Source organism: Miscanthus floridulus, chromosome 9 (assembly GCF_019320115.1).
Source record: "Miscanthus floridulus cultivar M001 chromosome 9, ASM1932011v1, whole genome shotgun sequence".
Classification (NCBI taxonomy): Eukaryota; Viridiplantae; Streptophyta; class Magnoliopsida; order Poales; family Poaceae; genus Miscanthus; species Miscanthus floridulus.
Genome location: NC_089588.1, coordinates 4,274,163 through 4,384,865, shown reverse-complemented (window position 1 = coordinate 4,384,865; position 110,703 = coordinate 4,274,163). Strand labels below are relative to the sequence as shown.

At 44.6% G+C, this 110,703-nt stretch overlaps 3 protein-coding genes, 1 long non-coding RNA gene and 2 pseudogenes across 7 annotated transcripts; 5 read left to right on the top strand and 1 right to left on the bottom strand.

Moving 5' to 3' along the window:
• Positions 1-38,475: 38,475 nt before the first annotated feature.
• Positions 38,476-44,117, top strand: LOC136483316 (CBL-interacting protein kinase 32-like). 2 transcript variants are annotated; one of them, XM_066480332.1, is made up of 15 exons: positions 38,476-38,789; positions 40,148-40,396; positions 40,592-40,654; positions 40,798-40,869; positions 41,004-41,111; positions 41,188-41,268; positions 41,438-41,491; positions 41,593-41,718; positions 41,801-41,890; positions 42,370-42,492; positions 42,589-42,699; positions 43,030-43,143; positions 43,273-43,329; positions 43,400-43,474; positions 43,709-44,117. In XM_066480332.1, the coding sequence occupies exons 2-15, from the start codon at positions 40,226-40,228 to the stop codon at positions 43,784-43,786; spliced, it is 1,323 nt and encodes a 440-aa protein (XP_066336429.1). In that variant the 5' UTR covers positions 38,476-38,789; positions 40,148-40,225; the 3' UTR covers positions 43,787-44,117. The 2 variants fall into 2 exon arrangements, with proteins under 2 accessions (XP_066336429.1, XP_066336428.1); XM_066480331.1 differs by having other exon boundaries at positions 40,143-40,396.
• Positions 44,118-45,918: 1,801 nt separating this feature from the next.
• On the top strand, positions 45,919-63,068 carry LOC136483314 (CBL-interacting protein kinase 32-like; annotated as a pseudogene).
• Positions 63,069-63,178: 110 nt separating this feature from the next.
• LOC136483315 (calmodulin-like) lies at positions 63,179-64,628 on the bottom strand. Of its 3 annotated transcripts, none has more exons than XM_066480330.1 (3): positions 64,102-64,628; positions 63,581-63,987; positions 63,179-63,420 (listed from the first exon to the last, which is right to left on the bottom strand). In XM_066480330.1, exons 2-3 carry the CDS (start codon positions 63,950-63,952, stop codon positions 63,307-63,309), a joined length of 486 nt encoding a protein of 161 aa, XP_066336427.1. In that variant the 5' UTR covers positions 63,953-63,987; positions 64,102-64,628; the 3' UTR covers positions 63,179-63,306. The 3 variants fall into 3 exon arrangements, with proteins under 3 accessions (XP_066336427.1, XP_066336425.1, XP_066336426.1); XM_066480328.1 differs by having other exon boundaries at positions 63,581-63,942; positions 64,102-64,623; XM_066480329.1 differs by having other exon boundaries at positions 63,199-63,420; positions 63,567-63,942; positions 64,102-64,610.
• A 247-nt stretch (positions 64,629-64,875) lies between these two features.
• On the top strand, positions 64,876-81,771 carry LOC136479098 (uncharacterized; annotated as a pseudogene).
• A 2,294-nt stretch (positions 81,772-84,065) lies between these two features.
• On the top strand, positions 84,066-84,501 carry LOC136483197 (uncharacterized). Its single transcript, XR_010765346.1, has 3 exons — positions 84,066-84,162; positions 84,242-84,346; positions 84,441-84,501. It is a non-coding gene; the product is annotated as an uncharacterized lncRNA (long non-coding RNA).
• A 391-nt stretch (positions 84,502-84,892) lies between these two features.
• LOC136479097 (uncharacterized) lies at positions 84,893-87,856 on the top strand. Its single transcript, XM_066477071.1, has 7 exons — positions 84,893-85,015; positions 85,099-85,209; positions 86,483-86,569; positions 86,775-86,844; positions 86,976-87,124; positions 87,271-87,348; positions 87,836-87,856. The coding sequence occupies exons 1-7, from the start codon at positions 84,893-84,895 to the stop codon at positions 87,854-87,856; spliced, it is 639 nt and encodes a 212-aa protein (XP_066333168.1).
• Positions 87,857-110,703: the final 22,847 nt, after the last annotated feature.

The following is a 110,703-nucleotide window of genomic DNA, read 5'->3' as shown; positions in this document are numbered from 1 at the left end:
ATGCAAGACAAAAGTACTAACTCTATACTGGTAGATATATGTTATTTGAGTGAAATAATTAATCAGGTTCCTGCAAACCTAAGGTACAAAAACAAAACTAAACATCCCATAGCTTCAAGCATAATCCTGTTTTAGGATAGACAGACCAACAATGCATGGACAAAGAGAGACAAACAAGTTGCCGTTGCACACAAATATCAAACAGCAGCAGCTGCAATCACTGGGGAAGAAAGGCATCCGAGCACGGCGGCGAACAAATGCCAGTGAAAATTTGAGCACAATTATTTACTACCATTCAATGCCTAGGACACCTTGTCTTCCTCTCCAGGTGGATCAATAGTGGAACAAGGGTGGCTCTAGATTAGAAAATGGTAAGACAGGCTGCCTTTAGTAGAGGAAACAGTGGATACTTATAGACTAAATTAGTGTCTCATTATGAACTCTAAATGACTTCTGGATGTTGCAATAGAGTGGATGTTCAAATAGAGTCATCTGGATGTTGCAAAATGTAGTATCACACACATACAAAAATATGTAGTCTTACACACGTACACAAATATATAGTCTCACACGCATGCATAAATGAAGCCTTACAAACACACACAACTAGCTAGCCCGCTGTAACGACTTTCCCATTGACACCTTTTCGTTCCCATGGCATTATATCTTTGGGGATGTTCTTTTCCACAACACTGATCTTCTTAGGAAAGTCTGTGAATAACGGCATCTCATCATAGTTATTGTAAGCTTCAACATCGTCCACGCCATCAACTCCAATAATGTGTTGTTTTTCGGAGGCAACCATGTGCTTTGTCTTCTTCTTCGGGGGGAGGTTACTTTGTGGGTCAGACATATAGAAAACTTGTGCGACACGTGAAGCGAGCACCCAAGGGTCATCTTGGTAGCCTAGATTCTCGAGGTCCAGGACTCTCAATCCGATCTCGTTCAGTTGGTGTTGTTTGATCCAGTGGCATCAAAACAGGGCCACCGTTATATCCCTTCCATAGTCAAGTTCCCATATCTCTTCAATGATGCCAAAGTATTGGATCTTTCGCCCTAATCCATCGAGAGCCTCTATTCGAACGCCGCTGTTTTGGTTCACATATTTACTATCCTTTGCATGGGTATAGTACGTGTACCCATTGATATCATAACTATTCCAAGATGTAACTTGTCTCGATGGCCCCTCCGCCAACCTACTAATGGTAATAGAGTCTATGGTTTCTCCAGGCGGTATGTTTTGGTCCTTCAACCATATAGTTAGTCGTTGCTTGTGTTGTTTCATGACCCAATCATCCGAACGGCCATTTCTCTCTGCCATAATGATAGCCAAGTGTTCATCAATATACGGTTGCATCAGTTGTGTACTCTGCAAGACACTGTAATGCGCCCGACTCACCTCTTTGTAATCATGGCCGATGAACACTTTTCTACCACTGGTGCCCTTCCCAGCCAGCCTACCCTTGTGACGAGAATCGGGTTTACCAATCCCTTTCTGTACTTTTAGGTACTCTTGACAGCACTCGACGACTTCTTCAGTACTGTAACCCTCTATCATGGAGCCCTCTGGGTATGCTCGATTATGCACGTATCGACTTAAAACCGACATGAACCGCTCATAGGACCACATTTCATGCAAGTAGAAAGGGCCAAGCGCCTGTATCTGATGAACCATGTGAATCATGAGATGTGGCATTATATCAAAAAAAGCAGGAGGTAAACACATCTCCAGTTGGTTTTGTGTCTCCACCACAAATTCATGTAGGTCACTCAGCTCTTCCTTGCCAATCGTCTTCTGTGAGATCTTCGAAAAGAAGTAGCACATGCGGGTAATGGCCATTTTCAAGAACTCTGGCTTTATAGCCCTGATTGCAATAGGTAGAAACACTGTCAGCATCACATGGCAATCGTGAGCCTTGCATTGTGTTATTGACAAGTCCTTCATCGACACTAGCTTCTTCACATTTGCTGAAAACCCAGTCGGGACTTTGATCCCCCTCAGGAAAGTGCATATAGCTCTCTTCTCGTCTGGTGTTAGGTTGAAGCACGCCGCAGGCAGAGTGTATTTTCCATTAGCCTCAGGTACCGGGTGAAGCTGTGGCATCATGTTTAGCTGCACCATGTCTTTCTGTGCTTTCAGACCATCCTTTGACTTGCCTGTGTCCATCAAGGTAGCAATGAGACTCTCAAAGACATTCTTCTGTACGTGCATAGCATCAATGGCATGGGGGACCTCCAAGTCTGGCCAATAAGGCAGATACTGAAAGAAGATCGATTGTTTCTTGAAAGGTACGCCTTCGATAGGAGGTGTGCTTCTATCTCTGTTCGTCCCATTTGGATTCTTCTTTCCATAGACGACGCGTATATTTTTCACCATTCTGTACACATGTTCTCCGTTATGACGTCTCTCCGGAGGGGGTTCAATCTCCAGGGCGTTGTCATAAAATCTAAAGAATAATTTGCTGCGGTACTTGTGACTTGTCTTTAAGAAGCGTTGGTTTCTTAGGTAAACTATCTTCTTGGATGCATCCAGGTACACCCATGTAGTACCATCCAAGCAAACCAAGCATCCCGTCTTCCCTTTGATCTGTCCAGACAAAGCAAACAACGCGGGGTAATCATTGGTAGTAACAAATATTATTGCTCTACATATGAAGTCCTCCTTTCGGAATGCATCGTACATCTGCTCCCCATGCCTCCATAGTCTCTCCATTTCTTGCATCAAGGGCTCGAGGAACATGTCTATATCAATGCCTGGTTGTTTAGGGCCAGAAATAAGAATAGTGAGGAGAAGGTACTTTCTCTTCTGACACAATCATGTTGGGATGTTGTACATGGTCAAGATCACTGGCCATGTGCTGTGGTTGCTCATCCTCTCATTGAAGGGATTCATTCCATCGGTGCTCAGGCCAAACCGTACATTCCTTGGGTCATCGCTGAATTCTTTGTGCTTCTCATCAAACCTTTGCCACTGACTACAATCAGCCGGGTGTGCAATCTTATCATCATCCACCTTGCGCTCATCATCCCACCATGTCATGAGTGCGGCTTCTTTAGGGTTTAGGAACATACGTCTCAAGCGGTCGGTCACTGGCAGGTACCACATTACCAGGGCAGGAATTCTTCTCTGCTTTGCATTGTTGCCTAATGGAGTGTCCTCTGGGGGCTGAGATTCTTGTACCACCTTTTTTGTACCCTTCTTATTCCTCTTTTTCCCCGTGGATGGTTCGTCCCCACCGTAAAGGTCATTGTTTTTGTACCGGCTGGCCCCACACCGGGGACATTTATTCAATGACTTGAACGTTTCACCACGAAAAAGTATACAGTGGTTGGGGCATGCATGTATTTTTTCAACCCCCATTGTCAATGGACTTATGATCTTCTTCGCTTGGTATGTGTTGGCGGGAACTGAGTTTGGTTGTGGCAGCACCCATGACAGGAAATGCAATAGATCATTGAAACTACAGTCTGACCAGCCGTACTTAGCCTTCAGGATGAGCAGCTCAAGCACGAAACGTAGCAATGTCCAATGTGTCGGACAACCCTTTTCAACGCCATACACAGTCTCCTTCGATGCTTTTGTCACTCTTTCCAAATTTTCTAGACCTTTCGGGCTATTTAGTAAAATCTCTGGTCCAAGGGTTCGAATCATGTCATCTAAATCATCTTCAACTCCGACACGTGCTCCACCATCATTATTGGCACCACCTTCGTCGTTACCATCCCAACCACCAGCATCACCACCTTGTTCATTGCCAAACTCGAAATCCATTTGTGCATCAAGCTCGGCTGAATATTGGGACAGGGATTCTATGGTTTCATCGTCGTATTCCTCCTCATCCTCGTCGTTAACAATAACCGTTTCACCATGATGAATCCACACTGTGTAGTCCTCAACAAATCCTCGTATAATCAAATGTGATCTGATGATAGTCACATCTGTCCATGCCATACGGTTCTTGCAATCTTTACAGGGGCAAATAATTGTATCCTTATTCTCTTTCAATGTCGTTGCATGCTTCGTTGCGGCTTCAATAAATTTATCCACCTCTTCACGGAAACCTGCCTTGAACCTTAACGAACCATACATCCAAGAGTTCATGTACTCCATCTTTTACAACAACAACAAAATAAACATTAAAGGACTACTTATTTAGATATATATAAAAATTAATCAAAGTAATAATTATTTGAGAATAATTGTATATACCTCAGATATATATGAATATAAATCTAATATAATTACATGAAGCATACAAACACACCATGGTAGAGGAAAATTAATTAATGGCCCATTTATCCATAAATAATTAAAATACATATTTATTGATTACAATAAACAATTTCAAAGACAACAATTAGCAATAATTATACTTTACACAATATCTTTCGTATAAACCCTAGTCCAATTTTATCAAACATAAATTTACAAAAACGAAATTAATAAAAAAACCAAACCCTAGATCTAGATCACATGCACATGAAACATCCATAAAACTAACTAATGGTTCACTAAAATCAAGAAACATGGACCAAATAAGGGTATGATCTTGTTCCCCTCCCTAATTTACCCTAGTACATTTAAAAGTTGGGTCTAATTTGCTCATAAATAGCTCAAGCACCATAGAAGAGAGAGAAAAACAAAACTCTAATTATTCACTAATCAACCATTAAAACTTCAAAAAAAAAGTGTGGAATAGCATTTTCTTACCTTCTACAACCTCTCCACCAAAGGATTTGAGACCAAAACCTTCCTCCCTTAGTAGAGCAATTTTTGGGAGGTGACCAAGCCCTCCCCAACTTTCTTTCACGGGTTGGAGTGAATGACCCGAGGAGGAAGAAGGTGCTGCTTCACTTTTATATGGGGGTCATTTGTAGGGGCGGCTGGTGATTGAGCCGCCCCTACAAATAGAAGCTATAAATACGGGCCATTTTTAGGGGCGGCTCAATCACCAGCCGCCCCTACAAATACTATTTCTAGAGACGGCTGGTGATTGAGCCGCCCCTAAAAATCATACTCCATTTGTAGGGGCGGCTCGTATCACCAGCCGTCCCTGCTGTTTCATTTGTAGGGGCGGCTGGTGTCTGGGCACCCGAGCACGCCACTGTAGGGGCGGCTCCATCTCCAGCCGCCCCTACAAAAAAATTGAACCGTTGCTACAAATCGTTTTCTACGTAGTGCCACAATGATGCCAACGGTGGTAGCCAATTTGCAACTGATACTACATATGGTATATTTAAAATAACATAAAAATAAGAACCCCACGTTGTACATGGTAATAAAGCACGCAATTCCGATCCAAAAGGGTACCACCATGGCTATGGGCCTATGGCAGAGCGTCAATAAAAACAAGTAGGAGTATAGAGCTAATATGTGCGCCATAGTGGGGCAAACCTATTTGAGGTGAGATAGAGGTCCTAATTGGGACCACGATCTCCCACTGCTTGGTGCGGTAGACGAGCGGTGATGAGGAAGGCGCGATACCTAAAATCGTGTTCGTAGTTCATTTTCGCGGTGGCTGAGTCGGATGTGGTTATAAGAATTGAGTGGACTGCTTGACGTTTGGCGGGATTCTCCACTTCCCTTGATCGCTACCACCATGAGATATCGATCTTGCGGTCCCAAACAGGCCTAGGGAGTAGGGGCTAAGGCAGATATAAGAAGAAACTAATAACAAAGAATCCAGCAAAGGGAAAAATTGAATCATCCTAATTAAGCATGAATAGATGAATCCAGTTGAACATAGATGATGACGATATGTCACAAACAATGGCGAAGAAAGGGGCTGGCAAGGGGCTCGCCCCCTAACTTTGTTATTTTTCCATTAAACACTTCAATGATCTAGCTAATATACCACTTAATTAACCTAAATAATGCCCCCTCTATTTTGGAAATTTGCCCTCCTCTCCCCCAAAGAAATCTAAGTTCTAGCTATAGTTTTCCCACTGCTCACAAATACATAGACCCTGGTTATGAGGCCAACATTATGGGGAAAATTTAGTGAGGATGATCCCCATGGAGTAACTGTGGGCACCTAACATGAATTTGCTACACATGTCCATGCACATGCATCCAATGCATAAGACTATTGCTTAAATTTAGGAGGAAATAGTTAGGGCTTGTTTGGATGCACATATATCTATTTCAATCCACATGTGTTGAATTGGATTGGGTGGAATTAAACTAAGTTTTATTCTAATCCACTCCAACACACGTGGATTAAAGTGAATACACATGTATCCAAACAAGATCTTAGTTGGAAAGAAAAACTAATTATTCTCTGATGTGTTAGATGCATGTAAATGGACATGTGTCGCAAATCCGCTGTGGGTGCCCACGGTTGCTGTATAGAGATTGTCCCCCGTAAATTTTTTTGTTGAAAAATATATAATTTAGGTGACACCCCCATCCTCGAAGCAGTAACGAAGACCACATCCTATTCGTAAGGAGAACTGAGGTTGACACTAATTACATAACAATGTGAAGTGGGAGACAAGCTAAAACTAACTACTTTCACTGTGTTTTACATGTTACATTAGTTTTGTCCTAACTCAAACATATCTTTGACCATCAATTTTTTTTAAAAATTGATAATTTCATAACATATGAATTGTAAATTATGAAAGTATTTCTCGTAGTGGATCTAAAACGTAAATCTTATGTCATGAACTTACATAATTTTTTTAATAGTCAAAGATACAAATATTTAACTTGGAATAAAGCTAATACGACATGTAAAGAAAAAGGATGTAGTACGCAACCAATAAGGCAATAATGACGTATATAATAGGCATGCAAACGAAATAAAAAACAGCACTGATTGAGCAGGTGGCAACCACCCTGGTTATGGATTTGAATTGACACAATTATCGGACTGACAGATTGTATGTAGGGCCTCGGTTGTTTACGTCCGAGAGTACGTGATAATGTGCGTGCATATATATGCGAACTGGAATTCGTTTCCGTGTGTTATTGAGAATTGAGACAAGCAAATAACTGTGAATCGGCTCCTCCCGGACTCACCAAACTATGCGTCGTCGTCCCAGTACACACCTGAACTAATAAACATGCATGCATGTACTGTACTCACTCCGATATAAATTATAATTCGTTTGACTTTTTTATCCTAAGTTTGACCACTCGTTTTATTCAAAAAAATTGTGTAATTGTGTAAGCATAGTTAAATTTAAGTTATTTTTGAAGAACTTTTATTAATAAAGCAAGCCACAACAAAACAAGTGATATATTACACAAATTTTTAAATAAGACGAGTGATCAAACTTAGGGTAAAAAAAAATCAAACGAACTATAATTTGGAACGGAGTTATTACATGATATCTATGGCGACGTAACTCGCCGTGCACATGTGCGAAGCTTGTTTGGTTCACACCATGATATAAAAGGCTGCACCAGTCAGATCGATCCGACTCCAGGTGTCGAAAATGAAAGTATGGAATAATATGGAGTGGGATATGCCAGACAAGTTTCTCAGGTCGGGAAGCAAACATGCTCGCTACGTAATATGCGTTAATTGTTTCGAAGGAGAAATCTAATGAGCAAACGCTCGCTCCTCTAGCCTTTTAATCAGCGCGCATGTCAGTAAGGTTTGTTAGCTTATCAGCTTCTTCTCTAGTCTCACCGTCTATAGTACTCTCGCTATGACTGCGGGGGATGTTAGAGTAAATAGGATAGTCGAAGAAGCCATGCTGAAAATGAACGAGGTCGACGTACATTAGTAGAGAACAGACCTTTGATCCTCTGCTAAAATGGGCTCTAGTCCCGGAATTTTTTGCGTCCGGGACTAGAGGTATCTTTAGTCCCAGTTGGTGGCTTCAACCGGGACTAAAGGTCCCTGCTCAACGGCTACTGCGCCAGACAAAGGTGGCAGGGACCTTTAGTCCCGGTTGGAGCCACCAACCGGGACTAAAGGTATACTTTTACTCCCGGTTGGTGGCTCCAACCGGGAGTAAAGGTCTACTCTCGGGCCGTCGCTGCGCCCGGGGTTGGAAAGTTACCTTTAGTCCCGGTTGGAGCCACCAACCGGGACTAAAGGTCCCCCCTTTATATATCGGCCGTCTCCTTCTTCCTCCCCGAGCCCGAGCTCAGCGCATTTTGAAGCTCACTGCACTAGTGTTCTTGCTTCCTCACTCCCTCCATTGTTCCTCCATCCATTCTTCGATTCCTCCGTCGAATTCTTCGATTCCTCCGTCGATTCTTCAGTTGTAAAGGTTACCAATCTCATACTCTCATTTTTCACCATTGTCTTATCTCATTTTGTGCACTATATATATGGTTCTTTATTGTGGTTTTTTTTTCATTTGTAAGCAATTTGAGCTCAAAATCACTTCAAGCTTGCATATTTACATGAAAGAAGGTTAAAGTAGCTAGTTGAACTTGCGGACCGTGTTCATCTCGGCGAGCATGTTCTCTGTCGAGCGATAACGGACGTCAAGAAGGAGCTTTGATTCTACGAGGGGGAGTGGCAACGGTCGTGGAAGACCGTGTTCCCTTCCTCGTAGAATCGGAGCTCTTCCGTGGCCAAGTACGGTGCCGTCCGGTGGAGAAATGCTCGCCGAGATGATCACGTAAGCAAGTTCAACTAGTACGGATGGTTATTTATTCACATGTCCCGATATCGTCGCAGTAGTCTGTCAATCACCGTACCCAAACGTAGTATATATATAAATATAAACTTAGAAAATAGTTAGAAAATTATAGAAAATCCGTACTAGTTGAACTTGCGGACCGTGTTCAGCTCGACAAGCATGTTCTCTGCCGAGCGGTAACGGACATCAAGCAGGAGCTTTGATTCTACGAGGGAGAGCGGCAACGGTCGTGGAAGACCGTGTTCCCTTCCTCGTAGAATCGGAGCTCTTCCGTGGCCAAGTACGGTGCCGTCCGGTGGAGAAATACTCGCCGAGATGATCACGTAAGCAAGTTCAACTAGTATGGATGGTTATTTATTCACATGTCCCGATATCGTCGCAGTAGTCTGTCAATCACCGTACCCAAACGTAGTATATATATAAATATAAACTTAGAAAATAGTTAGAAAATTATAGAAAATCCGTACTAGTTGAACTTGCGGACCGTGTTCAGCTCGGCGAGCATGTTCTCTGCCGAGCGGTAACGGACATCAAGGAGGAGCTTTGATTCTACGAGGGAGAGCGGCAACGGTCGTGGAAGACCGTGTTCCCTTCCTCGTAGAATCGGAGCTCTTCCGTGGCCAAGTACGGTGCCGTCCGGTGGAGAAATACTCGCCGAGATGATCACGTAAGCAAGTTCAACTAGTATGGATGGTTATTTATTCACATGTCTCGATATCGTCGCAGTAGTCTGTCAATCACCGTACCCAAACGTAGTATATATATAAATATAAACTTAGAAAATAGTTAGAAAATTATAGAAAATTCGTACTAGTTGAACTTGCGGACCGTGTTCAGCTCGACGAGCATGTTCTCTGCCGAGCGGTAACGGACATCAAGGAGGAGTTTTGATTCTACGAGGGAGAGCGACAACGGTCGTGGAAGACCGTGTTCCCTTCCTCGTAGAATCGGAGCTCTTCCTTGACCAAGTACGGTGCCGTCCGGTGGAGAAATGCACGCCGAGATGATCACGTAAGCAAGGTCAACTAGTACGGATGGTTATTTATTAAAACATGTTTTTGAGCTATAGTGTATTAAAAAATGAGTATAGAGATATAGATAATTTTATAGTTTCTTAATTTTATTTGTTTATAAAATGAGAAATTTATAGTGTATTAAAAAATGAGTTTAGAGAGTAGATGGCAACTGCTTCCGGGTCCTCGGCCTCTCATGGGTTTCTAAAGCGACTTAGGCCGGGCCTCCCTCTCATTCCATGAGGCAAGTGTCGTGATGAGACGAAGATTGTGATGGAGTACCGAGTGAAGAAGGAGGGTCCCAACAAGGATCGTATCTTCTACAAGTGTCCGGATCGCAATGTGAGTTATTTTATCGTATTTAATGATTATGGTTAGTTTATATCTATTTTCATGATGGTTGTGATTAAAGTTCTGATTTTTTATTTTAATTTCAGTGGGATGGTAGTGGACGATGTTCAGGCTTCTACTAGGAGGAAGAGTATATTGAACTCGTGCAAAAATATCATGCACAACAGGCAGATACGGTGGCTAATGAGGCAGTGATTCAGCCGAAGAAGCCCAAAAATGTTGCACAATCGGGGGATCTGTCTGTTTTAGTTGAGATTGGTCGCGAAATCCTTGTGCTCCTGAAATGTATTTTAGCTTTAGTTCTTTTAGTGGTAGTTGGGATTGTCTACATTGTAGCGATGCTTTCATAAATTTGTACCTTTTGTGGTGGCACGCATGTTGTATAAATAATTAATTATGATCTAGGTTTTAATATGGTATTTATGTCATATAATGCAGATGAGCCGGCATTGGATGTACAATGCTGATCGCCGGTCCCAAGAGTTCATTGACGGCGTGCATTCTTTGTTACGTGCGGCCGAGGCAAACAAATGCGACGGTTTTATGTGCTGCCCATGTGCCATATGTAAGAATACGGTGGAATATCCTTGCTCAAAGACTCTTCATTCACACTTGTTCAAGTCGGGTTTCATGTCAAACTATATTTGTTGGACGAAGCACGGAGAAACCGGTGTTGTAATGGAAGAAGGTGAAGAAGAACAATGGGACGACAATGATATTATTCCCGATGGTGCGTGCTTCAATGATACTGCAATGGGAGAAGCTGAAGAAGAGGTAGCCGCAGAAGATGATCCGGCTGATGATCTTTGTCAGGTCATTCGTGACGCACAAAGAGAATGTGAAAGTGAAAAGGAGAAGATCAAGTTCGAGCGGATACTAGAAGATCACAAGAAATTGTTGTACCCAACTTGTGATGCAGGGCAGAAAAAGTTGGGAACCACACTAGAATTGCTGCAATGGAAGGCAAAGAATGGTGTATCTGACAAGGGATTTGGAGAATTACTAAAAATCCAAAAGAAGATGCTTCTGAAGGACAATGAATTGCCCACCACTACCTACGAAGCAAAACAAGTTGTCTGTCCTATGGGGCTAGAAATCGAGAAGATACATGCATGTCCTAATGACTGTATCCTGTACCATGGCAAAGAGTACGAGAAATTGGATGCATGCCCGGTATGCCATGCATCGCGGTATAAGATCAGGCGAGATGACCCTGGTGATGTTGAGGGTGAACGTCCGTGGAAGAAAATCCCTGCCAAGGTTATGTGGTATGCTCCTATAATACCACACTTGAAACATCTGTTCAGAAACAAAGAACATGCAAAATTGTTGTGATGGCACAAAGAAGACCGTAAGGTAGACAATATGTTGAGACACCCTGCTGATGGGTCCCAGTGGAGAGCAATCGACAGAGAATTCCCGGAGTTTGCAAATGACGCAAGAAACTTAAGGTTTGCTTTAAGTACAGATGGTATCAATCCTTTTGGAGAGCAGAACAGTAGTCATAGCACTTGGCCTGTTACTCTAAGTATCTACAACATTCCTCCTTGGTTATGCATGAAGCGGAAATTCATTATGATGCCTGTGCTCATCCAAGGCCCGAAGTAACCTGGCAATGACATCGATGTGTACCTAAGACCACTTATTGATGAACTTCTCATTTTGTGGAATAAAGAAGGTGTATGTGTGTGGGATGAGTACAAACAGGAACACTTTGATCTGCGAGCATTGTTGTTCGTAACAATCAATGATTGGTCTGCTCTAAGTAATCTTTCAGGACAGTCAAACAAGGGATATAATGCATGCATACACTGCTTCGGTGATATTAGAGGTGTATTCTTGAAAAAATATCGAAAGGTCGTGTACCTTGGCCATCGTCGATTTCTTCCTGCAAATCACCCCGTAAGAAAGAAAGGCAAGCATTTTAAAGGAAAGGCAGACCACCTGACCAAGCCTCGCAACCGAACCGGTGAGGATGTACTCGATATGGTCAATGATGTGAAAGTCATCTTTGGAAAAGGACATGACAGCCAACCTGTTCCAAACGACGCTAATGGTCACGCACCCATGTGGAAGAAGAAGTCCATATTTTGGGACCTACCCTATTGGCAAGTCCTAGAGGTCCGTAGCTCGATCGACGTGATGCACCTGACGAAGAATCTTTGTGTGAACCTGCTAGGCTTCATGGGTGTGTATGGAAAGCCTAATGACACATTTGAAGCACGACAGGACCTGCGTTGTTTGAGAGAAAAAGACAACCTGCATCCAGAGAAGATAGATGATGGATGCCATTACTTACGTCCTGCCAGCTACACTCTAAGCAAAGAGGAGAAGGAAATCATGTTTGAATGCTTAAACAACATCAAGGTACCATCTGGATTCTCCTCGAATATAAAGTGTATTATAAATGTGCCAGAGAAGAAATTCTATAACTTAAAGTCCCATGACTGTCACGTTCTCATGACGCAATTACTTCCAGTTGCATTAAGAGGAATTCTACCTCCAAATGTACGTCTAGCCACCGTGAAGCTATGTGCATTCCTCAATGCAATTTCTCAGAAGGCAATTGATCCAACTGATCTAGCTAAACTACAGAATGATGTGGTTCAATGTCTCATCAGCTTTGAGTTGGTGTTCCCTCCTTCCTTCTTTGATATCATGACACACCTCCTAGTTCACCTAGTCAAGGAGATTTTCATTCTCGGTCCTATGTTCCTACACAACATGTTCCCCTTAGAGAGATTCATGGGAGTCCTGAAGAAATATGTTCACAACTATGCTTGCCCAGAAGGAAGCATCGCCAAGGGCTATGGAACAGAAGAGGTCATTGAGTTCTGTGTTGACTTTATTTCCAACCTTGACTCGATTGGTGTTCCTAAATCGAGACATGAGGGGAGACTAAGCGGAAAGGGGACACTAGGGAGGAAAACATATATTGGTACGGATGATGATTATTTCAATAAAGCGCACTACACAGTTCTACAGAACTCCTCTTTGGTAGATTCGTATATTGAGACACACAAGGATCTCTTACGATCCGAGTTTCCAGGGAAGACTGAAGCTTGGATTACGCGTAAGCACATGGAAACTTTCGGCGGTTGGTTGCGAAAAAAATGTCAAGGTGATGAGAGCATCCATGAGCAACTGTATTTATTGGCTATGCAACCATCATAGCATATCGTCACATACAAAGGGTACAAGATAAATGGGAACATATTCTATATAGTAGCCCAAGACAAAAGGAGTACCAACCAAAATAGTGGTGTCCGCATAGATGCCACAGACCCGATTGGGAATAAGCAGATATATTATGGACACATAGATGAAATATGGGAACTAGAATATGCACCTACTTTGAAGATCCCATTGTTCAAGTGCCAATAGGTCAAGGTGACCGGAGGCGGGGTAACAGTAGACAACGAGTATGGAATGATAATAGTAGACCTTAGTAATATTGGGTACAAAGACGAACCATTCGTCCTTGCCAAGAATGTGAATCAGGTGTTCTATGTCAATGATATGTCTACCAAACCAAAAAGAGGGAAAAACGATAATGACTCAACCAAAGAGCCAAAGCGCCACATAGTTCTTTCAGGGAAAAGAGTCATCGTGGGAATTGAGGACAAGTCGGACATGTCAGAAGATTATGAAAAGGATGACCAAATTCCGCCATTCAAAGTGAACAAAGACCCTAGCATCTTGGTAAATGATGAGGACACTCCATGGTTACGACGCGATCATAACCAAGGGACATACGTAAAGAAGAAGTTCACTGCTGTGCCCACTTGATGATATAGTGATTTAATGTAGTGTGTGTTTGAGATATTATGTAATAATTGTGAATTCAGATGTTTATTATGTCATGTTTCAAATTAAATCAATGTTTGATTTGGTGGGATTTCTCTCTCAAAAAGGTAAATTAGGATATTGAGTGATGAAAAATTAAAATATTAACGTTAAAATGATGTGAAAACAAATTTCCTGTCCAAAACCAATAGTTTTAATAATTTTAATTAAACACTACATTTTTGCATTAACAAAATAATAAATATTAGTTACATTATGTTTTATAATTGTAACAAAAAATAAAAAAAAGTTAGGTTATAGATTTTTCCTATGTGCAATAAAGAAAAAGAAAATCCATATTTTTAACAAAATAATTTTATGCCTTTTATTTAATTTACTATGTATTTAACAAAAACTATTGCATTTCTATTGTATTTAACAAGACTATTGCTTAAAACACGCGGGAAACGAAACTGCAGCCCACCTTTACTCCCGGGTTGGAAGCCCACCCGGGAGTAAAGGTGGGCTGCAGTTTCGTGGCCCGCCAAAAAAAACCTTTACTCCCGGTGCTTATTACCACCCGGGAGTAAAGGTAGACCTTTACTCCCGGTGCGTGTTACCAACCGGGAGTAAAGGTATACCTTTACTCCCGGTTGGTAACACGCACCGGGAGTAAAGGACCTTTACTCCCGGTGGGGGGATGGCACCGGGAGTAAAGGGGCATGGCATATATATACCAGTGCCATCTTCTTCCTTGCGTTCTTCGCCGATTCCTCTCCCCCTGCGCCCACGCCACTCGGCCCGCCACACCGAGGACGCCGCCGCCACCACGCCCGACGTCGGTCGTCGCCACCGCCTCGCGCGCATCCGTGGTCCCCACGCCACCCCGCGCGCCGATGACCTCACGGCGCCAGCTGCTGCCCAGCCGCCCCGGCCAGACGAAGGCCACACCGCCGGTACTCTCGCCTCGGCCAAACGCGCGCACGGCCACACCGCGCCGGTACCCTCGCGCCGGCCAGACGCGCGGCCACACCGCCGGTACCCTCGCCCCGGCCAGACACGCGGCCACACCGCCGGCCGCCCCGAGGTACGCTAGCTGTGCTTGCTCCGATCCTATTCCATCGATCTCCATGCATGAAAATACACATAGTTTTAGGCAAGGATCATGGTAACCGTACGTACATGTTGTTCACGTTTTCTTTTATTCCTACGTGCATGCTTTGATACAGTAGCGAAACTTTGTTGGTTGTCACTTGCATACGTACGTACGTCAACAAATGTGTGTATCGATCACAAACCCAAACGTATACTTAGCTAATTTTCATGGCACGTCGCACACGACGTTCAGACGGGCATTATTCTCTGTCGTGCTAACTATTATAAGAAAGAAAGCGCCAAAGGAATAGATCAAAAAAAATTCCAGTGTATACGCGACATCTATAAGCGCCATGCGTTTCTATGTATACGCGCCATGCGTTTCTATGTATACGGCGGAGCACCACCGCCCTCGTTCGCCCTAGGGTTTATACGGCGGAGCACCACCACCCTCGTTCGCCCTAGGGTTTATACGGCGGAGCACCGCCGCCCTCGTTCGCCCTAGGGTTTAGGGTTATGCCGCTCTCGTTCGATCATTTTTGGTGGGTGAAGGTTGGTTTGCAGGTGGTTGAGGATGATATAGCTGAGTCTATGAAGGGTGTAGCAGATGAAGTGGTTGAGAGTGTGCTTGAAAATACAGTTATGGAGATGGCGAGGGATATGGCATGCGAGGTGTGTTTTGAAGAGGATGCTCCCGATGTTTGGGAGTTCCAACGCCAAGGGTCGACTTGATGTCTATTTTTTATCGATGTAACGTGTGTTGTTGTATTTGTTGTAAATTTGGTGTGTTGTTGTGAACCTCTTCGAGGGTTCCGATCATTGTAAACATTATTTGGAGCTGTTTACTCGACGAGTCAGGATGCAGTGCGATTTTGTTAATCCTATCGACCGAACCAAGACACCAAGGATTCATGGGAATATAATCCAAGAAGGATATGCTACCATCTCGGTAGATAAAGCTGAAAAAGGTTTTAGTGATTTGCCTCTTGACATTCCTGGTGGTGATGGCGAGAAGACTCTAGGAGAAGCAGAGAAGACATTCATTCTATGGCGCAAGCGCTACATCATCATTCCCGGGATGTCGGCTCCACCTCCTCCTAAACTACCTCACCATAGGTATGTGCGGATGAAAACACTACATCATTAATTTGTATTGGCTTAAATAATTAACAATCTGCTCATAATAATATGTCATTCCTTTTTTTGTAGCAGATCCTCCCCCAACCTAAATCCAATTGTTCAATCGCCAGATCATCATAGTGCTCTGTACGTTGACATTGTGTTGGAAGGCGAGGCTGCATCCACACCATCTCCAAGGAGGTCTCCAACGCCGCAGCCGCCACCTCCAAGGAGGTCTCCAACGCCGCTACCAACACCTCCAAGGAGGTCTCCAACGCCTCCCCCGCCCCCGCCTACCAAGAAGCCTAGCAAGAGGCCAGCCCCGCAAACAAAGAACCAGTCCCCGCCGGCAAAGAAAGCCACCGTGAAACCAAGGGCTATTCCCAAAATAATATCTGAAGAGAAGGAAGAAGGAACTGATGCATATAAAAAAGATATGTCTAGATTCTATGACAAACTTAAAAAGAATCAAGAAGCAAGGAGAAACCCGGAGAAACTGTACTTCTTCGTAGCTCCAGATATTCTAAGAAAAAGGGTGGCTTCTTACCAGCAACAACAGCAGGAATCTCGTAAGCCGTCCAAATCAACGTTAACGGACTATGACCGCACTCTCACCAAGTCAATTGAGGCGGCACAGAAAAAGAAGCGGGCAGGGAAAGGAGTTGCCCAACTCGGACAACAAGCGCACCAATCAGTCCCCCCGCTAGTTGTTGGTAATGAATATAGTTCGAATTTAGGATTAATGCATCAGGCAAACATACCTCCGGATGTCGATTTGGATCACCTTGGTGAATTTATTGATGAGACTGGTCTCGACCTTTACCAGATGTTTGGTGATGGAAACATTGAGAGTGCGGCGGAGGTTGATATTTGGAAGAAAAAATTTGTACTAGGCCAGAGTCTATACAACCCTCAAGCCTTATCTGATCTGGGGACACAAATGTACCTGCTAAACAAGTGGTACATGCAGGCGTCTACCGGTGGAGACTTCTGCGTTGGTGTCAGAATTAGAGACGAACATTGGTTCCGTGGCGATGATGTTATGTATGTTGACTTTGCAGAATTTCATCAACTATGCCACCTGACCTCTCTGGACAAAGTTATCATTAGCTGCTATTGCCTGTAAGTAATAATTCTTTCGATCTATTATTAAACTCATCATATGTGTGTATATGCATATAAATTATCCTAACAAGTACTATATATATGCAGATTTACAATGACAGAGCTCAGGAAGGAAGGCTGTAATGAAATTGGTTTTGTTGATCCCCATATAGTATTCAAAGACCCAGTTACTCCAAAGACTAATTGGAAGTCTGAGTCAGAGAGTAACCTTATGAACTTCTTAGTGAACCAACGCCACAAGAAGGATATACTCTTTCCCTACAACTTCAAGTGAGTGTTAATAATGTCGATCATCCTTAATGGCTCATATGTTGATTCTAGTTAATTAATGAGTGTTATGCGTTATACCCTATAAACACATGCAGCAATCACTGGATATTGATGGACATCGATCTAGTGAAAAGTCACTTGATAATCTATGACTCGATGAGAAAACCACAACTAGACTACCAAGATATGATAGATATTATCCAGAGGTAATTTCGGTATCTCTAGCAACTATATATACACACAAACATGATGATTAACTATATCTGATGACGTGGCAAATTTTTTATTGGGCAGTGTTTGGAAAACCTTTATTGAGAAGCAACACATGGGAAAATGCAAAGCGCCACTGAATGTAATCCCTTTGAAAGTAAGTCCCCTAAATCGCATCATCTTTATTAATTAAACATATAGCTTTCACCGGATCACCAGATTGGATGACAAATCTTTTTCTCATAAAGTGGTGTCTGAGGCAGGAACAGGGGAACAACTACTGTGGTTACTATGTTTGCAAGTTTATCAAGGTGGTCTCCCAAAGAACTCCTACAGAGAGACTCAAAGTACGTTAAAAATACACTATATATTCATTTAATTATTATTATTGATTGTGTTACTATGTCTTTATATATATATGTACATATATTAATTTATTTTCTTTTAATTCAAACCTGTAGACTCGATGGTTGGAGGAAAAGGTCATACGGCAAGACCAAATCAAAGCAATTCAAGAGTCTATAGCCGGATTTTTTAATGAGCAGGTCATCGATTCCAAGGGCGAGTTCTACTTCGACCCAACACTGCCATGGAAGCCAAGCTAGAGGATGAGAGGAAACTTGTTATATCACAACAACTGTAATGCAATCTTTTTGTAATATATGCACATGAAATAATATAATGTAAAATACACATATGCATGCATGCATGTAAATATATATATGATGCATGCATGCATATATATATATATATATATATATATATATATATATATTTCTATGCTTGAATTGTGTGATTTAATACGTTCATTGTGCTTGAACCGAAACATACTATACGCGCGTATAAATGTATAATTAGCAGCGTACAATACGACTTCGAAAACCTATTTTGAAAAGAAAACAAAAAAATGAAAAGAAAAGAAAAAAGAAAAAACCTTTAGTCCCGGTTCGTATTACCAACCAGGACTAAAGGTGCCGGCCATCGTGGCATGTCAGGAGGCACCTTTAGTCCCGGTTGGTGTTACCCACCGGGACTAAAGGTCCTCCTTTAGTCCCGGTTCCTGACCTGGGACTAAAGGACCCCCTTTTAGTCCTGGATGCTTGCTCCCGGGTGGGGAACCAGGACTAGAGGGGGTTCCCCACCGGGAGTAAAGCTCTGTTCTCTACCAGTGGTAGTTATGGTGGGGTTGCTGTGTCGATGGAGCTGTAGGCGCACGAGGGGCGCCATGATGATGACGGAGACACGTCGAGGCAGTCGTCGTGGGAAGAGGCGATGCCGAAGTCGACGCAGTCAGTGCTGTCGTGGATGTAGAACAAAGACGACAATGCAATCGAGGCAGACGGGGTGGGAACGGGAGGGTCGATACCGAAGTCGATGCAGTCAAGCTGTCTGAGCGCCGAGGCGCAGGTTGGATTTACCAGCCCTAGCGACTCATGGGGGACGAAAGCACGCGTTGGTGTTGCCAATACCGGTCGTACAAGGGAGAGGGCCCCAACCATTCATCAGCGTCTGACAACGTGGTTGCACTGGACGAAGAAGAAGCAGTGCGGTAGCAGACGCGTCGGCAAGCAGGGCCCAGCAACAACGTGAGGGGGCGGCTGGCGAGCACGACTCAGCGATGTGCACGGGTAGCAGCAGCTCGAGGACTAAGACTCAATCAGCAGGACGAAGACCTTGTGCAGACGGATGGCGCAATAAAGATTGTGCAGCACAGTAAACAATGCACAGGGGACGGCGATGTAGATGCAACGGCGAAGCGGACACACAGGGCGATGGTGTTGTGGCCTGACGAGGCGACATAGAAGCAAGCCAACAACCCTTTTTGCTCAGAGGAGATGCGCGTAGGACTCAACAATGGACGTCATGGGAGCCGAGAGGCGTCCCGATCTGTTTGTGGCGATGACGAACCGACGATATAGATCCCAGTGAAGTCGATGCCGATGCCAGAGTAGTACGCACGAGGTCAATGACGATGGGCGACTCAACCCCGATCAATGATCTGGTGAACAAAAAAGATACAACAGTAGGGGATCGGGTGTTCCTAGCAACGTGGCGCAGGCCGCACGGCGGGTCGCGGTCATGCGGGGTCACACGAGGATGTCGCAGTGGTGGCTCAGAGTTGGGGTTGACGTGGCCTAGGCCACCACCACGGCGGCGAGGGGTGAGTTGATGCCTAGTGTTCTCCACGGCAAGCACAAAGATAGCGATGAGGTGGCACGGTGTCGTGAGAAAGCCCGATCTGCTGCTGGACAACGACGATGGCAGCCGGGTCAATAGGATCGGGTGCCTAAACAAGCGATAAGAAGGCAATGATCAATAAGATGGAAAAGAGTGATCTCTCCCTGGGGGTGCATGATGCGAAAGAGGCGGTGGCTAGGGTTAGGATCTAAACCTAGGCGAATGATGCCATGAAGGAGAATAGAATTGGTGGAATTGGATATATTGTATTAAGCCTCATGGGGTGATTATAAAGGGTACATAGGACTAACACCCCACGTGGATAGACAATGTGGTACTATTTCTATTTACTCTAACAAGGATGATGGCGCACGGTCTTCTTCCTCCTCTGTTCGCACCCATCTATCTCCTCCCTCCGTCACCTCAAGCACTGCCTAGGCCGCAGGCGACCTCGCCGGCGTCCTCACCACCACGCCGCCCACCACCGTCCCCACCCTTCACTGATCCCAATCGGACACCTCCTTAGCAACTCCTCGCCCCCGCCACCAACTCCGCCCAATCGGATGTCCTCCGCCGCCTACTCACCGACAGCAACTCACCACCACTATTGGGCCAACCGTCGCCCCAGCCATCCCTCTAGAGCCAGAGGATGTTGGAGATTTTTCCAATCTCACCGCCCGCCTTCCACCTGCCCTGCGCGCCCACTGCCCTCCTCTAACAAAGGGGCTTCACTTGGAAGATGTTGTGCGTTGGCCGAATTTTTTTAGCCCTTTTTTTTGAAAAAAATAACAAATATGCCCCTAGAGGTATGATTTCAAAATCTGGACCATTAGCTCGGCGCCATCGTTGCTGGCACCGAGATTTATGTCTCGGCGCCATCATTGCTGGCGCTGAGGTCTTGGGCTCGACGTAGACATGGCGTTGACTTGGCAGGCATTTCGGCGCCGTAGATCCTAGGGCCGAGCTTGGTGCCGTAGATCTTGACGCCGAGCTTGGCACTAATCTCCATGGCGCCGAGGTGGTGTTTTAACCCGGCCTCCAACCTTCCTGTCTGAGCCTTCTTCCTCTTCTTCCTCCTCCCTCTCGGATTTTTTCTCTCCACACTTCGCCCTACCTCACGAATTGGCATATTAGACCTTAGAAAGTTTAATTTGATCCGTAGATCTTCGAGAGCAAGGTATCCTTGCTCCTCTCCTAGTTTTTTTTCGCATTGATTCGGTATATATTAGTCAGATTTTTAACCGAAGAATCATCATTACTTAGGGTTTCATGCAATTTTTAATATTTGTATTATACAACCGTAGGATGCCAAGGCGTGGGAAAGATAGCAAACCAAGGTAACCTCAAAGCATGTTGTTATGTTATGGCTTTATTGTTATGCATCAAATGGAAAACCCTAGGATTAGGGTTTAATGTTAATTGCTTTCGGTTCTTAGAATAAAATTGGTTGAATTATAGTTATGGCCGTATGATCGGAAATGCCTTCGACCCATTGCCTCTGTCTAGTGGTGTTCCAGTGCCCATGTGCTTTTGCGGTAATCCTGGCAAGGTAGCCAAGTCCGATGAAGAGGACACGTATAGGCAGAGGTATTGGATGTGTTCCAATTTTGCGTTTGAGCCTACACTTCATCATCACCGCATTAACAAGATGGTGAGAAATTGATGTTTGTGTCATATGACATCTTGCATGATTTTTTTGTTTTGTAACAATTGTATTTTTTAGCAGTGTAGTATAATTAATGATTCATAGAAAAAAATCGTAAGAGTTTCCCTTATTTTAGGAGCATCCACAGTTACAAACAGAGGCATCATTATATAATCCAAACATTAAATCGTCCAAATAGCACAATACAACCACCTCGAACATCACAATCAACATAACATGTCCTGCATAGTCTAAATAGTTGTGGCAGAACCTCCTAAGAAATCGGGCCCACGTGCACCTATCGATGTCTCAACAGACCTTTGATAGCATACACAAGTTTCCAACAACTTAACAGGTCTGTCGGGTGTCCTCGGGAAACCCGAATCATCCACGAATCTTTTTCGAACAGGATCCCAATCACAGTCATTGCAGATTACAACAGTTTTTCAATATACATACCAGAGATTGTAAAGCGGAAGACTTAAGTTTTAATATTACAAACCAGTTGTTTCAAACTTACAATACCATAAGTGTCATACAACCATAGTAGCGGGATAATAGTACATTAACATTATTTATTTCACATAAACTAGTGCCTTGTCCAAAGGCCATTCATCATTCCTCATCGTCATTGACTTCAAACACAGTCATGCAGCAGGGACCAAAACAAGCCTGCGCATGCGACTCACCTGCAACAAGGGTTAACAAACCCTGAGTACAAAAGTACTCAACAAGACTGACCCGACGAAAAAGGGGTGAAGGACTTTAGAGATGCAGGTGATGGGACAAGGTAAGGATGTAGCAAGATTCAAAAGTTCTTTGCCAAAAACTTACTATTCTTGATCCTACTTTCAAGTTTTTACCCCTAAGTACTTTAGTTCATTATCTCAAACTAAGTGTTCATAATCCATATTCCAATCCTTCTCATTCCATTCTTTTCTCATGTTTTAGTAATTCACTAGTCCTGCATTGCTTCTGTAATGAATCGAGTCTCCATATCCACGGAGCACCGACAATTTGAATTGATTCAAGTCCCAGCTGGGGATTCCTTATCACACGACATATGTAGAACTTAATCTTGCATATATCAACCTCGCTACCGGATCCTCCTATACTAAGCCGTCTCCACGCCACCCGAGAGCAAAGCACACCTCAAATCCGGCCACATTCCAGCCATGAGGGTACACGCTACTCCCGCCATCTCTCCACTCCCAGTGCGTGGGCATTTGTCTTAGTATCGGATTAGCCGAAGTAGGCTTACCGGAGTATGTGACCAGTACTACAAAGTGTCTCGTTCAGAAGATCCACAATGAGTGGCCTATAAGCGACATAGTCGGCAACATTACCCAACATTCAAGATAAGTCACCCGACTAGTCTCTAGTTCATTCTATCTTCTTTCTTTCTTTGGCCAGAATGCCATCTTTGATTGTATCGAAACTTTTACTTTGAAAGCCTACCATAAAGCATACTAAGCCATTCTACGCCTTTGTAAATGAAAACATCTTCAAGGATGGTAAACAATTATCAAGGTAGGCAATGCATCAAGTAGGTAACATTTGAATTAATCAACTTAATGCAATAAGTAACATAGGTGATAAACTTTTCAAAGTAAACAAGGTAAGTGTTTAATGCATAAACCGGGGCTTGCCTTCGTTGACGATCTCAGGTTCCGGATCAGTACCACAATTATCGAGTCCCGTGACAACCGGGGATTCTTCCAGAACTTGCTCAACTAGAATCATTTCACTCTCGGGTTCTACACAAAATGATAACATATGCTTTAACATGATGATAATGTAAACATGATGCTGTCATGGTACATGAAATATAACAACCCTTCGAATACAACCGTTTTTCACGGTACAGTTGCAAGCCAACAAAACTAACTTGCAATTCTACCGTCAAGAACTACACAAGTGACTTGACCAAATTGACCTTGAAACCCTACTAGTCACAAAACATGACCAAAACAAGATCAAACTCCACCCTAACACTTAGGGTTTACTTTTATTCATTTTTGAATTAATTTGGAAATAAGCCCAAAAATGAACTTGTTCGAAATGACCTCAAAATTTTATGTAAGCTTCCTCATGACAAATTAGTTTACCAAAACAAATTTCATAATTTTTGGAATTATACAGTGGCCTACAAAAATCATGGAAATAACATTTATCAATTAAAGGACTGAATATTTGAACATTAAAATTTTATTCAAATTTCAAGTTTCATATTTTTATACCATACTAGAACATGTACAGAGGCTACACACAAATTTTCAGAATTTTTGGAGCTATGATTATTTTCCTACAAATTTCCAAAGATTCAGCACTATTCAAAATCAGAAAATATCAAAATACACTATTCTCTCTCTCTCTCTCACTGACAGCCGGCCCTCCACATGTCATCCCCAACCTCTGGCATTGACCGTGGCATCGACGGCGCTGACCGGCGCTAACTCGCCGATGGTGAGCCCAACAGCGACGGCCAAAGTACTAACATGTTCACAAAGAGCTAGGCGCATCGATCAGTGGTACTTTGGAGGTTGATTACGACATGGAACAAGGCTGACACCGGCCATGGTGGACGTGGTGGCACGACAGCGTTACGCCAGCGAAATAAGGCCGGTAACGGTGAAACAGAGAGTTCAGGAAGCATCAGTGGCTCACCCCGAATGTGTTGAAGCAACAAGCAAGACCGGAGAAGCTTTGGTGACGCGTTTCGACGGTGACAGTGATCACGGCGGAGCGGACCTTGTCGACGACGGCATTCCGACTACTGTAGTGGGCAAAATGAGCAGGCAAGAGTGGAATAAGCACTACAGCATCGAGATGAAGCTGTAGAGTCAACAAGCAAGGGCAATGGCTCATCGGATGATGCTGGCCACGGTGAATTGGAGTTTCTGTTGAGGTCGCCGGCCGCGAGGAAGATGAACGTGGACAGCGAGCTCTCGGCGAAATCAAGCGGTAGCAACAGCTCGGTCGGATGCGCAAGGAGCAGGCGAAACTAGAACACGGCTTTTCCGAGGCTAACTTGCACTGAGGAGATGAGAGAAGCTCACCGAAGTTGAGACGGTGGCGTCGGGAAAACAGAGGGAAGGAAAGAAAAGCCAACGACGACGTCTGGGTCTTATAGCTCGGCCAGGAGCGCGCGGAATCGACACGCAGCGTGCTCCCTGTGCCAGCGTGAAGCCGAGGGTGGCCACGGGCATGCCTGGAAGGCCGGAGAAAGGACGTCGGTGGTGAGGCGGTGACGCCCTGTTGCCAACCTAATTTTTAAAGTATTTACAGATTTGCCACTGAGTTTATTTTACAAATTACTCACAAATTTTCTAAAGAAGTTGAAAATCTCCAAAAATGAAAGTTGCTCAACTTTTCAAACTCTACAACTTTGCTTCAAGGAACATTTTCAAATTCTGCCTCTATTTTGAAATTTGAATTTGGGTGCATTTGAGCATTTGAACCATTTCAAAATTACTCCAATTTTTATATGTAAACTTGAAAAACTTTGAATACCAAAGTTGATCCTTATAAAGTAATCTTCAACTTTGCTTTTTGTCACAACCCCAAATTCCAAATGGATTTTGAATTAGATAAAAGGGGCAAAAAGGACTTTTATGATTTGAATTTGAATTCAAATTTGATTTGTTTACCTTTTACTTTAACTTTGATTTTTGACCAGTAACATGGCCCATTAGGGTTATTTGAGTCAAATGACACATGACCTCACATGATCACATGAAATTTGACCCTTGTGGTCATGATCTTTATTTAGGGTTTTGAATCACATCACATAAAATAACAACATTATGAAATAAAGCTTATTTAGTGAATGCATTCAAAATTTTCTACTTTATGAATGCTTTCCAATGCACATGATGACATGTCAAGTTTTAGTGCTAGGTCAAAACACTAGAGGTGTTACAACCTTTCCCCCTTAAAGAAATCTCGTCCCGAGATTTAAAACCTAGAGCTGAGTAATGGAAAAGGAAATGTGTCAAGCTAACACATTATAACTTTATTCAAAAGGCTAGTGAAGGGGTTTTTTTCCATCCTGTTGACAAACGAGACAAGTTACAATATAGACAAGGTATTGCAACTAGATAGAAGCGAAGAAGTTAGGAAAGTTTTCTTCTAAGTAATCCTCGGACTCCCAAGTAGCTTCATCCTCAGTGTGTTGATTCCATTGTACTTTGTAGAACTTGATTGTACATCTTCGAGTGACTCGATCTTTCTGATCTAAGACTTTAATGGGGTACTCAACATAAGTCAAATCAGGTTCTAGTTCTACATCACCAAAGTCAATCACTTGGTCAGGTACTTGAAGACACTTCTTTAACTGAGATACATGGAAGATATCATGCACAGCTGACATGTGATCTGGTAGCTTGACACGATAGGCGACCGGTCCACATCGTTGTTGGATCTGAAAAGGATCGACATAACGGGGCGCCAAATTTCCCCGAATCCCAAATCGATGAACTCCTTTCATCGGCGATACCTTGAGGTAGACATGATCTCCCACTTTGAATTCTAGCGGTCATCTCCTCTTATCAGCATAGCTTTTCTATCGGGATTGAGCTACCTTCATATTAGCTTGTATGAGTTTAACTTTCTCTTCAGCTTCCTTGACCACATTCGGTCCAAAGAACCAACGTTCTCCAGCTTCTGACCAATTTAAAGGTGTCTGACATCTACGGCCATACAATGCTTCGAATGGTGCCATTTTAATGCTCTCTTGATGGCTATTGTTATATGAGAATTCAGCTAAGGGAAGACATTCATCCCATTTAGCACCATAGGAAAGGACACATGCTCTTAACATATCTTCAAGAATTTGATTTACCCTTTCAGTTTGTCCATCTGTTTGCAGATGATAAGCAGAACTGCGGATAAGTTTGGTTCCCAAAGACTCATGTAGACTTTTCCAAAATTTAGACATGAACAATGACCCTCTGTCAGAGACAATGGTCTTGGGTGCCCCATGCAGACTGAAGATTCTATCAAGATAAAGCTTTGCATACTGCTCCGCTCAATATTTATCTCTGACTGGTAAGAAATGAGCTATTTTGGTTAGACGATCAACAATAACCCATATTGAATTGTGGCCTACAGATGTCCTAGGCAATCCCACGATGAAGTCCATACAGATATCTTCCCACTTCCAAGAAGGAACTGGCAATGAATGTAATGGACCCACAGTCTTCATGTGAACCGCTTTGACTCTCTGACAAATATCATATTTGGCCACATACTGAGCTATTTCTATTTTCATTTTGGTCCACCAATATCTCTTTCTCAGATCATGATACAATTTGTTGCTACCCGGATGAATGGAGTATCTTGTAGAATGAGCTTCATCAAGAATCTGCTTGCGCAGCTCTAGATTTTTGGGTACTACCAATCTATCCTTGAACCATACAACATCTGATTCATCAATCTTGAAACATGTTGGTTTTCTAGATCTGACTTTATCCTTGATATGGGCTATGCCCTTACTTTTCCGTTGAGCGTCAATGATCTGATCTTTGATAATGGACTCAACTGCAATATTGGACAAGGAACCTTGTTCTATGATTTGTAAATTCAGATGCTCCATCTCTTGACACAATGTTCGTTGCAGAGGTTTCACAGTCAGACAATGGCAATGACTCTTGCGACTCAGGGCATCGGCAACCACATTAGCCTTGCTCGGATGATAATGCACTTCTAAGTCATAATCTTTGATAAGTTCCAACCATCTTCTTTGCCTCATATTCAACTCTGATTGAGTGAAGATGTATTTCAAACTTTTGTGATCCGTATAGATATGACAGATATTGCCCAATAAATAATGTCGCCAAATCTTGAGTGCATGAACAACGGCGGCTAATTCAAGATCATGGGTGGGATAATGTTCTTCATGCTTCTTAAGTTGTTTGGAAGCGTATGCTATGACTCTGCCTTCTTGCATCAGAACACAGCCAATACCAATTCCAGATGCATCACAATAGATATCAAACGGCCTCTCGATATCAGGTTGTGCTAATACGGGTGCAGTTGTCAGCAACTTCTTTAATGTCTAAAAGGCCTTCTCACATTCTGTTGACCATACAAACTTAGTTTGATTTTTCAGCAGTCCAGTAATTGGCTTCGCAATTCTGGAGAAGTCAGGGATGAACCGACGATAATACCCTGCCAACCCCAGAAAACTACGAACTTGATGAACAGTTGTAGGTGCTTTCCAGTTAAGGACTTCTTCTACCTTGCTCGGATCAACAGCTATACCTTCAGCAGATAACACATGACCCAGAAATTGTACTTCCTCTAACCAGAATGCACATTTGCTAAATTTGGCATATAATTGGTGGTCTCTTAATCATTGTAGAACAATGCGGAGGTGTTCCGCATGTTCCTCTTTGTTCTTAGAATAGATAAGAATGTCATCAATGAACACTACTACAAACTTATCCAATTCGGGCATAAAAACGGAGTTCATGAGGTACATAAAATGAGCCGGGGCATTGGTCAGTCCAAAAGACATGACTAAATACTCATATAGACCATATCGGGTAGTAAACGCTGTCTTCGGCACATCTTCTCGTCTGATCTTAATCTGGTGATAGTCTGATCTCAAGTCTATCTTTGAGAACACCTTAGCTCCCGCAAGTTGATCAAAAAGCAAATCAATTTAGGGTAAGGGGTATTTGTTCTTTATGGTGACTTCATTTAACGGCCGATAGTCAACACATAACCTTAAGGTTTGGTCCTTCTTCTTTACGAAGATAGCAGGGCATCCCCAAGGTGATGAACTGAGTTGAATGAAACCCTTGTCTAACAACTCTTGTAGTTGCATTTTTAATTCTGCTAGTTCTTTGGGTGGCATCCTATATGCTCTTCTGGACACAGGTGCCATTCCTGGTTTCAGATCAATTCTAAACTCTACATCTCGGTCTGGTGGCAGACCAGGCAGATCATTGGGGAAGACATCAATAAATTCACATACCACAGGAATGTTCTCGGCTTCTTCAACAGTAGTTGCACAGACTGTTTCCACTGTACTCTTAGGAAAGGGAAGTTGGATGAGAAGTTGGGTTTTGCTGCCAGGTACATTTACCCTTATGGTTCTACGTAGGACATCTATGATAGCCCCATGTTGGGTTAACCAGTTCATACCAAGGATCACATCTATATCTTGATCCTTTAATATCAGCATATTGATAGGGAACTCATAACCTCCCAAATCAATAGGTACATGCTGAACTACCTCCCTTGTATAGATTCGTCCCCCGGGCGACTGTATATGATATGGTTCTTTTGTTTCCCCAATAGCTATCCCATGCTTCACAACAAATGTACGATTGATGAATGTATGGGATGCACCAGAATCAAATAAGGTAATTACAGGATGCTTAGTAATGGCAAACATACCCATCATTACTGGTTCTCCTTCTGGAATAGCTTCCACCTGAGTATAGAAGACCCTTCTAGTTTTCTTCTCAGTCTGACCCTTCTAAATGTTCTGAGCATTGCCCTTGTACTGATTCTGAGCTTGAGGAACAGGGGCTTTAGGTGCATCAGGATTATTCTTCCTGGGATACGGACATTCTCGGGAAAAGTGTCTAGGTTTACCACAATTATAGCATGGATAATTGTGATTCTGGGGAGTAGCATTGCGGTTTGCATTAGTTGTATTATTTTGCTGCTGCGGTGCTTGATGAGCATGAGGCGTATTAGTTGCAAGGTGAATAAAGAATTGCTGCCTGCTTTGGCTTTGTTGGGGGTGGAATGGCGCACGGCCATGATTCTGAGGATGGTAAACTATCTTTTGATGCTTTTCACTCGATGATCTGAAAGCAGATATTCTCTTTTTCTTTGCCTCCTTGTGTCGGCGGTAATTCTCTTCCGAAGCGATAGCAATGTTGACCGTCTCATGGTAAGTTGCGTTGCCACAAGTTGCCATCTTGGTTTGAAGTTTTGTGTTCAGGCCTCTCATGAAATGATTCTTCTTCTTCCTGTCAGTATTCACATACTCTATAGCATACTGTGACAGGTGATTGAAGCGCCCAACATAATGCATCACCGGGTGCTCCCCTTGCTTAAGAGCCAAGAACTCTTCTAACTTCATGGTCATTACCCCATCTGGAATATAGTGTGCCCTGAAGGCATCCTTAAACTCCCTCTAGGTGACTTGGTGACCAGCGGGCTGTACTGCTACCAAATTTGCCCACCAGGCACCAGCAGCTCCTCGGAGTTGCTGTGCCGCAAACCTTGGTTTCTGAATCTCGGTACAGTGAATCAGCTCAAACTTTTGCTCTATTGTTCTAAGCCAATCATCAGCTTCTAAAGGCTCTTCTGCCTTAGAGAACACAGGTGGACGTGTGTCAGTAAAATCAACATAGGTGGACTCGTCATTTCCATTATTACGGCAGCAACGATTAGGGTATGGTGCCTGTTGGTTCTGCGCCAATTCCCTTAACAACCTAGCATTCTCTGCCGTTGCATTGACGAGTGCGGCTATGGCATCTGCCATAGTCGAAGGCATTGGTGGAGGAATTAGGCACTCATCATCGTCATGCGAGCCACTAGCACCAGTTCAGGTGATAGGACGAGGCATCTGTTAGAGAAACACGTTTACTTACATTATTCTTTATTGAAAGCATTTAAAAGGTTTCATGCTACAAAGTGTTACTTATTTAAATTACATGTCTTGTGTCCCACAAGACAACCCTGGTTTACTAGGAAAGCAGTAAAGGAACTATTACTACTCCGAGCTCTCAGTCTTCGGCGTCCGTGCCCATACCGGACGAAACCTCATCTTCATCTGAGAAGTACACTAACTCCTCAGGATCCTCCTCCTCTTCTTCATTCTCGACTTCTCCTGGATCTACAATCATTTCTTCATCTGTAACTTCACCATCCCCATGAGGAGGATGAAGTTGAGCGTACAGCATGTGGACATTCTCATGGAGAATGGCATCGTCCATTTCTAGGTCTTCTACGTAGAACTCCAACTCATGGACGCGTTCATTGGCCGCATCCTCTCGTGTCCAGGCTTCATTCCGTAGCTCCATGGTCATGGTGATGCCCCTTTGCATTTCCATCAGCTCTTCTTAAACTTTGGCATGAGCTCGATGAAGAGTGTTGAGCTCCTTGTTAAGGTTCTCGATGTTGGCAAGATTGCTTGAAGATCCTTCATCTCCTAGGGTCTTGGCACTTCCTTCACCAAGCTCATGGTTTCACGGTGCCAACTGGTGACGAGGGACTCCATGAGGTCCGGTGGACTTACGTGCGGTTACCTTGGTCTTTGCCATAGCCTGTAGAATTTAGGGTAGGACTATAAGAATAGCTTGAGGATAAAGGAGGTTAGCAAGAATGGGATTGACATTACTTACCCAACCACTTCTTAAGGGGAATATTATTATGCAAGGTTTTCAAGCATGATGCATGAATTGATCTTACGAATCTAGGTACAAAAGATTTATATAATCATAAGTACTAGATTATAAATACATAGGACAAACCTAATCATATTATCCGCCACAAACTTTCAAATAAGACAGGATTGAGGCAAGATCAAGGTAAGAAGAAAGAAAATTGAACTTTAAAATATCAAGTTTACTTTCTTTGATCCAAATCAATTTGAAGGTTTTCCAAAGTAACCTACAATGATCTTAGATGGGAACTGCTCTGATACCAGCTGTGGCAGAACCTCCTAAGAAATCGGGCCCACATGCACCTATCGATGTCTCAACAGACCTTTGATAGCATACACAAGTTCCCAACAACTTAACAGGTCTGTCGGGTGTCCTCGGGAAATCCGAATCATCCACGAATCTTTTTCGAACAGGATCCCAATCACAGTCATTACAGATTACAACAATTTTTCAATATACATACCAGAGATTATAAAGCGGAAGACTTAAGTTTTAATATTACAAACCAGTTGTTTCAAACTTACAATACCATAAGTGTCATACAACCATAGTAGCGGGATAATATTACATTAACATTATTTATTTCACATAAACTAGTGCCTTGTCCAAAGGCCATTCATCATTCCTCATCGTCATTGACTTCAAACACAGTCATGCAGCAGGGACCAAAACAAGCCTGCGCATACGACTCACCTGCAACAAGGGTTAACAAACCCTGAGTATAAAAGTACTCAACAAGACTGACCCGACAAAAAAGGGGTGAAGGACTTTAGAGATGCAGGTGATGGGACAAGGTAAGGATGTAGCAAGATTCAAAAGTTCTTTGCCAAAAGCTTACTATTCTTGATCCTACTTTCAAGTTTTTACCCCTAAGTACTTTAGTTCATTATCTCAAACTAAGTGTTCATAATCCATATTCCAATCCTTCTCATTCCATTCTTTTCTCATGTTTTAGTAATTCACCAGTCCTGCATTGCTTCTGTAATGAATCGAGTCTCCATATTCGCGGAGCACCGGCAATTCGAATTGATTCAAGTCCCAGCTGGGGATTCCTTATCACACGACATATGTAGAACTTAATCTTGCATATATCAACCTCGCTACCGGATCCTCCTATACCAAGCCGTCTCCACGCCACCCGAGAGCACATCACATCTCAAATCCGGCCACATTCTAGCCATGAGGGTACACGCTACTCCTGCCATCTCTCCACTCCCAGTGCGTGGGCATTCGTCTTAGTATCGGATTAGCCGAAGTAGGCTTACAGGAGTATGTGACCAGTACTATAAAGTGTCTCGTTCAGAAGATCCACAATGAGTGGCCTTTAAGCGACATAGTCGGCAACATTACCCAACATTCAAGATAAGTCACCCGACTAGTCTCTAGTTCATTCTATCTTATTTCTTTCTTTGGCCAGAATGCCATCTTTGATTGTATCGAAACTTTTACTTTGAAAGCCTACCATAAAGCATACTAAGCCATTCTACGCCTTTGTAAATGAAAACATCTTCAAGGATGGTAAACAATTATCAAGGTAGGCAATGCATCAAGTAGGTAACATTTGAATTAATCAACTTAATGTAATAAGTAACATAGGTGATAAACTTTTCAAAGTAAACAAGGTAAGTTTTTAATGCATAAACCGGGGCTTGCCTTCGTTGACGATCTCAGGTTCCGGATCAGTACCACAATTATCGAGTCCCGTGACAACCGGGGATTCTTCCAGAACTTGCTCAACTAGAACCGTTTCACTCTCGGGTTCTACACGAAATGATAACATATGCTTTAACATGATGATAATGTAAACATGATGCTGTCATGGTACATGAAATATAACAACACTTCGAATACAACCGTTTTTCACGGTACAGTTGCAAGCCAACAAAACCAACTTGCAATTCTACCGTCAAGAACTACACAAGCGACTTGACCAAATTGACCTTGAAACCCTACTAGTCACAAAACATGACCAAAACAAGATCAAACTCTACCCTAACACTTAGGGTTTACTTTTATTCATTTTTGAATTAATTTGGAAATAAGCCCAAAAATGAACTTGTTCCAAATGACCTCAAAATTTTATGTAAGCTTCCTCATGACAAATTAGTGTACCAAAACAAATTTCATAATTTTTGGAATTATACAGTGGCCTACAAAAATCATGGAAATGGCATTTATCAATTAAAGGACTGAATATTTGAACATTAAAAATTTATTCAAATTTCAAGTTTCATATTTTTAAACCATACTAGAACATGTACAGAGGCTACACACAAATTTTTAGAATTTTTGGAGCTATGATTATTTTCTTACAAATTTCCAAAGATTCAGCACTATTCAAAATCAGAAAATATCAAAATACACTATTCTCTCTCTCTCTCACTGACAGCCGGCCCCCACATGTCATCCCCAACCTCTAGCATTGACCATGGTATCGACGGCGCTGACCGGCGCTAACTCGCCGACGGTGAGCCCAACAGCGACGGCCAAAGTACTAACATGTTCATAAGAGCTAGGCGCATCGATCAGTGGTACTTTGGAGGTTGATTATGACATGGAACAAGGCTAACACCGGCCATGGCGGACGCGGTGGCACGGCAGCGTTACGTCGGCGAAACAAGGCCGATAACGGTGAAACAGAGAGTTCAGGAAGCATCAGTGGCTCACCCCGAATGTGTTGAAGCAACAAGCAAGACCGGAGAAGCTATGGTGACGCGTTTCGACGGTAACAGTGATCACGGTGGAGCGGACCTCGTCGATGACGGCGTTCCGGCGACTGCAGTGGGCAAAACGAGCAGGCAAGAGTGGAATAAGCACTACAGCATCGAGATGAAGCCGTAGAGTCAACAAGCAAGGGCAACGGCTCACCGGATGATGCTGGCCACGGTGAATCGGAGTTTCCGTTGAGGTCACCGGCCGCGAGGAAGATGAACGTGGACAGCGAGCTCTTGGCGAAATCAAGCGGTAGCAATAGCTCGGTCAGATGCGTAAGGAGCAGACGGAACTAGAACACAGCTTTTCCGAGGCTAACTTGCGCTGAGGAGACGAGAGAAGCTCACCGGAGTTGAGACAGCGGCGTCGGGAAAACAGAGGGAAGGAAAGAAAAGCCAACGACGACGTCTGGGTCTTATAGCTCGGCCAGGAGCGCGCGGAATCGACACGCAGCGTGCTCCCCGCGCCAGCGCGAAGCCGAGGGCGGCCACGGGCGCGCCTGGAAGGACGGAGAAAGGACGCCGGCGGTGGGGATGTGACGCCCTGTTGCCAACCTGATTTTTAAAGTATTTATAGATTTGCCACTGAGTTTATTTTACAAATTACTCACAAATTTTCTAAAGAAGTTGAAAATCTCCAAAAATGAAAGTTGCTCAACTTTTCAAACTCTACAACTTTCCTTCAAGGAACATTTTCAAATTCTGCCTCCATTTTGAAATTTGAATTTGGGGTGCATTTGAGCATTTGAACCATTTCAAAATTTCTCCAATTTTTATATGTAAACTTGAAAAACTTTGAATACCAAAGTTGATCCTTATAAAATAATCTTCAACTTTGCTTTTTGTCACAACCCCAAATTCCAAATGGATTTTGAATTAGACAAAAGGGGCAAAAAGGACTTTTACGATTTGAATTTGAATTCAAATTTGATTTGTTTACCTTTTACTTTAACTTTGATTTTTGACCAGTAACATGGCCCATTAGGGTTATTTGAGTCAAATGACACATGACCTCACATGATCACATGAAATTTGACCCTTGTGGTCATGATCTTTATTTAGGGTTTTGAATCACATCACATAAAATAACAACATTATGAAATAAAGCTTATTTAGTGAATGCATTCAAAATTTTCTACTTTATGAATGCTTTGCAATGCACATGATGACATGTCAAGTTTTAGTGCTAGGTCAAAACACCAGAGGTGTTACAATAGTCCACAATGTCCATACGGTCCCAAATAGTTATAGGAAAGTAACTACAAAATCCATAATAGTACATACTAACATCTACCACAAACCCCCACTGCCTCATAGTCTTACCCTTATCCTTGTGACCAAGAGCGCTGATACATGGAGTGTAAGGGTCAAGTGGACGGCGTCGCCTAGTGCCTAGAGGCTGTGTAGGCTGAGTCGAGGGAGCGTCCTGGAGCTGAGAGGGGCCAAGCTCCTCGTGCCTCTAGTCCACGTCGTCGTCGTCCTCGTCCCTGTAGGTGCTTGGCTAGAGGAACCTAAGCCTCCTATGGCTGTGGAAGAAACGTACACGTCTTGCATCGTGTCTGTCCTGCAACCACAATGAGCAGCAGCACGGCGTAGCCGACGTAACAGCATCTGTTGTACAAAATTATGTTAACTGAAAGAATCTAACGTATTAATAATATGTTTGAAAGAATATTTTGAATCTTACATCTAGGAAGCTACGCATGTCGTCGTCCCTGACTCTTGGACGAAAGCGCTCAATGTCTTCAACGAAGCATTTGAGGGTATTGCCCTGCAACAAAGTTCTCAGTAATAATACTTCTGAACAGATAGCAACAGGTTTTGTTTTCTTTTGTACAAGAATCTAACGTATTATAAGGATGCTACGGCTCGAATGTGGCACTAACTAAAATAGATACCTCTAACGCATAATGTATTGGTATGCAACTTAACATAGAAAAATAAGGCAATTGACTTACCACTCTGTCCGAGATTGGTCCTGCCTCCACCTGCCTTCCTATATGAGTAGATTGGTCATACGTCGTGTCTTCATCGTCGGAGGACTCGATGTCGGCGTAGTCATCTTCTGTCCATTGTAGCCTCAGCCTACAACGTGTCGCACGTTGGTACCAAGCTTGGTACCGCCTAAACTCACGGTTCGTGTGCGGCTCCTTGTTCTCGTCCACGTTGTCGTGCATCTGCTCCCATTGCTCAATGTAGTACTAGTGGTGCTTCTCCCAGTAAAAAATCTTTCTGTTCTTCTGACGATCCAACATGCACGTATGTCATTATTACTTGAATCCATATACATGTCACCATATTAATGGAAATGGACCATCACGAGACATTTGAAATAGCAAAACACTTACTTGTAAAAAAAATAGATGTAAGTAAGGGGTAAGCTCCCAATAACCATACGGATAAAACACTTACTCGAATGATTCTATGTCAAAGGGATCTCATGAGGAGGATCTGCCACAACATCATGAGTCTGACAAGCATCTCCAACTACCTCATTGGGGGCAGATTGAGCATCGGGAACCGTAGGTGCAACCTCCACATCTATATCAGGTTCCGGGACGAGAAGGTCGAAGTGTGCCTGCTGACCTATTGGTGGGGAAAACCCATGAGGGATGGGATCAACTAACACCCGACGTAAAACCACGTCCAAATATTGCAGCTGGCTCTTCATAGTTGATCTCACATAGTTTTTCCACTGATCCGCACACCTAATTGGGATCATTCGCCTGAGGATGTTGGAAGGAGAACCTAGGTGAAGTACACCCTCAACTGCAATGCCATTATCGTCATCTCCAAGGCAATGCAGCTTCTCCCGAGCCCCTGCAACCATCTCACTAAATGAAGGCCTATCATTGAATAGCACAGGCACGCTTTGTATGTCAACAAACTCAACATATCCATAGCGATCGCATTCAACGGTGCCTCCATGATATATGGCCACTGGGTTGTCCATCTAGTTCAAACACATAACGAAATACATGTCCTTTAGTCCAAATTAGATGATAGATAGTACCTAACAAGTACTTTCTAACTACAAACTAAGTAAATAAGATAATAACTACGTGTATATATAGAGTGTACTCATAAAATAGTTATATCTATATACCTATGTATTTATGTTTCTATCTATCTACATATCTGACTATATCTATGTACCTATGTATCTATGTTTCTATCTATCTACATATCTATCTCACTAGATCACTAACTAAATCAACTGCCTGAGTCATCATATTAACTAGTAAATAACAAATAATTGAACTACTACATTACAATCAAAGCTAACTAAGAACCTACATTGCATATTCACAAAATTTTACCTGACGCGGCCGGGCGCTGCAGGGCCCGGGGACGGCCACCGAGGGCGCGGGCGCGGATGGGGATGGCCGGCGCGGGTGGGGACGGTGCGGCAGTGGTGACGGCTCGGTATAGAGAGAGAGGAAGAGAGAAAGGATGGTAGGACCCATACACAAGAGAGGACTTGGCGTCAGGATTGTTGGCACCGAGCTCGGCGCCAAGATCCACGGCGTCAAGCTCGACGCCAAGATTCACGGCGCCGAGCTGGCTGCCATGTCAGCGTCCACGCCGCCAACGTGGCCCTGAGCTCGGCGCCAGAATATTTGGCGCCGAGACGTGTAAGCTCGGCGCCACCATCGCTGGCGTCGAGCTAAGAGTTCAGATTTTGAAATCATAACTCCAGGGACATATTTATGAAAATTTTTCAAAAAAAAAAGGCTAAAAAATAAAAAAAATCCGGTTGCGTCGGTAACAATACCGGGGCGCACGCGCGTCAAATTAGAATTTTGCTCGCTCCTCGCCCCAAACGTGTGTATCCGGCCGTGTGGTTGAATCAGAGTAGCAACAAGATATCATTGTCATGTCTCATGTTGGTTATTCGCTCATCATCACGTACGACTGTGCTATACGTTTGTCCTTGCCATGGTTCGTCCATGCATGGCGCGGGGTCGACATGCATGCATCGGAGCTGTAAAGAAGCGAGCTGATGTTACAAAGGGGGAAAATTAGCTCCTTTTCCTTCAGGTTCATTTCAGTTACATATATATATATATATATATATATATATATACAGGAAAAAGTGTCATTTTTCCTTCAGCTTAATTTTAATTTTTTTAAAGGTCTCTTTTTCCTTCAAGTTCGTTTCAGTTACAAGAAAAACAGGCCCTTTTTCCTTCAGATTAATTTCAGTTTCTTTTTTTATATATAAAAATGTCTTTTTTCTTTGGCGCTGAAGTGATCGGATTAAAAAGCTCCTTTCATTTCCTTATTAATTAAGGTTAATTTCAGTTTGTTTTTTTTCCTAATAAACTCTTTAAGTCTTTTTCCTTCAGGTTCATTTCAGTTATTACCAGAAAAGGGGTCCTTTTCCCCTTCCTTCAGGTTAATTTCAGTTTTTTATTTAAAAAAGTTCCTTTTTTGGCGCTGCATGCAGTGTTCTGATTGCTGTCTGCCGTGCGAGATTCCTGGCGGTGATGTGGCAACGGCGACTCGGCGAGCACCATGCGTGCAGACTCTCCGCAGCATACGTGCATGTGGCGCTGCTGCCCACAGAGGCCAGCCGGCCGGCCGGACCCGTACTGTCGGCGTCACCGTCGCCGTCGGAGATATTAACCAGCGGCCAGCAGGTGCCGCTGTAGCGAGTGAATAATACGAGCTCTCCCTCCACGCCTCCGTCGCCGTCGCGGAGGCGGGAGACGGACCACCTGCGCACCGCACGGGGCCACGACGGCGCGCGATGGCACCCATCCGTTCCGGTCCGGTCCGATGTGGACGGCTCCGTACCAGTCGCCTGCTTGCCGCGGAGCGGAGCCCACCACCTCTGGCTCTGACATCGCAGGCCACTCCTTTTTTTTTCCCTTCTTTCCAACAAGAAAGGCTTGGCTGGCAGCTTGTCCATTTCTCGCCGTCTTGTGCAGTCCATGTGGTGGATGGATGCAGTTGTCATTCATTCATTCATTCATTCATTCCGGCCGTCCTTCGTCGTCCCCCACCTCTCGCTTCATCTCCATCTCCCTCCCTGCTCTGCTGCTGCCACTGCCACTATAATACTCTACTAGAGGCCATCAAGCTGCCTCTCCTCCCGTGACAGCATCTGCTTGTCTGCCTGCGTGCTGACCCCGAGGCGCCACCCAGCAGCTCTTCGTCTCCCCAGCAGCCGCTTCCAGCCCGAGATCCCTTTCGCCACCAGGATAGAGTGCATCTGCGAGCTCTGCGTTCCTCGGACTTGACTTGGTTCATCCAGCTGCCTGTAAGTTCCCCCACTTCCCCTTCTCTATTCCCTTCCTTGCTGCTCTTGTCCTGATGCTCTCTCCTCTCTGCAACTGCAACCAATCCCTGCGCTCTGTGTGCGTGCGCGCTCTCATCCTCCCTCCCCAATTCAGTTCCTGTCGGTGTTTGGATTAACAAAAATGGAATTCTTTTTTTTTTGAGTTCCATCCACGGCCTAAATGGGAATTTCTTTTCGTGTTTGGATTGATGATTATATCACAACAACAACAACAAAAAAAAAGGGGGGGGGGGGGGGGGGGGGGGGGGGGGGGGGGGGAGGAATTTCTTTCCTCCGTGCTTCGCGTCTGCTGAATTCTCCGTCCACGTATTCCCCTGCTTGCTGTTGTTAGCTTTCCTGCAGTGCAGAGCTTCTTGGGCCTCCGTCCTTCCTGCTGCTTCATCTGATCATCTCCCTTCCCCAGCCTGAAAATGCCTTTTTTTTCTTCAATTTTTTTTTACCCCTGCTGACCATGGCCCCTGGTCTACAACGTGCTGAAAAACACTGTTCCGACGGATTCGGGGGAGGGGGGGACATCGGCTGGTTTGATGAACAGTAACGCGTGAGGGGACCAGCCGACTGGAATAGCCGAATAGGAATATGGATATGAATATGCCCTTCGCCTGCTATCTTACCCTTTGTGGATGACTGACTGAATATTCAATTCGTGAGGGGGACCAGCCGGCTGGAATAGCCGAATAGGAATATGGATATGAATATGCCCTTCGCCTGCTATCTTACCCTTTGTGGATGACTGACTGAATATTCAATTCAATGGAGTGCCTAGCTTGGTTATTAGAGGTAGGCAGTTCCCATTCTGATGATACTGGCATATTGCCACATAATATTCTGTCCAGATCCCAAGGAGACAAAGGCAAAGGATGGTCTAACTTCTCTTTGGCTCCCAATTGATTAGATTATTCCTGTGAGCGACAGAGAAGGGGAAAAAAACAGATTTTGGATTTTGTGAGATCTTGTCTAGGTACTTAGCAGCCCCATGCATGAATTGAATTGTTCACCAATTTCCTGACGACTTGCTTGCTTCCTGTGGGGAGTGGGAGAGCCGGAGAGGAATAACAAACAAGCTGAACCGACGGCCGTTCACCTGTCGACTGTCGTGGATGGCGCCTTCTACTTCTGCAGGCCAACATAACAATTGACTACTGCATATCATTGTCCTTCCGTGGTTTCCTCAAAGAGTAGACGACATGCAGCATACCGAATGCATCGCGCACGCATCCTGATTCAACTCGTCTCTATCCTGCTGTCATCTGTTTCACCGTCAGCTGTACAGTAAGCCCTGTAACAATCTGGGTGAAATTTTTTTCCACGCAGGACAGCGAAACCACAGGACCGAGCGTAGAAGCTCCCGGATATTTCATTCCGGTTCCGTTCCAAAGGGGGTGAGAAGGCTGGGAATGAGTACAACCAAGGTGAAGAGACGTGTGGGCAAGTATGAGCTCGGCCGCACCATAGGTGAAGGCACATTCGCAAAGGTCAGGTTCGCGAGGGACACGGTGACCGGCGAGGCCGTAGCCATCAAGATCCTAGATAAGGAGAAGGTACTCAAGCACAAGATGGTTGAGCAGGTAAGGTCGCTTTCAGTCACGACCCCCCCCCCCCCCCCCCCCCCCCCCCCCGCCCCCCCCGCCCCGCCCCCCCGCCCCCGCGCGCGCGCGCGTAGTGTCTCTGCTTTTGATTAGTGTATGGGCTTAGCAACTTTGTTCAACATTGAATTAGCAGCTCCTTGTTGGTGAAATGTTTACATGCTTGATTGAACGCAGATTAAGCGGGAAATCTCGACGATGAAGCTGATCAAGCACCCTAATGTCGTCCGCATATACGAGGTACCTTTGTTGGTCTTTTAGTTGATCTCACAAAGTCGTTGATCAGAAAAGAAAATTCAGAATATTTCCTAGCATAATCATTTAGTGCGCGGATTTTCTTTTCACTGGGAGCATGCGAAATTGATGCTTTCATTAATTTGTAGGTGATGGGAAGTAAAACAAAGATCTACATTGTGTTAGAATTTGCTACCGGTGGCGAGCTCTTTGATACAATTGTAAGTGATATGCACATTGCCATTCCAGTTTATGCAGTTTCTGCTATACCCACCGCCTTACTGTTTCAGTGCCCACAGAGTTCAGTGTACCGCCGACAGGTTTTTATTAATTGTCTGTATTCCTCATTGTAAAGGTTAACCATGGTCGCATGAGGGAAGATGAGGCAAGGAGGTACTTCCAACAATTAATCAATGCAGTTGATTATTGTCATAGCAGGGGTGTGTACCACCGGGATTTAAAGGTAAGCTCATTTTCTCTGCGTGCTTTTTTCTGCAATTAAGAACTCTATTTCAGAATCTAAACTATGATACTTGCAGCCTGAAAATTTGCTGCTTGATTCATATGGAAACCTAAAGGTCTCTGACTTTGGGTTGAGTGCACTATCTCAGCAAATGAAGGTAATGACTTCTTGCTTGTATGTCTACAAGTTACCAAAGTACTGTGTAATTATTGGGTAAAAATTCGCACATTTTGCTCAACAAACAACCATAGCCCTTCAAGCTTGAAAATCTTCAGACCCTTCAACATACTCTTAAGCATGTTTCTTGTCTCTTTTACCTTGTTCAGGATGATGGACTGCTGCACACAACTTGTGGGACTCCAAACTATGTTGCACCAGAGGTAATGCCAGAAAAGTATATAAAATGAACCAATAATGCATATTACAGTTACTGTTCATTAAGAATACAATCATTTAAATATCTATATCAACTTCGTTATAGGTCCTTGAAGATCAAGGCTATGACGGTGCAATGGCTGATCTGTGGTCATGTGGAGTTATCCTGTTTGTTCTGCTAGCAGGGTATTTGCCATTTGAGGACTCTAATCTCATGACTTTGTATAAGAAAGTGAGAATTTCATGGCTTTTAGGTCACTGCTGCAGTCTTGCTTATTCATGCTTATTTGACTTTACCCTTCTTTTCCTGGCAGATATCAAATGCAGAATTTACATTTCCACCGTGGACATCTTTTCCTGCCAAGAGGTTGTTAACAAGCATCCTTGATCCAAATCCAATGACGGTATGCCAGAGCACAAAAGCTTCTTGAAAATAAAAATACTAGTGAAACAACCCTAGGATAGTGGAATAGAACAGATCTGCATTCACCATATAATGTATCCCACAGTAAGCTCATAGATCACCTGATGCTGCCAATATCCATTAATTAAATGGTATACCCATCGATCCAGCATTTGTCATGTAACTCAAATTAACACAAATTTTAGAAGTTCCTAATGTACACGAGTATGCAGCCACTGTTAGCTGCAGTTGAGTAAAAAAAACATCAGTTTTCTATTAGAGAAAAAGTATAGGGGATTTGGAAATGCACATATCTCAAAATGAAACCCTTTGTGTCAATAAAAAATTGCAAATTTGCAACTTCCCGTCGAGGATGGGTTGATAATGTGCTAAGCCTGAGTCTGGTTTCAAAATGAATGTGCCTCCATAATTTTATCTTACTCCATTGGATTAGACTCACATTTTGGTAAACCATGGCAGAGAATAACAATCCCAGAAATATTAGAGGATGAGTGGTTCAAAAAGGGCTACAAGCGCCCAGAGTTTGATGAGAAATATGACACCACGTTGGATGATGTGGATGCTGTCTTCAATGATTCAGAAGTGAGTAAATGGTGCATTTTTATTATCCTTCTCATGCATAATGTCACAGATTTTACTTACTAACTAGTTTTACAATTGTTATTTGCCATCATTCAGGAGCACCATGTGACAGAAAAGAAAGAAGAAGAACCAGTAGCTCTGAATGCATTTGAACTGATTTCAATGTCAGCAGGCCTAAACCTTGGAAACCTATTCGACTCAGAGCTGGTAAAGGATGTTCCTGAGTGCTCTGTAGTAACCTAGAACTTCTAAATTGCAACTTGTGACAGCTTAAATCATCATGATTTTCTAAGGACATTGCCTGCTATGTGGTGTGCACTTGGTTTCCTTTGAATTATGCCAGTAAAATCCAATTACACAATTACAAAGGATGTTTCAAGCTAATTCTAGTTCTATATGCCTATGTGGTCAGACTGTTAGTTCCAACAGTACTTACAATTTTTTTCTCAGTTTAGGATTTCCCATCATGGTCATCATGATTTTACATCCTTACTATTATGTAGTCTCTACTCTAATTTTTAGTCACTGTATCTGTAGGAGTTCAAAAGAGAAACAAGGTTTACATCAAAATGCCCACCCAAAGAAATTGTCCGCAAGATTGAGGAAGCTGCAAAACCTCTAGGATTTGATGTTCAGAAGAAAAACTACAAGGTACCTACATGTAACTCTAATAACTTATTATTTGAATATTTTCTTGAGGGCATGACTTCTCGAAACGAATACAAACTTTAAATATATCATTCTGCATGCTAAAAGTTATCTTTTTCATTGTGTGATCAGTTGAGGCTCGAAAAGGTAAAGGCAGGGAGGAAGGGAAACCTCAATGTTGCTACTGAGGTAAGCTTAATTGGTTTCCTTCTTTTTGTAAACTTCATCTGCTTAACATTTATTATTCATATTGATTCAGATACTGCAAGTTGCACCTTCTCTTCACATGGTGGAAGTCCGAAAAGCAAAAGGTGACACTCTGGAATTTCATAAGGTAACTGTGAGGCATGCAAAGATCATGCCAATAAAGAAACATATGTATTCATGTACTACAGTTCAGAAGCTGAATCATAACCTGAACAAGCTGATTAATCCCTATCCGTCTGCTTGTCCAGTAACCAGTAGTTTGGATTCACTAAGTTACTGCAATTCATACTTTGTTTTGTTCTTTCAGCATCTTTTGTTTGAACAGTATGTACTTAAATGTGTAAGCTGCAAATTTCTGCAGTTCTACAAGAACCTTTCCAAGACCTTAAAGGATGTCGTCTGGAAATCCGACGATACTCAGATGCTACATGCTGCTTAGCAGAACCTCGGAAGAGGAAGGATGGCAAACTATTTGTGTACCATTCTTCCAAGCAGATCCCGTTTCCGTAGCCTGTACTGTGCACTGCATTCTGCATGTCATGGTGGATGGCCTGGGAAACCGTACTGGTACTCCACCATTGTTGTAAATGCTGCATTTTGTGAGATTCAATTGCTTGATGTAGTTGAAGGGAAGTTCATTCAGTAGGTTTTCAGTATGTGAGTTTTCTATATCCGTATATGGCTATGAGTCATGTTGAAACACTATGATCAGAATCTGCGGAGTTAAGCCCAATATGTTCTTGCTATCTTGCCCCATTCTTCCGATCCAAGTATATCTTTATTTTCTCTTTTCTGTTTCTCCTTGTAGAAATTTTTGTTCATCCTCAATTTTTGCATGAAGATGGATGCTCGCATCATCTATCTATTTATAATTTTTGTTGAATTTGAAGAACTTTTTCATGGGTTTTCAATTGGAGCATGGAGCACCCAAGAGCAGGGGAGCATATGTTCTCCTACCTCCCGCTCTCTTGTCTCGCCCCAGTGTCTTTCTCCGTTCCACGTTCGTCCTCGGCTTGCCGCCATCCCTCATTCCCTCCTGCCCGTGCGGGCGCTCCCTACGTCCCGGCCTCCGAGGTCGACTCCGACTCCCGACGACGATTGCTTCTCGCTCACCTCCTCTGACTCTGGGTGGCATCCGACGACTGCGTGGGCCACGACTCGTTCGCGCGGCGGCGCCGGGCGACGGCCGACGGCGTGGAGCCGAGGACCGCATCAGCCTCCTCCCTAGACGCTGCGATCCAGGAGCTTTCTCGACGCAGTCGATCAAGGTAGCGCTGTACGCCCTCGCCACGCTCTGTCCCTACGGCCGGACCCGTGTCAAGATCGCGGGCGCCGGTGCCGGCATTCGAGGACCTCCTGCTCGACGACCCCGAGAGGCGTGTCAACGAGCTCTCGCACTTGTGGCGCTGGACCAGCTGTGCTCGTACGTGCGCCGAGGGTCACGCAGAGCTGGTCGCGCACGCGGCCGGGATGACCATGGTGGACTGACAAGAAGAAGAAGGTGCTGCGGGTGCCGGAGGCCGCAAGCGAGCAGGCGGTGCGCGTTTCGCAGGAGATGGGAGAGCGGACGCGCAGTACGTCCGGCGTCGTGGACAAGCTCACGCGGTGCTGAGATGCCCCGATAGGCGATAGTGGGCTTCCTCCGCAACGTGCCCGGCGCCGACGACGCATGCTCCGCCCGCTTCGGGCCCGGTCCGTGCCTCCCCGTCTTGGCTACTCCTCGACACCCAGCGCGGCTGGCCGTGCTCGACCCCATCCTCCGCTTCGTCGCGGTAATTGCCACCGTCGGCAGCGCCATCGCGTGCCATGGGCACCACCAACCAGCAGACGTCGCCCTTGTTCAGCTCCAGTTCAAGGCGCAGCACAGCGATCTTCTGACCCTGACGTACGTGCATTGATCCTTCAACCGCTTGGTTGTGTTTGCTTGGTCAACACAGGTGCTCTGAGTTGTGTTCTTACATGCATATGCATACATTGTTTCATTTGTCTGGTGGTGAATTCGATCGTTAAGGCCAGTGGAGTTTCTTAATAGTTTCATTTGGATTTAATAACCTGCCACGTATGTATTTTTTATGACATGGCATCGTTTTAATGAAAAAATAGAAGAATTCTCTTGACACGCAGTTCAATTTGCACTGGAGTGGCTCTGGTCGTCTGCACCTACCCTTGCAGTTCAATTTGCACTTGGGTGAGGGGTAGCCTTTAAAAAAAAAAAAGCTGCAGTCTGAGCGTCCGCCGCCGAGCGCCCACCGGTGGCCATCTCGGCCCCGGTGTCCACCAAAGCTCGCCGCTGGTTTCTCTGGCCATGGCAATCTTCTCCTCCATCGTCAGTGAGTGCCCCCTTCGTTAGCTACCTGCTGCCTCGCCGGAGCCGATAGCGTCTCCTGCTGGCCGCACGCAAGCTGCTCGACGTCGGTCCCCAATCTGCCGACGTCGGAACTGGAGTGGCTCTGGTCGTCTGCACTCAAGCTGCTCGATGTCTGACCTTAGCACGATGACTTCCCTTGCTCGGTGGTGCTCCTTCCATGGCGACTTCGTCTGAGCTCCTGCCTTCCTCGATGGAGCTCCCGGGCCTTAACTTCCGTCCGGGTGTTGGAGTCCAGGACGCCATCAAGGAAAGGTTTGGGCTTCAAGTTTCTCCTGCTGGTGCTGCTTCTTCTCCCCTTTTCTTAGTTGCTTCTTTTGGTCGCTGCAAATTTCGTCTTTGCCCTGTCTCGGTAAGTCTTATCCTCCAGGCCACCATTGGAGGGATAGCTCGAGATTTTAATGTGGTTCAGTTGAGTTGCCGTGTTTTTCTCTTCTCTGTTTCTTCCAAGGCTGTGGGTTTTCACATCTTCAAATTGGCCAGTTTCGAATGTTCTTGCTATAAGATCTTATTCCACCTCTGGGGCAATGGTGGCCCTCGCTGGGATCTTGAGTTGGCAGCTTTCAACAGAGAAGAAGTAAACTCTTGGGAGCAAGTGAAAAACTCCAACCATAAATCGAGCTCTTTGAGTTATGTTGATGCAGTGAAATCTGGCATTTTAACAGGAGCAAATTGTTTGCCTATTAGACAATCGGTTTTTAAGCGCATCGTTTTCCCAAAGTCTGCTTAGGGTTCTCGTGCAACTCAGCCTGACCGACATCACCATAGCCGGGTTTGGAGCTGGGACAGAAGGCCCCCGGTCAACAGAGAGCAGGCAGTCAACAATATGCGAGGGAAGGAGGTTGAGCTGGATTTGAATTTAAATTTGGGCCCTAAATCAAGCCACCCGTTTGCTGCTCCAAATCTATCAGAAGATAGGAATCCCAGGATTTGCTCAAGGTGTCTCAAACAAACATTAGGAGAGACTGCAGGTCAGAGATTAGATGCCACAAGTGCATGCGAGGCGGACATGTTGCAGTGGGATAATTAACTTTTTACCATCGGATGGCACCTCCTTAAACAACAGTTTTAGGTTTGGCGCTACGCTTTTAGCAGCAGAGAGAGAAAAACGATACACATTTACCACTTTTGCTCGCGTGGCACGCTAGCTCCGCTGTCCAGCTCGGATCCAAGTCAGCAGCCCCATGCGAAAAGTCAGTCATGCCCCTCCCTCATTGCCATAGATTAAAGGATGGACGGCTTAGGATAGCCGCAGACAGAGATACGTATACTTGTATTTTTAAGATATTTATTTTTTATTTTGCAAAGGAAAAAGAACGTATATGACATCATCATGATGTCTACTGCTATACAAACAGATAAGCAAGCAGGCAGTGCTACTCGCACCACACGCTCGCATCCAACGTCGCCGCTCCCTGTAGAAAACTCCGCCGCCGTCGCCTATATAGCATGCGCAGGTGCCGATCTCCTTTGTCCCAGCTTAGATCCGGCACTAGGGAATGCAGATCCGATGGTCCGCCACCCTGGTCACCATGGAGGAAGCCGCCGTAGTCGCCGATTCGCGCCGTTTCCGACGGAGTCAGGGGCTCGGGCGAGGCCCCTTCCCCATGGCGCGCTCAAGCCGACGAGGGGGCGCGGCCCCCACCCTCGTCTGAGGAGGAGGATCCCGCGTCGCCACGCTCGCGGCTGGGCCCAGCGTGGCCGTTCGGGAGGGATCGAGCCGAGGCCCCGTGCGGAACTCGGAGCCAAGTCGGACGGAGGCCGGGACGACGGTTGGCGGCTTCACCGGCGTGCACTCGACGTCGGAGCACTGTAGCCGGCTGAGGCAGAGGAGGCGGGGCGGCACCGGGACGTCAACGGCGCGGTTGCTCGAGGCTTCGCCACGCGCGTGCGGGGGCAGGCGCGTCGGGGCGGAGTGGCGTGCCGCTATCGTCGGTGGAGAGCGGCTCTGTCTCCTCCTCAAGCCCGACACGGTGGAAGCCGTGCTCCTGCGCGTGCTCCAGGTGCCGCCATGTTCGTCGTCGGCGTCGGGCGCGGCCGTGGACCTACAGGCCGTGGCCCCGGCTGCCTCGCCCCCAACTTCCCCTATGTCCTGCCAGCCGCCGCCATGGACCCCATCGTCGGCCATGGCCGGAGCTCGAGCGAGGAAGGGATAGAGATAGAAGAAATAGATTAGGGGCAAAAATGTCATTTCTCGTGTCCGGTCTATGCTGTCAGGTTGAGTTGGCGTGCCACGTCAGTGAAAATGGCAAGAATGTATCAAATGCTCTCTCTCGATGGTAAATATGTAGGAGCAATTTTAAGAGTGCTATCTGAAGAGGTGACATCCGTTATAATGGTAAAAAGTTAAATATCCTTGTTGCAGTCAATTGTATTGGGCAGCAGCACCTGGACACAAGCGATGGAGGAGTTAATCAACTGTCCAAGCATAGCATTAAAGGAAAAGCTCCCCTTGAGCAGCTCAAATGGTTCTCCAAGGTTCCAAGCGTGCCTCTTGGGCCAAGCGCAAGCAGCCCACCAACATTTAGTTCCTTTACTGAATGGTGGAGCGCTGGATTGGTGCTACAGTCGGCGTCTGTGTTGCCTGAGGCCAGAGTAAGGGGGTGTTTGGTTCAGCTAGGAGCTTCTAAATCTAGTCTCATTTAGTCACTTTTTACCCAAGCACTATGACTAAATGGGACTAAATGGGCTTTATTCCTCTCTAGTATCTCTGGAGTGATTAAATGAGACTAAACCATTTATGAGGGACTAAAGTTTAGCAACCCAAACCAAACACCCCCTAATACCCTGGACTGTACCTATTAAGTCTATGAGTGATGGGCCTAATACAATGGAGACCCACAGATCAGGAGAAGAAAATAGACGTAATAATCCACCAGCGCGGGTGCCCCTTCCTCTTCCACCCCATATACCACACTGCGTTGTACAAGGACGGGCTGTGACACCAGTGAAAACCCTCACTGCCACAACTCTTTCGAGAGCAATTCACCAGCATTGTCACCGACCATGGCCTTCCAACGAGCTGACCCGAGACCATTCTTGCCTGATGGAGTGGATTTCGAGCAAGTTCCGAACAGAGTTTTCATGGTGCATGCGGTGGCTCACTCTCGTCCTCAGCCGCGACATGAAAATGTGGCCATTGCAACCATCGCGCCATTACCGGGTAATGCTCTGAACTTCGCTGTGGTCAGAGAAGTGCTTAGAGAGTTCTTTGAGTGGGAAAGAGTTCCAATTCGTGACATTCAGCCCACACACCTAGGACAGGCTTTTGTCTGTTTTGCTTCTGATCATACTAGGGACACCTTTGTTCTAGAAAGCCCCCATCCGTTTCATGATGTCAACGTCTCCTTTACCCGTCATGATCAAGGGAGGAACTGGCGTAGGGTTAATTTTAATCAGGAAGTCCGTTTGATGCTCCTGGGGTTTCACATAGATTACTGGCAGGATGAGTATGTTGAGCAAGTGATAGGCCCTTTTGGGAAACTAATCAGCTGGACCGCTTCTGAAGCACACCTGGCCAGAGTTTTTGTCAAAGCAAGAGTGGTTGATCTGGAATCAATCCCGCAATTTATTGTATTTACTGACTCTGAAGGCTTTGAAGGAGACTCGTGGACCATACAGTGCGAGATTCTTGAGCAGGAAATGCTTGGTGCTGGACCATCTGATGAGGACCCCATACCAGTGCAGCAACAGGTTCAGGGACATGTCGCTTTTGATTTCTTTGGTCTGGGTCAACAGGTGAATGAACAGCAAGAAGGGCACATTCAGCAGCAGCAGGGCTTGATTGGGGAACCACCAGTGTAGCCAGTTGAGGGACAACAAGACAATGAATGGCCTCCATGGCCAGAAGAAATCCCTGCTGCTCAGGGGATCAACCTCAACCTTGCTCCACCTGTTTTGGAACAGGATCTTAATGAGTTCCCAGTGGCAGATGACATGCAGGAGGTTCTCTTTCACCCCCTGATCCCTGAGGACCCGCTAGCAAACAATATGGAGGATGAAGTGCAGAACATAATACCACCTATCCAGCATCTAGAAGAGCCAGAGCAAAATGGGCAACAGGAGGAGGTGGCTGAAAACCAACCAGATGAACTTGCAGTGCCTATCCAGCAAGGACAACAACAAAATTTCCTGCATTTGGAAATTCCTGAAGATGAGCTGATGAATGAACAGGAAATGCATGAAATTCAAAATGAGGAAGAAGATGCTCAAATGGAGTGGCAAGGAAATGGTCAGGTGGTTGTTAACAATATTCATCTTGGCATGGTTAGAATTTACCCAAGCTTCACTCCCAATATTTCACAACTGGTTAAGCAGCCTGCTACTGCAAGTCCTTCCCTGAATCATCCCTCAGTGTCTCTTCCAAAAGGCTGGTCAGCCTTCTTTAAAGTGATGTTGGATTCTCCACCTCACTATGACTGGGCCAGAAAACTGCTCCTCTCCACACTTCCTGATATGACGCAGCAAGATGATGATCAGGTTTACCTGCCAATCCCTGCAGTCTGCCCCTCAAAGGACTTGGTGACTTGCGGAAAGCTCACTACTCCCATCAGTGAGGCTACAATAGAGGAAGAGGCTCTAATTAACAATGAAGACTCCACCACTCCAACTAAAAAAGGGCCAAAAGGACAAGTGGACAGTGACAGTCCCCTATTGTAGAATCTGAGGTCAGACGCAGCCTGAAAGTGAGAGAGAAATGTCAGGGGTTCAAGCAGGGCCTATGCTCCAGAGCTAACTGTTTGGGATGCACCTTGAACCCATCAACCCTCTCCCTTGACCTCATGAAAAGTATTGGAACAAATATCTGCCAGATCAATCCTTCAAAGCTGGAGGAAGGAATCTTGTCCAAGAAAAAGAAGACAAAGCCCATAAGCAAGAAAAAGCAGAAGGAGGATAAGGAAGAAGGCAAGAAAGAAGATGACAACTGAATCTCAGTGCCCATGAAGTCTGAAGCCTACAAGCCTCCAAATGCAAGATTATGAAAACTGGAAGCCTTCTTATTTTGTATTGTGTTCTCTGTTATCTCTGTATCTCTTAAGGGTACTAAGAACTTGGTGTTTATGTGGCTGTCTTCTTTTGAGACCTTTTTATTAAGTTATCAGTGTTGCTTTTCTATGTTGTGTTTCTCTTTACTTTGGACCTGTGTTTTTGTTTTGCCTCCATATGAGGGTGGACTTTGCTCCTACCCAAAAGTGGCTCTCCTTCCACTAGTTTTTTATGGCTCATAACAGACCTTGGAAGATTTTGTGTTGGAATGTTAGGGGCCTTAACTCTGACAAAAAGTGGAATGCTATCAGAGATAGAATAATAGAAAGCAGATGTGACATTGCTTGTCTCCAGGAAACAAAAAGAGAAATTTTTGATAACAACTTCATCAGAAACTTCTGCCCAACTGGCTTTGACTCTTTTGCTTTCAAAGCATCTGCTGGTGCTTCAGGGGGGATCCTCACAGTTTGGAAAAGTGCTATGTTTAGTGGAGCTGAGATTTTTCAGAATGACTATGCCCTTTCAGTAGAGCTAATATCAAAACTTAATAATGATTGCTAGGTCCTTACCAACATTTATGCCCCCTGTACCCCTATTGGCAAGAGAAACTTCCTAGAATGGTTTGGCAATATTCACTTATTCAGATGCCAGAAAACATTGACTGGCTAATTGTAGGAGATTTCAATTTGCTCAGAAAACCAGAAGATAGAAACAGAGAAGGGGGTGATATCAATGAAATGTACCTGTTCAATGAAGCAATCAGTGCCCTGGGAATTGTTGAGTTGCCACTGCTTGGTAGACACTTCACATGGACCAACAAGCAGACCCCACCTTTGATGGAAAGATTGGACTGGTTCTTCTCCTCTAGTTCTTGGACTCTCAAATATCCAAAGACAGTGGTAAAGGCTCTAGTCATGGAGACATCAGACCATTGGCCATGTGTCATTGAGATTGACACAAAAATTCCAAGTGGAAAAATATTCAGATTTGAAAATTACTGGTTAGACAAGGAGGAGTTTATACCTATTCTGCTGCAAGGGTGGTCTTTGGAACAAGAAAATCTGGACTCAGCAAAAGCTATCATAGCTAAATTCAAGAATCTCAGAAGGCTTCTGAAATCTTGGCAATCAAATTTCCCAAGCCTAGCATCCTCCATTGCTAATGTTAAGGCAGTCTTGTATTTGTTAGATGCTATAGAGTGTTTTAGAGACCTGTCCCTCTTTGAATGGAATTTCAGAGACATCATAAGCTCCAAACTCATTTCACTGCTCAAACAACAGAGGACTTACTGGAAACAGAGGGAAAATAAACTGGGTAAAAAAGGGTGATGCTGGAACAAGGTACTTTCATGCACATGCAACAATCACAAAAAGGAGAAACACCATTGCTTTTGTTCAAGACAATGAAGGAAACATCCTGACTCAACATGATGAAAAGGCTAATCACTTTTGGGAAGCTTTCAAGGAAAGGTTGGGTAAAACAGAATTCAGCAGCATGCTTTTCAACCTGGGTAATCTTCTCAGCAACTCTGAAGAATTAACAGGGCTTGAGACACCTTTCAGCAAAATAGAAATTAATCAGGTGATTGCAGAATTACCCAACAATAAATCCCCTGGACCAGATGGATTTTGTAATGAATTCTAAAGGGTTGTTGGCCTCTCATAGCAGATGACTTCTATAGACTTTGTCATGATTTCTGCAACAGCACCATTTGCTTGAGAAGCCTGAACTCCTCCTTTATTACCCTGATTTCTAAGAAAGAGGGCCCAAGCACTACTTCTGATTATAGACCAATATCATTGCTGAACACATCACTGAAGTTACTGACAAAAGTACTGGCAAACAGACTGCAGAAAAGTAATAAAGAGGCTGGTTCACAGAAACCAGTATGGGTTCATAAAGACCAGAACAATTCAAGATTGTTTGGCATGGGCACTTGAATATTTGCACCTTTGTCATAAGTCCAAGAAAAAAATTGATAATTCTCAAGTTGGACTTTGAAAAGGCATTTGATAAGGTGGAACATGAAGCAATCATCCAAATACTAAATGCAAAGGGCTTTGGGGCTAGGTGGATACAATGGATCAGAAATTTGCTTGCTTCTGGAACCTCATCTGTGCTTTTAAATGGAATACCTGGGAAAACAGTACACTGTAGAAGAGGGGTTAGACATGGTGACCCTCTTTCACCTCTTTTATTTGTCCTAGTTGTTGATCTGCTCCAGTCAATAATCAATCAAGCCAAGGACCTAAATCTTCTCAAGCTTCCACTACCCCTAAGGCATTCTTCTGACTTCCCAATTATTCAGTACGCTGATGATACTTTGATAGTAATGGAGGCTTGTAGCAGACAGCTGATTACCTTGAAGGCCCTCCTCCACTCTTTTGGTGAATCAGGGTTGAAGGTGACTTACAACAAGTCAGTCATGATACCAATTAATATTTCAGAGGAAAGACTTGACCACCTTGCAAGAACCTTTAGTTGTGAGAAAGGGAATCTACCTTTCACTTATCTTGGTCTGCCACTTAGCCTGACAAAACCAAGAGTAATTGATTTCTCTCCACTGGTAAGCAGATGTGAAAGAAGGCTGGCTGCCACTTCAACCTTCCTAAACTATGCACTGTCTCTGGAGGTGAGCTAACATTAATGCAAAACAGAGACCGAAGGCTGCTTGGACAGGTGTTTGCAGATCAAAAGAAGGAGGGCTGGGAGTCTTAAATTTAAGAACTCAGAATGAGGCCTTGCTGCTTAAGCATCTTTACAAATTCTTCAACAAGGAGGACATCCCTTGGGTGTCCTTGGTCTGGGAGAGTTACTATAGTTCTGGAAACCTGCCCCCACAAACAAAAAAAAGGCTCTTTATGGTGGAGAGACATTTTGAAGCTGCTAGACAAATTCAAAGGCTTGGCTATGTCCACTGTTAAAAATGGAAGCTCATGTTATCTGTGGTCAGATCTGTGGAGTAACAAAGTGCCTATGCAGTCCTACCCTGAGCTGTTCTCCTTTGCTAAATCTAAAACAACAACTTTAGCAGCTGTAAAGGATTGGCTAAGCTTAATATCCCTCTTTCACCTCCCTCTGACAAATCAAGCTTTTGCACAACTGGATCAGTTTAGTGCAGACATCAATAATCTGGCTCTATCTGCTGAATCTGATACATGGAACTGCATATGGCAATCAGGTACATTTTCAGTCAACAAAGCATATAGGCATCTCAGTGGTCATGCTATAGTTCATCCTGCTTTCAAGAGAATTTGGAAGAGCTCTTGTCAGAATAAACATAAGGTCTTCAGTTGGCTGATGTTAAAAGATAGATTAAGCACCAGGGAGCTTCTCAGAAGAAAGAACATGGACCTTCAAGATTATAATTGTATTTTATGCAATGGATTGATAGAGGAATCATTATGCCACCTGTTCATTTATTGCCCTTTTGCCAATGCCTGTTGGAACTGGCTACAAATTCAGACAGATCAGCACTTGAATTTCTTACAGAACTTAGAAGGTTTCAAAAGGCAGCTACAAGTTCCCTATTTTACAGAAATCATAACAATTATGTGTTGGACAATTTGGAAAGCTAGAAATGCACCGATCTTCAATCAAGTCCAGCCTTCAGTGCAAAACTCTAAGAAAGAGTTGAAAGATGAGTTCGCGCTTCTCCTTTTGCGCGCCAAGAAAAAGTACTTCCCCTCAATTGATTTATGGTTAAGCAATCTAGTCTAGTCTCTTTAGCTTGGTTCATTTTCTTTGTTTCCTGTTTTTGTTTCTTGAACCTCTTGTGTTTGGGCTCAATCCTCATTCCTCTTTTTGTAATTGTTCCTTACGTTTTTTATTAATAAATTCCAGTAGGGGCTTGCCCCTCTTGTTCTCTAAAAAAGCTCTCTTGTCACGATTACCAACTCTCTATAAGTTACAGAATTAAGGCCCCGTTCGGCTTACCTTAAACCCGGCTTGTTCGGCTTCTTTTTTCAGCCAGAACAGTGTTTTTCTCTCACAACATTTCAGCAAGAATAGTGTTTTTCAGCTAATTTCAGTCAAGTTTCAGCAAGCCAAACGGGGCCTAAATGTCTATGAAACACTAGGATGAAACTTTGTATTGAGAGGGAGTGTCATGGCAGTATCAGAAACAACGCAATGTAAGAACTCTTCACTTCACTGAGACTGGCCTAACACCACGATGGATTAGCACAGCCACGTCGGCAATGTGTAAGATGTGTAAGGAGAATCTAAAAGTGATATCTGAAGACGTGACAATCTTCTTTCTCTTTCTCTTTGTGGATGAACTCGTCAAAGTTGATGCCGCCGGCGCGGCGATGCGTTGACCCATCGTCAATATTGCTCTAGCTCGTCCCGGTCCTCGAGCTCCGGCCGGGGCCGGACCGCCGAAGGATAGCGCTGGGTCAAGCGAGTAACTGAGGATCACGGCAGCTCCAGCTGGATGCCTCCCGGCTCCGGCGATCTGGATCCCATCCCCATCGGCCCTTGTTGACTCCCGGAGCTGCGTCCCCGCCGACTAATAAGCGCGCCGCCGCCTCCACATGGCCGGAGCTTCTGGCACTTGGCGGTCTCGTGTCTTGCCTCTTCGCCTCGAACTAGAGATCTCATCGCATCTAACAACAACATCCATCACCGCCTGCGGCCGAGCCTACTCCCCTCGCATGCCGGCACACTGTCAGTCTTCCCCTTTCCCCCTTTTTCCATTACCTGATTAGTGACAACATTATTAAGATAATGTCCTGCGCCCCTGATCGGTTCAATAGAACAGATCTGGTCAAGATCGGAAGATGGTGCCAGGCCGAGTGGGGCGCCGCCGTCAGCGTCGGTCCAGCAGGTATTGCAGCTGCTACACCAAAACTCGCCGCAAAGAACCAACCAGCTCCTCAAGGTATTTCAGTAGCGGTCTCGAGCATATCCGCCTCAAAGGCGATGTCAATGAGCAATCATCGTCTGAATGAAGGCAGCTGCCTGCACACAGCTTACTGGTTTGAGCATATCAGATAGCTCTGTGGAGTGTCTGCGCTCTTTAACAATCCCAGATGTGTGTGTGTGCCCATGCAAATCCGATTAACTAATTAACCCAGTAACCCTTGATCATCTATATATAATAATATAAGTCACCTGATATCTACAGCCTGTGGAACAACCAAACTCAAAATGGTTCACCCCTCCTCTCTCTCTTGCTAAAAAAAAAAGAAAAGAAAATCCGTTCATTGCATACTGGTCCAATCCTCCTAATGTTTGGTAATTACACTTGGTGCATGTTCATGCATGGTTATTGGTTGTGAAAAAAGAGGTATTAGAGGTCTAGGATAAGGAGATTTCAATTTATCACATGTTTCCAATGTGGCATTCTATCTACTAGATCAAACATGTACTCAAGTCATCTCATGCAACATATATGGTTTTTGTTATTGTACATAGCAGAAAAGCCACCACATCGTGGATCATTCAAGAAGTGGAGTGCCAAAGCACATACCATTCCATTTATTAGAAGAAATTACAGATGGCTTCTCTAATGAGCGGAAACTTGGTAGTGGCGCGTATGGAAAAGTCTATATGGTAAGGTTGCTAAAAAAAAGAAGTAATTGCAAACAATTGGGTGAAATAGTGACCTCATTGTCATTGACACACAAACCACACATTACATGATGAACATATTGCTCACTTTACTACTTTATTATATGCATAACTGTGATTCTATGAGCTGGTTGGGCAAATGGGGAAATTTTTATGGAAGCATAGGGCTGGTTCAAACCCAGGTTTTTTGTTGTAAAAAAACCCCCAGGTTTTAATGGTTGGTCAAAGTGCTACAAAGGTCAATTTGGCTATAGCCTAGGTAAATGATATGCATGGATCGCTAAATATACCCATAGCAGAATGTGGAAGCAGACCAGTATACCTAACAAGCTAAATTTTGTTGTTTTATACATGTTATATATCATTATAAGGCTATAAGCAGAACATTAGACAATGTGGGATGCTGAACAGGGAGTGCATAATGATGGGGAGAAGATTGCTGTCAAGATGCTTTATGACATGCCAGGACTTGAGGAGGACAAATTTCTAAATGAGTTTAACAACCTTGCAAGGCTCCATCACCCAAATATTGTGCAACTTGTTGGCTATTGCTATCAAATTCAGGAAGAATGTGTTGAATACAAAGGAAGACTAGTTCTTGCTGAAAGGATTCGTAGGTTGCTCTGCTTCGAGTATATGCGTAATGGAAGCCTTGACAAGTATCTTTCTGATATGATGGAGATCTACCTGTACCAGTCTAGCAAGTTAGAGAACCATACTTTGAATTTACTTTGTGAGAATATATACCCTTAATTTGTTGCTACAGACGAGGATCATGGACTTGATTGGAACACATGCTACACACTGATTAAAGGGATCTGCAAGGGCTTGAAATATCTTCATGAGGAATTGGAATCTCCTATTTATCATTTGGACTTAAAACCAGCTAATATATTGCTGGATGAGAACATGCTGCCAAAAATTGCAGATTTTGGCTTATCAAGGTTCTTTGGAGAAGAACAAACACATATCACAAAAAGTTCTGTAGGAACATGGTTAGTTTATACCATTTCACGTGAACTGAAATTTTCTGTAACCAGAATATTGTGTTTGCAGTAATGGATAGTTTGATGCAGTGGATACTTACCACCAGAATACATAGAGAGAAACATAATCTCAAGTATGTTCGACATATTTAGCTTGGGTGTTGTAATCATAAAGATAATGACAGGACGTATAGGCTACATCAGAAGTGCTGAAATGCCTCCCCAGGAGTTTGTTGAGCTTGTAAGAAAAGACAATTTCTATCATTTTCAACAAATTGTCTTGAGTTGCTTGAATTTTTATAATAATAATAATAATAATAATAATAATAATAATAATAATAATAATAATAATAATAATAAAGTTTTCCTAACATGATACCATTATTCATGTTCTAAATTGATAGGCACACGAAAACTGGAGGATTAGACTTCAGAAAACACCGAGACACTTGTTTAATTCATATTCAAAACAAGTGAAGAGATGCATGGAAATAGCTTTAAGATGTGTGGAAGCCGACCGATACAAAAGGCCAAATATAGGGGACATTGTCAAACAACTGAATGAGACAGAGACAGACACAGAGACAGATCAGGTGTGTTCAGTTTTAGTATTCATTTCATTGTTTTTTGTTTTTCGTTTCTAGTACCATATACAAAAAGGTATCTTTTGGTTTTCTCTTTGTTGCATCCGGTGAGGAATGACAAACAAACTGAACAAACAGTTTTTCACCTGTCATGGATTTTCACTTGGGCACTTTCTGCAGCCCAATATAACATTTGACAGCAGGGTTCTTCTGTTTGTGATTTGAGATAACAAGTGGGATGCAAATGCATCATACATCTTGCTTGAAGCCGCATAGTGGCTGCTGTTTATTAAACAGGAAACTTATTCTCGCGAAGTGTTAGTATGCCATGTCTCGAGCTATAACAATCTGGGTAGAATTTTCAACACAGGACAGTTCAACAGTGAAATCATTGGACTGTGAGGAGAAACTTCCTGCGATGTCAGTGGGGTGATCAGGGCAGACCCACCCTATTGGCATGGTGGAGTGGCACCCCCAGCTAGCAGCCTTCAGTTACATCCAACCCTCTTCCTCTTCATGGCCCTTGCTTACCATGCGACAAAAGCCATACCAGAGGCAGAGAATAATGCATGAGATAAACTCTGTACAGCTGTAGGCTGAAGGGGTATGAGCTATAGTGGGTCAGCAAAGGGAGATGAATGTTGGGGGGGGGGGGGGGGGGGGGGGGGAGTAAGGGCCAGCACAGCAGTCGATTGCTTAAAGCAGTTCACCAGTCACAGCAGCCCCAATAGTGTCTTGTGCTTTATGCAGCTACGCCTCAACAGATCCTCTCTTGTTTTCAACTCATTCGCCTGATGTTGTGTCCTCTGAGGGAGAGAAAAGAGACTATTTCAATCATCTTATATTAAAGGTTCCAACAACGGAACCTTCACCAACAACGACCACTCCCATGCAAAATTAAATTAAAAAAAAACAATTTTTATTGTTCAATAGAAGGTTATGAATAATTTAGATTCTAAACATATGATTCCACATGTAAATACTATAGTATCTATATGCGTCTAGCTTTGGTATTGGCAAAGTTTGTCATTCGCCACAGCTAAAATTTGGACTGGGTTTGCCATTGCTAGGAAACGAGTACAACTAAGTTGATGGGATATGTGGGGAAGTGTCAATTTGACCGAACTATAAGCGAAGGCAAATTCACAAAGGTCAAGATCGCATTGGACACTGAGACGGGCGGACTTGTAGCCATCAAGATCCTAGATAAAAACGAGGTCCTCAAGCACAAGATGGTTGAACAGGTCACACTCAATCACACAATTTGAATTATTGCTGCATTTTTTAATGATTGGGATATTTCACATCTTGTAGAATTGTGGTCCCTTCAGATTCTGCTCGCCCTCCCCCTTAGTGTCTTTACTTTTTGAATGGCCCATGAGCTTTGCAACTTTGTTCAGCGCTGAATTAACTGTGTCTGGTGGAATTATATGTTGTTGATGAAAAAACTGCATGGTCAAATGCAGGTTAAGCGGGAAATTTCGACGACGAAGTTGATTATGCATCCGAATGTTGTTCAGATATATGAGGTACCTTTCTTGATCTTCTACTTGATCTTACAAAGCTTTTGATCAGAAAAGATCCAAGTCAGAAATTCCCAACATAATCATTTAGCGTGCCTATTTTCATTTCACTATGAGCAGGCAATCGCTGATCTTTGACAAATCAATGTTTTCATTAATCTTTAGGTGATGGGAAGTAAAACAAAGATCTACATTGTGTTTGCTATGAATTTATTTGACACAATTGTAAGTGATATGCACATTGTCCATTCTAGTTTATGTAGTTTCTGCTGTACCCTCCTCCCTTAGTCTCCATGTCCAGAGAGTTCACTTATGACTGACATTTCTTTGATGGTAAACTTTTTGTGCTCATCATCATAAAGGGTCAACATGGTCCAATGAGGGAAGTTGAGGCAGGGAGGTACTTTCAATAATTAATCGGTGCTGTTGATTATTGTCATAGCAAGGGTGTGTACCACCGGAATCTAAAAGTGAGCTCATTTCTCTGTGTCCTTTTTTCTGTAATTAAGAGATGCATTCAAAATCTAAACTATGATACTTGCAGCCTGAAAATCTACTGCTTGATAGATATGGGAACCTGAAGGTCTCTGACTTTGGGCTTAGCGCACTATCTCAGCAAATCAAGGTAATGACTTCTTGATATATGTCTCTGAGTTACCAATGAATACTTGAGTAATGACAGGGTAAAATGAACAGTTTTTGAGTAATGACAGGGTGTTTGAAAATTTCCAGACCCCTCAACATATTTTAAAGAATGTTTCTTGTCTCTTTTATATTGTCCAGGATGATGGACTGCTGCACACAACTTGTGGGACTCCATACTATGTTGCACCAGAGGTAATGCTAGAAAATGTACAAACTGATTCAATACTGGATGTTACGGCAATCACCATTTCATTAGGAATACAATGACTTAAATATTTCTACCAACTTCATAACAGGTCCTTGCAGGCCAAGGCTATGACGGTGCAATGGCTGATGTGTGGTCATGTGGAGTTATCCTGTTTGTTATGCTTGCAGGGTATATGCCATTTGAGGACTCTAATCTTATGATGTTGATTAAGAAAGTGAGCGTTGTGTGGCTTTCAGATCATTTGCTGCAGTGTTGCTTATTTATGCTTATTTAACTTCTCACTTCGATTCCTCGCAGATTTCAAATGCAGAATTTGCATGTCCACCGTGGATATCTTTTCCTGCCAAGAGGTTGTTAAGAAGAATTCTTGATCCAAATTCAATGACGGTATGCCAGGGCACAAAAGCTGTTTGAAAGAAAATACTAGTGAAACAATGTTAACATAATGGAATAGAACAGATCCCAACCAATCACTTCCTTGGACACTATCCTAACCCATCATGCAATATACTCCCTAGTAGGCTGATAGATCACCTGATATTGGTGATATCAATCATCCAAATGATATTCCCATTGATCCAGCGGTTGTAGGGCAACCCAGATTGACACAAAATTTGGATCCTAATGCATTTATTAGTACGCAAATAACAACTATTTTTGTGGTAAATATATTAAATTAGTAAAGAAAAGAAAAAACTGTACAATGAGTTAAGGCCAGAAGTGGCCTAAAAGAGAGAAAGGGAAAACAAAAGAAAGTTAGCGAAAGGAGTTTTATACGAGCTAGGAAAGGGGCTCTTTTCGTTCTTGAATCACAGAACCACTACTGGATGTAATCAAGAAAAGAACCTTCAGTTTTCTTTTACAAAAGTACATACAATGTGCATGTTTCTAAATGAAACCCTTTGTGTGAGGAAAGAATTGCAACTCATTCAAGGAGGAACAATTGAAACTGGATTGTGGTTCATCTTCATCATGATGATGTGCTGAGTCTGTTTTCAAAATGAATGATTCATAATTCTATGTTGCTTCATAGAATTAGACTCATGTTTTGGTAAACCGTGGCAGAGAATAACTATCCCAGAAATATTAGAGGATGAGTGGTTAAAAAAGGTCTGCAGGAGCCCAGATTTGGACGAAGACTATGACACTACATTGGATGATGTGGATCCTGTCTTTAATGATTCAGAAGTGAGTAAATGGTGCATTTCTATGTTCTTTCTCATGCATAGTGTCGTAGATTTTACTTGCCAACTAGTTTTATTATTATTATTATTTGACATCATTCAGGAGCACCACATGACAGAAAAGGAAGAACTAGTAGCTCTGAATGCATTCGAACTGATTTCAATGTTAGCAGGCCTAAACCTTGAAAGCTTATTTGACTCAGAGCAGGTACACGATGTTACTGATTCCTCTGTAATAATCTTGAACTTTGAAATTGCAATGTGAAGGGCGGACCTGGTGCAAGCGGTAGAGTCTTACCGCCTGTGACCGGAAGGTCCCGTGTTCGAGTCGCGGTCTCCTCGCATTGCACATGCGAGGGTAAGGCTTGCCACTGACACCCTTCCCCAGACCCCGTACAGAGCGGGAGCTCTCTGCACTGGGTACGCCCTTTTTTTTGAAATTGCAATGTGTGATAGCTTAAATCATCATAATTTTCAAAGGACATTGCATGATGACATGCACTTGAATTTCCTTTAAATTCTGCCAGTGAAAGTCAATTGCGCAATTATAAAGGATGTTGGAACCTAATACTAGTTCTATATGCCTATATGATTAGAATGTTAGCTCCAAAAATTTACAACTTTTCACAATTTAGGATTTTCCATCAACATATTGTCACCATGCTATGGTTTTGCAGCCTTACTCTTCTGTACTTTCAATTTACATTTTTAGTCACTGTATCTGCAGGATTTCAAAGAAGAAACAAGGTTTATATCAAAATGTCCACCAAAGGAAATTGTAACCAAGATTGAGGAAGCTGCAAAACATCTAGGATTTGATGTTCAGAGGGAAAATTACAAGGTACCTACCCATAACTCTATAATAACTGATTCTTCTAACATTTTCTTGAGGGCACGACTTCTCGATACGAATACAGACTTTAAATGGATCTTTCTGCATGCTAAAGGTTTTCTTTTTTATTGTGTGACTAGTTGAGGCTCAAAAAGAGAAAGGCAAGGAGGACGGGAAACCTCATTGTTGTTGCTGAAGTAATGCTTAATTGTTTTTTTTTCTTAACTGCAATACCTCTGCAAACTCTTCATAACATATTTATATATTCATCAGATACTGCAAGTTGCACCTTCTCTTCACACGGTAGAAGTCCGAAAAGCAGCAGGTGTCACTCTGGAATTTCATAAGGTAACTATCAGGCACGCTGAAGATGCGGATTAATCCCTATCCATATGCATCTCTAGTCACCAGTAGTTTTGGATTCACTAAGTTACTGCAGTTCATAATTTCTCTTGTTCTTTCAACACTCTGGACTTGTGTAAGCTGCAAATTTCTGCAGTTCTACAAGGACCTTTCCAATACCTTAGAGGACGTCATCTGGAAATCCGATGATCTTCAAACACAACATGCTTCTTAGCAGAACCTCGGAGAGGAAGAATGGCAAACTATTTTGATTCTGTAGTCTGTACTGTGCACTGCATTCTGCACGTAATGGTGGATGGCCCAGGAAATTGCGCTGGTACTCCACCATTGTTGTAAATGCTGCATTTTGAGAGATTCAGTTGAAGGGAAGTAGGTTTTGAGTATGTGAGTTTTGTATATCCGTATATGCCTATGAGTCATGTGGAAACACTATGATTAGTATCTGCGAAATGAAGCCCAGAATGTTCTTGCTATCTTGCCCCCATTTTTCAGCACTGAACAGAAGGGCTTATTCTGCCTGCATTTTCACACACACACACACACACACACACACACACACACACACACACACACACAAAAAGAGACTATTGAATTGGGAACTCATTGGTATTCGGCCATCATTTCAGTAGTTTTTTTTTTCCAATTTACACTGCGAATCATGCAGATTCTTGCTTTGCCTGCTGTTTGTTACATTTCTTTCTCCTGACAGCTAGAAACTAAGGTGGCAGAGTGAGTTGAGTTTCAGAGGATTGTACAGGAGGGGCAGAGTCTCTTGGAGTGAGATGATTCGCTCCCATGGTCTTCCAGCTCCTGGTTCCTTCGTCTGCACAAGAACCCAAATTTCAGACTCCAGGTACAAATCGTGCATGGACAATTCTGATACAGAGAAAAAGAGGGATCTTTTTTTTTTTTTGTGTGTGTGTGTGATCAGGAATCAGGATGAGTGGATGACGACAGACGGCGACTCACTTGGCGAGCATGACCTTGGCGAACTCGGTGTAGTTGATCTGGCCGTCGCCGTCGGAGTCGGCCTCGCGGAGCATCTCGGCGAGCTCCTCGTCGGAGAGTTTCTCGCCGAGGTTCTGGAGGACATGGCGGAGCTCGTCGCGGGAGATGAAGCCGTTCTGGTCCTGGTCGAAGACGCGGAAGGCCTCCCGGAGCTCGTCCTCGTCGGCGCCATTGGCCTCCCGCATCTGGCGCGCCAGCAGGGTGAGGAACTCCTGGAAGTCGATGGCGCCGCTGCCGTCCGCGTCCACCTCGTCCACCATCCCCTGCAGCTCCTCCTCCGTCGGGCTCTGCCCCAGCGACCGCATCACCGTGCCCAGCTCCTTGGTCGTGATCGTCCCTGCATCCATTCATTCGTCATTCGTGCCGCCTCCACTGTCAAACGCTGTTGCAGTTGCAATCCATCGACCAAGAACGCAATGGGATGCGATTAGAGCAAGAACGAATAATGCGATGCAGAGATTAGAAGAAGAGGAAATGGCCGGCTGGCCGGCCGTACCGTCGCCATCTTTGTCGAAGAGGCTGAACGCCTCCCGGAACTCCTCGATCTGTTTCTTGGTCAGCGTCTGCTCCACCTCCTCCATCCTCCCTCCTCGCTCTCGACTCTTCAATCCACCGCTGATCGATCGATCTCTTTAGTTCCGTTGGAGACGCCTCATGATCGATGGACGACGAATTGTTCGTCCTCAATCACAGATTCACAGGAAACTCTGGAGTCTGGATGGAGACGAATTTGCGTTGATCGAGGAAGGGCCAAGGAGAAATTATATACTGCTCACAAATAACAAACCTTTTTTTTGTTTTATTTTATTACCGAGAAAAACTTTTGGAACTTTGATTCTGGGTAACTATATGAGTTCAAAAACATTAGTACTTTTACGATGTTCTATATTTTTAGTATGAGCTCTGAACTGTATTGTACACAGCAATTTTGTTATCTTACGATTTTATATGGTATTTTATAAGTGTATTAATGTAGTAACTTCTATAAAATGTTTAGTTTGGAAACTTAATAATACCATGAATGCATGAGATTAAATAAATGCATTTTATTACAAAGTAGTGGTTAAAGTTGCACCCTAATAAAATTATGTAAAAAGATACAGGAATGCTATACAACACATGTGTGTTTCTTTGTTCGTTGGCACATGAATTTCTTTGTTTCTCTGACATGTGGACCTGGATGTCGGCGCTGGTTTTGAGTTTTTGGGAGTCGCGTCCGATTCAGTGGCGTCCGTCCCCCACCCCACCCCACCCACACCCTCCATTTCCATTTTGTTTGGGCTTCTTCCAACGACTCCAGGCGACGCGACGCTCTCCTTGGCTGGCGACCGGCGATTTCTAGGGTTCGTCGAGGTAAGTTCTTCCATGGATGCTAGGGCCGACCGATGATTTCTAGTGCGTTTTGGTTGTTTCCCGGCCGTCTCCGACGAGGGCACTCTGTCTGCGTGCGGTGTGCCGGCCATTTCTAGTTGTTCGTTCTCCCGGCTCCTCCTCTTCTAGTTCTAGTTCGTCGCCCCTGCGCAGCAGAGAGATTCATGGAGCTGGGGAGCGCCGTTTCGGCGCACAGATGTAGCAGCTACACCGCTACCTACACCCACTGTTCCATAGGCTTCTCCCCACGGGTCCGCACCACTAGCTGGATCCACACGGCGGCTGAGGGCGACGACGGCGGGGCAGACCGGCGACGGAGAGGCGCCAGCTTCGCCGCCGATGGGCCTAGGGTCGTCGAGGTCACCGCTGCCCCTGTGGCTACTAGCAGCGTAGGCGCCGACGGAGCAGCCGGGAGCACGGGGTTCGGAGCGCGAGACGCCGAGCTCGCCATGTGGCGCCCCTCCTGGTCAATCTGCCGATGTCTGCACAGGGATCTACGGGGCCATGGCGCTCACCGGGAGATTCATATGCCAAATGGACGGGATAGACTGCACGGGGGGCTTCCATCCATCTCTCACCGCACTTGTCGAGGGGCTTGGTTATGCAGCTCCACCAATCATGGCTCTGCTCTTCATCCTTGATGTATGTACACCATCGACCGTCCTCTCATTCTCGGCTCTACTCAGATCACCTGCCCCCATTTCAATTCCTTTTAATTTGCCTTTAATTTTATTATCTCTGCTTAACTAGTACTAGTAGATAACTTGTGCATGTGGTTTAATTTATGCTTTTAGGATGAAGTTGTCAAGTATTCGCCTCACGCACGTGCCATCCGTGATGTGGTGCTTCGCAGCTTCTTCTATGGTATGTCACCATGGCAGGTACTAAAAGCACCCTTGATATTAGTTTGCAGTGTGGCTCTTGATGATCTGTCAATGTTGGCTGTGCATATTTTCCACTCAATTTTCCAAGCCAAAATAGATTCTAGTGAAACATGAAACGTGTAATCTAATCACACTCTAGTTAGTAACACTATCCTAGATGTGATAGTTGTTATGTGGAGAATGGCTTGAAACTCCTAGCTAAAATCAATATAAAATGGGGAGTACATGATCTTTTCTTATATTTGTAGTTCATTCTCATCGTGGCTGCTAGCTCAGTTGGTGAGGAGCTGTTCTACCGTGCAGCTATTCAGGTATGTGCTGACTGTCCATTCTCATTATGGTTATTAAGTTTACTTTGTTATTACAGCTATGTGGAGGAAACTGTGTTTTTCACTTCATTTAATCTGCTCATATTGTTGATGGTAAAAACACTGAAATTGTAGGGAGCATTGGCTGATATTTTTCTAAGAAGCACGGAGCTAATGAAAGATGCTCGAGGGATTGCATCACTGGTACAAATATGCTTTTCAGCTGAATTGAAGATGAAACTGAATTTTGTGATATACAAGATCCACCTAATGTATGTCTTTATGAATTTTTAGTTGTCTATATGTTAGGTGATTCTATTTGGAGAGGGTCTTTAATTTATACCCATTCTGGTTGGCGTATCAAGAATATACAGTCCAAAAATGGTGACCTGACCCTATTTTTATCCTAGTTTCTGAATTTTTAGATTATTGGCTGTGGTTTTGTTTAGGTGTGTCAGTAGATGGTAGGAAATCTCACTATAGGTTTTGTTATGGTTCAGTTAGCTGTTGTTCTGTGTGGAGTTGTTTTCTTAACTGAATACAGAGCTTCAGTTGCTGAGATGATTCACAAGAGACTTTTTTAGTTGTCCCTTTTTAATTTCTATCAATTTCACAAGAGACTTGAATTAAGGTGATTCAGGACTGCATGCTTATTACGGCCAAACTAATGATTTGTCCTAATGTTAAAATGATGATTTGTCTTGTTAGATCTGCGTGAGGATAAATTGCATTGCACTGTACCTAGGTCAGGTAGCCTTGTTAAATCCATGTGTAATTATTTTGGTGTGTACATATATTCGATCAATAATATTTATGGCTTACAGGAAGCTAAATATAGAATATTGAATTTTTGAAGTTGCTTGTATGGATATGCATGGTCTGCTAGATAGCTTATTAGTAAACTATTGTCTGCTAGCTTGATTACTAGTACTACCCTTTGTGATAATTTTATAGTACTCTGAGAAGTAGCAAGCTTCTCAATTTAGGACATGATTGTCTGCTATCTAGCTTGCAATTACTTCGCCTTGTGTGAATATGCATAGTCTGAATTCAGATTCAACACCACAACAATAGTTTGACAGGCAAGCAGTTATACCTAGCTTATTAGTACATGATTGACATGTATCTAAATTAGTTCAACACAAGGTCAGTCAATGACTGGTCTAGGTTTTTTTTGTGACTAATGACTGGTCTAGTTGATTCAACAGATAAGCAGTTGTTCCCTAGTTTTGTTTAGGACCTATTCAATTTAGTTTCCATTGCATAATCTATTTCCCTTGTCCACTCATTTCTTCTATTCAGTTTTCTATATGTGCTATATGGGATCAGCTGTTTGGCAACAACATTTACAGGAAAAATGTGGTTACAGGTTTGTTTATTTTAGGACGTTTAGTTTAGTTGCTGAGGATATGAAGCATGCTGGATGAATGCTTAAAGGCTTTGTGAACCATAATTAAAAAATGGCATACTGTAGATTTTACTAACCTCCTCGGTAGAGTATCTGATTTTTGTTCTCTCCCTCTAAAACTCAAAATTGTTGCTCAATACAGATGATTATGATAGATTGTTTGTTACTAGTGGAAAACTGGAGATCATTTTGCTACTGCTTGTAGCTTATTCCACACAAATGAGTGTTGATGCAAAAGTGGATCTGCAAACACAAAGGGCTAATACCCGAATCGATATCCAAAGCGTGCCAGTCGATTTGACCTGCTAATCGACAAGGATGAAGATACGAACACTTTGGTCCTGACAACAGCGATACGCCCGGAAGTCACGGCCAAGAGGTGTTCACGCGGAACTCGAGAATCGCCGAAGGTCGTATTGAAACGATGCAGCTCGCCGAATCAATGAGAACTCGTAAAAAGGGAAAAAATATGCAAATTGACGAAGTCGCCGAAAAGTAAGTAGATGCAAATAGGAGTAAAAATTGGTTTTGATATTGATTGATATATCTATTACATTGCCCCTTACTCCATATTTATACCCTGATCTAAAGAGACACAACCAAACACAACTAGGACACCAATCCCATATCTAAGGAAACACGTGACTCTTACATGAATCATACTCTAACTAATATAGAAAAGGAAATCAACTTCTATCTATTTCCCTGTCCGCCTCAATTACGATGGAAATCTCACCGTTCTCCTTCCCATCGGCATACTCCCTATTTCATCGGCAGTAGTCTTCAAGTCTTCCTTCATCGGCATACTCCCTGTTTCATCGGCAGTAGCCTTCAAGCCTCCCTTCATCGGCATACTCCCGAGTCCAAATCAACCTTTCCATCTACCATCACCAGCTATCGGCAACCATCTTTACAAGCTGGCTTTCATCGGCTATCCAAGTATTCAATAACTTTCCCCTTGCCGATTAGTCCACTCCGATTATTTTGACACGTGCAAAAAACGGTGTCAACACATGCCCCCCAATTTCGGAGTATAAAACCATTAATGCTCCGAAATTTACTCCAGATAACGCTTGCCTTCGCCCGATTACCGTAACTCATTCTCCAAGCCAAAACTTGATTTGTTATCAAATCCAATCAAATCTAATCTTGATTCACGCACTTCAGTAAATATCGCACAATCGCCAACCACTCTTGCCTTGATTATGGTTAAGATACCGAAACAATAACCCATCGGCAATATCCCGCCAATTGGCTTTTGGGCAACTGCCAATCAAACTTTGCTTTGCCGATGTGATCAAACCCAGGGAAACAATCACCTGCGGAACGGATTGGAACAAGGTAGTACAACTCTCCCCCGATGCCGATACTACAGATGTTGATATATCCACCTGGACACCAATATCTTTCATCACCGAGTCATATAAGCAATGGTGGCGAGAGTGGAAAGAACAACTGTTCGCAACTTCTGCTCACACCTATCGGCACATGATCGACCCTGAATATGCCATCCCTGACGACGCGGTAAGTTTCCTTTAACTCCCTTCTGCTTTTCCCTTCATATATCAGTAACTGATTTTCTTGTAACAGGTTAACAACCCAGCACCATCGGTGAGCAAAAGTGGGAAACCCTTCAATCTCCGGCCTGTTTCCCCAACATCGCCGATCGGCTACAACGCTCCCACCTTAGCCGCTTTGACCCACCAGAAGATTCGTACCAAGACCATCACTTCCAAGTCCAAATTGGCTACATCCAGGGCTACTCCATCGGCTGCTGCTACAACCTTGGTCAAAGCATTTAAGGTAACAATCTTGTTTATTTTTACTTATGCCGGTCACAAACTGTATTAACCTTAATCATCAGGGGGTAAGAACTGCTACTGGATCGTCATCGGCAATTCCGCCGATATCAAGCACCACTTCTTTCGATGAACCTTCAGAGGTAGCTTCTTGACTTTACATCTTATCTGTTAAATATCATCTCTTACACTTGTTTTGCAGCAACAATTGGGTACATCGGCAAACGTACCAGATGTCCAAGCTTCACAATCAACAAGTGTCGATGCCCCCCAGCCAATCGTTGCCGATGCCCAAGCAAAGCGCAAAGCTTTAACAGATACTGAAGCACAGCCAAAACGACAAAGGTCTATGCCGATCCCTACACCTGCCCCAATGTCATTGGTCATCATACCTCAAGAGCCCACCACCGATGAAGTCACAGAGGATATCCCATCGGCAAGCTCAGCCGATCCCCCACATGACATACTCCAGGTTGCTTCCTCCAGTCAAGCACAGGAAATTGCCTTGAAACAGGTAAACCGATCAACCTAGCTGATTTACAATACTCATACTTACCCCTAACTGATCTCCTTTTCTCTCTCTCAGGAACAAGACTCCCCGAACAGCCTATTTTCCTTTGCCATTGACATTTCCGACGACGATGGAGAGGAGACAAGTTCTTCCCTTGCACTGGGAACAATATCGGCAGAGACTAAATCCAAGTTGGAAACCCTCCTGAACTTGCTACAACAAGGTACCGCCCAACTGGTAGATGACTCGGACCCCGCAAAGGCAATTTTCAAAACAATTTGTGGCCAGGTCCCTGCCAATGTTGAAGAAGTACTTTTCCCAGCAGCTCACTTAGAAAGCCGCCAACTGCAATATCAACGGGCTGCTCAGCGCATTGCCGATAGAGCAGCTCAGGCTCAACTCAAGGAAGAGATGCTACAACTGAAACAGATTGCCGATGAGAAGCACAAGGGCATCGGCAACTTGCAGAATTCGGGCGCTGAACTTAAGCAGAAAATCTTAGATTTATCAGCAAGGAAGATGGCTCTATTGGCTGAATTGAAAGAAGTCGAGGCAGCCTTAACTCATGCCCAACAAGAAGAAAGCTAGCTACCCGATGCCATCAAGGCCCTTCAGCAAGAAAGAGACATCCAGGCTCGCAAAGCCTTGGCCATGAAGAAAAAACTCAAGCCTGTGGAGGGTGTTGCCGATGACGATATCAAAGAAATGGAGGAAGCCGACCAGATTCGCCTGCGTGCGATATTAGCTATCCAATCCTTGTTGAACGTGTAATCTTATTTATTGTATCGGCACTTTATGAGACATTGGCATCCTTGCATAATTCTAGCCGATAGTACTGTTATCGGCACTTATACTTTTACGCATCCATCCAGATACTAGGGTAATATTTCTTTAAATATTTTCCATTTAACGCTCTGGGAAACACAACCCCTTCGAGGGTTTCTAAAATATATGCATTACCAGGAACAGACTGATTTATCCGATATGGACCTCCCCAATTAGGAGACCACTTTCCAAACTTTGAACTTTTAGTCCCAATCGGTAAAATCAATTTCCAGACCAGATCTCCATCGGCAAACTCTTTTACTTTCACCTTCTTGTCATACCATCTAGCTACTCTTTTCTTATTCTCTTCGATACTAACTAAAGCCCTTAACCGATGACCCGCCACATCTTCCAACTTATCCTTCATAAGAGTATTATAATCATCGGCTGTCAGCTGATTTTGAGAACGTATTCGTCTAGAGCCAACCTTAATTTCCCAAGGCAATACTGCATCGTGTCCATATACTAACTGATAAGGCGTTACTTTGGTTGCACCATGACATGACATCCGATATGACCACAAGGCTTCATTTAATACTGTATGCCACCTCCTAGGATTTTCTTCAATTTTGCGCTTAATGAGTTTGATGATCCCTTTGTTAGAAGCCTCAGCTTGACCATTAGCTTGAGCATAATATGGAGAAGAATTTAAAATTTTAATTCCCATACCTACAGCAAACTCATCAAATTCTCCTGATGTAAACATAGTGCCCTGATCGGTAGTGATAGTCTGAGGAATACCAAATTGGTAAACAATATGCTCTTTCACAAAATCAATCATATTGACCGATGTCACCTTTTTTAAAGGAATTGCCTCAACCCACTTTGTGAAATAATCGGTAGCAACCAGAATAAATTTATGTCCTTTACTCGATGGCGGATAAATCTGACCAATGAGATCAATAGCCCATCCTCGGAACGGCCATGGTTTGATTATAGGATTCATAGCCGATGCAGGCGCTCTTTGAATATTACCAAACTTTTGACACCCCTGGCATCCTTTAAAATATTTAAAACAATCTTCAAAAATAGTCGGCCAATAGTACCCATTCCTTCTGATCATCCATTTCATCTTGAAAGCCGATTGATGTGCCCCACATACTCCTTCATGAATTTCACCCATCAAGCTTTTCGATTCATCATTGCTAACACATCTAAGTAAAACTCCATCTATAGTTCGATAATATAATTCATCATCGAGGAGCACATATTTGGTAGCTTGGAACCTTATACGTCTCTCAACCTTTCTATATGGATCCTTTAAATAATCGACAATCTCTTTCCTCCAGTCATCGATATCAACTGCCGATGTTAGCACTTCCTGAATAGGCTGATACCCTGAAGCATGCTGAGCTAGTCGATTAGCTTCCTCATTATGCAATCGAGAGATATGTTCAAGACGAAAACCTCTAAATCCTTTCAACAATTGCAAACATCTCTCATAATACGAAATCAAAGCTTCACTTCGGCATTCATAAATTCCAGCCAATTGATTTATAACTAGCATAGAATCACCAAAGATTTCAACAACATCGGCACGTATCTCCTTCAGCAATTCTAACCCTTTTATCAAGGCTTGGTATTCAGCTTGATTGTTTGTCGCTGTAGCAACAATCGGCAATGAAAACTCATACTTCCTTCCTTGAGGTGAAATTAACACAATGCTGATACCTGCTCCTTCACCACATGTGGACCCATCGAAGAAAAGTGTCCAGGGAGCAATCCCCAGAGAGTCCACTGTATTACAATGCTGAGTGACAAAATCAGCCATCACCTGCCCTTTAACTGCCTTAGTTGATTTGTAACGTAGTTCAAATTCTGATAATGCTAAAATCCATTTGCCGATTCTACCGCTTAATATCGGCATCGACAACATATACTTGACCACATCGTCTTTGCATATGACCGTACATTCGGCAGATAATAAATAATGCCTTAATTTGACACAAGAAAAGTATAAACACAGACATAATTTTTCGATGGCCGAATACCTCGTCTCAGCATCCACTAATCTTCTGCTCAAATAATAAATAACACGTTCTTTCCCTTCAAATTCTTGAATAAGAGCTGAACCGATAACTGTATCATCAGTTGACAAATATAACCTGAAAGGCTTCCCATGTTGAGGTGGAACTAGCACTGGAGGATTTGATAAATATTTCTTAATTTCATCAAGGGCTAATTGCTGTTCAACTCCCCACACAAATTCCTGATCAGCTTTCAATTTAAGTAGTGGGCTGAAAGCCTTGATCTTACCCGACAGATTAGATATGAATCTTCTAATGAAATTAATCTTACCGATCAAAGATTGCAATTCAGTCTTATTGGCAGGAGCAATCACCTTGTTAATTGCATCAATAGACTTCCTACTGATTTCGATGCCCCGCTGATGCACCATAAAACCCAGGAATTGTCCTGCCGATACACCAAATGCACATTTATTAGGATTCATCTTCAATCCATGCTTCCTTGTGCACTCCAGTATCTTTCGCAGATCGGCTAAATGTGCTGTGATATCTCCAGACTTAATCACTACATCATCAATGTAGATCTCCACTAATGTGCCGATGTATTCATGAAAAATAAAGTTCATAGCTCTTTGATAAGTAGCACCGGCATTTTTCAAACCAAACGTCATGACTATCCACTCGAACAACCCCACATGACCTGGACATCTGAAAGCAGTCTTGGGAATATCTTCCTCAGCCATGAATATTTGATTGTAACCTGCATTACCATCCATGAAGCTAATAATTTGATGTCCAGCCGCAGCATCAATCAACAAATCAGCAATCGGCATTGGATAGCCATCCATCGGTGTGGCTTTGTTGAGATTCCTAAAATCAATACAGACACGAAGTTTTCCATTTTTCTTATAAACAGGAACCACATTAGAGATCCACTCTGCGTATCGACATTACCGAATAAACTTTGCTTCAATTAATTTAGTTATTTCGGCCTTAATGTCAGGAAGTACATTAGGGTTGCATCGGCGCGCTGGCTGCTGATGTGGCCGAAATCCAGATTTGATAGGTAACCGATGTTCAACTATCGATCGGTCTAATCCAGGCATCTCAGTATAATCCCAAGCAAAACAATCTTTATATTCTTTTAACAAATCTGTTATTCGCTGCTTACACTCGGAATCTAACTTAGCACTAATAAAAATAGGTCTTGACCTATCACCATCACCAATATCTACTTCTACTAAATCATCTGCCGATGTGAACCCTTGACCTAATTTTCCATCATCGGCAAACCTATCCATTAAAACTCCTCTTCAGAACCGACTGCTTGGATCGGTGGAATTTCATAATCAGCAACTCTAAGGAACTCTTTTTCCCAAGCTTCTCCTGATATGCATTTAGTTCGCTCATAAGTATCTGATTTTGCCGATGCAATGATATAAGAAGAATCACCAGGGACGACCTCAATCTTATCCCCAATCCACTGTACGAGGCATTGATGCATTGTAGAAGGAACACAACAATTAGCATGAATCCAATCCCTCCCTAGAAGCAGATTATATGCACCCTTGCCGTTGATAACAAAGAACGTCGTTGGCAAGGTTTTGCTGCCAATGGTCAATTCAACGCACACTGCCCCTTTAGCCGGTGACACATTGCCTTCAAAATCTTTCAACATCATATCAGTTTTGGTCAAGTCTTGATCTCCCTTACCAAGTTTCCGATACATCACGTAAGGCATAATATTAATCGCAGCCCCTCCATCAATAAGTATCTTAGACACAGGCTGCCCATCAACTCTGCCCTTCACAAATAAAGCCTTAAGATGCTGTCTCTCGTCATCGGCAGGTTTCTCAAAAACAGCCATCATTGGATCTAGTGTTAACTGAGCTACTTGATCAGAGAGAACAACTTCTTCCTCATTATCAGATAGTGCCAAAAACTCCATCGGCAACATGAATACCATATTAACATCTGCCGATGGACCCTTATTTTTGTGTTTTACCCGCCATTGCTGATGACCAGGCCTTTTATTGGAGGAATTTTCCTCTTGGTATAAATCCTCCTGACGCTCACGTTGCATCCTCCTTCTCTGCGTCTTTGTCAGACCCTCTGGGCACCATCGAGGAAACTTGGTTTTCCAAACCGGCTGATAACAAGTCCTAGTTGGTTCTACACGACGTATATTAGGGTCCCTGTAGAATATTTCCTCATCGGGAACTCTTGCGTTTGCCATCTCCTCAAGCTCCTCTTGATTCCTTGGAAAATATCCAGCGCGTTCACCAAGCCTCTCATGTACACTAAGTCTGCCCCCCAGCCGATCATGCACTGATGCTCTGCCTCTGATCGGCTCATTGATAGACAAACCCTGATTCCCAAGTTGAAACCTCCTTTCTGAGCGATTGACCCCGTAATAACCATTACACTCAGGGCAATTTTCAACAGTTGGCAATTTAATACCTTCTTCCCAGCAATGGATGAAAAACGGACATCTCCAATGATCTTTATGTCGATTCCATTCTTCCTGACGTCTCACTTCTTGCTGTTGTCGATATCGGTCATTACGTTGACGCCAACCCTCCTGCTGCCTTCGATGAGTAATCACAATGCCAGGTCGAGGAGGATTTTTGGAACTACTGCTTTCTCCTAGCAAACCCTTACTTTTTGCATCATCGGTAGTTATCCGATGTTGGGGGTCCACTGACGCGTTTTTCTCAGCAGCCTCTGACGTCAATACCTTGGTCTTTCCTTTGGCATCCAACATATTTGCTGGAAAAGGGTGTTGATCAATTTTCATCGGCTTCTGGGCCTTGGAAGTACCAAACTTAATTCTCCCAGATTCAATAGCCGATTGTAACTGTTGCCTGAATACCTTGCACTCATTTGTACTGTGTGAAGTTGCATTATGCCATTTGCAGTACAAGATCTTCTTCAACTCTTCTGCCGATGGGATCACATGATTAGGTGACAGCTTAATTTGGCCCTCTTGAAGCAAAAGATCAAATATTTTATCGGCCTTGGTGATATCAAAGGTAAACTTTTCTGGCTCTTTTTGACCAAAGGGACATGATATCGGCTTTTTATTCTTAACCCACTCAGCTAAGCCGATAACTGGTTCTTCATCAGAGTCAGAATCTCCTACTTCTTCAACAAATGATACCTTTTTACTCCAATTCTTTTTAGGTTCAAAAACCCTAGTATCTTGATCAGAGATCCTTTGCACAAGATGACTGAGGCTTTCAAACTCCTAAGAAGCATATCTGTCTTTAAGATGTGGCAATAACCCTTGGAAAGCCAGATCGGCAAGCTGCCGATCATCCAGCACCAGGCTGTAGCATTTATTTTTTACATCTCGTAGCCTTTGTACAAAGCTCTCTACCGATTCATCATTACGCTGTCTCAATTTTACTAAATCGGTAAGCTTCTTTTCATGGATTCCAGCAAAGAAATACTTATGGAATTGTTTTTCTAGATCAACCCAAGTAATAATAGAATTTGGTGGTAATGAAATGAACCATGTAAATGCTGATCCAGACAGAGATGATGAAAATAATCGAACTCTTAATTCATCTCTGTTAGCTGCTTCTCCACATTGAATAATGAAGCGATTGACATGTTCCATTGTTGATGTATCATCTTGCCCAGAGAATTTAGTGAAATCTGGTACCTTGTACCGATTTGGGAGAGGAATTAAATCGTATGCAGGAGGGTATGGAGTCCGATAAGAATAAGTATTGACCTTGGGCTTTATCCCAAACTGATCCTTCATAATTTCTGCTATCTTATCGGCCCAAAAAGCATCAGCCTCCTGCTGACGAACTGGTTGAATTTCTACAGGAGGTGCCTGCTGACATCCCTCCACATATCTTTGTGGCCCACGATCTCCAGCAATTGGCATATTTGCCGTTACTTGTGGTCCATTAGCCTGTTGGAAAGGATTCATCGGCTGAGCTGCCGATGATTGATTCTGGAAACCAGCTTGCATATGACCTTGTTGAATCCCTGCAACCTGCTGATTTCGCTGAACTGTATGTTGAACAGGTAACTGTCCTGACCAATCATTATTAGAACTCATCGGTACAAAACTTACCGATGGCTGGTAATTTGCTGATATTGTTGGATAATTATAACCGGTTTGAGGCATGAACTGAACCCCAGTTTGACTCATAGCAGGGGCTTTCTGCTGCATCGGCAGTAAGCTCGCCGATGGACTTGAATTGAATGTTTGAACCATAGGCATCTGGAAACCTCCTGGAGTTGGTTGCACAGAAGTAGTTGCGGCATATTGAGGCACTTGAGCCATCGGCGAAACGGCCGATGGTATAGGAGCTTTTCCTACTGCATCAAACACTTGAGGTAATCTAGGATTGAAAGCAGATGACTCCGGAGGCATGCCATATCCCCACCAATTAGTAGGAATCTGGCTATTCTGAGACACAGGGCCTGACATAGCTGATGCCGATAGATCTGTATTAAGCTGAACTCGCCCTCCTGGTAGTACCTGATCTGATCGTATCGGTGTAGATTGAATATTAGGTGAGCCTGCCAATACTGGAGGGGAAGTAACTTCTGTACCCACAACGACCGAAGGAGCCGACGGAGTTTTGACAGATGCCGGCTCTGGTTGATGATAGGCAGGCCCAACGTAATGTGGTACCGCTTGTCCTTCTTTGAGAGTTCGAACCACAGCATTATGAACAGTATTGGACAGCACATTCGAATGATTAATCAAAGCATGATTTACTGCAGAATTAACCATCTCTTGAAGTTTACCAGGATTGGAGTCAAAGGTAACCTGCCGAGGCAATGGTAAATCTTGCTTCTGGATGACTTGTCCACTCTTGTTCAAGCTAAACGATCTCAGACAAAGCTGCTTGTATTCTTCTACAGCCTTTTCCATAGCCTGCCTCTGTTCTTCCTTGAGATCTTCTTCTGATACTGCGATAATGTTCCCTGAATCGATCTCGGGATTGAACATATTGATTGATTGGTCCCACCGGGCGTGCCAAAAGATGTGTTGATGCAAAAGTGGATCTGCAAACACAAAGGGCTAATACCCGAATCGATATCCAAAGCGTGCCAGTCGATTTGACCTGCTAATCGACAAGGATGAAGATACGAACACTTTGGTCCTGACAACAGCGATACGCCCGGAAGTCACGGCCAAGAGGTGTTCACGCGGAACTCGAGAATCGCCGAAGGTCGTATTGAAACGATGCAGCTCGCCGAATCAATGAGAACTCGTAAAAAGGGAAAAATATGCAAATTGACGAAGTCGCCGAAAAGTAAGTAGATGCAAATAGGAGTAAAAATTGGTTTTGATATTGATTGATATATCTATTACATTGCCCCTTACTCCATATTTATACCCTGATCTAAAGAGACACAACCAAACACAACTAGGACACCAATCCCATATCTAAGGAAACACGTGACTCTTACATGAATCATACTCTAACTAATATAGAAAAGGAAATCAACTTCTATCTATTTCCATGTCCGCCTCAATTACGATGGAAATCTCACCGTTCTCCTTCCCATCGGCATACTCCCTATTTCATCGGCAGTAGTCTTCAAGTCTTCCTTCATCGGCATACTCCCTGTTTCATCGGCAGTAGCCTTCAAGCCTCCCTTCATCGGCATACTCCCGAGTCCAAATCAACCTTTCCATCTACCATCACCAGCTATCGGCAACCATCTTTACAAGCTGGCTTTCATCGGCTATCCAAGTATTCAATAACTTTCCCCTTGCCGATTAGTCCACTCCGATTATTTTGACACGTGCAAAAAATGGTGTCAACAATGAGGAATCTGAATAAAGCTTGGTTGGGTTCAGAGTTCAGACTTAATTTCTAAGCTGTTGGTGTTTTTCTCTTTGTGTATCTGAACATTTTTCCACACAAATGTATATGCTGCCCTTTTTTCCTTTCTCCCTCTGTGCTTAACTGAACTTTAGTTTACTATTTCTTAACTAAACTGCTGCTTTTCATGATCTGAAAGTATCTCAAATTAAATGCCTCTTTTGTTTTTTTCCACTATGGTTAGCCGAATATTTTCTCGTGCTTGTGATATTAGCTCTTTGCATCTCAAATTGAATGCATCCTTTTTCACTGTTTCTTAACTGAATATTTTCTCCCTCAAGCAATTTATGCTTGAAATTGGTAAGTTTGTGAAGTCTGATTGTGGAAGGCTAGCTAGGTAATAGGTACTGTGCCTGATGATTTCTTGTTTGTTGCGACCATGTTTCAAGTTTTGCATGCTTCCATACTCATTATGTCAGTTTGTAGTGCCTCTGATCATGGATGAAATTAGCTGTTTGTGTGTTAAAACTGCAGAATTGTTGTCCTTTTTTTGATGCAATGATATCCAAATGGGCCAGTGCGTGCACTTCATGAAAGCTTTTTGCATGTCTGTTGTAGTCATATTGACATGATTTTTTATCATGTAATTATGATATTGACATGATTTTTGAACTTCTGTCTTTGGTCCAAGAATGGAAGTAGGATAGGCTGTTAATTCAGCAACTGTAAATGTAATTCATGATATCAAAGTCATGAATGAATTCAGCAACTTTACATTTTTGATTCGGTAGGATGCTTATCATCTAGTATCTTTTTTTGTCATTTCTTTTAAAGTGCCTGTTTGATTATATACTTCTTTTTACTGACATTCCATATGGTCCCTTGGTAAGATTGTATACATCAATTTTCAGTTGCCTCTATTCTTCTCAACATTGGTTGTCTCTCATCTTGGCTAAACTCCTGTAATGTCTATTCTCCAGCTACTGCATTTGAGATGACTGCTTTCAGGCTTGCATTCAAAGGATCTGTGAGTGCATATACTCTAATGCATTGTAAGTTTTGAGCACCGCTCCTTGCTATAACACTGAAATATGTTTTCTTCTATAAACTATAGTATCGCTCCTTGCTATAGCACTGAACTATGTGATCCTATTTTTGTACTTAATAGTTGTTGAAGTGACCAAACAAATAAAAGATTCAGTTACATAATTGCAATCAGCAATGATGTAAATTGCAAGTAACGTTCACTGCAATTGTAGTTATGAGTATATGGAATATGCTGGTGTTGAACCATTTGCCTAGTTGTCTTTTTCTGCTAGCTGATCAAAGTGGCGGCTGGTTTTGCATTTTCTGCAGTCTGTATTCATTAGGTCAGTGAACTTGCTTCTGTTGTTTTAAGTTTGCCTAGGTAGACATTATTTCCCTTCTTTCTATGAATTTATAGAACTAAGTGCATGTTTTTTTCTAGGGGACTACGAGGCCAACTCTCTATCACATCCTGCATGATGACATAGGCTTCAAACCTGAGCTGGTGCATTCGCTCTCATATGTGTAAGTATACCAATTAGAGGCTAAGAAAAAACTTTTGCTAATGTTTGTCTTGTTATGAAACTTTCCTACTCACAAGCGATTTTCTAGGACTTCATTTCAGGTACCAAAGGAGCACAACAGCCATATCAGTTGGTAAGTTTACCTGGGCACCTTTTTTCCTCTGTGTCAAACTCTTATAACCTCTAGTAGCTTTTGTGTATCAGATCTGCTGGAACTAATTTCCTTGTTTTGCATGCCTGCAGTTGCTTGCATCTGCTATGCACATCTCGCTGGTACTTAGGTTGGCCAGTTCATAAAGTTTGATGAGATGTCAGAGACGTCCTCCAGGCATGGTGGGCACACTTGGGCGGATAGCATCTCCATTCAGGAGCTATCCTGTTTGCATGAGAAAGTGAGTAGCTCGATGTTCTTTTGCTGAGTAGTGGAATGTGCCGTGGTTTTGTTTTCTTGTGGATGGTTAGGTCTGAACCCTGGTAGTTGTGTGGGTGGTGGTAAACGCTCCATGAACTTGTTGTGGCACTTGGTGCCTGCCTCGTGTTAGGTTGACTCAACCTGGTAGTAGGATGTTAAATGTTAGTTTTTTAAGCATCGTTGTTGCAGTTATGCTTGGGTGGCTGTAATGCCGACACGCCGCAACTATGTTGGGTGGCTTGTTGCAGCACTTGGTGCCTACCTGTCTCAGGAAGACTTGGAACATGTTAGGGATGTCGTTAAACTAATCTTTTTAAGCGTTGTTGGTTCGGTCTTAGTTGTGTTACAAGATTTCCTTGTTCAATCTGAGTTCACAAAAACGTCAAGCATGCTCAAGTTACATTCCAGTTGTTTTGGTGCGGTACTATTCAAACAAGATGCATCCACAATATACTATTGCATTTTAAAGTGCTCTGTTACTATTAATACCTACTGTTGATGAAAACCGAGCCTAAATAGTGTTCTGGCCGGAGCTCGGGGAATATCCAATCTCCTTGCTCTAGAGCCAGCCAATGTGTGAGTTCCTCTCTAGTGGTCTTGGGTCAAGTTTGAAGTTGAGAGAGAGGTACAATATTAGATGTAAAAAGGTGTGTGTAGGTGTGTAGCTGTATGGGGTTTCTAAACCTACTCATTTATTCTTCTTAATATAATGATACGCAGCTCTCCTGCGTGTTCGAGAAAAAAAGATGAAAACAGACAAATATAAAATTCAGTTACATAATTGCAATCATCAACAATGTAAATTGTGGTTATTGGGCACTGCAATTGTAGTTCTGAGCATATGCAATTGTAGCTCTAAAATTTGAGTAAGTTTCAGTCCACTGTCATCACATCTGATATCCATTCCCCTTAAAAAATCAGCATGTGTCGGTCCTTGAAGTCCTTCCTTATGCAACTGCACAGGGACATATTGGCTCAGTTGGTACTTAAAGGGGGCAGACCTAGTGCTGGAGGCTCCCACACGAGTGGGGTCTGGGGGAGGGAAAAACCGAGGCAAGCCTTCCTCCCGCAAAATCTGCGGAGAGGCTGCTTCGAACCCATGACCTGGTGACTCAGTGAGAACTCTGGTACTTACAAGTTAATATAATAAATGCAGGCTATAATTACTAAAATCAATGAAAAGATTGGTGCTGCTAGTGTAGTCAGCAAGGAGTGCATGACTGTTGTTTTCTCAATATGGACAACAGATCCTACATCTGTTGCAAATGGTGTTGTCAAGTGTGATGCAATGTGCAATTCCTATGAGATGGTTGTAGTATGGATGGAGTAAGACAAAGGTGTGCTTAACTGACTTTTAGTGCAGGGAGTTTCTGTACCACTTTTTAGAGAATTGTTCCAATGGAATAAATTTTGTCATTCTCTAGCTAGCTAGGTATAACATTTTGAGTTTTTGACTGAGCAGAACCTAAAAATAAGCTGTGCTTGCTAGAACATCCAAAGGAACCAGGTTGGACTTTGAGATGCACCAATCATATGCCTGTCTTTTTGCGTTGTTGTTTCTGCTGTAGTGCTTAGAGTTGGGCTCTCGTGTGTGATCTGTTCTTGTGCTGTGCAGCATGCGTGTGCTCTTGGGTGAGTTCCCAGGGGTGTAAAGTTTGTGCTCCATTTTGTTCATGGGCACTTAGGCTTTTTATTGATGAACCAGTGTGCTTGCTGATGATATATAGACTGTAGTTTCATGTACAGCATAAGTTTTTTGAGCTGAACAATTTTTTGACCTGCATGTAGCCATGGAGAATGATGAATTTCTACTGCAAACTGCATTAGAATTCTACTAAACTGTGATTGTAAATTGCACACTTATTAGTAGTAAATTGCACACTTCAACTACTGTAATTATGGCGTGTAACATGTGCAATATCTGTTCTTTATAAATAACTTTGTCACTATTTTAGTTAACTTGGAGCATGCAATTGTTCTTGCTTTAGGGCATCGATATTCTTCTGGGTGGGCTATTTGGGACTGGAAACGGGTCTTTTGTTTCAGTGTAAGCACTAGACAGTACATTTTTAAGGAGTGCATCTCATTTCTATTTTAATACAAGTCTTCTCTTTAAGGAATAGATCTAATTTGGCTTGATACAACAATTGTTTCCTTAACTGTAGTGAAAATGCTGGTTTTGCTTGCTTTGACACTCGTTGGTAGCCGAAAGGTAGTGTAGATATCAGCTGGTTTCATGATATTTTTGTCCTTGTCCTTTTTTGGCATGTTCTGTTGGGTTCAGTTGTACCTTTTAAATGAACTCCTTTAGAACATTGTATAAACTTGTTTTCATCCGTTTTTAAGTGCAAAGTATATGAAGGGGTTAGTAATATTAAGTATGTTTGCGTTAACCTCTGTTTTGAGGTCTTCACCCTTGTGCCTTATACTCCCTCCAGTCACTTGAGGTCTACTCTTATGGCTTATATTCCCTCTAGTCGTTTGTACTTGATGCTCAGACAGGGAAACCAAGTTCGTTTGAGCTTGTTTTTTTGTCTGTAATGTCATCTGTATATGACTGGAGTTAGTATCATTCATTATCGCTATATGACACTCTTAGCAAGATCTGACCGCATTAGCAATTTAACAATTTTTTGTGTACATGTGGGACAGTCCTCTTGAGATTCTTAAGACCATATGTTTTGGCATGATACAGGATCCACTTGATTTTCTTCTGCTTTCCTGAAACCAGGAGTTATGGGGGTTGAAAAATGGTCTTTTACCCCCCCTGCCTTTTTTATAAAATGTTGCATGTTCTTGATTCATAGCGTAGTCTTGATTCATGTTCTTGATTCATAGCATTGTCTCGTGATTTGTGGTAACACTTCTTAAACTTTGTTTATTGTGATTTGTGCTAGCACACACCTCTTATTTTATCCTTGTCCTTTCATAGAAAAAAATTGTCTCTTATGATTTGTGGTAACACATCTTGAATTTTGTTAATTGTGATTTGTGCTAGCACACACCTCTTATTTTGTCCTTGTCCTTTCATAGAAAAAAATTGTCACTTGTGATTTGTGCTAACACATCTTGAATTCTGTCGATTGTGATTTGTGCTAGCACACACGTCTTATTTGTCCTTGTCCTTTCATAGAAAAAAATTGTCACTTGTGATTTGTGCTAACACATCTTGAATTCTGTTGATTGTAATTTGTGGTAACTACATGCAGTAACAAAGGCATAGTGGGCTGATAGTTGTGTTCTGATGCAGTTAGAACACCCCTGTTTGTTGTGATTTGTGCCAATACAGACCCCACACTCTCTTTCTCAGCCTCTCTCTGTCTATATTTGTGCCAATATAGACCACATTTTTGTCCTTGTATTTCTGTTCTTTGTGATTTTTGCCATTGCCTGGACCTATATTATTGTCCGGCTCTCTTCTTCCCCAACCGCCCACCCACTCTTTGATGAGTGATAACCAATGTTGACTACTTGTAGTATGTAAACTAACCAGAGTTCTTTGTAAGAGACGAACAAAGATGTGCCAACACACATCTTATTTTTGTCATTTGTGTTTCTATCTGTGCAGGATCTAGTTGTTCCTATTAAGTTCAGTAGCAGCAGTAAGCAATTAACTTATAGCATTCCTTGGTTTTCATATAGCAGCAGCAGGAACTCATGAAGCCTTCGCTGTTTGGGCTGGGCAATTGTGTTTATTTTGTGGAATGCATGCAGCAGCAAGGTAAGCAACCTGGTCATCCTTAAGGTATATCGTCACTGAGAATTGAAGATGGATTGTTAACAAGTTTATCATTGTCTAGGTCACCAAGCTTTGTGATTTGGGGGTGGATGACAATGTTTGTTCTATGGGTTGGGCACAGTGTGGCACTCACCTATCTGTAGGTACAAATCAAAGAAAAGTTCAGGTTATGTCCCATTCTCAAGTATAAACATTATCCTACTGAAGCTTCAATTTTCTTTTCTGGTAACGTATGGTCCCTAATCTCACATATTTTCTAGGTTTGTGGACTCAAGTGGTCTTATAACAATCGTCAGCTTGCATTAGGTGGCAATGATAACAGAGTAAGATGCCTGTCCATTTCTTGTTAGTTTGGAATGCATTGTTCTTAGTACACTGACACATAGGTAGTTTTCAATGTGTCAATACCTGCAATCCTTGTTTATCTCTCTTGTCACCATTACAAAAATTGCAATCATTTTCTGAAGGCATGTCAGCCTGTGATAATTGTCATGGAATTTTGAAGGCGTAAACCTTATAACTGTCTTTTTTTAAACTTAAAGCTAGGAATGGTGAAGACATTTTTACACAAAATGGCAGATGGAACTTCAACAATAAGGTCAGTATTTGTTAGTCTGTAGTCAGTTAGTTTGCCCTGAAATGAGAAATGTCCTGCATTCATAACCCCACACTAAAACAACTCTGTTCTGAAATAAGAAATGTCCTGGCAGACATGTTGGTGCACCAGTCAGTTCATGTTGCCGGGAGCTCCAGTAGAAGCCAGTTGGTGTACCGAAGGCATGGTGGTTCTCCAAGGGCATCTCCAGTGATTGACCTCAACAAGGCCTGTGAGCCGGTACAAAATTGCGATAAACCTCATTTCACTTGCTGCAATAGCTCTCAAGTTTGTCAGTTATCTCAACCGGTTTCTCATTTCAGGGTTATGAGGAGATGGAAATCGAAGAGCACCATGGTTACAGGGCCCCTCTAGGCTTCAACAAGTCAAAGAGGTATCTAATGGAAGGTGATGCTGCTACCGGCCCAAGCCAGGTGAGAATGCCTGTGTTCTAGGATGTCCAGAACCCAGCAGGGTGATCTGGGAAGAGGAAGATCTCATGGCAGCATCAGTTGGCCCTGAGAGTATAGGTATCTCTTTTTGTGCGCCCTTTTTCTGTGATATTCTTTGTGTTCTGGCGATGTGTGGATCTGTGTTTGCTTAGATCGGGCATTCGACACCCCATCGATGTTGTTTTTTTTGCGCAGATCTAGAGTGGAGTTTAGTTAACTCATATTCAGGTTCCAGGCTGTATGTCAGTTCTAGGCTCAATCTCAGATTTGATGTTGGTAGGTTAGGTGATGTGAGATCCGAGCTCCCTTGTCTTAGGTTTTTGATCATTTTTTTGATTCCGTGTTGGTTGTTGTTGTTGTTGTTGTTTTTGTTGTTGTTTTGCGGGGTTCTGTCTTCGCTCGGTGGAGCAGTCGTTGTCACATCCATCATCTCGCGGTCCGGTCACCGCCTCTGTGGCCCTGTTGCCTCTAGCCATAGGAGGAGGGTGGGGTGGACCGGTGTCCAGTGGAGTAGAGTAACCTAGTCCGATTCAGCTAGCGCATAACAAAGTCGCTGCCTATGCACTTGTCTATCACGGCGGCTGTCCCAGTGGCTAGTGCTACTACTCCTACGATTGGACGATGCCTTGTAGCAGGAGTAGTTGATCTTTCGGTATTTCTGGCCTTCCTCCTGCGGTCCTGACTGCCTTCGCTTCCTTTGCTGCACACAGTGTTGCATTGAGCACGGCGTGGAGCTGTCGCCCCGGTCACCACCCCTGTGGCCTTCTGCCCTGTCAAACCATACCAAATCTATAGGAGGGTACCAGGTTGTACTCCATTGTAGCCCTTGTACTAGAATGCTGCAGCGAGCGGAACTCTTAGTCAAAATTAGTAGACTAAAACTAGAACTTGTATCCAATAACAGGCTGTAGGCTCAACTCTTAGACATACTCCTATATAATCCATAATAGTTTTTATCCATAATAGTTCTTTTGAGTGGCGTTTATTGTTCTTGTCCATAATAGTCGCAGTGCTTTGTTCCTATTAATCTGTTCTATTCACAAAAAACAAATAAAACATTTAGTTACTTAATAATTGCAACCAGCAATGCTGTAAATTGCAATTATTGAGCACTGCAATTTTAGTGTTGAGGATATGCAATATGTCCCTTTTTACTTTCAGGGGTTGACTATTAGTAAGGAAATCATTCTTCCACGAGAATCCTTCCAACTTTTTTGATCTGGGTTCTAACTTTTTTGATCTGGGTTCTGTGTAGTGGGTTGTACATATTTATGATATTTGTTTGCTGCTGTTGTTCGTAGCTATGAATGTGCAGACTGGAGAGGAGGTCGCCGTCAAGCTGGTATTGGATTCTCTCCGATTGCTATTTATTTGTCACCATACCATAGAATTTGCCATGTCGGTCTATTTCGCGATAAGATCACTGAGATGTAAAAATCTAGCGAAATGAAATGATGATGGTCCATTTCAGTACTGTTTGTCAACACTGTTAGATGTTTGGGTTGGTGGAACCGATTGTCATTGGTGTTGCCGCTTTTATTGCATAGGAAAATGTCAAGACAAAGCACCCGCGGCTTCATTATGAGTCGAAGCTATACATGCTTCTCCAAGGAGGAAGTAAGTTAATGCCATAGAGCCTATCCACCCATCTAGTTTTAGTTATGGGACGGTACTCTGTGGTTAGTTAGTTGCTAGTATGATGCGTGAGTTGGGCTGACCTTTTCGCCCCCCTTTTTGTTTCGTTACAGCTGGCATTCTACACCTGAAGTGGTACCGCGTTGAGGGGGAGTATAATGTGATGGTGATTGATCTTCTTGGCCCTAGCCTTGAGGATTTGTTCAACTATTGCAGTAGGAAGTTCTCTCTGAAGACTCTGCTCATGCTTGCTGACCAAATGGTGAACACTTAATCCCAGATTTTTCAAACTGTTCCATTTTGTTTCTTAACTTTAACTTTAATCTCAGTTCGTTGTGCATAGGGCTGTCCTCTTTGTCCTAACTCTGTGAATTGCTAGTGTTAACACATTCCTTGTTTATCTTTCAGATTAATCGGGTTGAGTACATGCATCAAAAAGGGTTTCTTCACCGTGATATAAAACTTGATAATTTCCTTATGGGCCTTGTTTGCTTGATGGAATTTGTGTGTTGCATTCTCTTAAAACACACGTTTTTTCCGGTGTTTCAATTTGTGTGTTTCTTAGGCATCTAACAACCATGTGCTAACTAGTCCAAAAACACGTGATTTTTCCTATGTTGAAATCTGTGTGTTTTACATACAGCCAACAACCATGTGTTGGCTTATATTAAAACACACGTGTGTAGAGTAGACAGACTCAAAAGATAAGTATTCTTCAGTTAACGCACGCAAATAGTAAAACATAGGCGTTTTTTTTGGCCTATATAGAGCTGATCAACGCTTCAGGGAGGGCAAGTAAACTGCTCATTTTACTGCTTGTCACAGATACGCGCCACTTTATGCAAAATCTTACAATATAACAAATGTTCTCAACCTTTCTTTTCGAGCACGTTATTTTTTCCCACCACAGAACAAACTATTCTTTCGCCTGTTTTCAATCTCTCTTATGTCATGTATATTCATTATTTAATAGAAAGAATATGTGCCTACCTGATATATTTAATTTTCTAATCTACAAAGTGAGCACATACTCAGCAGCATTTACGAATGGACGGCTGCCAAATTTTCCAAAACGAACAAAGCCAGCATCAGACCGCCGACCAGGCTGTTGTCGTCCTTCCCGTCTATGCCTATTGCCTACCAGTGAGCCAAAACCACAGCCTACACGTACTCTGCTACACCTGCAGCAATTCTGATTCTTACTTTCACAAACATTGCTACGGATTAGCATCAACCAAATCTAACCATGCAGCGTTACAACCAATCAAATTTGCCCTTCTAGTCTCAAAACACCAACACCACCTAAGCTGCTAGCTTGAAGCAACACCACAATATCAGGTGACATATGCTGTGCCAACATCCACCTGAATTATCAGGGGAAGAAACATAGGGCATTCGATAGAGGAGAGGACTGCCATCCAAGATACTACCAAAAGCATGTGCCTATTATATCTTATCATCTATATATAGCATAGAATCTCAGACAATCAAAATTTCTCATCATGCCCGAACACGTCAGCATTGCACTCAAGCTAAACTGGGATGCAATATACACACTACTGCAAGTGTAGTAAACCTAGATGCCAGGACTTGTAAGTTGAAACTTGCTACCAGAAGCACCTATGGCTCCGAAGATGCCATGGTTGTATCAGTGTTGCCAGGAATGGTTGTATCAATGTTGCTAGGCATCAAGACATTGAAGCCATCAATTGCCGTTGATATGATCATCGAGGGTATCTGTGGCTGCCAGTGCAGTTCTTTCAAATCTCTCTGGCCCTGCTCATACAAACAGATGTCATAAGTTCGCCTTTTTACATGTAACGAAAAAACATGCAAGACAAATCATTTGGCCACGGCCACAAAAGATGAAGCCAAACGTAAGTAACATCCAATACCATCATAATAAAATGAGAGGATAATTTAATTGTACTACCTGATGAACAAATAGAAGTTGTGGGGGCAAATCTTCTGGTGCATTTGCCTGCTCTTTCTGTTAGTCGCTGAATTCTTACTCTTGGTAGTAGCAGAATTCTTACTCTCATCGAGAGAGGATGACATTAGGAGTTGGGGCAATTTTCTGGTTTATTTCTCATACAATGCCATGCCAACCTGAGGGGTTGGGGATACATATTTATAGGCTACTAGCCAGCCAAGCATATGCCAAGATGCTAGTCTAAGATACTAGTCTAAGATGCTAAGATGCTAGTCTAAGATGCTGTCCTCTAAGATGTTGTCCTCTAAGATGTTGTCCTAGATGCTAAGATGCTGTCCTTGTGGCAGCAACAGCCAGCAGCCCCACAAAGACCAGACCAGCCAGACTTATCCATCATTCTCCCCCTAAGTCTTGTGCGTCGTCTTGTGGGAAAGTTGAACCATCCCGGTCCTCGAGCAGAGCTCCAGGAACTTGATCCTCCCAAGGGGCTTGGTGAGCAGGTCCGCAAGCTGGTCCTTGGTGTTGATGTAGCTCGCCTTGATGCTCCCTTCCTCCAAACAGCCTCGGATGAAGTGGTACCTCACCCGGATGTGCTTGCTGCGTTCATGGAAAACGGGGTTCTTTGCCAGGGCCAGAGCGGACTTGCTGTCCACCCTGAGCTCCACCGCTCTAGTGTCTCTGCCGAGGAGATCACCAAGCAGTTGAGCGAGCCAGAGCGCCTGAGTTAAAGCGGTGGAGGCCGCTATGTACTCGGCCTCGCAGCTGGACAGGGCCACCACCTGCTGCTTGACCGACTGCCAGCTAACGAGGCACTTGTCGAGGAAGAAGAGGATCCCGCTCGTGCTCTTGCTGGTGTCGATGTCGCCGGCGTGGTCGCTGTCGCTGTACCCGACAAAGTGTGCCGCCCCAGGGCACCTAGGGTAGTAGAGGCCATGATCGAGAGTCCCCGCAATGTAGTGGATGATCCTCTTCATAGCCTGCTGGTGCTCCATCGTCGGTCGCTGCATGAATCGACTAACGTAGCCGACGGAGAATGCCAAGTCCGACCGTGTGTGGGCGAGGTAGCGAAGGCTCCCCACAAGACGCCGGTACTGCATAGCGTCCACCTCCTCCATCGTGCTGTCGCGGCTCAGCTTCAGCCTCTCCTCCATCGGAGTGAGAACTGGGTTGTAGTCGGTGAGCCCAGCTTGCTCAACGACGCGCTTGGCGTAGGCGGTCTGTCGAAGCGTGATCCCGGAGTCATCCTGGTGCACCTCGATTCCCAGGTAGAAGGAGAGGCCCTAGGTCACTCATCTGGAAGGTGGCCTTCATCTCTTCCTTGAATGCTGCCACCTCCGCATCCATGGTGCCGGTGATCACCAAGTCGTCGACGTAGACACCCACTAGCAGAGCATTTCCTTCACTGCCCCATCGGTAGATGGCTGCCTCGTGCAGGCTTTGCTCGAAGCCCATCCCCTTTAGCGTGGAATCCAACTTGGCATTCCACGCCCTCGGTGCCTGCCGCAAGCCATAGAGGGCCTTGCGCAGGCGGAGCACCTTGCCCTCCTTGTCGGGGATCGCAAATCCCGGCGGCTGGTGCACGTAGACCTCCTCCTTCAAGTCACCGTTAAGGAACGCCGACTTGACGTCCATGTGATGAACACGCCAGCTCTCCTGGGCCGCTAGCGCAAGGAGGAGTCGCACGGACTCCATCCGTGCCACGGGAGCAAAGGCGTCATCGAAGTCGACCCCCTCCTGCTGCACGAAACCTCGTGCCACCAAGCGAGCCTTGTGCTTGATGATGGCGCCGGCTTCATCCCTCTTCAGCTTGTACACCCACTTAAGGGTGATCGCGCGGTGACCACGAGGAAGGTCAGCAAGCTCCCAGGTGCGGTTCTTCTCGACCGCATCCATCTCCAACTACATCGCGGCGCGCCATGCCGCATGTCTCTCGGCCTCTGCAAACGACCGAGGCTCGCCGTCGTCACACGCAAGGTGTAACTGCGCCTCCAGGTCGTGAGGCACCGGTCCCGGCATCGGCTGGTCGCCGAGAAGGTTCTCCATCGTACGGTACCGCAACGGCTCGCCGTCGTGGTACGTGTCGATGCGCTCCTCGTCGTGAGAGAGCGGAGTAGCGAGCTCAACCGGGCTGTGCTCGACACGAGCTGGTGTTGGAGTAGATGTGTTCGGAGAGGTGCCTGTCGGTGCTGGAGTGCATGGCGATGCCGGCTGTGGTGGAGCCGGTGAAGAACTCATCGCAGCCAAGGTCCTGGCTGGAGAGCGTGGTGCTGTCGGAGTAGCAGGCGTCGGGGTCGGTGGAGGCTCGGGGACTGGGGTAGACGCGCTTGTCGAAGAAGAGCTGCCTACTCCCCTAGCTCCCTCGAAGTGGACGTACTCGACAGTGAAGTCATCGTACGTCGGAGCCGAGCCGTCGTCCACCGCCTTGTCCCACACCCATCCTCGCCGTTCGTCGAACACAATGTCGCGCGCTGTGCGCACACGCTGTGTCTTCGGGTCGAGGATGCGGTAGGCCTTCGAGCCCTCCGCACAGCCGATGAACACTCTCGGAGTGCTCCTGTCGTCGAGCTTGCTGATGTGGCCAAGCTCCTTGGCGAACGCGAGACAGCCAAAGACCCGCAAGTGGGAGACTGCCGGCTTGCGCCCATGCCAAGCCTCGTACGGTGTCCTGCCGTCGAGCGCTTTGGTAGGCGAGCGGTTGAGGATGTAGACGACCGACACCACCGCCTCTCCCCAGAAGACAGCCGGCATCCCCACAACCGTCTGGTTGCGCCGCTCGACGATGCCATTCTGCTGCGGGCTATACGGCACGGAGTAGTGGCGCTGAATACCCTCATCATCGCAGTACGACGCGAATTCAGCCGCCGTGAATTTGCCGCCGTTGTCGGTGCGCAGTACGCACAGCTTGCGGCCACACTCCGCCTCCGCGGCATCTCCCTTGTTGCCGAGGACCATCACCCACATGTAGCGGGAGAGGTCGTCGACGAGCAGTAGGAAGTAGCGTCGTCCTCCCGGTGTGGCCGGTGTCACCTGACCACACAAGTCCCCGTGCACAAGCTCGAGCCTCTCCTTGGCTCGAAAACTCGCCCGCTGGGGAAAGGGGAGTCGCCTCTACTTCGTCAACACGCAGACATCATAGAGCTGCTCCACATGGTCGAGGCATGGCAGGCCTCGCATCATCTCCGTGGCACTGAGCCGCTTCAGGGCCTCGAAGTGAAGGTGGCCGAAGCGCTCGTGCCACTGCCACGCCTCGTCATCCCAATGAGCAGCGAGACAGAGGGGTTGTGCCACCTGCGCGTTAAGGACGTAGAGTCGATTTGTGCTTCTGGTCACCTTGGCAAGAAGGCGACGATGGCGATCCCAAATCCTCATGACTCCGTCCTCAACCACCACGCGTGAACCGTTCTCATCCAGCTGTCCCAAGCTGATGATAGAGTTCGTCAACGCGGGGATGTAGTAGACTCCGGTGAGCAGCCTATGCTCACCAGACACGGCGGTGAAGATGACGGAGCCGACGCCCTTGATCTCCACGCCGGAGGCATCCCCAAACTTGACGGAGCCTCGGACGCTAGAGTCAAGCTCGGTGAAGAACTCCCGCCGACCGGTCATGTGGTGGGTGGCGCCGGTGTCGAGGCACCACCCGTCAGTCTTGTCGTTGCCGAAGCCGCCGCTGAGGAGGGCGTGTGCTTTTGGCTCGTCAAGGTGGAGGAGAGCTGCTGCGGCCGGTGCCACTAGAGGTAGCTCGATGCTTGCATGTGCCATGAACAGAGCCGGCTCCTCCTCCTCCGCCTGTGCGACGTGGGCCTGGCCGCGTCGTTGCTGTCGACAGTCCTTGGCCCAATGGCCAAGCTGGCCGCAGTTGCGGCAGGTGTCATCTCGTGCCGGCTTGTGCAAACGCCGCCATCGCTAGAGCACGCAAAAGTGAAACCTCATGCCTCGCCACCCAAAAGGAAACCTCGTGGCCAATCAGCATCGCAGCAGTCATCGATGTCGGGCGGCAATCATCGCCATCGCCCGCACCGATGCCTCCTCTCTCCCTCCCCTCGCGCTGCCGCTCTAACCAGCAGGAGCCCCGACCCTGCCCTACCCCGTCAGCCTCCGCGCTGCTTAGGGCATCGCGGCGCACACCTCCCGTCCACCTTGCTGTGATCCCTTCTATTCCGTTGTGGCGGTGATGCTTCGTGCAGGCTGGCTCTGCTGGATCCAGATCTCGAAGGAGTGGAAAGGAGATATCTAGGGAGGGAAGGGAGGCTGCGGCGCCGCGCATTTTGAGCACGAGGTGGGCACAGTGGGTTGGGGCTCTTCTGCTGCTCGTAGTCCTAGCGCTCGCCGTGTCGGCGGCGTGGCTGGACCTAGCGACGACGATGACTCGGGCATGCTAGACAAATTGGTATATGAACCATGCTGGAAGGTGACTTGGACCTACTGGACGAGCACGGGTGGGAGAAGAGGAGGAGCTGTCAGTCTATCAGCGCCAGAGATCAGTAGCATCGAGAAGGACGAGGCAGCGGCGGGTGAGGAAGAGCACGCAGTGGCGGGCGGGCTCCCAAGCCTACCCAGGATGGTTGATGGGAAGCAGCGGCCTAGCACCATGAGGGCTACCTTGAGGTCGGCAAAGGCAAGGTACAGTGATTCAGTTTGATTTCCTCTATTTTCTTGTGCTGGTCCTATTCTAGAATGAATTGGCTCCATTCGATGTCCATGTCCAGTTAACTCTCGTCCTTAGTTCAGGGGATTTACTCGAGCAGGTTTCTTGATGAGGTGGTTCATCTACTGTTATTAGTAGGAAAAAAAGTGCAAAATCATAGTGATTTTTACCTTATCATCACAAAACTGAAGTGTGCAGCTTGTTTTGACAGCTTTGCATAATGTGGAAATTAATGAAAGAAATCAAGGAATGCTCAATATCTTTCTGATTATGCAACATTAGAATTAGATGATTTTATCGTTGGCTTGGAGTGTGCCCTGTGCAGATATTCATGATATCTTGTACGTGTATGGTCATATATAATTTTAATTTGTACCGGACCAATTGTTTACATGTGCTGACATGGCACATATCAGGCTTGTCATTTCCATTCTTCCGCATGGACGAGAAGGCGGGCAGCCGCTGCAGCATGAACCCGGCCGTGGCCAAGTGCAGTGTAAGCTACATTCTACCTACTGTGTTTGTTAAAATGACTGCCCATAACTAGATGCTAAATTAGCCCTCTTGATTTAGAACACATGTTTGTGCCAGTTCACCCCTCTCATTAACTACCATCTCCACCACATGGTTCAGCCGTGGAATACACTAGCGAATCTGTAGTTGCTTGTATTGTAGCTATCCTTTAAAACTTCATGTCAAGATATCAGCTATTCTATTAGTACCTGGTATAATGAATATGAAAACTGTATGCAGAAAAGGTACGTATACACAAAGATAAGTATTGAATTTGATCTAATTCAAAATGTTGCTTTAGATAGTGGTTTTGGTTTTATACAAGTACATATTTCATTTTTTACTAGAATGTCCAGACATCTGGTGCCATTAGTGTCCATAAAAAAGGTAATATGTAATGTTTGCAACTGTAACCTCGGGCAGGACGCATCGAAGGTGGCCCTGGGTGAGGAGGCTGACGCAGCATGAACCTGGAAGGAGGTCAACCCTGCAAGCAAGGTCGCTCACATCTCCAATCATGAAGCAGCAAGGATGCCCTTGCTAGGACCCAATCTATGAGCTCACAACAGTTCCTGTGAGTGAAACTGAAATCTACCTCTCAAGGTGCTTCTGATTTTGGTAGTAACTTTAAAAAATTAACTAGAGAATGGATTGACTATTTATGATTCATTGTTTCGGTAGAGGTGAAATTTTGTGATGCATTGAGCTATATATATTTGGTTCGGTTGGAGACGGTGTATATTAATTTTCTCACTGTCAAATTGAAGCTTCTTAACATACTGAGAGTAATACAAATGTGCTAACCATCAGATTCACTAATATGTATCTAACTCGGTTTTCATTAGCTTTTATTTGTTTCATTAATTTCTCACTGTTATGTCCTTGTTTTTACTTGTGCAGCCATTTTTATTATTATCTCTTTCAGAAACTAAGGTCGCTGATTGCAACCAGCAGCCTATGCAAGCTTGTCAAAATGGCAGATCATGACCAGCTATGCGGACACACTGTCAAATTGTATCACAAATCAAATGTTTTAATCTGCTTCAAGGCATTGTAAGTTATTTCTGGATTTACGCCAGCCTACAAATTCCACAGTGAGGTATGTGGTTGTGGCACTCAAATTCCAACTAGATTTAGTTCTTACAAGATTGATTTTATTAACTAGCAGTGCTTATGGGATATTTGGGTTAAATTTATTTTTGTTTAATTCATGTATATGAAGACTAACTGTGCTGCTAAGGTACCAGGCTGTTGGGAAATTTGGGGTTAAATTTATTCTTGTTTAATTTATGTATATGAAGACTAGCTGATGTGCTCCTAAGGTACCCGCAAACTCCATTAATGAAACATGGGGCAATGACCTTACGTGTCAAATTAAAATGATACTACGAAACCACTTAGATTTTGACATAAAGACAATTTTGGAAGAGAGAGATAGCAGTGCACCACTACATCGCCTTCACCCTTTTACCACGGTTGGCACAAGGAGATCATCCAATGAGTCACTATACTGTTTTAACCACGTTTATAAACCTTGCTCGATATATGTTAGTTGAGGATTGATTTTTTAATGCCTAATTTGGTAATGGACTCGCTATATAATGGACTTGCATATTGTGCCATGTACTCGTTGTAAATATTTTTGCTTGCTACCCCGTATTGGAAACGTAACAATGAATGTCAGCAGCACAACCAAGGACAGGATACAAGGCAGGTGCTACCAGGACTGGAAAACCCCCACCCCTCCAACCCACCCCATCCGTTGCCCATGTTACCCTTTTTTAGCCCTATATGTACAGTACCTTGATTAAAGTGTATAACCAAGATTAACATGCCAAAAAGTATGGTTTACGTATAATATTTCATTATTAAGCACCCACCTTGTCCCATTCCAAGTTCTGCCCCTGAGCACAGTGGCACCAGAGCAAATAAGAAAAGTTGCATACAGAACAGAAAGTTCAGTTCTAAGCAAATATGAACTGAAGCTAATAGTCCAATTAAATTGACATGTAAAATAATCTGCCTCAAAAAATGAAGATAGAAACAGACATTTGCTAAAGTAAAGCCAGATGTTAAGAACCATAATTGTCTAAATAGATGGAAAAGTGAATTTCGTGCAACATGGAAGAGAGGAAGAGAAATTTTCCCTTAAATTATGTATCTTGGTGAGTTAGCCAAGCAAGCTTGCGTTCAAAAAAAAAAAGTTATCCAAGCAAGCCATTCGATCTGATGGTTAGGACTCTGGACATGGCAAGTGGACACAGGAAACATAGTTCAGCACCAACCTAGTGCAAAGGAAAATTCCAGTTCACATTGTAAGCACTGGTTTTAGTCTCAGTACAAACACAGGAGTTCTAAATTGCAAAGAAATCTTATGATGTGATCATAGGAAAAACTGTTAGTTTGCAAAGTTTTAGGGTTTCATAGCCAACAAGTTTCGGCCCGGTAGAAAAATGGGCAAAATATGCACATAGTAGACAAGCGTCTAGTCATCCAGCTCAATGATCTTCACAACGGATGAATCTACCACTTTTTCTAGTAAATAACGACGAACAGTCATGGGACTTGATCACACCAGAGGCATTGTCGTGGTCAAGAGCAACCATCAGAATCCACTCATTTGTCGTGCTGGTAGATTCTTCCTGAAAGGCACAATGAAGATTGACTAATACCAAGTGACCAGACAATCGCTTGTTAGTTCAGCCAGGAGTAGTCAATCAATTTGCGTCATGCAATGGAAATGCATGAAAACGTGACAAACTAACTTAATACCTGCCCAGTGGGCTAAGATATAATCAGAGCCTAGCTGCAAACGTGCAAGAACAAGCCAAGTAGGATCACCACGTCAAGCCTTATCAGTTAACGTTCACCCTAGCCTTCCTCTGTGACCAAGCAGGTTGATCTCTCTCTCTCTCTCTCTCTCTCTCTCTCTCTCTCTCTCTGTGATCCACCCAAGCCTATGCATCCTTTCATTGTTTGTACTGCTGGGAACCGCAAGAAAAGGCTTGAAGGGTAAAACGATCCCGATGGCCTCTATCAGATTCAGGGGCAGAAACACCATCTGGTTGCCTTGCCTGCATGTATATTGTTGTTAGATAATAACAATGTTGCGATTTTCAACCTTGGAGCCATAGTTCATACTTCATACAGGGTACTTTCAACTAAGTTTCAGGAAGCCTTATGAGAGAAAGCAGAGTACTTTCGACAAAGTACTACATATATATCATTGAGACTCTAGATTCTCTTGTTCATGCTGCTACAATAGCGACAGCAGCTGCTCGAATATGATGCAGTGAACCTGGAGTTCTATTAAGCAATGATCTGAGTGTTTGAAGATGGCTTGGTATGCTTGTATTTGAAGGTCATGCACAAAAGTAATGTCAAACACTCAGGTCTTTGCTAAAATCCTAAAACCCCTGCTCCAGCCTCCAGATGCCATCATGAAACCAAACTGCTCCAGTTCAGATAACCAGCATGGTTAGAAGTATTGGCACCATATATGACCTCTCTTTATAGACATGGAGCTGCAAGGAATCAATGACATGGATGTCAGGAAAGAGCGAGCCAAAGGAGGATGGTCTAAGTCTAACACAAAAGTTAAGCAGAATTTGAGGTAGTTCAGCATGGGCTCCCTCTAATAAAAAGTGAAGGCATAGGAACAGGAGATTGTAGCAAACAAAGAAAACAAGTCATGGGAAATAGACCACAAAAGCATAAGAAAATACTAGTATATATTGGATTTACCTGATCCATGGAACTACAAACAGGAACAGCACACACTGCTAACAGCAGATATTAGTGTGAAAAAAGGCACTGCTAACAATAGATACTCATGGGGGAGAGGGGGATACTTCTAACAGTGGGGGAAAAACACGAAGCTTAGTGTATAGAAATCCATCAAGAAGTCAAGATGATTGACTTCATTCCTGTCTATGAAGAATATCTTACAAACTAAGCAAACAAAAAGGAATATACTTATGTGCTCCCAATAGTTTGAAAATTGATCCCCACTGTAAAGATAACTAGGACTGAAGACAAGATAACTTTATAGGAGATAAACAGGATGCTGACACGCACTAATAGTACAACACTTCCCTAGAGAATTTCATCAAATAAATGTGACAACACAACATGGCCAGCAACCTGAGGATTTATTTCGTTTGACATAATCCTCATTTTTGGACCTCCTCAAGAAAATGGTACTTTTCAGGTAGGGACCTAGCATGATGCTTATATTCCTCACTCAAGAAAAGTGATATTAGCAAGGAAGTAGTGGAAGCCTCAAGTGAGTAGTTCATTTCATCAATTTTGGAGAGGTAAGCCCCAGCCCTCATTATCTCACCTCCACCCAACAGCCTCCTAAATATAGCATTTAGCATGTCTGGGTTTGGAAGGCATCCACTCTTTTCCATTGCCAAAAATAGATTCTCAAACTCATTTAGCAACCCTTCTTTTATGAGATTTTCCATCATTAAGCCATAGGTCACCACATCTAGAACTAAACCATGGGCAGGGATAGCAGCGAACAGATCCATAGCATCTTTCCTACTGCCACCTTTGAACAAAGCATCAATCATAATGGTGAAAGTAATGATGTCAGGTTGAAGATCCTTAGAACACAAGCTCCGAAACATCTCAAATGCTTCATCAACACAATTATTTTTGCAAAGCCCATTTAGAATTATGTTATATGTGCAAATGTCTCACTGTTTTCCACTTTTAATCATATTGAGGTATGGTTCTTTTGCTTCAGAAAATCTCCCTATCTGAAATAAACATTGCAGTGTAGTACTGTAAGTCACAACTCCAGGCGTAACTCCCTTCGTCAACATTTCTCGGAAAAAGACAATATGCATTATCTATCCTGCCAGCTTTACAGTAGCCATGAAGCAATGTGTTATAGGAGACAAAGTCAGGTTTCAAGCCAACTGAGACCATACCATCAAGTAACTTTGCAGCTTCATCAATTCTACGAGCTAAGAAGTGGCCATCTATTAATATATTATATGAGATAACATCAGGCCTCACGCCTACACGTTCCATCGAGTCAATGAGCCTCTGGGTTTCCATAACCCGTGCTTCTTTGCATAAGTTAGACATTATTGTGTTGAAGAACACGATGTTAGGACGGATTCCTTGATCCAACATTTCAAAAAATAATTCCTCAGCCTTTTCCCATCTATCGAAGGTGCAGAGTCCATAAATCAAGGAGCTAAAAACAACAATGTTAGGAGTCACTCATTCATTGATCATCTGATTGAATTTAAGCACAGCATCATCCACTCTTCCCAACTTACAAAGTGCATCTATTAATGTTCCATAAGTGACTACATTAGGACTCAATCCTTCCTGCCTCATTCTGCTAAATGCATGCATGCCGACGGGGCGCGCGCGGCGCTAATGGCCCGGCGACGAGGGGCACGGACGGTGCTGCGTCCGCCTCCGGGTCGTTGAAACAGAGCAGCTCGCGTGGTGAGTGGACCAGCGCGTGCCGCGTCGGGGAGCATGTGAGGGTGGGAGGCGGCGGCGGCGGCGGCGTGCCGCGGGCGGGTGGTTTGGGGGGACTTGGGGCAGGCGGGCCGACGGGCGCAGGTGCCGCAGCCGAGGAGTCGAGGACAGAGGGCTTCAACGGCTCTGCCTGCCTCTGTAGTTTTTTCCCCTTTTTTGAGGGGTCCACATGGCCCCATCAGGCTATCACATGTACAATACATAGTACTTCTCCGTCTTAAAATAAATGAATTTTGAGCTGTTCTAAGTTATTTTTTCTTTAATTTGATTGAATTTACAGAATAAAAAGCACTAATCATCAGAAAGAAAATATATTTTACACTATATTTATTTGGTAGGTGCCATAGATATTCAAATTTAAAACAGTTTGACTTAGACAACTCAAAGTTAATCTATTTTAGGACGAAACGAGTGTTATGGAGTAGAGCCAGGGCAGGCTAACAGCAAAGAACACAGTGCCATTCCAACGAGGCAGTAACCCATTAACCGAAGCAGCCAAACAGCTTTGTTTTTGTGACTACACAAGTCAACAGCGGCATCAAACGTTGGGACGACTCCACACTGAATTAGGTTGCACACCTGACTCTCTGTTTTCAGTCTTGTGTATGTATGCACTGAAAGCATGCATGGCACACGCACGCGACGGCATACTTCACTTCTCATGTTCATCCCCCTCGTCTCGCCCACATACTAGCTAGCTACCGCCTACCTCTATATGCATGGACGCTTTCATTGTTTGTACTGCTGGGGAACCGCAAGGAAAGGATTGAAGGTGAGAGCACCAGCCCGATGACCTCTGTCAGATTCAGGAGCAGAAACACCGTCTGGTCGCCTGCATGCATATATATGAAAATGTCAAATGTGGGGATTAATCAAAATCCCTTTCTAATCTTTCATACAAATCTGCATCCTCTATATGGTTTTATTGTAGTAACTACTTGTAAGACTGTAACGAGGATGCTAGTACTGCAAAACTGCGTGCATGTATATAGGTTTACCTGGAATGCCCTTAAGAACCTACAACCAGAGCGTTTCAGCCGTGAGCTTCTTTTTCAAAAAACATGTACAAGAAACTTTATTGGTCTGAAATTGGTTAGGAGTCATAGGATTAAAACCCCAAATCCATTCTCCATATCTAGAGTTGGAGCAAACTTTTACTTGAATTTTTTTTCCCATAGCCACTTTTATTCTCAACATTCCCATGAACATGAGATGTCTCTAGAACTGTTACCTGTCTGATCCTGTGAGTCCGATCCTCATCACTCTGGATCAGCCAAGGAGACCTCAAACACTCCGTGCTTTAGCTCTTCAGAGGCAATCTGAAAACAGAAGGAAGAAATTGAGATACAGGCAATTCTAATGAGAGCGATAAAAGTGCAGTGCAGGTGGACCAGTGGTGCGTTGTATACCTCAAACAATCTAGTCACCGCCACAAATATATATATATATATATATATATATATATATATATATATATATATATATATATATATATATATATATATATATATATATATATAGCTAAGGGGTAAGGATACTAATGCAAGTGTCTTGAAATAAAATCAAAAGAAAAGGTCTCCTGGCAAAATAATTTGTAAGTAATAATACTTAACTGTCTTGAAAATGGTGAGTGCAAATTGAAAGTCACATGAATATAACGGTGGTTAGTCGTCATAGTCATAGCAGTGTGCATTCCATGGAACACAAATTGAAGGGACGCACACATGCCACGTTTTATGTCTTGGTACTGCTACCCCAGCAGTGCAGTGCAGAATCTGAACTCAATGTAAGATCCAAGAAAAAGTTTCTTCCATCAGCATCTATGATTCATTATCTTTTTAGCACTTGCAGTAGGGCTGGAATCCACGATGACATGAAAAAAAAAACACAAATTCTGCCAATTTGGGACTGATGACATACAAAACACACAAACATGACTAGCTTATGCAGTCCCATCATATTCCTGTTGGATGCACCGCATAGATTTTTAACTGCAAAGGGTTTCACTGTTTCTTGTGTTTCAGAACAGAGTAGTAGCTGTGTTATGACCGGCATCCCCTACAGCCATCGCAGCCCAGCTAGGGGCTAGGAGGGGAGCCGGCCATCAAAGGGCTATGGCCCATATAATTGTCGCAATTATAGTATTTCCACAGGGTTATTTTATAATTATCGCTATTAGAAAGACATATAAATATTTGTAAGACCCTATTTGGAAAATTAAGCAGAAACATATTATTGTTTTCGGCTTCCTCAGGGAGCCGGGAGAAACCCTAGCCGCCTCTACTGTTCAGCCGTTTCCCGCACCACCACGGCCTCCCCCACCGGTGCCCACCGCACCGATCCCCACTGCGCCACCGACATCCTACCCCTACGGCATGCCGTCGACGAGGGCCGGAGTTCCGCTCCATCTGTTGCAATGGTCGTCACTGCTGCCTGATTGGCTGCAGCCGCCCGTGACGGCGTCGGCTCCGCTCTACTCGATGGCCACGTCGACAACCACATCACCCTCCACGACGATCGCGGCGACAGCAGTGTCAACCCTGCCTTCCGCCGGCGGTCCTCTCTTCGGGGGGGTGGACGGCTCGCTGTTCTTCGGGGCGCCCTCGTCTTTGGGCGGACAGCCGTAGGGGGGCTTTGACCCGGGCCTTGGTGCTGCCCTCGCGGGCGCCCAGGCGGGGCCCAAATTCTACAAATTGGAGTTTCCTACGTACGACGGCTCGGCAGACCCTCTGAATTGGTTGAACCAGTGCGAGCAGTTCTTCCGCGGCCAGCAGACGCTACCATCCGCGCGCACATGGATCGCGTCCTATCACCTTCGGGGTGCTGCCCAGACATGGTACTACGCCCTGGAGCAGGACGAGGGCATGCCCCCTTGGGAGCGCTTCCGCGAGTTATGCTCACTCCGCTTCGGGCCTCCTGTTCTGGGCACACGGTTGGCGGAGCTTGCCCGCCTTTCTTTTGGTTCTTCCGTGCAGGATTACTCGGAGCGCTACAATGCCATCCTGTGCCACGCCCGCAACCTCTCCGCTCGCCAAAAGGCGGAGCTGTACGTGGGCAGGCTGCCGGACCAGCTCCGCAAGCAGGTTCAGCTCCGCGCACCGCCCGACCTCCAGTCCACCATGTACTTGGCACGGGCGTTCGAGGATTGTGTACCTCCACCTGCACCGTAGCCTCGCGTCGCCCGGCCACCCCTGCGGTCGACCTGGACTCCGCAGCAGCGGACGCCAAGCACGGGTCCTACGCCGGCGGCCGCCGCTTCTACACCGGCCCCGGCGGCGCCTACTTTTCGTCGGCTCTCTCCGGCCGAACAGCAGGAGCGCCGTCGCCAGGGGCTGTGCTTCAACTGTGACGAGCCTTACGTACGCGGGCACATGTGCAAGCGCCTCTTCTACCTGGAGGTCGACGACTACATCGTGGAGGCGACCGAGGACACCCCTTCCAGCGAGCTGGCCGGCCCGGAGATGGCCGCCGCTAACGCCCTTGTGGTCTCCCTCCAGGCTGTTGCAGGTATTCGGGCCGCCAACTCCATGCTGCTGCCCGTTGTCATCAAGGGCGAACGCTTCCTGGCCCTCCTCGACACGGGCTCCACCCATAACTTCGTGTCGGGGGAGACCATGCGCCGCCTGGGGCTCGTTCCTGCGGGTGGGGAGCGCCTGCGGATCACGGTGGCCAATGGCGACCGCATGCCTTGTGAGGGCATCGCGCGCAACGTGCCCATTCGCATCTACGACGAGGCCTTCGCCATCACGTGTGTCGGCCTCAACTTGGGCGGATTTGACTTCATCATCGGCTTCGACTTCATCCGCACCTTGGGCCCCATACTATGGGACTGCGAGGCCCTCACCCTGTCGTTTTGGCGCGACGACCGCCGCGTCACCTGGCAGGGGGTGGCCGGGGCGGCTGCACCCTCTCCAACCCCCTCGGCACAGCTGCTGGCCGTGGCTGCCTCCGACTCATGGCAGCCGCTGCTGGACGTCCTCCTCCAGCAGCACGCCATCGTCTTCACCGAACCCACGGGCCTTCCACCGGCGCGAGCGTACGACCACCGCATCCACTTGCTACCGGGCACCGCGCCGGTGGCGGTGCACCCTTACCGCTATCCCCAGCTACAGAAGGACGAGCTGGAGCGGCAGTGCGCGGCCATGCTCACCCAAGGGATCATCAGGCAGACCACTTCGCCTTTCTCGGCGCCCGTCTTGCTGGTGCGCAAGGTGGACCAGTCATGGCGCTTCTGCATTGACTACCGCGCCCTCAACGCCAAGACGTCCAAGGACAAGTTCCCGATTCCGGTGGTCGATGAGCTCCTCGATGAGCTCCATGGAGCTCGCTTTTTCACAAAGCTGGACCTCCGCTCTGGGTATCATCAGGTGCGGATGCACCCCGACGACATCGCCAAGACGGCGTTCCGCACTCACCACAGCCACTTCGAGTTTCTAGTGATGCCTTTCGGGCTTTCTAATGCCCCGGCCACCTTCCAGGCCCTGATGAATGATGTGCTTCACGACTACCTCCGGAGGTTTGTGCTCGTCTTCTTCGATGATATCCTCATCTACAGCTCATCGTGGGCCGAGCATCTGCAGCACATCAACATCGTCCTCAGCGCCCTGCGGTCGCACCATCTCCACTTGAAGCGCTCGAAGTGCTCGTTTGGGGCGCCCTCTGTGACCTATCTTGGCCATGTCATAGCCGAGGGCGGTGTAGCCATGGACGCCGACAAGGTCGCCGTGGTGGCGGCGTGGCCTCTACCTCGCTCGGCCCGGGGCCTTCGCGGCTTCTTGGGCTTGGTGGGATACTACAGGAAGTTCATCCGCGACTTCGGCATCATCGTGGCCCCGCTCACGCGTCTCTTGCGGCGAGACGCGTTCGTGTGGGACGACGACGCGACGACGGCGTTCGAGGCGCTCAAGCGCGCCTTGACGACGGGGCTCGTGCTTTAGATGCCGGATTTCGACGCGCCTTTTGTGGTCGACTGCAATGCATCGGGCGCGGGGTTCGGCGCCGTCCTCCACCAGGGCGCGGGACCCCTCGCCTACTTCAGTAGGCCATTTGCAGCTCGCCACCTCAAGCTCGCCGCCTACGAACGCGAGCTCATCGGCTTGGTGCAAGCTGTGCGCCACCGGCGCCCGTATTTGTGGGGGCGCCCCTTCCTGGTTCGCACTGACCATTACAGTCTCAAATTTTTGCTTGATCAGCGTTTGTCTACCGTCCCACAGCACCAATGGATCAGCAAACTTTTCGGCTTCGACTTCACGGTGGAATACCGCCCGGGCCGCCTCAACACCGTGGCGGACGCTCTGTCACGCCGCGACAGTGAGGGGGCGGCGCCTGTACCTTCGTCGGACGCGCTCGGGGCAGCGGTGGCTGTGTCCAGGCCCTCGTTTGCCCTCCTCGACGCCATCAGGTGCGCTACAGCCACGGCGCCGGATGGCCAGCGGCTGCTGCAGCAGCTCCAGGCTGGGGAGCTCACAGAGCCATGGCGCCTGGACAGCGGCCTCCTCCTTCACGGGCCTCGCATCTTCGTGCCGAATCACGGGGACCTTCGCCACCAGGTCCTCCTCCTGGCCCATGCCGCCGGCCATGAGGGGACCCAGAAGACGCTGCACCGCCTCCGTGCCGAGTTCTACATTCCGCGGGACAGGGCACTGGTGCGAGACTTGGTGCGTTCCTGCACCACGTGCTAGCGCAACAAGACGGAGGCGTTGCAGCCAGCGGAACTGCTGCAGCCCCTCGACGTGCCCTCACAAGTTTGGGCGGACATCTCGATCGACTTCATCGAGGGGCTGCCCAAAGTCGCCGGCAAGTCGGTCATACTCACCGTCGTCGACCGTTTCTCTAAGTACGCGCACTTCATCGCGCTCGGGCACCCCTACACGGCCGCGTCGGTCGCCCGTGCCTTCTTCGACGGCATTGTACGGCTCCACGGGTTCCCGCTCTCCATCGTCAGCGACCGGGACCCCATGTTCACGGGCCACGTATGGCGGGACCTTTTCCAGATGGCGGGCGTCAAGCTCCGCATGAGCACCGCTTTCCACCCTCAGACGGATGGCCAATCGGAGGTGGTCAACAAGGTGATTGCCATGTATTTGCGCTGTGTAACAGGTGACCGGCCTCGGGCATGGGTGGATTGGCTGTCGTGGGAGGAGTATTGCTACAATACTTCTTTCCATTCCGCCCTCCGCGCCACGCCTTTCGAGGTCGTCTATGGCCGACCACCGCAGCCCATCTTGCCGTACAAGCCGAGGACGGCTCGCACCGAGGCCGCCGACTCCATACTCCGCAGCCGCGACGACATGCTCGCTGAGGTCCGTCAGGGGCTCCTTCAAGCCCAGCAGCTCTCCAAACGCTACTACGACGCCAACCACAGGGATGTGGAGTTCGAGGTGGGGTCGTGGGTCTAGTTGCGGCTCCTTCATCGCACCACGCAGCAGTCCCTCGACCCTCGCTCCAAGCGCAAGTTGGGGCCGCGCTGGGCGGGACCGTTTCACGTGCTTGAGCGCATCGGTTGCGTCGCCTACCGCCTCCAGCTGCCCGATGACGCCCGCATCCACGATGTTTTCCATGTGGGCCTCCTGAAGCAGCACCGCGGTGATCCCCCCACCGCCGCCGGCGTCCTGCCACCGGCTTTGGATGGCCGGGTCCTGCCAGGTCCGGAACGCGCCCTGTGTGCTCAGCAGCGCCGGGGTGTTTGGAAGATCTTGATCAAGTGGCGCGGTCTACCAGCAGATGATGCAACGTGGGAGTCACTCGAGGATTTCCGCGCTGAGCACCCCGATTTTCAGCTCGAGGACGAGCTGTTTTTGCAGGCGGGGAGAGATGTTATGACCGGCATCCCCTACAGCCGTCGCAGCCCAGCTAGGGGCTAGGAGGGGAGCCGACCATCAAAGGGCTATGGCCCATATAATCGTCGCAATTATAGTATTTTCAGAGGGTTATTTTATAATTATCGCTATTAGAAAGACATAAATATTTGTAAGACCCTATTTGGGAAATTAAGCAGAAACATATTATTGTTTCCGGCTTCCTCAGGGAGCCGGGAGAAACCCTAGCCGTCTCTACTGTTCACACGTGAACAGTACCGCCGTTGCTGTAGCTACGCGAGGGTTAGGGCTACAGCCGCTGCCGCCCATCCTCCACCACGGCGTCCAGCCGCCGGCAGCGAGGTTCCCAGCCTACTCCACCTCCCTCTCACCCCTACAGACTCCGTGATCTACGCGGTAGGATCCGTAATCCTATCAAGCTGACAGGGTTTGGACAGTTACCGCTTCTGATGCCTTGAAGATTAGGCTGTTTTCAGTAATTAACCTCTACTATGGCATAAGAATATCGTTTTCACCCACTTGTTTATCGGAAAAGACAAAATTACTTACACAGACTTGTTGAGATAGTGTGCCCAATTCAAAATCCAAAACCTTGAGTGTGCCACTAGCATCGATCCACCACTTGTTTCAGACAAATATGAAGAAAGCTGGGTGAGCAGAGGGAGGGTCCAGCCGTCCGAGCAGGGAGAGATGAAGCCAAAGCTGAGCAGCTTTACTGTTCTTGCTGATGCTCTCGCGGTGGCCATCACCTTCATAAGAGGATACACATAAGTGGACAGGGATATAAAAGGCACGAGAAAAGGTAAAACTTATCAAGCAACAAATAATCAGTACTCTGCTCTCACAGTTCAACCAAAGTAATCATCAATTCATTATGGATCCAAAAAGTATTGCTCAGTGTGAAGGGTAGATAATTCAGTTTTGAGGTTTTTTTCCTTACCTTTTCTACTATTGTGAATATCACAAGATTGTTTGCCCAACAGAACTGCAAAAAAAAAAAAAAAAAAGATTTTCAATCCGCATGAAGGGTGAGCAGTAGAAAAATATCGTTCTGAGAGGTGAGAAAGGAAGTACTCTTGCTTACCAACAGAACTGGGGTCATCAATAATCACGGCCCGTGGTTGCAGGCTTGTTTGTGGCCGGGCAAGTCAAGCAGAGACAGAAGGAAAATTTCAGGAAAGATCAACATGGAAAGGAAGCAAAACAAACCAGAGTGAAAATCAGAAACTAGCCGAGTCGTTACCATGGACGGGACACGGGAGGCAAAATGACCTATAAACGGGTACAGTAATATTCTGGCAATGGCTTACTATCTAATTAAGCCGTTGAAACTTAAGATTAGGATCATATATGGTTCTGAGAAAAATATACAATGTTGCATTTTCCAACCTTGGAGCCATAGTTCATACTTCATACAGGGTACTTTCAACTAAAGTTTCAGGAAGCCTTCTGAGAGAAAGCAAAGTACTTTTCACTAGGTACTACATATATACCATATCTTAGGTGAGACTAGTAATGATATTACTAATAATGGTACCACTGGGCCTCCAGATTTCATTCTCTTGTCGATCCTGTTACAATAGTGACAGCAGCTGCTCCAATATGACGCAATGAACCGGGAGTTCTATTTGGATGCTTATATTTGAAGGTCATGCAGAAAAAATAGCGTTAAACATTCAGGTCTTTGCTAAACCCCCCGCTCCAGCCTCCAGATGCCATCATCAAACCAAACTGCTCCAGTTCAGATAACCAGGATGGTTACAAGTATTGACACCACAAATGAAGGTCAGGATGGGACTTCCAATGCTTGACCTCTCTTAATATACATGGAGCTGCAAGGAATCAATGACATGGATGTCAGGAAAGCGCAAGCCAAAGAAGGATGGTCTAACACAAACGTGAATACAAAAGTTAAGCGGAATTTGAGGTAGTTCAGCATGGCCCTCTAATAAAAAATGAAGGCACAGTGTCGATACGGAATTTCGTCCCGTGCCGAGGACACACGTAGCAAGCCGGAAGGGTCCGCTCGATGGAGCTGGAGATCCGCCTAGCTTCAGCGCAGGGGTGGTCGATCCTGCGCACTCCTCCCGAGACGTGCCAGTCAATTTGACCCTGCAATTGACAAGGAGAGAAAGTTTATCAGTAATTAAGGGCGGAACATGCCGGTGTTACCAGACAGTCCCGAATGTGCGGCTCTGAGAGCCGATATAAAAGAAGATCGACTAAATAGTCGATTCCAACATATTCATGAAAATAAATCGGTTAAAACTCATAGGGTTGTATAAGAAGAATCGGTTATCGTTCAGGATGAATATCATTCTTTAAACAAATATTGGTCAATGACAATAAGATATTAACAATAATTAGTTCATGATAAGCCAATAACTGCATGTAACCGAACTCCTTTATAAAAGAAACAGTTCATCATCATTCAACCATTTAATAGAGATAAATCTAATGAACATATTAGATCTCATCTATCGTTATAACCAGTGTGGCATGAGGCAGAATTATACAGGCCGTAGAAATAACAATAGACTCGACGACCCTAACTTATTACTAATATCAGTAGGGCATGAGGCAGAATCATGCAGGCTGTAATACAATAATAAAATCATGGGGCTAACATATCTTTCAACCTATCCCTACTTTAACGATCTCGTGATGCGAACTGTTCGTGAAAGCGCTTGATATCGGCTAAAACAGCCGATTCAGGCATAACGCACAGTCAAGGTCATGCCCTCTCAAGAATAGATCTATCAAATAATGATCTCTACTCCACGGTGCTAACAGTGAGGTGTGAGGCAGAATCACACAGGCCGTGATAACGGGCCATGGAACAGTTTCACTAGCCAATAGATCTACTCAAGATCAAACATGCCTTAACCGCACGCTATGCACGATCAAGATTGACGTAAAACAGCCGATAAAACATAACTCATCGTTTAAAGTGTAGATTAGATCAGTTTAGATTAACAAACGATGGGTTAACAAAGATATAAGGTCAATCTAGATCAATCCCAATCGGGCGAAGTGATATTATTGTAATTAAGTAAATAATGGAAGCAATAAGCAATGTCGGTAACTTAATGAATCTATCCGAAGGAACGCCACCCTTAGATAGAGCCGATAACTTGACCTTAATCTAGTTCAAGCAGTGGAGGTCGACTGGATCGATGCAGCCGTACATGAACTAGACAAGAGTCGATAACTAACTTATACCAGAGTCGCAGTGGAGGTCGACCGGATCGATGCAGCCGTACGAACAGAGGTATAAGCCATGACGGTACTTACAGACAAGCAGTGGAGGTCGACTGGATCGATGCAGCCGTACTTGCTGAAGAACTTGTCGAGATCTACTCTACTCCTACTCCTAAGGGGTGGCCGGCGCCAAAAAAATTAAATAACTTGTATTGGATTGATTGTGTCTTTTACAATAGCCGGGGTTTGATATTTATACCCAGGACATACGCATGACTGTTATCTAAGCACGACTCATCACAATCTTTGGCCCTAAGAGAAAAACATTCCTAATTTAAGATAACTTGGACTCTAATCTTTCCCTTTTTGTAGAGTCCATCATGTCTCGTCCTGGCGCCGATCGTAGCCTTTGTCATTATCTGCCGGCGCTGCCTAAAGAAAGCCGATTCCAGTGCTGCATTCGAATCAACTGATTCCGATCTGCACGCAATTGATTCCTTGATGACATGATCTTAGGAGCTTTCGAGTCCCTGTGACTCTTCTTCCAAATTTTGATATAAACACATAGGAACAGGAGATTGTAGCGAACAAAGAAAACAAGTCATGGGAAATAGCCCTTAGATCCCAAGTAGCCCATGAATTGGACATCTTTGCTATTTGATGTTTTATATTTTCAAGTTCACATAAATCTCACATAAAAATCAGAGTAGGTTGGATGTGGACTTGAGAATTTGTTGGGCTATCAGAATTTTTTGTAAATTACAATCTAGGAAAATAGAAGCACCTGTGCCAAGTCGAACCTAAGTGGACAGATTCCACCATAAGGAACCTAACCAACTGAGCTAGGCTCAGTTCGCCATAATTTTTTTTTTCTTAAAGGCACTCTAGTTTAATTCTTGCATGTACCTATGAGTCGTACCAAATGGTGAATTCTGTTAGGCAATATCATTATGTTTACAATTTATATACCAATATAAAGTCCTCTCCTTTACCTATGGTCTAGTCTGCCTATTACTATTAGTAACTCGTTCCCTCGAGGCCAAACAGGCAAACACCTTTGCTGATTGAGCTAATATCTTTGGTAACAACAAAGTTTGATGGAAAGTATGAGTATTTCACCGGTCCTCAAAACACAGTTTTTTACACTAATGTTTTATAGAGAGTTCCTTGTCTGTAGTAATTTTGGCCGCAGCCTAGCCAAGCCTCAATGAAGTAACTCGTTG

Coding starts and splice junctions, on each gene's coding strand:
- LOC136479097 (XM_066477071.1), top strand. CDS start 84,893: ATGTTGGTGCACCAGTCAGTTCATGTTGCCGGGAGCTCCAGTAGAAGC. Junction 85,016..85,098: donor TCAACAAGGCCTGTGAGCCG/GTACAAAATTGC, acceptor TTCTCATTTCAG/GGTTATGAGGAGATGGAAAT. Junction 87,125..87,270: donor TCATGCTTGCTGACCAAATG/GTGAACACTTAA, acceptor TTTATCTTTCAG/ATTAATCGGGTTGAGTACAT.
- LOC136483315 (XM_066480328.1), bottom strand. CDS start 64,186: ATGGAGGAGGTGGAGCAGACGCTGACCAAGAAACAGATCGAGGAGTTC. Junction 63,943..64,101: donor CTTCGACAAAGATGGCGACG/GTACGGCCGGCC, acceptor GAATGGATGCAG/GGACGATCACGACCAAGGAG. Junction 63,421..63,580: donor ACTACACCGAGTTCGCCAAG/GTCATGCTCGCC, acceptor GTTCTTGTGCAG/ACGAAGGAACCAGGAGCTGG.
- LOC136483316 (XM_066480332.1), top strand. CDS start 40,226: ATGAGTACAACCAAGGTGAAGAGACGTGTGGGCAAGTATGAGCTCGGC. Junction 40,870..41,003: donor GCGAGCTCTTTGATACAATT/GTAAGTGATATG, acceptor CTCATTGTAAAG/GTTAACCATGGTCGCATGAG. Junction 41,891..42,369: donor TTGATCCAAATCCAATGACG/GTATGCCAGAGC, acceptor AAACCATGGCAG/AGAATAACAATCCCAGAAAT.